This window comes from Mytilus edulis, chromosome 7 (assembly GCF_963676685.1).
Source record: "Mytilus edulis chromosome 7, xbMytEdul2.2, whole genome shotgun sequence".
In the NCBI taxonomy this organism is placed as follows: domain Eukaryota; kingdom Metazoa; phylum Mollusca; class Bivalvia; order Mytilida; family Mytilidae; genus Mytilus; species Mytilus edulis.
Window position 1 is genome coordinate 62,149,332 of NC_092350.1, and position 144,179 is coordinate 62,293,510.

At 33.0% G+C, this 144,179-nt stretch overlaps 4 protein-coding genes and 2 long non-coding RNA genes across 6 annotated transcripts; 4 read left to right on the top strand and 2 right to left on the bottom strand.

The window, feature by feature from the left end:
• The first annotated feature begins 15,737 nt into the window (after positions 1-15,737).
• Positions 15,738-18,650, top strand: LOC139481944 (uncharacterized). Its single transcript, XR_011654727.1, has 2 exons — positions 15,738-15,791; positions 18,213-18,650. It is a non-coding gene; the product is annotated as an uncharacterized lncRNA (long non-coding RNA).
• Positions 18,651-18,652: 2 nt separating this feature from the next.
• On the bottom strand, positions 18,653-24,418 carry LOC139481943 (uncharacterized). The gene is made up of 3 exons (XM_071265522.1): positions 20,050-24,418; positions 19,419-19,556; positions 18,653-19,061 (listed from the first exon to the last, which is right to left on the bottom strand). The coding sequence occupies exons 1-3, from the start codon at positions 24,222-24,224 to the stop codon at positions 18,890-18,892; spliced, it is 4,485 nt and encodes a 1,494-aa protein (XP_071121623.1). The 5' UTR covers positions 24,225-24,418; the 3' UTR covers positions 18,653-18,889.
• Positions 24,419-28,244: 3,826 nt separating this feature from the next.
• LOC139481954 (protein mono-ADP-ribosyltransferase PARP14-like) lies at positions 28,245-77,754 on the top strand. Its single transcript, XM_071265529.1, has 5 exons — positions 28,245-28,359; positions 36,137-36,342; positions 71,292-71,528; positions 74,788-75,024; positions 76,479-77,754. Exons 2-5 carry the CDS (start codon positions 36,144-36,146, stop codon positions 77,636-77,638), a joined length of 1,833 nt encoding a protein of 610 aa, XP_071121630.1. The 5' UTR covers positions 28,245-28,359; positions 36,137-36,143; the 3' UTR covers positions 77,639-77,754.
• Positions 42,689-67,893, bottom strand: LOC139481955 (uncharacterized). Its single transcript, XR_011654734.1, has 3 exons — positions 67,809-67,893; positions 43,209-43,332; positions 42,689-42,828 (listed from the first exon to the last, which is right to left on the bottom strand). It is a non-coding gene; the product is annotated as an uncharacterized lncRNA (long non-coding RNA).
• Positions 77,599-99,103, top strand: LOC139481953 (protein mono-ADP-ribosyltransferase PARP14-like). Its single transcript, XM_071265527.1, has 12 exons — positions 77,599-78,190; positions 78,549-78,974; positions 79,434-79,519; positions 80,235-80,465; positions 81,352-81,573; positions 92,517-92,547; positions 93,691-93,890; positions 94,730-94,902; positions 95,300-95,356; positions 95,823-95,944; positions 96,119-96,414; positions 98,570-99,103. The coding sequence occupies exons 1-12, from the start codon at positions 77,668-77,670 to the stop codon at positions 98,579-98,581; spliced, it is 2,379 nt and encodes a 792-aa protein (XP_071121628.1). The 5' UTR covers positions 77,599-77,667; the 3' UTR covers positions 98,582-99,103.
• A 25,282-nt stretch (positions 99,104-124,385) lies between these two features.
• Positions 124,386-140,057, top strand: LOC139483558 (sialate:O-sulfotransferase 2-like). Its single transcript, XM_071267572.1, has 5 exons — positions 124,386-124,539; positions 129,142-129,160; positions 129,530-129,678; positions 136,820-136,976; positions 138,424-140,057. Exons 1-5 carry the CDS (start codon positions 124,483-124,485, stop codon positions 138,675-138,677), a joined length of 636 nt encoding a protein of 211 aa, XP_071123673.1. The 5' UTR covers positions 124,386-124,482; the 3' UTR covers positions 138,678-140,057.
• The last annotated feature ends 4,122 nt before the right edge of the window (positions 140,058-144,179 follow it).

Here is a 144,179-nt window from a genome sequence, read left to right on the forward strand (position 1 = left end):
GGTGGGGACTTTGAACAGACAACATGTATAGAGACGGAATGCACACAATGTAATTTCTTTTGTCATTGTAGGAAATTGACATTTTGATGACAGATCACAAGCAGTGCATGATTTGGATTTATTTGATCCGGTGTAACTTTAAAACACATTTATTGATTATTTTCTGATAATGTACATTTTTCAGCACCTGTTTGTAACACAGATTAGTATTTCAATCTCGGAGCGGACATTTTATTGTAGGCTTTTACTGAAATTTACAGACCTAGCAAGCAATTTTTACGGCATTGCAATTTCTTTTCTCTAGGAAAAGCTTTGAGAGATATCTGCACCAAGTTTTTTTATAAACTTTTAGTACATGTATGCCCTGCTGACTGCAAATTTTGAGGTCGATTGTATTTGTAGTTTCAGAATACATGTGGATTTTTTTTTTCAGAAGTGACGCAAGAACAATATTAAATTTCAATTTTTCATGAAACATGATTGATTGATCATGATCATAATTGATCATGATTGATTGATTGATTGATTGATTGATTAGTTGGTTGGTTGGTTGGTTGGTTGGTAAAACACGTTGGATAGGGCCAATTGAAACAGCGAAAAAGAAACAAAAAAGATCTTGGACCCTATATTAAACACACGAGACGGAAACTTGATTGATTGATTGATTGATTGATTGATTGATTGATTGATTGGTTGGTTGGTTGGTTGGTTGGTTGGTTGGTTGGTTGGTTAAACACGTTGGATAGGGCCAATTGAAACAGCGAAAAAGAAACAAAGAAGATCTTGGACCCTATATTAAACACACGAGACGAGACGGAAACATGATTGATTGATCATGATTGATTGATTGATTGATTGATTGATTGATTGATTGATTGATTGATTGATTGATTGATTGATTGGTTGGTTGGTTGGTTGGTTGGTTGGTTGGTTGGTTGGTTGGTTAAACACGTTTGAAAGGGTCAATTGAAACAGCGAAAAAGAAACAAAGAAGATCTTGAACCCTATATTAAACACATGAGACGGAAACATGATTGATTGGTTGATTAATCATGATCATGATTGGTTGATTGATCATGATCATGATTTGTTGATTGATCATTATTGATTGATCATGATTGGTTGGTTGGCAAACACACATAAAATTCTTCAAGTCGTGCCCCAAATCACATATGTACATGACCTTGACCTTTGACCTTGTGACCTTTGTCAAGGTCATTGCTTCACAATGTCATTGCAAAAGACCCTATGGGTCAAGGACCTTTTGTTTAAGAGTTTTGCCTAATAATGGCTTTTTATAAACCATCAATGGGGGTTATGTCCCTTACATAATGGTAAAACTAATACAGTCATAATGTAACAAAGTTGCCCCTTGAAGTACTGAACATTTTTCACTGCTTAAATTTTCTGTATCTATAACCATTCAAGAATTATAGGGAAATCAAAGACATATGAAAATCTAAAATATGACCTTGACCTTTGACCTTGACCTAATTTTCTAAGTTAGGACCCAGGGGACTCAAATAAAAACATTCCAGGGTTATACGGTTAACGGTTAATGAGTTAAAAAAACATACCGACAAATTTATTCCGTAAAGGTACATAACTCCTATAAAATTTCTTCGAATCGCTTCGATCCAAATTAGCCAAAAATTCCTGAGGATGTAACGAACAATTTGTAAAAAGAATTTTGTCGCTTTCTTATTTTGTTACGAAGGAGATGCACACACATGACAAACAGTGAATAGGGAGATAACTCTTACAAAGAAAATGGTTCGGCTTAGCAGGGTGAAATTTAAAAGCGCATAAACTATGCGATACAATATGAAAAAAATCTAAGCGACATATTGCGAAACAAACATTTATCGCAAGAACAAAATTTGGCGGAAAAAAAAAAAAAATAATAATAATAATAATCAGAACAAATACAATAGGCTTTCCACAGAAAAGTGGAAAGACCTAATAATATGGAAAAAACTGGAGTTGTCGTTCGTTTTACGTTGATAGGATAGATAGTACACAACCTACATTCAGTTGTAAGTGGAGGGTTAAAAAAAGGGGGGGGGGGGGCAAAAGGGGGTCTCGGGGAGATTTTTTTTTTTTTTTTATTAACGGAACAGAATGGTTAAAAAGGTTTTTTACAATATAAATCAATTGCTTTAAAAAAGCAATTGTAGGGGGTCTTTCCCCTTTAAAATTAATTGAATGGGGGGGGGGGGTGGGGTTTGTTTGTTTGTTTGTTTGTTTGTTTGTTTGTTTGTTTGTTTCTGTATGGGGTCTATATTATTGTTACCGGAGAAGTTTCATGTTTAGTTTGGAAAGTTTTTCTTTTATTTTAGGTACAGCGCGCGCGCCACATCACGTGACACGGGTTTATAATAACGAAAAGATAGTGTTTTTATTCCTTTTTAGGTGGGGACTTTGAACAGACAACATGTATAGAGACGGAATGCACACAATGTAATTTCTTTTGTCATTGTAGGAAATTGACATTTTGATGACAGATCACAAGCAGTGCATGATTTGGATTTATTTGATCCGGTGTAACTTTAAAACACATTTATTGATTATTTTCTGATAATGTACATTTTTCAGCACCTGTTTGTAACACAGATTAGTATTTCAATCTCGGAGCGGACATTTTATTGTAGGCTTTTACTGAAATTTACAGACCTAGCAAGCAATTTTTACGGCATTGCAATTTCTTTTCTCTAGGAAAAGCTTTGAGAGATATCTGCACCAAGTTTTTTTATAAACTTTTAGTACATGTATGCCCTGCTGACTGCAAATTTTGAGGTCGATTGTATTTGTAGTTTCAGAATACATGTGGATTTTTTTTTTCAGAAGTGACGCAAGAACAATATTAAATTTCAATTTTTCATGAAACATGATTGATTGATCATGATCATAATTGATCATGATTGATTGATTGATTGATTGATTGATTAGTTGGTTGGTTGGTTGGTTGGTTGGTAAAACACGTTGGATAGGGCCAATTGAAACAGCGAAAAAGAAACAAAAAAGATCTTGGACCCTATATTAAACACACGAGACGGAAACTTGATTGATTGATTGATTGATTGATTGATTGATTGATTGATTGGTTGGTTGGTTGGTTGGTTGGTTGGTTGGTTGGTTGGTTAAACACGTTGGATAGGGCCAATTGAAACAGCGAAAAAGAAACAAAGAAGATCTTGGACCCTATATTAAACACACGAGACGAGACGGAAACATGATTGATTGATCATGATTGATTGATTGATTGATTGATTGATTGATTGATTGATTGATTGATTGATTGATTGATTGATTGGTTGGTTGGTTGGTTGGTTGGTTGGTTGGTTGGTTGGTTGGTTAAACACGTTTGAAAGGGTCAATTGAAACAGCGAAAAAGAAACAAAGAAGATCTTGAACCCTATATTAAACACATGAGACGGAAACATGATTGATTGGTTGATTAATCATGATCATGATTGGTTGATTGATCATGATCATGATTTGTTGATTGATCATTATTGATTGATCATGATTGGTTGGTTGGCAAACACACATAAAATTCTTCAAGTCGTGCCCCAAATCACATATGTACATGACCTTGACCTTTGACCTTGTGACCTTTGTCAAGGTCATTGCTTCACAATGTCATTGCAAAAGACCCTATGGGTCAAGGACCTTTTGTTTAAGAGTTTTGCCTAATAATGGCTTTTTATAAACCATCAATGGGGGTTATGTCCCTTACATAATGGTAAAACTAATACAGTCATAATGTAACAAAGTTGCCCCTTGAAGTACTGAACATTTTTCACTGCTTAAATTTTCTGTATCTATAACCATTCAAGAATTATAGGGAAATCAAAGACATATGAAAATCTAAAATATGACCTTGACCTTTGACCTTGACCTAATTTTCTAAGTTAGGACCCAGGGGACTCAAATAAAAACATTCCAGGGTTATACGGTTAACGGTTAATGAGTTAAAAAAACATACCGACAAATTTATTCCGTAAAGGTACATAACTCCTATAAAATTTCTTCGAATCGCTTCGATCCAAATTAGCCAAAAATTCCTGAGGATGTAACGAACAATTTGTAAAAAGAATTTTGTCGCTTTCTTATTTTGTTACGAAGGAGATGCACACACATGACAAACAGTGAATAGGGAGATAACTCTTACAAAGAAAATGGTTCGGCTTAGCAGGGTGAAATTTAAAAGCGCATAAACTATGCGATACAATATGAAAAAAATCTAAGCGACATATTGCGAAACAAACATTTATCGCAAGAACAAAATTTGGCGGAAAAAAAAAAAAAAATAATAATAATAATAATCAGAACAAATACAATAGGCTTTCCACAGAAAAGTGGAAAGACCTAATAATATGGAAAAAACTGGAGTTGTCGTTCGTTTTACGTTGATAGGATAGATAGTACACAACCTACATTCAGTTGTAAGTGGAGGGTTAAAAAAAGGGGGGGGGGGGGCAAAAGGGGGTCTCGGGGAGATTTTTTTTTTTTTTTTATTAACGGAACAGAATGGTTAAAAAGGTTTTTTACAATATAAATCAATTGCTTTAAAAAAGCAATTGTAGGGGGTCTTTCCCCCTTTAAAATTAATTGAATGGGGGGGGGGGGGGGGTGGGGGTTTGTTTGTTTGTTTGTTTGTTTGTTTGTTTGTTTGTTTGTTTCTGTATGGGGTCTATATTATTGTTACCGGAGAAGTTTCATGTTTAGTTTGGAAAGTTTTTCTTTTATTTTAGGTACAGCGCGCGCGCCACATCACGTGACACGGGTTTATAATAACGAAAAGATAGTGTTTTTATTCCTTTTTAGGTGGGGACTTTGAACAGACAACATGTATAGAGACGGAATGCACACAATGTAATTTCTTTTGTCATTGTAGGAAATTGACATTTTGATGACAGATCACAAGCAGTGCATGATTTGGATTTATTTGATCCGGTGTAACTTTAAAACACATTTATTGATTATTTTCTGATAATGTACATTTTTCAGCACCTGTTTGTAACACAGATTAGTATTTCAATCTCGGAGCGGACATTTTATTGTAGGCTTTTACTGAAATTTACAGACCTAGCAAGCAATTTTTACGGCATTGCAATTTCTTTTCTCTAGGAAAAGCTTTGAGAGATATCTGCACCAAGTTTTTTTATAAACTTTTAGTACATGTATGCCCTGCTGACTGCAAATTTTGAGGTCGATTGTATTTGTAGTTTCAGAATACATGTGGATTTTTTTTTTCAGAAGTGACGCAAGAACAATATTAAATTTCAATTTTTCATGAAACATGATTGATTGATCATGATCATAATTGATCATGATTGATTGATTGATTGATTGATTGATTAGTTGGTTGGTTGGTTGGTTGGTTGGTAAAACACGTTGGATAGGGCCAATTGAAACAGCGAAAAAGAAACAAAAAAGATCTTGGACCCTATATTAAACACACGAGACGGAAACTTGATTGATTGATTGATTGATTGATTGATTGATTGATTGATTGGTTGGTTGGTTGGTTGGTTGGTTGGTTGGTTGGTTGGTTAAACACGTTGGATAGGGCCAATTGAAACAGCGAAAAAGAAACAAAGAAGATCTTGGACCCTATATTAAACACACGAGACGAGACGGAAACATGATTGATTGATCATGATTGATTGATTGATTGATTGATTGATTGATTGATTGATTGATTGATTGATTGATTGATTGATTGGTTGGTTGGTTGGTTGGTTGGTTGGTTGGTTGGTTGGTTGGTTAAACACGTTTGAAAGGGTCAATTGAAACAGCGAAAAAGAAACAAAGAAGATCTTGAACCCTATATTAAACACATGAGACGGAAACATGATTGATTGGTTGATTAATCATGATCATGATTGGTTGATTGATCATGATCATGATTTGTTGATTGATCATTATTGATTGATCATGATTGGTTGGTTGGCAAACACACATAAAATTCTTCAAGTCGTGCCCCAAATCACATATGTACATGACCTTGACCTTTGACCTTGTGACCTTTGTCAAGGTCATTGCTTCACAATGTCATTGCAAAAGACCCTATGGGTCAAGGACCTTTTGTTTAAGAGTTTTGCCTAATAATGGCTTTTTATAAACCATCAATGGGGGTTATGTCCCTTACATAATGGTAAAACTAATACAGTCATAATGTAACAAAGTTGCCCCTTGAAGTACTGAACATTTTTCACTGCTTAAATTTTCTGTATCTATAACCATTCAAGAATTATAGGGAAATCAAAGACATATGAAAATCTAAAATATGACCTTGACCTTTGACCTTGACCTAATTTTCTAAGTTAGGACCCAGGGGACTCAAATAAAAACATTCCAGGGTTATACGGTTAACGGTTAATGAGTTAAAAAAACATACCGACAAATTTATTCCGTAAAGGTACATAACTCCTATAAAATTTCTTCGAATCGCTTCGATCCAAATTAGCCAAAAATTCCTGAGGATGTAACGAACAATTTGTAAAAAGAATTTTGTCGCTTTCTTATTTTGTTACGAAGGAGATGCACACACATGACAAACAGTGAATAGGGAGATAACTCTTACAAAGAAAATGGTTCGGCTTAGCAGGGTGAAATTTAAAAGCGCATAAACTATGCGATACAATATGAAAAAAATCTAAGCGACATATTGCGAAACAAACATTTATCGCAAGAACAAAATTTGGCGGAAAAAAAAAAAAAATAATAATAATAATAATCAGAACAAATACAATAGGCTTTCCACAGAAAAGTGGAAAGACCTAATAATATGGAAAAAACTGGAGTTGTCGTTCGTTTTACGTTGATAGGATAGATAGTACACAACCTACATTCAGTTGTAAGTGGAGGGTTAAAAAAAGGGGGGGGGGGGCAAAAGGGGGTCTCGGGGAGATTTTTTTTTTTTTTTTTATTAACGGAACAGAATGGTTAAAAAGGTTTTTTACAATATAAATCAATTGCTTTAAAAAAGCAATTGTAGGGGGTCTTTCCCCTTTAAAATTAATTGAATGGGGGGGGGGGGGGGGTGGGGGTTTGTTTGTTTGTTTGTTTGTTTGTTTGTTTGTTTGTTTGTTTCTGTATGGGGTCTATATTATTGTTACCGGAGAAGTTTCATGTTTAGTTTGGAAAGTTTTTCTTTTATTTTAGGTACAGCGCGCGCGCCACATCACGTGACACGGGTTTATAATAACGAAAAGATAGTGTTTTTATTCCTTTTTAGGTGGGGACTTTGAACAGACAACATGTATAGAGACGGAATGCACACAATGTAATTTCTTTTGTCATTGTAGGAAATTGACATTTTGATGACAGATCACAAGCAGTGCATGATTTGGATTTATTTGATCCGGTGTAACTTTAAAACACATTTATTGATTATTTTCTGATAATGTACATTTTTCAGCACCTGTTTGTAACACAGATTAGTATTTCAATCTCGGAGCGGACATTTTATTGTAGGCTTTTACTGAAATTTACAGACCTAGCAAGCAATTTTTACGGCATTGCAATTTCTTTTCTCTAGGAAAAGCTTTGAGAGATATCTGCACCAAGTTTTTTTATAAACTTTTAGTACATGTATGCCCTGCTGACTGCAAATTTTGAGGTCGATTGTATTTGTAGTTTCAGAATACATGTGGATTTTTTTTTTCAGAAGTGACGCAAGAACAATATTAAATTTCAATTTTTCATGAAACATGATTGATTGATCATGATCATAATTGATCATGATTGATTGATTGATTGATTGATTGATTAGTTGGTTGGTTGGTTGGTTGGTTGGTAAAACACGTTGGATAGGGCCAATTGAAACAGCGAAAAAGAAACAAAAAAGATCTTGGACCCTATATTAAACACACGAGACGGAAACTTGATTGATTGATTGATTGATTGATTGATTGATTGATTGATTGGTTGGTTGGTTGGTTGGTTGGTTGGTTGGTTGGTTGGTTAAACACGTTGGATAGGGCCAATTGAAACAGCGAAAAAGAAACAAAGAAGATCTTGGACCCTATATTAAACACACGAGACGAGACGGAAACATGATTGATTGATCATGATTGATTGATTGATTGATTGATTGATTGATTGATTGATTGATTGATTGATTGATTGATTGATTGGTTGGTTGGTTGGTTGGTTGGTTGGTTGGTTGGTTGGTTGGTTAAACACGTTTGAAAGGGTCAATTGAAACAGCGAAAAAGAAACAAAGAAGATCTTGAACCCTATATTAAACACATGAGACGGAAACATGATTGATTGGTTGATTAATCATGATCATGATTGGTTGATTGATCATGATCATGATTTGTTGATTGATCATTATTGATTGATCATGATTGGTTGGTTGGCAAACACACATAAAATTCTTCAAGTCGTGCCCCAAATCACATATGTACATGACCTTGACCTTTGACCTTGTGACCTTTGTCAAGGTCATTGCTTCACAATGTCATTGCAAAAGACCCTATGGGTCAAGGACCTTTTGTTTAAGAGTTTTGCCTAATAATGGCTTTTTATAAACCATCAATGGGGGTTATGTCCCTTACATAATGGTAAAACTAATACAGTCATAATGTAACAAAGTTGCCCCTTGAAGTACTGAACATTTTTCACTGCTTAAATTTTCTGTATCTATAACCATTCAAGAATTATAGGGAAATCAAAGACATATGAAAATCTAAAATATGACCTTGACCTTTGACCTTGACCTAATTTTCTAAGTTAGGACCCAGGGGACTCAAATAAAAACATTCCAGGGTTATACGGTTAACGGTTAATGAGTTAAAAAAACATACCGACAAATTTATTCCGTAAAGGTACATAACTCCTATAAAATTTCTTCGAATCGCTTCGATCCAAATTAGCCAAAAATTCCTGAGGATGTAACGAACAATTTGTAAAAAGAATTTTGTCGCTTTCTTATTTTGTTACGAAGGAGATGCACACACATGACAAACAGTGAATAGGGAGATAACTCTTACAAAGAAAATGGTTCGGCTTAGCAGGGTGAAATTTAAAAGCGCATAAACTATGCGATACAATATGAAAAAAATCTAAGCGACATATTGCGAAACAAACATTTATCGCAAGAACAAAATTTGGCGGAAAAAAAAAAAAAATAATAATAATAATAATCAGAACAAATACAATAGGCTTTCCACAGAAAAGTGGAAAGACCTAATAATATGGAAAAAACTGGAGTTGTCGTTCGTTTTACGTTGATAGGATAGATAGTACACAACCTACATTCAGTTGTAAGTGGAGGGTTAAAAAAAGGGGGGGGGGGGCAAAAGGGGGTCTCGGGGAGATTTTTTTTTTTTTTTTATTAACGGAACAGAATGGTTAAAAAGGTTTTTTACAATATAAATCAATTGCTTTAAAAAAGCAATTGTAGGGGGTCTTTCCCCCTTTAAAATTAATTGAATGGGGGGGGGGGGGGTGGGGGTTTGTTTGTTTGTTTGTTTGTTTGTTTGTTTGTTTGTTTGTTTCTGTATGGGGTCTATATTATTGTTACCGGAGAAGTTTCATGTTTAGTTTGGAAAGTTTTTCTTTTATTTTAGGTACAGCGCGCGCGCCACATCACGTGACACGGGTTTATAATAACGAAAAGATAGTGTTTTTATTCCTTTTTAGGTGGGGACTTTGAACAGACAACATGTATAGAGACGGAATGCACACAATGTAATTTCTTTTGTCATTGTAGGAAATTGACATTTTGATGACAGATCACAAGCAGTGCATGATTTGGATTTATTTGATCCGGTGTAACTTTAAAACACATTTATTGATTATTTTCTGATAATGTACATTTTTCAGCACCTGTTTGTAACACAGATTAGTATTTCAATCTCGGAGCGGACATTTTATTGTAGGCTTTTACTGAAATTTACAGACCTAGCAAGCAATTTTTACGGCATTGCAATTTCTTTTCTCTAGGAAAAGCTTTGAGAGATATCTGCACCAAGTTTTTTTATAAACTTTTAGTACATGTATGCCCTGCTGACTGCAAATTTTGAGGTCGATTGTATTTGTAGTTTCAGAATACATGTGGATTTTTTTTTTCAGAAGTGACGCAAGAACAATATTAAATTTCAATTTTTCATGAAACATGATTGATTGATCATGATCATAATTGATCATGATTGATTGATTGATTGATTGATTGATTAGTTGGTTGGTTGGTTGGTTGGTTGGTAAAACACGTTGGATAGGGCCAATTGAAACAGCGAAAAAGAAACAAAAAAGATCTTGGACCCTATATTAAACACACGAGACGGAAACTTGATTGATTGATTGATTGATTGATTGATTGATTGATTGATTGGTTGGTTGGTTGGTTGGTTGGTTGGTTGGTTGGTTGGTTAAACACGTTGGATAGGGCCAATTGAAACAGCGAAAAAGAAACAAAGAAGATCTTGGACCCTATATTAAACACACGAGACGAGACGGAAACATGATTGATTGATCATGATTGATTGATTGATTGATTGATTGATTGATTGATTGATTGATTGATTGATTGATTGATTGATTGGTTGGTTGGTTGGTTGGTTGGTTGGTTGGTTGGTTGGTTGGTTAAACACGTTTGAAAGGGTCAATTGAAACAGCGAAAAAGAAACAAAGAAGATCTTGAACCCTATATTAAACACATGAGACGGAAACATGATTGATTGGTTGATTAATCATGATCATGATTGGTTGATTGATCATGATCATGATTTGTTGATTGATCATTATTGATTGATCATGATTGGTTGGTTGGCAAACACACATAAAATTCTTCAAGTCGTGCCCCAAATCACATATGTACATGACCTTGACCTTTGACCTTGTGACCTTTGTCAAGGTCATTGCTTCACAATGTCATTGCAAAAGACCCTATGGGTCAAGGACCTTTTGTTTAAGAGTTTTGCCTAATAATGGCTTTTTATAAACCATCAATGGGGGTTATGTCCCTTACATAATGGTAAAACTAATACAGTCATAATGTAACAAAGTTGCCCCTTGAAGTACTGAACATTTTTCACTGCTTAAATTTTCTGTATCTATAACCATTCAAGAATTATAGGGAAATCAAAGACATATGAAAATCTAAAATATGACCTTGACCTTTGACCTTGACCTAATTTTCTAAGTTAGGACCCAGGGGACTCAAATAAAAACATTCCAGGGTTATACGGTTAACGGTTAATGAGTTAAAAAAACATACCGACAAATTTATTCCGTAAAGGTACATAACTCCTATAAAATTTCTTCGAATCGCTTCGATCCAAATTAGCCAAAAATTCCTGAGGATGTAACGAACAATTTGTAAAAAGAATTTTGTCGCTTTCTTATTTTGTTACGAAGGAGATGCACACACATGACAAACAGTGAATAGGGAGATAACTCTTACAAAGAAAATGGTTCGGCTTAGCAGGGTGAAATTTAAAAGCGCATAAACTATGCGATACAATATGAAAAAAATCTAAGCGACATATTGCGAAACAAACATTTATCGCAAGAACAAAATTTGGCGGAAAAAAAAAAAAAATAATAATAATTAAAAACCAATTGTTCAGAGAACAATTGAAAGTCTTTCCACACCAAAGAAATTTGGATAAGAAGATAGTTTCTTCATACTGATGAGATAAATAATGGTTTAATTATATTTTTGAGTGATAAAAGGGAGATAATATGCTACTTCCGGTGTCATATGATAGCTTATTTCACACTGATTCCAAAAATATATAGTTTCTATATACTATTGTATGTAGAAGGGGAAATAATTGGCCACTTCCGGTTTGTTGGAAGTCATGTTTCGTCTCCAGTAATCAGTGTATGTATCTATATGACAAAATATATTGATTCTGGGTACTTTGAGATGAAAAAATTGCAAAAAAGGCTACTTCCGGTTTTCTCAAGGTCACTTCCGGTTGTCATTTTTCAAGGTCATTTGTCACCTAACCTTTTGTACAAGGTCAAATGCCTTTATAATGAACTTAGTTGAAGTCATAATCAAATAACCTCATATCAAGACATTTCAGGGGCAACAACTCCTATAAGATGCCATTAAATTGTATAAGACTAAATGTAGCATATCTTCATTACAATAAAGCTGACATTTTGCACTTGTTCTTTAGTATGTATCTTTCAAAGTGTCGGAGAAAATACAAAAAGAAGCAAAAGTCACAATTGAGAACTTGACCTTGACCTTTGACCTTGACCTAATTTTCTAAGTTAGGACCCAGGGGACTCAAATAAAAACATTCCAGGGTTATACGGTTAACGGTTTAGGAGTTTAAAAAACATACCGACAAATTTATTCCGTAAAGGTAGATAACTCCTATAAAATTTCATCAAATCGCTTCGATTCAAATACGCCAAAAATTACTGAGGATGTAACGAACAGTTTGTAAAAAGAATTTTGTCGCTTTCTTATTTTGTTACGAAGGAGATGCACACAGAGGATAAACAGTGAAAAGGGAGATAACTCTTACATAGAAAATGGTTCGCCTTAGCAGGGTGAAATTTAAAAGCGCATAAACTATACGATACCATATGAGAAATATCTAAGCGACATATTGCGAAACAAACATTTTGCGCAAGAACAAAATTTGGCGGAAGAAAAAAAAAAAAAAAATAATAATAATAATAATAATAATCAGAACAAAAACAATAAGTCTTTCCACAGAAAAGTGGAAAGACTTAATAATAATCAGAACAAATACAATAGGCTTTCCACAGAAAAGTGGAAAGACCTAATAATAATAATAATAGTAATAATAGTAATAATAATAATAATAATAATAATAATAATAATAATAATAATAATAATAATAAATAATAATAATAATAATTATAATATAGGGTTTTTGCATTAATATTGGTGGATATTGCCCGAGCAGTATATCATATTGCACGAGTTTACGAGTGCAATATGATATACTGCGAGGGCAATATCCACTAATATTAATGCAATAACCCTTTTATTATATAGTAATAAATATTTAACACACAAAATTTCTGTTTTATCCAGTCAAAATACAAGTTTTTAAAGAAAAATATATCTTATTGCACTAATGCGAATAAATGTTATTTGCACTAGTGCAATAATATTTTCATTTTTTTTTTAAGTTATAATTTTTTCTAAAACTTTTACTAAGAGTAAATTTGATCATTGTGATGAGACTCGTAACAGTCATTTTTTCCTGTTGACGGATGACAGACAGACAATGGACACCAATACATTGAATAAGAAATTAACTTAGTAACAGAATACACTCAATACAGATGGACAAGTGGCGACAATATGGAAAACAGACAGCCTGACAATTGACGACAATAAACTGAACCAGATTTTTTCTGACCGGATAACAGTTAGTATATTTTGCCGATTTCCAATATTAAAGAAGGTGGTATTGTGCAAGTATATTTCCTGTGTTGTCAGCTCAGGATTTATATTTTTTTGTGTTAAATTTAGTGAGTTGGTGATGCCTTTGTGACATATTGTCCCATATCTGTTGTTTTTCATATTGGTAGCATTCCTATAAAAGAATGAAAGATTGTGCAAATATATTCTTTTTCTTATATTTATTTTTTTCAACGATTATTCAGCAGCCTCAATGAAAATGTTAGTTAGTTTAACTGAGGTTTCATTTATGTCTATTTTGGAAGTAAAATGCCCTTTAATCTGATATTTTTGCAATTACAGATGGAGAAGTTAGAGCCTCCTGAAACACTGTAGCTGAGTTCTCTGACCACATGTATCGAGAAGGCATAGTATGCAAATCATGATCAACACAATCATCTCTTAAATTAGCACTAAATTGGGCTGACATTTCCCATTCAATTTTACAATGACAATCAGATAATGTAGGTACAAATTCAGCAACTCTAAAATACAGAATATAATCAAGGGCACTCTCCGACACAATAGAATAGTCTACAACACTTGCTCCATTGGGAGTATAACAGGTATAATTACCATTTAAATCACCAAGTGTACGCCCATTTAAAATTCTGAGCTGATGAGAAATACAAAATTTACATAAATCTTTCCCTCTACAATCAAGCTTATTGTCTCTGTTTTTACGCAACATAATATTTTTATCCAAGGGATATGAATTGTATAAAGGAAGAAAATCTATTTCATCTTGTATAATTAAATCAGGGTGTGATCCAGCTCTGGCATTAAAATCACCACAAAGAAGTATATCGGCATCTTTACAAAATAATGTGATATCATTTTCTAGACATTCAAAAGTTCTATGTCTCCTTTCTTTGTGTAAGTGGATGTCACAGGTGGGTAATAAATAACACAAATATATAGGTCTCTGTGAAAGCCAAAGAATTTTTTTTCTAATTTAACCCATTGATAATCAGTGTTAGAATTTTTCAAAATTTTCACATGATCTTTTATGTGAGGTTTTCTCAAAATGGCTATTCCACCATAATATCTATTGTTAGCCTTAGTGATAGGTCTACATACAGGATAGTAGTTAAAAGGGCCCACATTCTTTATATTGCTATTATAACCAACATGGGTTTCTACAAGGAATGCTAGGTCATATTTTGAAATTGAGTCTATAAAGGTTTTATCCTGGGGTTTATCAATGTCACCAGAAAAGAGCCCCCCCCCCCCCCCCCCCAACATTCCAAGTACACATTTTCAATGTTGAAAATAACATAGTCATGTCTTAGTCTGTAAAAAAAATGTATAACAAATAAGACAAAATATTATACAGAAAACAAACTTTTAAGAAGTTGTCTGCTACTATAAAACTTATATACTAATATTACTTAAAATAATCACCAGTAGTCTTTAGAGTACAAAAGTATTGGTATTGATAAACCAAGAAGAGTCAATGTTCAGTTAAAGAGGAGTAACTCCAGTATATTAATGAGTCTAAAGTTAAAAGTGCTTCCTTTTTACTTTCTTATTTTTTTTTAAACTAAAAAAAATCTTCCTCTTGAAATAACTTTTCAAATCAGATAAATTGGTAGAATTTCTTCGTTTTAGAAAAAATAATATGTACTTCATGCAGTACTTGTAAACTGGCAAAATCTTAAAAAAGAAAAATTAGAGCAATTAACAAACTAACAATTTTTGTCCAATATTTTTTGTATACAATAATTTTCTTTTATAAATCGTAAAAATTAAGGTTATTTATGGGGTGCTGTTCCCATCAAGCCACGGCCACGTCCACGTCCTACTTGTCTACTGTTTGTATTGCGACTTCTGGATCTGCTTCTGTGACGCGGTATTGTTAAATTCAGGGTTGAATGTATTGCATGTTTCAGGTTGTTTGCCAGTATTGAGGTTCCTTTGTCGTTCAGGTGATATTTGTCCTCGGACAATAGTGTCATCATGGTATTTCCTCCTGAAAGCATGTTTGTGTGTTCTACAACAGTAACATGGTGACAATTTGATATTTTTTGTTTGATCAAGGCATTGATGATCACACCATTAGTATGGTGGTTTATATCGTCAGCTCTAGGTGTAGCTAGTGATATCAGACATTTACTTTCAGTCCATTTTTGTCCGATAAGGTGCACTAGTTGCATTAATTTGTCAACACATGTTGTAGGTTCATGTTTTCTTAGGTCATTTGTAAGAATATGCAAGATCACTAGATTTGGTTGTTCTTCGTATTGTGTGATATAAGTAGTTGCCTCGTCTATGGTGTATTGAATTGATGAACAGGATCTACAACGTACGTCACGAGTCACGTGATATTTGTAAGTTTCAAGCCGCCATTTTTGCAATTTCGAAGTGAACAAAGGTAAGAAATCTATGATTAATTTGCCATGAAAGCATGTATAGGTAAAAATATATTGACGAGCACATAGCAGGGGTCAATTCTGATATGGTTTAGCATTACATTTTCATGTTTAACGTCCTTACTTTACAAACACTCTCAAAAACTGTGAGCGGATCATGCATTGTCTCAGTCTGCACCATGGCACAGTGTAAACACAATGTAGAACATTCTTTTATTTCCTCAGTAACAGAATGATAAATGATAGTATAGACCATATAGATCAACAGGAACATTAAGCAAAAGCAAGTACACCTACTCTCCTGTAAAATGGTTTCACGGCTTTTATTGATACAGGTTCTGAGAAGTAATGAAAACAGGAAAAATCGGGGTTCTGGTTCGTTCCAATACAGCTGTGATTGTATAAATTTAATATCAATAGCAACATTATTAATTCCTGTAATATGCTCTAACCATTTGCGGAACCCGGCCCCCCTTTTGTATGAAAAAATTGGTGGATTATATATTAAAGGAAATCACTAAAGCATGACGAGACCCCGCGCCCCCCCCCCCCTCCCCCCTCAACTAGGTCAGTCAGTCTCCTTAATAATCCGCCACAGAACCTAGGGAGAGTTCCTGGTGTTGGAACCCCTTTTTTGGACGATCAATGCATTTGAATGGGGACATATACTAAAAAGTTGGAACCACCTTTTCTTTTAAATAGTTGGATCTGTCCCTGTACTGATAACTTTGTATCATTCACAGATCTTCACATCCAATGTTGTTCGACAAATAAATAAATATAATATAAAAGTAAACGTAAAATAATGATATATATAGTTCACCAATTTCGTGCATTTCATGTGGTATAGCGAATACTTTTCTCCTTCGTCCTACCATTTCTCCACCCCCTTTCCCTGTCACTCGTTTCTTCAGCAATGATTGTTTGGAGATTGGTTCAAACTCATTTTTCTGTGAAACCAAGTTGCAAAAAAACTGTCAAAAACCAGCGGGTAAATTTACCTGAGGCAGAGGGCATTCAATTCATTGATCGAAAATAACATGACAACGCCACGGCTGAAACGAAAAAGACAAACTGGCAAAATAATATTTCAGTACACAAAACAGCATAGAAAACTAAAGACCAAGTAACAAGCCTCCTCTCAATTCTTTTCCATGCCCCCAGCTCTATCTCTGTCCACCTTTTTCATGTTTATTTTAATTTTTTTTTATTTACCAAATTTATGCTAACGGTCACATTTAAAAAAATATATGCTAACGGTCACATTAAAATAAAAAACTGCTAACGGACACACATATTGCATGTTAGTAATCTATTTTCTATAAAATGCGATTACTTTAATTTAAAATCATATGCTTCTTTTTGTAAATTCATTGAGGTGTCAAAGCGTTGACCGCAGTACATTTTGTATGAAGCGCACGGTCAATTCTTTTACAATCCTATGAAATTACATAAAGACGCATTCAATACTTATTATTACAATTTTCGCTATGATCATAAAAAAAACCGATTATTACCAAGGTTTTCTTATATATACCTGTGCACTTTATTGTAGAAGCTCATGTTAATGAATGATTTCAGAATGACGAGAGATATCTGTTAGCCAATCATTCTATCGTATTGTAATGAATAAAGGCAACAGTAGTATACCGCTGTTTAAAACTCGTAAATCTATTGACAAAAAAAATCGAGGTAACAATCTAAAACTGATGGAAACGCATTAAATATAAGAGGGGAACAACGACACAACATTAAAATGTAACACACACAGAAACGGAATAAGCATAAGCCAAAATCCGATGGGCATAACGAATATAACATGAAAGCCAAATACGTGAATTTGGGAAAGAAAATTCCCATGACACGTCTTATAGTAATGCAAATTCACACTGAAATATAAGAGAAAACGATGCAACGGAAACACAACGTTAAAAAGTAAAACACACAGAAACGAACTATGATATAACAATGGCCATTTTCCTGACTTGGTACAGGACAATTTGAAAAAAAAATGGTGGGTTAAACCTGGTTTAGATGAAACATTCTTCTTATGTAATTATTAGACAATGCTACTCTGTAAAGTGTATTTTGACCGTCAAACCACCGATTTACGCCGTCGGCTCTTTAGATAATGAATTGCTATAAGACAGCAACCGTTGTACTTCAAGCAGGTCGGGGGAATGTTTTTATTCTGAATAAGAATTTTTTACAATGTTATGGATTATTATTTTTTTCTTACTTAAAACTACGAGGGTGTAAGGAAATATGGATTTGTTTTCTCTTTTGCTTGCAAATAATAATGTTTTCACATAACATTGGGGATCATAATATTTTGGAGTAGAATAAGTTTGATGCTCATGATTGAAGGGTTTCATTGCAATGGTTAATCTGTCACTTCTTTAACAATAATAATTTATATTTAGATGCCAGTGTTTGTTTGTTCGGTCTGTGGAGACAGATTGAAGACAAGATCAGGATTGTCACAACATGAAGCCCGACACAGACACACAGGGAGATACAAGTGTTTGGAATGTGGGTTTCATTCCTTTAGTCCCGCCAATCACCAGAGGCATTTAAAAACACACAATGGGAAAAGAGGATTTCAATGTGACAATTGTAGTAAACTGTTTTTCTCCGAGAAGGATTTGAAGCGCCACAATGAAAGGGAGGAAGGTAAATCACTGAAACACAAATGTGATAAGTGCGGAAGTTCGTTTGAAGATTCAACCAGCCTTAAAGATCACATGAATTCACACAGTGGAGATAAACCCTACAGATGTACCGTGTGTAACAAGAGTTTTGGTTACCGGTCGAGCCTGAGTAGACATCTTAAAAATCATTAAAATAAATAATTTTGACTGCATTGTGTTCACATGGTTTTTTTATGGCATGAAAACTGAGTAATTTAATATTTAAATACATATACATAAGTAGCTAACTTAAAGGTAAAATGTCAAAAGAGGTATTCATCGAGGAAGTAATCCTTACATAATTTAAAATACTATATGTATATACAAAGGAAAATCATGGTAAACACTAGAACACTTGAATGATTAATTTTCTAAGGTTCAATCATGTTGTTTGCTTCATTCAGCTTAATTTACTCTATTCCAATTTTTTTGGTCATAAGCATTTTCCCCTCGTTCCTTCTAGCCGTTTCCCACCGGACGCCCAGTGTTCCTTTTAGTATTGCATTTCTGTCCCTATCAATTTCTCCTTCCTTCTTTTTTCCCTTCACTCTTGTTCTTGCTTTTTCATCGAAAAAATGGTTCCTGAAATGTAAAAAATAATAAATTTACGTATTTCAGAATTCCTAATCGATTCTTGTTGTCACTTTCTGATATGAGTAAGCTAATATATGTTACAAATTAGTTTTTTCATTCATTATTTTGTATTCATTTATCTGGACAAATAACATCTCAGTTCTGACCGGAAGTGGATAGGACAGCATGTTATAAAAAAACTTGTATTGAAATCGGAAGCCTTGTACATATGGACGATTTATATCTATATGGTCTCCGATTATACTGAGAGATGTATGAATACCGCCATGTATCAATGTGTATTTAAAAAAACATCAAGAGCGGTTGTATTTCTCCGATTTTATCTATAAACTCAAGAAAACTTACTTTGGAATAATAGAGGTTATCATATTAAGGTCAGAAGAAATGCTGTTTCCACAGTAAACCATTTCTGGAATTGAGTTACTTGACCATTTCTCGACAGGGTTGTACACAGTGGAGACCGAAGTTCTATAAGCAAAACACCTGTAGGAAAAGGAAAATTGTAAAATAATGTTTGACATGGATTAGTAGTACAAAATACTGTATTGTATTATCAACAGTAAGAAGACACTATTCCAACAGTAAGACACAATTCAATACGATTTTGTTGTTCACTGTTTTTGTATTTGTATGTGAAGATCACATTTCCAGAATAAAGGACGAAAACTATGTTTATTGCAACTTGGCCCTCGATTAATCATATAATTGTGGTTTAATTAAGACGTATATGATATAAACTAGATAGCAACTTTTTAGTCATTGTCGTTTTTGAAAACGCTCATGAAAATTTTAGTTTAGAGAATATAAGAGCCTTTTTTCTATATTGGAATTACGTAAAATACATCATAAAGACAAAATCTGACAAGCTATCACGAAGGTGGACTGGGACAAATTTTCCATGTAAAAATCAACATTCAAAATTTGATATCTACACGGTTTCAGATTAACACAGAAGAAATTAATAGGCTGCACTTACCGCTCAGGATCTAATCTGGTTTGCATTTGATCTATGCTGCTCTCGATGAATTGTGAGAATTCTGTTGTAGTAACTGTTCCTTGGCCCCTTTTATCTTGGTTAGATAGTTCAGAAAAGAAGGTTTCTCCCATCATGCTGCTAAATGATCTGACGTTGTAGGTACCGCCTTTGCAAATTGCATACAATAGTGCCTTTGCGTCTATATTAGCAACAATAGCCTCCCACAGCTGAATAGGCCATCCTTTAATATACATTGTCGGTGTTGGAAATGTATTCCAGTTTATATGACGAAGAAGACGTGTCCTTAATGGTGTTCTCATTTTCATTCTGTCAAGAGCAGATATTCCAGGGTCGTCCTCTGCATTCCACCACCTTCGTATGTCATGGCAAAGTAATGCCGCGTCGACATCTCCATTTTCTAGCATTGTGTTTTCAACAGCTTCACTGAAGTTAGTAATCGCCATACTGACGGACATTGGGTCAATTATATCTTCAATCATTACTGTTGACAAAAGTGTTTTTCTACCTTTTGCTACTTTAAGCCAAGGACCGTTTGAAATATTGTCAAGACCCCCTTTGCAGCATTTACGTCTAGCTCTTGTCAATAGATGAGTTGAATCGATGCATTTTACTTCAATCTGTTGTCGAGAATTGCTATAATCTGGTTGGTAAAACCAGTAGTCGGGTTCAATTTCGTGACATTTTACATTATTAGAAATCGTGGATGTTTTTTCCCATTTTGCAAGTTCATCAATCCAGTGGTATTCGGAGTGAGCAATATTCAAAACTCTTTTAGGGACTTTTGTCTGCAATACCTTTATACATATTTCTGCAAGTTTCTGGACAATCTTTGTCTGGTTTCTTCTGCCAGTAGTTTTCCATTGTACACTTCTTGAATCATACCCAAATATTGTGCATAAATTCTCGAATTTTACTTGTTTCTTATCCGATTCTTTGAGTTTCAAATTTATTACAATAGCTTTAGATTTAATATGTCTATTTATAAATCGGATCAACACTTTAAGGTCTACATCTCGCAAGAGTTTCATTTTTCCACTTGAGGACAAATTATCTTTCAAAAAGTTAATGTCTCTGTCGTCCCAAAGTCCTTTCACATTGGTATGCGAATCTGCCTGTAACATTTTTAAAAGAGTATTTAACTCCAGATCCACAAGCGCAACTGTTTGCCCAAGTTCGACTGGATTGCCTAAACCTATTTCACTAGTAACAATTTCCTCTGGTTGTGCTAACGTTTCGTCTGATATATAGTGTAATTCGTTAGTCCATGCCTCATTGTCAATAGGACAGGTTGCAATTTCTGCAACTGCCTCGTCATCCAGAGTAACATGTTTTAAAACATCATTCATGCTTCCAGGTCTACTGTCCTCGTCAGATGATTCGTTAAACGGATCAGTAGAAAGTACACTTTCTGGTATGACTTCTTCCAGCGATACTGTCTCTGCTGATCCTTCCTCTGCATTAGGCTTACTAGTTTTCTTCACTACGAGTTTTTCACTGTCAAATCCTGAGGACGTAGATGGTAGCCTCTCTTTACTATTTGTTGCAACTATCCCATTTTCTTTCCTCCAAGTAGGAGATTTATTTAGTCCGCTAAATTCTTTTATAATATCTGCTTTAGAAGTTTTCTCTGAAGATTTCCATACATCTCTGTGAAGTTGTAGTCTTGTCAAGGGCTCATCTGCAACACTTCTGAAGGCAATGGTGTGCCACTGGCCATCAAAAGCAATTGATGGAACATGCAGTCCCTGTTCTTTACATTCATCCAAGACCCTCTCTGCTATGCTTCTCATAACCTTTGATGTAAGACTGTATCCTTTTGGAAACCAGCATATAGGCGCCCATTTCAATTGATTCTTAGACCAGTTCCTATTTAAATCAAATAATAAGAAAACAACAGCCTCAGATGCTTTTTCTCGCCTCAACTCGTATGATTCTTTCACTATATCAAGGATTCGTTTGTGCAGAATATTAAGAGATTTTGGATTTGTTTCCGTAACTGTTGAGTTGGTGTCACATGGAATACTTTGCGTAAGGTTATTTTGATCAATTACTACTGTTGACTGAAATTCGCCTAGAAATGAACATCCTGCTACTCCTTCCTTTATATCTGTCCTTAAATTTGGTAGTTCTTCTGGTAGTCTGGTTGGTCTCTTTGGTTTTATGGTACCATATAACTTCTCAGCTACAGCTAAAGCTTTGAAAAACACGACATCATTGCGGTTTACTTCAAAGACCGTTGTGACATTCTGAGTCCAGCTTACGAAGAGTAAGGTTTCAGCATCGATTGCATACATTGTCGCAAGGCATTGTAGGTAGTATCTGTCTGGTATGCAACGATGGACTTCTCTGACTGGACATTTAAACTCTATTCCTACCCTTCCTTTTAAATCAGGTGATTTTCCAATTGTTCCATCTGGAGAGACAACCATAAACCCATCAAAAAGTTTCAAGCAACCTTCTTCATAGAATTCCATATCCGGAAATAGGGACGGCAGGATTTTACCTACAAGTGTTGACATTGCATTTATTTCGTTATCTGTGCCATGCTGCATTGCCGCAATTGTAAATTGATTTCTCGGTGCCTCTTTCAAATTGCATATCACATTGTCAAAATGATCCCTCATGCTGCTCAAATTCTCTAGCCCTATGGCTTTATACAATGTACTTCCTGTTACTTTTGCCTGTTTTCTTATACTGAACCATTCTTCACTTCTCTGTTTTATCTTTCTGGTATCATTATTTGTGTCTTTGTTGTCAGTCAGCAAGTTGCAATTCATTTGTTGGTCTATGGCTATGTTTCTTCCGGAAATAAAAAGATTCTCAGTGGTATTCAGATGTGCTAGATGACAGCAGATTTCATTTATCAACTCAAAATGTACATACAAATAACGATCTATGTCATACAAATAAGCATTAATGGCGCTTATTACGTAAACGAATTTACCGCTGCGCCATTCCGATCCACCACGATCAATGAATTTTGACTTGGCATACTCTTTTTTAACTTTGATTTTCCTAATTATATCAGCAGTTGTAGATAAAACTTCTAAAAAAACTCGAAGTTCCTTAATGACATCACTCTTTATATCCACTGGTATGCACTTCATCGATGCTTCATCTTCAAATCTCTTTAGGATGTTGATGTTAGTTTCAAGAGCATTAACTAATTGACACAAGTCGTCTTTTCGCTGTTGCAATGTTGATCCATCTTCAAAACCGAGTAAGTCAACATCTCCTGCATCAGTGGTCAAGCCTTGTTTGATTTTTTTCCCGTCAAACGAAATGCACAAACTCTGGTCTTTCATTGATAGGGATACTTTCTGCATAACGTCGATAAAGATGCCAGGTAGTCTTTTCCCAGAGCAATCATTGTAATGTGTATATTCACGTAGAACATCAATGGATGGAACGGCAAAATTGATGTCAGAGTTGGATGGATCACAATATCCTGGTGGTGATTCACCGTATAACACGTCTGTAGTGTTCTTGTACCCACTCATAAAGCGAACAAATTTCCCTCCAAAAAGGCGCATGCCAAGCTTCCAAAACTGTTTTGTCTGTTTTAGGTATCTCATCCCAGATGTGTTTTCTAAATTAAACCATCTTACAACTTCAGTCAACAGCAAAAAGGCAATGTTGTCAAGTGGAAATTTTTTATTGCTGATTAATTGAAAGAATTGCAGCAAAGTATCTTCAAGTCCTCCTTTACGAAGTTCTTCAACAACTTTTGGAGTTAGATCAATTATTGATCTTACTAAATGGTCGTCATTGCTTTCACATAAACTGTCAGATTCCGGTTCAATTGTATCATTTTCAGTATCTTCGTTTACATCTAAGTCTTCTGTAAGATAGCTCCCTAATTCATTATTGGATGTATCACAATCATTTGCCCAGAATTCATCATCTAATGGAATATTTGGGGATGGTGTGGAAAATTTTAATTTTTTACAAAATGGTGACCTGGTTGGAGTTGATCGCGATGATGGATGTAAAGATTTGATTTTTGGTGTAGATCCGATTTCTCTCTCTTTTTCCACTGTGTCGGTGCTTTTCACAATTATATGGCTTTTTTCGATGCCTTTCTTTTTGTCTGTCAATTTTCGTCGTCGTCTTCTTGACCTTTGTTTCTCCAATCGGGATTTTTTTCTGCTCATCCTTTACACATCTGAAAGATTGATAATGTAAATTATGATTAGATATATTGGCCGGGTATTGTCTTAACTTGCTTTAGAGTCATCATACATTTAAATTTGGTCGATATAACTTTACAACAATGTGACCGTTAGCATATTCTTTTCAAAGATGTGACCGTTAGCATATTTCATTCAGAGATGTGACCGTTAGCATATTTTATTCAAAAGATGTGACCGTTAGCATATTTTATTTAAAAAAAAAATAGCTGTCTAATCGCTATTTCAGTTAAATGTGTATTTGGTTACTTGTCTAAATCATCTTGTTTTTATTCATGAGATGCTATGCTAGCCTTTTGCACATTTATATCTTTAAAAAAAATAAATATCAGATGCATGGTTGTACATATCCAAATATTTCGTTTACTTGCAGCATTAAGGATTGAAACCTCTCGTCTTGCAAACTATTATATTTGTTTAAATCGGTTGAATGTCAAAACTGATTCTACACATACAAATACAGAGACAGATAGAGAGGAACCGGAGGCCGGTGATTTTTTACGTTCGCTTTTCAACAAGTTAATAAATGCCATGAAATATTATCGAAGACGCTATATTCTCGCCTCGTGTTACTCTATGTTATCATTTATCTTTCTACAACGTACAAAAGAAAGAACATTCTGCAAATATCAATGTTGTGTTTACACTTTGCAGACGGTACATGATCCGCTCACGGTTTTTGAGAGTGTTTGTAAAGTAAGGACGTTTAACATGAAAAAGTAATGCTAAACCATATCAGAATTGACCCCTGCTATGTGCTCGTCAATATATTTTTACCTATACATGCTTTCATGGCAAATTAATCATAGATTTCTTACCTTTGTTCACTTCGAAATTGCAAAAATGGCGGCTTGAAACTTACAAATATCACGTGACTCGTGACGTACGTTGTAGATCCTGTGATTTGTGTATTTTGACTGCATTAGTTACTTTATCTTCTTTTATTCCTTTAGTGTTTGAGGTACCAATCAGAAGAACTTTTGGGACATATTCTCGTTCAAGGTATGAGGTATCTGCCTTCTGTAAGGTAAATATGTCCTGTGTTTTTACTTGAGTTGTCTGTTGTGGATCAAGTAATGTAAGTAGTTGTGATTTGAGGTTAAGATTATGTTCAAAAAGATTATCCAACTTGTCGCTTAAACTTCTGTTGCTTGTACTGAATTTTTCAATCTCCTCATCCTTTTTGTCCAGTTTGTCCATCAAAACATGGGTTTCATTTCTTGATGACTGTAATGCAGTATTAAGGTCCTCTGTTGACTCCTTAAGAGTGTCCTTAAGTTTTTGGTTACTAATAAAATGATTATTCCATTTTCTCTGTCGTTGACTTGAAGAAAATTTTCGAATTTTGAGGTCTGTACAGGACAACCTTCAAAAATCCATCAAGACATATACATTTTTTTTCTTTACTAGTCACTATAACTTTAAAATCCATGTTCACTGTGTAAATGTGAACTAACTAATGACAAATGTAAGTTAAATGTATTTACGTAATGATTACTTCTCATTAAGATTACAGGTAGTTGACTATAGGTAAAAAACGCAAATGTCCGGTCAATTTAATACAGGTGAATCAAAATTAACAGCGCAAATGTCCATAGTATTTGAAGCGTAAATGTCCTATCGTTTTACAGGTAAAAAAGCGCAAACGTCCTGTGCCCAATTAAATCTATGTTGTACTTGTCTCGAATGTCATTGAATAGTGATGTTCTTGATTGTTCAAAGCGTTTACAAAACAGCAAAAGATGGGATTTGTCCTCTATGGATTGAGACTTGCACATTTTACAAAAGTGTTGGTCAAGTGGCACATTACGAAATATACCCTGTTCGATTTGTAAAGGTAAGGCTCCGCTTTACAGAATAGAGAATAGTAGATGAATGAATTAGTGACAGATAAACATTAAAAAAGAGACTATAAGAATAAAGAATACTAGGGTGCAAAAGAATACAGAATAACTGTGAAAATGAAAGAATTAAGTATTTATGGTAATAAAATAGTGATCGTAGTAATGAACCACGCATGTAAAGAATAAAAAAATTGTTATAACAAATAAATATAGAAATAAATTGATTGTCATGAGAATTTAACAGAATAAGCATTATTTTTGAAGATGAAGAAAAATTCCTCAAAATATTACAGAATACAGAATTAACCCCGATCCAGACCAACCTAAGTGCTGATGTGTTGTAAAATAAATAAGAAGGTGTGATATGAGTGCCGATGAGACAACTCTCCATCCAGGTCACAATGTATACTCACAATGTTTAATGCTTATTCTGTTTAACATAAAAGTTAGAATTATATATATATAGGTCACAGTACAGCCTTTAACACGGAGCATTAGCTCACACCGAACAGCAAACTATAAAGGGCCCCAAAATGACTAAATTAAGACTTTATAATGTAAAACAATACAAAGAGGAGAACCAACGGTCTAATCTATATAATAAACGAGAAACGAGAAACACTTATGAATGACACCAAGGCCTTTATCAATCGAGCGATCTTTAGTTCGTATTCTAAATTCATGGTTATTGTGATGTTGCACCCCTGTCAATAAATATGAATGTCCATAGACTAATCTCATATCAATAAAGATAGAATTTTACGAATGAAACGTGTGGAGCAAGATCCACTTCTCCTTCAAGAACACTTGTGATTACCCCCGATCTTTGGTAGGGTTCGTACTGCTCAGTCTTTAGTTTTCTATGCTGTGTTTTGTATACTGTTAGTTGTCTTTTTGCAATGGTTTTGACAGTTTGAATATCTCAATTGGTATCTCTCGCCTCTCTTTTAAATCATTTTGGGATTTTTTCATTTTCTTTTTGAATAAAAAGCATATTATTTCAACTTCTTTGTCATAAATGATTGAAAAAACAAACAGAGTTTAGTTTGATTTATAATATTTTTAAAATTCATTGATATTTTCCACTTGTATCACAAGTTTTGGACATAATTCCCGAACGAGAACTCAACGAGACTGAAACATCAGAAGGCACCCTTAAGTGTATAGATTACAATTGCTTATTAATAAAGAGTTGTTTGTTTCTATTTTTTTTAATTTAAGGTATGAAAATGTTTATAACTTCAGCCAGAGACAAAATAAGGCATAGATAAACTACTATTGAGGACCGTATATATATATACCGAGTCTTCAACAATGAGCAAAACAATACCGCGTATTGTAAGATATAAAAAGCGAAATGACAAATTGTTAAACATCGCAATTCAAAAAAGAAAACCAAAATAAATGGGAAAGGTTGACTTGGTCAAGTGTCATTTTATTCAATAAATGAACACATGCACTTTGGAGTTTGGACCCCCCTTTTTTCAGTCGCAGGAAGGCGTTAAAGCAAAAATATAAAATAGCCTTTCAAGACTTTATAAAATTATTTGGACTGCAATAAAATATGAAATACGAATGACTGACTGGACTGTTTTTTCTGTATTCTCTAATATTCTAGCCATTTTTCTCTGTTCGTTACTTTTATCATTAAGTATTTTCTATTCTTTATACTTAACCACTTCATTGTGCTTTATTCTCTTAAATAATATGACGTTTTTTTATATCCTTTTAAATGTTTGTTTTTGTTTCTCTCCATTACCATGATTACTCAGTTATCCCTGGCTATATCCCGTGAGTATAGTAAACTTGGGAATTAATAGTAAATAGCAAATTTATACAAAGTATTTGTAGTATATTTATGTATGTTCGTATAATACAGAACATCGAATATAATTGAAAACATAAAAATAACGGATTTGGAAAAAAGGGGAGAACAAAAAAAAAAAAAAAAATCCCGTCCCCAAGTACCTATTATGGTCTAGACCCTTAATCGGGTTAATAGTAAACTGTGAAGATTAAAGCAAATAACCAAAAACATTATGATATATATATATATATAAATATATTCTCATTTAACATTTATGGTGTAGTCATAATATTAAAGTAAACACAAGAAAATCCATCACACGTAGAAAAGTCTAAAAATAGATACCAGGTAATCAATATCAAAAGTGAAAGTAAATTTGGGATTTATGGAAGAAATTGACAATTGTTTGGATTTCATTTCATCTAGGTGTCGACTCTGAAGTATCAAGGTAAAACAGTTTCACTACATTCGTAAAAAATATTTACGATAGAACTCTAGAAATGCTAAGTTCATTAATAGAACACATTTTTGTTATATGACGTGACAAGGGTGAGGTAGGCCCACTTTCAGCTCGATTTATCTTCATTTTATGTTATATAAAAATCATCACTCGATTGACCATGATCCCAGGTTTTGTATACATGCAAACAAATTGTCGAACTACTGTTATTTTCACAATTATTTACAAACTGTCCTTTAATGATTAAGGGAACAGTCATTATTTATCAGCTGAGGGGGTCGGTGCATTTTAGGGGGGGTCATTGCCAAAAATATCATATCATTGGGGGGGGGGGGGGGGGGTTACCATCAAAAAATATTTTTACTAGGGGGGGTCACACAATAAAGGTTTTTATGTCTGACTTGTACAGATAAATTGTTGACAAAATTGAAATGAGTGTGCAATCTGTGAAATAATGTCTGTTTATTAAATCTTTGATAGTGTAAACTGTAAAGCACCATGCAGCAGGATATGGCTAATTTCTCAAGGACAGTGAATCTGATCACTCCTTATCACAGTTGTGTAAATTTACAATCAATAAATTAACAACTCTATGAAATGTTTCTCCCTAGTTTTGACCACAGGAAACAGTGAGTTGGAAAGGTTTCTGGACATGCATAATTAACTTTCTATAGTCAGCAGGGGCGGATACAGGAATTTTCGAAAGGGGGGGTGCTAACCCAGGGCACCCAGGGCAAAGGGGGGGTGCAAAACATATGTCCCGATACAAATGCATTGATCGGCAAAAATAAAGGGGGGTGCGCACCCCCGGAACCCCCCCCCCCTGGATCCGCCACTGACAGTCATGATAGTGTTTGAATCATTTTGATGTGATTCTTGAGATGAAATGGGTGTGTATATATAATTATTTTGATGAAAGCAAGGATGCATGTTAGTTATATGTCCGTCACGTGGTAATAGGTATACTTATTTTATGAAATTATTACAAAGATATCGAATAAGAATAAAAGATGATCTCGATATTATAGGTATATCCCTTCTGTATTCTTTAATTTTTAAGGTATTTTTTTTTTTATTCCTTAGTATTTTTTGCCTTTTTCTCCTTTTATTCATATTTGAACACCAGTGTTCTCTGATCTTTTTTTTTTTTTTTTTTTTTTTTTTTGTCCATTTTTCTGTAAATTTTATCCATTCTCCGATATTCTTTCCTATCCAGATTTCAGACCTTAATAAAAAAAAAATACTTGATGGGCACCATGGTATTCACACACACTAAACTATACACTATATGATTTGGAAAAAGAACAAATATATTCAGCTGGGGCCCTAAACAAAAATGTGTACTTGTTCAGAGAAAATTGATAACACACTAAACTCTTAAAACATACATCTGTACAAAACAAAGAAAGGTCAGAGGTTCCTGGCTTGGTTGTATATTTCTTTATCTCAAATAAATCATTTACATATTTAATCAAGAAAGGACAAGAACCATTTAATCAATGTTTACTTATTTTATTTGCACTTCCTAAATCATTTGTACATGTGAATCCTGAACCCCCCCATTCATAACTAGATATTTTTAAGTTCAAAGGTTAAAAAAAACAAAATACAAGGGACTGTGATTGGGATTAAAATAACAGTCAGTATTGAAAGTTTATCTACCAGTATACTGACAAAATTTGTAGAATTATAGGTTGCAGTAAAATAAATTAATAAATTGGAACATACAATTTTCTGTACATTTTTTTCTATTTTTCTACATGCACTTGTCAGATATTCCTTTTTGAAAAAAACAAGAAGAAAAGCTGTTTGTTATACTCAGAGCTTCTCAAAGCCAGTTACTATGTAGCTGGTCATCATCTCCTCAACACCACTGGGAATTTTTTTTTTTTTTGGGGGGGTCAAACTTTTGAAATTATGTTCTTAGGGGGGGTCATTATGTGGTTTTATAAAATAATGGGGGGGTTCCCAACATAAAATTTTATATTAAAAATATGAACCGACCCCCTCAGCTGATAAATAATGACCATTCCCTAAAGTTCATGACCTAGTTAGACACAATAATGTGTATTTTCTGATAATTCATTTTGATTATTTTTTTTTGCATTTTTTATTTTAATAAGGGTACAACCATTTCTTCAAAATTTAACACTACAAGGTATTGGGAAAATTTGGATTCGGAATATTTTTTCGTCATCTACTTGCATGACCACAATATTTTTTTCTCCATCAAATTGGGGTTCCGAATAGTTTGTTTTTTTTGGAAAAATCCATACCCCCCCCCTCTTTTTTGAAGACAATTGGTCGTTCCCTGTTAACATTGCAAACAAAATTAAGCGACAATAATTTAGTCACAATGTCGTAAAATGATATTTGTTTGCAGTATCATTCTTGAACCCCCCCTACCCCCCCACCCCCCATGCTTGTTCGTTTAAGAGGGTCTGGATGTGGACTACTATACGAAGTTGTTAGGTAAAAACATGGGAAAAAATATATGTATACGTTAAAAATGGCACAAGAATACAGAATTGAAGACCTCCCGCATCAAAACATAAATATATATTTTGTTAATCATATTCATTGATGATAAATGCACGTGCGTACGTAAAAGTTAAAAGACAAACTTTTAATTTAATAATTTAATTCTTTATTTATTTAAAGAGGATTACCAACAGCCAGAGGCTACGTGTGGGTCTCCTCAACATAGATATATACAGATTCTGACAGAATCTGATTCACAATTAACAAAGTTTACAAACATGTTAAACACAAGATAAAGACAATATGTACAGGACAAGACATACGAATGTAATTTGACTACACATCCATCCAATCACTCGCTCATTCTAACTCACATTTACACGACTTTACAAACATGTATAATGATTCAGTAATATAGAATAATGATTATGGAAAGACGATTTTGAGTACAATCAGGTCAAATGGAAAATGTGTTTCATGATACCTTATATTATATTTTATTAAAAGATAAAGTACAAATAAGTTATTTAGCTATCGAGAAAATCTGTTTGAAGATTTAACATATATCGAAACACACACTCAAACAGCTCTAAATTAGTATCATCAGACAAATCGTCACTACCTTCTATTACAATTTTGCTCAGATAGTTGGGACAAATATCCCGCAACATTTCTATATTTATATCTGGACAGATCAGATTCTTAATACCAAGTAGAAGAGTAATCCGATAGTTCGTGGAACGGACGCAATGAACTAAATAATGCTCAGTACGCCCTCTACACAACTAGATCCGCCACTGGTAATCTTCTATAAAACTACCGGGTCGATTTGAACCAAAATTTGTTCCCAATCATTCCTAATACCATGTTCATATATCTGGATTAAAAAAAGTAATTAAGTGATTTTCCAATGTGCCAAGCAAAAATAGAATATAGATGAAAATGCAAGTAATGTCTATTACATATCTCGATATATATCCTTTCTATTTAGAGACATTCTAATAGAGCTAGCTAGAAAGGTTAAAAATGTCAAAATTTACTGATGTTCTGTCCATTTCTTAAAAAAATCAAAAAAAATCAAACGGATATTCGAGGTATTGCCCTGTAATAAGATTTTAACATTTTTTTGTGTTATCATGGTTATAGCTAGCATCTTGAAAACTATAATGAAATTATAGAGGAATAGAAAGTTTTACGGTGATGAGATCATCATGAGTTGGTTCACTAAAAAAGGCAGGATTACTTAATCACAAATGACCAATGATCCAATTTGTATCGTCTGCTTTCTTCTAGTGTAGGTTAATTGGCAAAGTTGATCATCCAATTAAGATCTACTTTAAAGGCCAAAATTATCACTCGACTGCTTAAAGTTGTTGCTCTAAATTGACAAATGAAACATTTTTTTTTCTCATTTTTATACGACCGCAAAAATTTTAATTTTTTGGTCGTATATTGCTATCACGTTGGCGTCGTCGTCGTCTGCGTCGTCGTCGTCGTCGTCGTCGTCGTCCGAATACTTTTAGTTTTCGCACTCTAACTTTAGTAAAAGTGAATAGAAATCAATGAAATTTTAACACAAGGTTTATGACCACAAAAGGAAGGTTGGGATTGATTTTGGGAGTTTTGGTCCCAACATTTTAGGAATTAGGGGCCAAAAAGGGCCCAAATAAGCATTTTTTTGGTTTTCGCACTATAACTTTAGTTTAAGTGAATAGAAATCTATGAAATTTTGACACAAGGTTTATGACAACAAAAGGAAGGTTGGGATTGATTTTGGGAGTTTTGGTTTAGGAATTAAGGGCCAAAAAAGGGCCCAAATAAGCATTATTTTTGGTTTTCGCACAATAACTTTAGTATAAGTAAATAGAAATCAATGAAATTTTAACACAAGGTTTATGACCACAAAAGGAAGGTTGGGATTGATTTTTGGAGTTGAGGTCACAACAGTTTATGAATTAGGGGCCAAAAAGGGGCCCAAATAAGCATTATTTTTGTTTTTTGCACCATAACTTTAGTATAAGTAAATAGAAATCAATGAAATTTAAACACAAGGTTTATGACCATAAAAGGAAGGTTGGGTTTGATTTTGGGAGTTTTGGTCCTAACGGTTTAGGAATAAGGGGCCCAAAGGGTCCAAAATTGAACTTTGTGTGATTTCATCAAAAATTGAATAATTGGGGTTCTTTGATATGCCGAATCTAACTATGTATGTAGATTCTTAATTTTTGGTCCCGTTTTCAAATTGGTCTACATTAAGGTCCAAAGGGTCCAAAATTAAACTTAGTTTGATTTTAACAAAAATTGAATCCTTGGGGTTCTTTGATATGCTGAATTTAAAAATGTACTTAGATTTTTAATTATTGGCCTAGTTTTCAAGTTGGTCCAAATGGGGGTCCAAAATTAAACTTTGTTTGATTTCATCAAAAATTGAATAAATGGGTTCTTTGATATGCCAAATCTAACTGTGTATGTAGATTCTTAATTTTTGGTCCAGTTTTCAAATTGGTCTACATTAAGGTCCAAAGGGTCCAAAATTAAACTAAGTTTGATTTTAACAAAAATCAAATTCTTGGGCTTATTTGATATGCTTTATCTAAATATGTACTTTGATTTTTGATTATGGGCCCAGTTTTTAAGTTGGTTCAAATCAGGATTCCATATCAAGTATTGTGCAATAGCAAGAATTTTTCAATTGCACAGTATTGCACAATAGCAAGAAATATCTAATTGCACAATATTGTGCAATAGCAATTAATTTTCAATTGGAGTTATCTTTCTTTGTATAGAATAGTAGTTGATAATATATGTTGGAAATTTGCCAGACATGACTATGATGTCATTTTCTTTTTTTATTTGCCAATAACTTTATGTAAATAACTTCATTGGAAATTTGCCAATATAAAATGTTGCTGATGAAGCTTTTTTTCCTTATCTTATCTAAAATGTTTTTAGATAATGTATGTTGGACATTTGCCAGACATGACTATGATGTCATTTTCTATTTTTATTTGCCAATAACTTTATGTAAATAACTTCATTGGAAATTTGCCAATATAAAATGTTGCTGATGAAGTTTTTTTTTTATTGTTTTATACAATAAACAATGTATATTCACTTTTACTACCAACCAATCTTTACCATTCAGTGATAACAAGCACTTTATTTTACATTTTAATATTTTATGATGTATTTAAAAGAGTAGTTATTGTTGCAAACTCCATTAGAAATTTGAATTGATATCAGTTTTTGAAAAAGGGAAACGGGGATGTGAAAAAAAGGGGGGGGGGGTTTAAATTTTTCTCATTTCAGATTTCATAAATAAAAAGAAAATTTCTTCGAGAGGATTAATATTCAACAGCATAGTGAATTGCTCAAAGGCAAAACAAAACTTTTAAGTTCATTAGACCACATTCATTCTGTGTCAGAAACCTATGCTGTGTCAACTATTTAATTTTAGATTTAAAAAGTTTGAAGAAGAAATCTTTAATTGATTTGTAAAATCTTGACATTTGTTTTGTGTAAAAAAAAACCCATGTAATGTCAAAAATTTGATCACAATCCAAATTCAGAGCTGTATCTCGCTTGAATGTTTTGTCCATACTTGCCCCAACTGTTCAGGGTTCGACCTCTGCGGTCGTATATAGCTGCGCCCTGCGGAGCACCTTATTTTAAAGTATAATCTGGAAAAATATAATGAAAATAGAGAAAATTGTATAAAAAAAGATCCCAGTTACATTAGATAATAAAATAAGTTTATTTAACTTGAATTCTTCAATCAACCAACTTCTTATAGAAATACATGTCATTGACTAACGTTGTTTTTTTACCTATGTCATTTTTTTTTTGTAGAAACTATAAAAAAAATACAGAGAGATTCTATATGGCAAAAATGATAAGCAGCACACTATCTACAATTGAGTCTCATGGCCGTATCATGCAGTCTTGTATTTTTTTTTTAAATTTGGGTGCATTTATATGTTTCGGAGTTTAGTGTGACGTCCATTTTCGCTGAAGCCCGCGCTGTGTTAAAGACCCATTGGTGGCTGTTTTCTGCTCTTTGATCGGGTTGTTGTCCCTTTGACACATTCCCCGTTTCCATTCTCAATTTTATTGCAATCAAATGACAGCTACTTTGTATATTTGTTTTTTGTTGTTTTGTATTTTCGTTTTGCCCCCGTTATCATATTCATGATATTGGTACACAGGTAACTTTTATCTATAAATAGCCGAATCTTCTGGAGTTTCGTAAACAACAACGTTAAACGATATATATATACTACTTCATAACGTGTGACCTCACGTGTGTGGTAAAATTTGTTGGATTGATGCACGTGGCTATTCTAGTAAATGAATTAATCTACAAAGCGAGAGCACTTTCCATTTTCATCAGCTAAGAGTCGACTAGCCTTTTTTGAAAGGATAATGCTTGTGTTATTGCTTTATATCAATTTCATGCAAAATGGAAGATAAGCAACACAGGGTCATGCATGCAGAGTTTTATTTATGAAGTAAATAAAGAATATTGCTTTGCGATTTTTACGTCGTCCGAAAAAAAGGATGATTTATATATATACCTAAAATATTTTTTACATATCAGTTTCTTTCTGTATAAAAAAACCACTTATTTACTGACTATAAGGACAAAGGTAAGTTTATTGTCTTACCCGACAGCAACTTTTTCCTTCCGCTTCACGTCGGGCAATAGTTCGTGTCTCGGTATCAAAAAAACTTGCTTTTGTCCTCATAGCCAGTAATTAAGTGTAAACTATTTAATAGAAGGAGTTACATGTAAGTCAATGTTTGAGTAGCTTGTTAGCTAACTTGTAAAACTATATCCCATATCACTTTCTATTTCTGAAATGAAAATGACACTTTGTTATATGATTAAATTCGTGCGCCCGAAGTGCATTTCTATAGATATAGGAAGATATGTGGTACGAGTGCCAATAAGACAACTCTCCATCCAAGTCACAATTTATAAAAGTAAACCATTATAGGTCAAGGTACGGTCTTCAACACGGATCCTTGGCTCACACCGAACAACAAGCTATAAAGCTCCCCAAAAAATTACTAGTGTAAAACCATTCAAACGGGTAAACCAACGGTCTAATCTATATAAAAAACTAGAAACGAACGAGAAACATATCTATTTTCACCAGGAACGGTTAAACCCAAACATTTGAAAGCCAATGCGATAAGAAGAGATTTACACGAAAGCATACCTAACATTTAACAATTTTGATGTTTGTCTGAAACAAATATAAATTTTTGTGAATGATTTCAGTGGAAGTATGGACAAGTCAAATAAACGGATTCCCTCTGCTTCAGAGACTAAACATACTGTTGAAGTAAGAGGAATGAAAGAAACAACATCATCAGATACTATCAGATACTATTTTGAATCGAGAAGAGGGGCAAATTGTGACGTCATAGATATTCGATTTGTGCCTAACAAAAACATGTACTTAGTGTCTTTTGGTGATTTAGAAGGTAAGAAAGGTTTTATTTCTTTCAATTTGTTTGGAACATACTTACAAGTGGAGGGGGAAAAAAAAGAAAAAATACATGCAAAAACAAAACCCTCCCCGAAAACGGAACATTTACGACTCCTCGACAGGTATGTACTCGTTTCGATTCAATCCGATGAACGAAGCCAATTACAACTGATTATTATAGTCATGATAGTTGGTTCATATGTTGTTCATGATTGGGATGGTTGAGCGCGAACAAATATAATATGTTTAACTCCGTCATATTTGTATGAGGAGCCTGCTTTTCAGCGGTTGTCCTTGATGGATGTCTGTCGTATTTGTTTTTCGTTTATTTGAAATTAGAAATAAGGAGATGTGGTATGAAGCATCAAATGAAGTGGATGTAAGCAATAATACACAACCGTACGGCCTTCAACAATGAGAAAAACCCAAACCGTATAGTCGGATTTGAAAGGCCCCGACATAAAAAGTATGAAATATTTAATTGAGAAAACTGACAACATAATTTATAACAAAACAATTTACAGAAAAACAAATATTACAGGCATGAACCAACGACAACCACTGAGCTACAGGCTCCCGACTTGAGTCAGGCACATAAAGAATGTGGCGCCAAATCATCCCCCTAACCTGGGGCAGTGGTGTAACTGTACAACTTAAGAACAAACTATGCAAATCAGTTGGAAAGGGCTAACTCATCAGATCGATACAAAGCAGAAAATTCTAACGAAGAAAAAAAAAAACAACAAAAAAGCAGACCGGTCGTCGCAGCGTACCTATGCATCCCACAACAAAAATAGATACTAAAGATCTGATAGTATTCGCAGTTACTGTCGGCTAGTTCAGAGCTACTAACATGACTAACAGCTAATAAAAAAACTAATGTAGCCAAGACTAAAATATAAATCGGTACACACCCAACACCCAAAGGAATTAGGGTAAACCCGTCATTAACAGTTGAGCTTGTGCAATGCCAAAACATACACTACCAACAATTTGACTAGCATTTACATGTACATTAAATGCCGCTATATAAACAGTACTTTTAGGAAACATCACTAATCAGTACATTAAATGCCACTATATAAACAGTACTTTTAGAAAACATCACTAATCAGTACATTAAATGCCGCCATATAAACAGTACTTTTAGGAAACATCACTAAACAGTACATTAAATGCCGCTATATAAACAGTACTTTTAGGAAACATCACTAATCAGTACATTAAATGCCACTATATAAACAGTACTTTTAGAAAACATCACTAATCAGTACATTAAATGCCGCCATATAAACAGTACTTTTAGGAAACATCACTAAACAGTACATTAAATGCCGCTATATAAACAGTACTTTTAGGAAACATCACTATTCAGTACATTAATTTTTATATCATTTTCAGTAATGTTGGGAAAAAGTTGTTTACAGTACTGAAAATTTCAGTCATTTTACAGTACTGAAAATTTCAGTCATTTTTCAGTACTGAAAATTTCAGTCGTTTTTCAGTACTGAAAATTTCAGTCGTTTTTCAGTACTGAAAATTTCAGTCATTTTTCAGTACTGAAAATTTCAGTCATTTTGCAGTACTGTATATTTCAGTCATTTTTCAGTACTGAAAGTTTTAGTCATTTTTCAGTACTGAAAATTTCAGTCATTTTACAGTACTGAAAATTCAATCATTTTACAGTACTGAAAATTCAATCATTTTTAAGTACAGAAAGTTGTAGTCAAATTCAAGACCTGATAAAAAAAAACTCGGTTATGCTATCACAAACATCATAAGCCCCATAAGTCCTGTTCCGACCAGCAGTAAAAAGCTTCCCAAAGTGGGGCGTCCGTCTGGCTGTGCAAGATGTATCAAGTTTGCAGCTACGTCCTGTCAAAATGCATATGGGGAGTTTAAATCCAATGCCTCGTGTAAAGAGAGTGACAAGATCTCTGCACGTTAAGAACCCTTGCAACAACTCTTACTGTTGCATGGCAAAATTTCTGTCCCTATCTAATATACCTATATTTTCCAGTGGAAGTCGAAATTCCTCCCGATCATCATCCCGGTGGGCCTCTATTATTACAAGACCTACTAGTACCTGTTGTATTTATTGTTAACTTGTTCTCGTCCTGAACCTTCGTGAAATATTTACCACTGGACATAAAGCAATCAACAATCAATCAATCAGCAACAAATATCATAAGTTGGTTTGGGATAAAAACAAGTATTTTATTTTAAAACTCCATGGCTATATGTATTCTTTCATATCAACACATTAATACATTGAAGAGGATTCTTTTGATGAACTTTATGTGCCTGTTTCAAGCCACGACTTCTCATTTTTGATTGTCGTTATTTGTTGTATGTCATAATTTGTGTTATTCAATGTTTTTGGCGTAGATCAGTGCGTTTTTTTCCTTACGATTAGTTTCACTAGTTATCAAGTAGACTTTACAGCTTTTTATGAGCAATGATGTTTTTATTGTTGATTCATGTGAAAGACGGAAAAGGAGCTGTCATATAGACAGTAAAATTCAATCACATAAGCAACAAATACAAAACCATTAGACAGAGGTCACCAATACAGTTCTTCCAATATTAAGCAGTCAACACCATACAAGAAGTTCTGAATAGCTCCGACAAAAAAAAAATAGATGTCATCTAGATGTACAGCACAATGTCAGAATATCGTTCATCAAACTAAATGTATAACTGCACAAAGACATATCTATAACATGACTTTGTCCGACTTGGGGCAGAGGTGCATATAAATGTGGCGGGTTGAACCGATTTTGTCGACGGCTGACGTTGAACATTATGGTTATATATATATAGTATCCTTGTTATGCTGTTGTTAGTTTGGAGGCATACCACATCTCCTTGTTTTATTAATAGAACTAAATATGTAGATTATATATGCAGTCGTCTATATTAAAACTGTTGCTCTTTCACACTTTCTTGTAGCACTTGAATTAATATTGCAATGAAGTCTTTAATATAGTTCACGTTTCTCCTATAGAAAGAAAAGATCCTTCTGATACCATGACAGTTTGTTATCAGGAATAATTTCAAAGTAATTTAAAAGAATAAGCACACGTTTCAAGATATTTTTATAACATGAACCTTGGACCAAGTTTCATATTCATATTTCACATGTTTAAACCTTTTATAGCGACTTTTACTCACTCTATCAAGGCCGTACAATTGACTACAATTGCGTATATCTAACTAAAACTTTGGTGAGTTATAGTTGTGTCATTGAAAATTATAATCACATTTCTTATTTTGACCAACATTGATATTTTCTATTCAACGGCAAGAAAATAGAACTTTGCTTCTTATTGTTCTTTGTGTGGTTTTAATATATATAGCATAATAATTTTGACAGCAGTAGATTTTGAATGAAAAGCTGGACTAATTTTTAGGGTAGTATGGCAGAATCCAATTAAAATACATATTCTAAATATAAAAAGAAATATTAGTTAAATTCTCACGAAACAGTAACCCTTCTACCAAAGATATTTCAGTCTGTTACTATATGGAGTCTAATTCGGTTTTCTTCATCTTTTACATTACAAGTCAAAGAGTGTTCAATTGCAAAAAACTGCATTTTGTTGTCCTTGACCTAAATCACTTTCAAAATCACGGTTAGTGTAAAAGAATTATCTAAACTACAGACAAATTTTCTACCTATGAAATTAAAGTGAATCGAGCTATCACATGATTTTTTTTTATAGGAAATGAACACAAATCGAGCCTTCACATGAATTTAACAGTAACTGAACATATTTTAGATAATATTATAGAAAGTAAATATGTTTTCTTTTTGGTAGTGAGCATGTTTAAGTTTATACAACCTTTCTTTATTTCTTTCTTGTTGTTCAAATTTCTTGGTCCTCAACAATCAGTCAGTCTTGTAAGCTCTAACCAATAATGTCTCAAATATAACTTATAACATAAGATGTAACAAGAATGCTCAAGCTGAATCGTCTCGCCTGCTTTTCTATTCACGAATTATTTTATTCTGATAGACCATTGATAGAGTTTTAGTACAAGTGTCACATACACCACACATTGTCAAAGATCCATGAAAATGAAGTCAATGTGAGATAAACCACAGTCGTTTGAATTTTAGTGATAAATAAACCCAAAAATAGAAAAAAAGTCGCCCATATCTTAAACAAGAAACAGACAAAACCATGAAAGTTACATATTGACCAATGAACCATAAATTTAACATTGACCAATGACCTGTGCAAATTAAACAAATAATAGTACACAAGACACATAAAAAACTAATGACTAAGCAACACGAACCCCACCATGGGTTTGATCTCGGGTGCTCCTGAAGGGTATGCAGATCCTGCTCCACATATAAATGTAGTACCCATCCCGTTACCCGTGTTATTACAAACCCGATAAATAGTCCAATTCGGTAGTTCACTAATAGGTAAATGAGAAATTAACATAACAAAAATAGAAATTTGTTTTCAAGCAGTTGCTTGACAATGAAAATGAGGTCAAGGCCAACAGACAATACAGACTTTCGTTATACATGTATAAGCCATCTGTACACAAGGTATGAAGCCTCCAGTTCAAGTCAATTACCATATAAAATATCAGGCTCAATACAAATAGCTAACACCGTAGGATTGTTATCTGTATCTTTCGCATGTCACAGGCGCGACAATACAGCAAGAAGACAAGCAATGTCATGTACATAGATGACTCGCATCCTGGATTTTAGTTGTATTTGTTGATCAACTTTGAAACAAATTACTCAGGGAAAAGAGTCTAACTTGCAAAAGACAGAACGAAAGATGTTCATTCTTTTATGATTTTTTTTCTAATCCATTTATCAACTTAATATTCTAAAAATAATTTATTCAAACGCCTGAACCAAGGTAGGAACCTTATCATGTTAAAAAAAAAACATAAAAAATCTGTGTTGATTTAGTTTTAATTCACAATGGAGAGCATGCTATATGTATCAAGTGTACGAATGGCATATTTCCCTTTAGATTTTTGTTTGTTGTTTTTTATCGATTGATTGCTGTCGGATTCGAAGGCGTTTTCTTTTAGGGGGCAGGGATCCAGTCCCCTATATAGCTATATGGAGCTACATAAATGGTTAAAGCATAAACTTTCTACATGTCCGACAACATGGAAAGGACTAAAAGTAAAAGCTTTTTTTATTTCAATGTTTTGTACTTTAACGATTGAATGCTTCTTTTTGTAAAGGAGTAGGTTCAGTAAGACCCCTTTTTGGCCTCAAAATATAGCAGTTTTAGAAAATTGTGAAAATGTAATCGTTTAGATATTTATTGCAAAGTAGAATGCTTCTGCTACATAAATATGGGCTGTTTTTGACAAAACAATGCACATATATCGGGTACTAGCATCATTAAGTCATGCTAAATTACTGAAATCTTCACAATTGTAGCATTTTAGTTAAATTTTAGACGGTTTCCGTCTGAAATGAAAGTGGCCGCATTCGTGTTCATTCATAATATTGAAATGTAAGTTGTATTTGATGATAATACATAATATATATAAAGGTTGAGGATGAACACGGATGCGGACACTTTCATTTTTGACAAAAATCATCTGAAAAGTGACGATTTTTGGCATATTTGATAGATTTTTCCTATTTAAGCTTAAATCGGGGCGTTTTAAATGACTTATTAAGTTAATATCTTCGCCATTAACTAATTGAATCAATTGAAATAGACACTTAAGTGTTTAGAAAGTGTCTAAAATCTTTCGTTAGATGAACTTGAAAATTGAGGCCGAAATCGGCCCATACCGGACTTACTTTTATTGGGGTGTAAAAGCGTTGACCGAAGTACATTTTGTATGAAGCGCGGAAGCGCTTCATTCTAAAAATGTACCGGTCAACGCTTTTACAACCCTATAAAGTTACAAAAAGAAGCATTCAATACTTATAATTACATTTTTAGCTATGATCATGAAAACACGAATTTTATATATTTTATTATTTAATTCACCTGTGCACTTTATTGTTGGAGCACGTGTTATCATGAGTGAAAAGTTGTATTGAGCAATGCAACTGCTTACGGAATAACACGTGATGTGCAGTTAGCCAATCAGAATAAAATATTATAATGAAACATACATCTAATGTAATTATTTAAAACTAAATTAAATTTTGCTCTTTTAAGACTTTATCTGTAATGTTTATACAATAATTTTAATTTAAATTGTATATTATTATGAACGAGCTTCTGATTGGGAAAATATACCCATGGCAAGTTATTACAGGTTCTTTCGGTCTCTTTAAAAATACACCACTGTATGTCTCTTACATTAAAGTATTGTTTAAATGTTCTCCCCTGCACAAAATTACTATTAGTACCCATGGATTATTTCATTTATTTGTATGTTATGTTCTTGTAGAATGTTGATTCAATGATAAAATCCTGTTAAATAAACCGTATTAGACTCTTGGAATTCTTCATTCTGTTGCTGCAATCTAAAAATAAAATTCCGGGTACAATTTTCGTAAAATAATCAAATACTACGGTAACCTTACCAATCAGGGTTATTACTAAGGAATTTTAAAGATGAGTCCACATATTTCGCATTTCTGACATGTGCAATGGTGAGATTAAGGAATTTTTGTAATTTGTAATTTATCATTGCATTCTCCATGATAAACTAAAACAAGAAAAATTTTCTAATAAGTTTATACCAATTTTACCCCTTAAATTAGATCTATATATATATATATTTTTGTTATTGGTATAACATTGATTTTATTATCAGTATATAAAAACCGTAGTTTATATACGAGTATTTTATACACATATATATATTCTTTTAATTCTGTATTTTACTGATAAATATACTCACTTTTTAAGTCAACATCACACTTTTACATTACACTAACAGCAGCAACTGTAGATGAGACACAGAGTTCTGTGGATCCCCTTAGAAAATGTCCAATCTAGATATTCCTATGAAGATTTCTTGTGCCCTAGTTTGGTAAAATAATTAAGCTCATAAGAATATTAGAGGAGAAACAGTTTTTACAATTTTAGATAAGTTAACGGACAATGATTACGTGGATAAGTGGGGCCCACTGACTGCCTAAGACGGGGCCCGTTCCAGTCAAGCTTCAGTGATTCCCTATTTAAGCAACCAAATTTTTCCCAATAAGGGGGGTCCCTCAACAACAACCAGGTGCTCCGCGGGTGCGCAACTTTATACGACCGCAGTGGTCACAATATTCAAGCTTGATACTGTCTGAATTTGGATTGTGATCGAATTTTTGACATAATAAAGGTTTTTGTCACAAAATAAATGTGGTCAAAGATCTAACAAATCTACTGCACAATACTGTGCAATTGAAGATTTCTTCTGAAACTTTTCAAAATTCGAAAGTTGAAAAATTTTGAAAAAAAAAAATCCCTTAAAAAAATTGTAAACAAAAACCCCCCCTTCCCCAACTTGTTGACCCCCCCCCCCCCCCCCCTTTAAGCAATAACCCTTAAATTCAATCCCATCTTTTCCTTTGTAGTATGGAACCTTGTAGTACAATTTCAGAGATATCCAGTCACTTAAACACAAGTTATTGTTTGGAAACTAGAAACATGCCTCTTTTTGGTCCTTTTTTGTTCCCTAATTCCTACATATTTTAGGCAATTAATCCAAAACTGAATACCAGCCTCCCCCATGTTATATGGAACATTGTGGTACAATTTAAGAGAGTTCCATACAATTACACACTTGTAAGTTATTGTCTTGATTGTTTTTGAACCCTTTTTGGCCCTTAATTCCTAAACTTTGGACCCATAATCCTACAAATGAATCTAAACCTTCTACTTGTGGTTTTAAACATTGTGATACAATTTCAGAGCAATTGAAATACTTATACACAAGTTATTATCCTTAAACAAGAAAAATGCTTGCTTTGGGCACCTTTTGGGCCTCTAAGTCCTAAACGGTTGGGACCACATTCCTTAAAGTCGAACCCAACCTTCCTTTTGTGGTATTGAACCTTCTGAAAAAATTTCATAAAGATCTATTTCCTTTCCTAAAGATACTGTCTGGAAACCAATGTATCTTCGGACGACGCAGACAACGACGACGTCATCCCATTATACGATCCCAAACAATTTGTTGCGGTCGTATAAAAAAATCACCTATAGTTTACATTGTGGCTTAACTTATAAAATTTGAGGTAGGGCCAATTTCCCGATAATTTTAGTCACAGAAGGGCCAATTTAAAAAAAGTGCTGAAAGAATAAAATTTACTTTAAAAACAAAAAAATAAAAATGCTTTTTGATCAATATGTCGATTATCATATATAATGATATGTGTGAAAGATAGTTATTTCAACCCTAAAAAAGGATGAAAGTCAAATATGCAGAATTTAGGGTATTTTCAGGTTGGAAAAACAAGAAATCCCCCAAGAAGGACATTTCAAACGAAGAAACAAGTTATGTTTTTTGTTATTGTTGTAATTAATACAACTTTTCCCTCAAAAATGAAATTGGTTTAGTGTGTCCTTATTACAGTATTACCTAAGAAACAACTTTTCAATGAAAAAGTTGAACATCGCTCAATTGTAAAATTGAGAATGGAAATGGGGAATGTGCCAAAGAGACAACAACCCGACCATAGAAAAAAACAACAACAGAAGGTCACCAACAGGTCTTCAATGTAGCGAGAAATTACGCACCCGGAGGCGTCCCTCAACTGGCCCCTAAACAAATATATACTAGTTCAGTGATAATGAACGCCATACTAATTTCCAAATTGTACACAAGAAACTAAAATTAAAATAATACAAGACTAACAAAGGCCAGAGGCTCCTGACTTGGGACAGGCGCAAAAATGCGGCGGGGTTAAACATGTTTGTGAGATCTAAACCCTCCCCCTATACCTCTAGCCAATGTAGAAAAGTAAACGCATAACAATACGCACATTAAAATTCATTTCAAGAGAAGTCCGAGTCTGATGTCAGAAGATGTTACAGTAACCAAAGAAAATAAACAAAATGACAATAATACATAAATAACAACAGACTACTAGCAGTTAACTGACATGCCAGCTCCAGACTTCAATTAAACTGACTGAAAGATTATGATACCTACATGTATATAGTTGATTTAACACCAGAAGCAATCATATGCACCGCCGTGGCTCAATCGGTAGAGCCTAGCACTTGAAGGGAAATATTATTATCAAGAAAGGGTTTCTAGTCTCATATGGATGTTTTGATTTTTTTTGTATTGAAATATTAGATAATGATGTTTTTATCATATTTTATGGGATGTTTGCTTAATTTATAGAGTCATTGTGAATCATTTTGACTATATATCATTTTATTAAAGAAAAAACGCTTTTGCATGCATTCCTATGACTGTACATACTCTTGACTAACTTTCTATTCATGTGTTTACATTTTTTACATATTTGCAAGGAACACCTGCCGTCAAACTGAAGTAGATGCCTGTACATGACCAATAACACGAGACAAATAACACGAGAATTGATTATATAGCAATGAAGCTCAAATGTTGCATGTGTAATATAGTGTAATATACAAATAACTTAAAATAAGGCCATTGTATACAAGTTTCAAAACAACACAAACAAGTTTGGGAAACCTTTTTTGAACATGGTATTATACTAACAAATGCAGTCAAAAGCAATTTTGTCGCCAATTCACCAACTGTGTAGATACTACTACTGAAATGTGTACCACTGTCCCTGTACTGGTACCTAAGTCATCAGAAAATAAAACAACACCACAGAACAAATCAATTACACTACAAATCGTAATTAAATGTAACACATCAAGAAGCTGTTTTATTTGTTAAAATGACAGGAAAGGCCATATTACATGTGATGATGTGTTGTGTGGTTGTAACACATTAGGTGTTTTATGACCAACTGATGTCAGATTTTGTCGTCCGGTTAAAATATATAATTATGATCTTATCTTATCTTATAGACGATTAAACCTTACAGACCAGGACAAATACAGATATACATATATTCAGAATGAGATAAAAAGCATCCTATTTGAACTTGTTCGATATTATTTGGCTTCCTAACAATTTACGTGTTATGTTACCTTATGCGCATAAAGGGTGTTAACAATCAGATAAAATCAATAGTCTTGGCCTTGTTTTTTGTATGAAAACCTTTCAAGATATGAAAATAGATGATATGACGTATTTTAATGTACTATAATTGGCATCTATCGGGCTATTTACAACATAATTTACCTATCTTATCGAATGAAAAGAATTCACGGGAAATTGGCCATACCTCTTTGACACTTTAAAAAAAATAATGACGTGTAACAGTCAAGGATTCTACTTCGTCAAAATTATCTCCCCATTACGCCAGTTCATTTTCACAATCGTAGAAATAGAAGCCATTGTAGGGATGACGCGTTGCCAATTTTGCTCTTGAAAACCGATAAATTTATCCACATAGCACCATTACGATCCTTATATGTCAGTTGTATTTTAAAAGACAAATGTATCTACTATATGTAGTTAATGAGCAGCAGTTAATGATCTTGTCTGCATTCAACTTATTAATAAAACTATTGTCTGATCGGTTGTCTGGTGGAATTTTCGAAAATTCTTAAACATTTATAAAAATTCTAATTAAATATTTCGTGGAAGGGCAGACTAAAAAAAATCAGTGGTTGAAGATTATAAACCCTAGTTATCACACACACAAAAAAATATATGCATTTTTATCATCCAACTAAAAAGACTGTCGGCAAGTACTTTTAATTAAAAAAAAAATAGCTATTCGAACACACCTACTCTGTGATTCATTAGATAGGTATTTCACTTGACCCTTTCGTACTGTGATTGTTTAATGTTATAAGTCAGCCTGTAGCTTTGATACATGTATATAACAAGAGGCTGTCACAACGACAGCAAACCGGATTTATTAATATTTATTTGTGTCCTGGCAATATCACAAGAACCATTACTGATGAATGGTGAAAGTGAAAATCGTCAATATCAAATTTGACCTCCATTTTGTCATCAGTATCAACATATTAAAATTTGAAAAGCTTAGATTGAATGATTAAATGCAACAACGTGAATGGAAACGCCATTTTTCAATCTTTCAAGAACCATAACTCCTGAACGGTAAAAGTCAAAATCGTCATTATTGAACTTGACCTCTATTTTGCCATCAGTAACAACATATTAAAATTTCAAAAGCTTTGGTTGAACGGTTCATGAGAAAATGCACGGACACGACTGGAAACACCATTTTTCAATCTTTCAAGAACCATAACTCCTGAACGGTAAAAGTCAAAATCATCTTTATTGAACTTGACCTCTATTTTGTCATCAGTAACAACATATTAAAATTTGGAAAGCTTTGGTAGAACAGTTCATGCGTAAATGCACGGACACGACTGGAAACTCCATTTTTCAATCTTTCAAGAACCATAACTCCTGAACGGTAAAAGTCAAAATCGTCATTATTAAACTTGACCTCCATTTTGTCATCAGTAACAACATATTAAAATTTGGGAAGCTTTAGTAGAACAGTTCATGAGTAAATGCACAGACTCGACTGGAAACTTCATTTTTCAATCTTTCAAGAACCATAACTCCTGAACGGTAAAAGTTAAAATCGCCATTATTGAACTTGACCTTCATTTAGTTGTCAGTAACAACATATTAAAATTTTAAAAGCTTTGGTTGAACGGTTCATGAGTTAATGCACGGACAACATTTGATTGCCGTCCGCCCGCCCGCCCGCCCGCCCGCCCGGCCGCCCGCCGTACATCCCCAAATCAATAACCGACATTTTTGTCACAAAAATCCGGTTAAAAATGATAGAATCTGAAGCGAGATGATATATCAAATACTCCTGCTTCGTGCGTTTCAAAGACAAAATATACTCCTAAAACACGCCTTAACATAAAAAGGTGCACTCGATTTTCTCTTTTCGATACATTTGTTACCCAATTTTTTGATTTTTTTCTTGAGTCACATAATGGAAGACATGAAAATTACTGAACTAATAGATTGATACATATGTTCTCCGTGCGTGGTAAAATTTAAAAAAAAATCTGAGGTTATGCATTTTCTACATCCAACTTGATGGATACCCATGACGTCGACTTGATATTAAAAATAGATAAATTGAAAACTTATGCAAATGGTGTTTTTAAAATAAAACAATCCGTATTCGGAGAAAAATGTCGTTTTATTCATTTCTATTTACATTTAAAAATGTTGTTACTATAGTAAACATTACAGTAAGCACTTCTCGCCTTCTCTAACAAAGAGCTTCGATTCTTTTGTTCTATTTCAACTGGCTTTCCGACTGGTAGGAGTATTTGAAAGCAGATATACTTTTTGATTTTTTAATTTCACTGGATAATGAATGACCAGTAAAAGAAAAACTTGATTTGTATAATTCTGTATTTGATTTAGTGACAATACAATTATCCGATGATGAAAGTCGAGTATTGTACGATTGTTTACTATTTGTAGGCACAATAAAGAGTTAAAAAAGTTGAGTTGCGAGTTAAGAAAGTCGATTTGCGAATTACAAAAGTCGAGTTGCGAGTTACAAAAGTCGAGTTGCGAGTTACAAAAGTCGAGTTGCGAGTTAAGAATGCCGAGTTGCGAGTTATGAAAGTCCAGTTCCGACTTGAGAAAGTCGAGTTGCGAGTTACAAAAGTCGAATTGCGTAAAACTGTGGAAGCGAAACTATTTTTTTGGTGTAACTGTTTAACATTTTGGAATGATGATTGCTTATAGAATTGTATACAGTATTGTTGATTATTTTTGTTGTTTATGTCTCTTCGTAAAAATAAAATGGATTGATAATCACTACTATCGGATTTTCTGAAGAAGCAGATAGCCTTTTGAGATACAGCGGATAGCTTGCAGTTTAATCATAATTACATTTCATAGCTAGCACCGTCATATTAAACGTAAAGGAAGATATAGCAACCAAGCTATGGTACATATGTAAAAGACCCCTTCTGCAAGCTTCGTTTAGAGTGGGCAATTTAGGGCAGCTGTAGAGCCGGGTAATAATCGTTAGGGACCTCAAAATCTATTCTTTGACAATGACACTCAAAATTGTGGACGTTAAAATTATATATGTCTACATAGGCTAGAGTTGAAAGGGAAATGATGGGCGTGTATAAAACAAGTTTAAACCAGGCGCCTTTTTGTGTCTGAACGAAGTCGGGACCTTTAGCCTGTGTTGGTCTTGTATATCTTTAACAATTGGAAAACTTGCTGAATTTTTCGTTTCCATTCTCTGACTTTAGTTTGCCCCAATCAAATTGTATGAAACTTATACACACTGCTTATTATTACAAAACACAGACCAAGTTTGAATTATGGTGGGGTCACCTTAACCGTTCAAGAGTTATGCTCCTTAAAAAAAAAAGCTGATTTTTTTCGTTTCTGTTCGCTATAAACTATAGTTTGTCTTAACCAAATGTTATGAAACTTATAAACAATGCTAAATACAACAAAAAACAGATCAAGTTTGAATGTTAGTGTCGTCATTCTACCCATTTTAGAGTTATGCCCCTATACAAATGAAAAAATGATAATTTTTGGTTTCTATTTTTAACTTTAGTCTAAATTGCCTAAACCAAATGTTATGTAACTTATAAACAATACTTATTACGACAAAACTCGGATCAAGTACAAATTGAATTTAGGTAGTTTCACTTTTACTGTTCCTCAGTGATGTCCTTTTATAACTTTATACGATATGCAAGCGGGGCTGTGTCCAATGGACTCATTACCTATTTATCTAAATTCTTTAAAGTAACAGATATAATTTATAGAACAGACAAGCGGTAGTTGCAAATATTTCATGTATATTTTGAACACATGCAGAGAAGATTACTTAGGAACCCTTTGCCAAAAAATAAAACCTTCTTTTCTTCTATGTGCCCGCCTTCAGATATTATGTTTTGAATTTTAGTTTCACTTTCCATATTCGGTATTTATCCTTAGGTAAGCTCCTTGTGGCAAAAATCACGTTCTGCAAGAATTTATTATCCTGGAGTTCGGCTATTTATTTCTTTTTGTGGCGGGTAACCAAGCAGACAACGTGCATGTGTTTAACGGCAATGCAGATTTTCTCTTATGAAATAAAATTAAAAAGTTGCCGATCCGGCACATAATAAAGATCGGGTAGAAAGCAAGGTATTCATTTTAATTTAGATCGAAAATCTTAATTCGAGGGTTGAAAATTTAGAGCACAAAAAAAGGAGGTGTTCCTCAGGGAATCTTTTTATCTTATGCACTCTCATTTGAAAGCTTTATTTTTTAAATTTAATCAAAACAGAGAAAACTAATGTTAGTCAACTTGAATTGTCTTTCTTCCTTTCTTCCATGCCAAGTTATTCTCGCTAAAAATTCCAGTGGACCTCCTATGGCACCCACTAATAGTAAAAAAATAAATCATTCAACAAATTAAATTATGACCTGCATGCACTTTGCATACTTTCAAAGGAGGCAATTTCATGACAAAATTGTTCTATACTGGGGGGGGGGGGGGGGGGGGGTCTAGAAATTTTGAAAGGGGGGCGAAGTTTTAAAAGCTTTTGGGACCTTTTTTGGCTAAAAAACATAAAATAAGTGTAAAATGCACTTTTTAAATGGTTCCTGGCGTGGGGCATGTATATTCTATAGTTGCTGTAAAGTGTAAGGGCCAGAATTTTTATTTAATGCAAAAATAAGAGTCAGATTTTTTTCTCTCTCAAATACCTTAGACTGACTCCTCAATTCTGGATAGCTTGAAAGTCTAAGGTACGAACCATTTGAATTGAAGAGGCAGTCTAAGGTATTTCAGTAATATTATTTACCAACGAAAAAATGTTTAACCCAAAACGCCCCAGCCCTATTTTAAAATAACATGATAGTTTAAATTGACATAATAGCTGAATAATGATCCACATGTTATTTTAAAATAGGGCTGGGGCGTTTGGGGTTAAACATTTTTTCGTTGGTAAACAATATTGCTGCGGATTATTTTTTTCATGAGAGTGTAAAAGTTTTACTTTCTGTTTGGTTGAATAGTGAAATAGAAGTCACTACGTTCTTGATCAATCCTGTGTCGCTTTGAAGGTTTCATGCATGGTTGTCACACTCAGCCTAATCAACGTGTTACTGTAATTTGAATTTCAAAATGACTGAGTGACGTTTTTTTTGACGCACTGGTCAACTCCACCATAGAGAATCACATGACTTTGACACAATCAGTAAATACCAGCGAAATTATCTTTATAAGTAAAGAATTGTCGCATAAAAATGAAATACACAGGAAATGGCAAAATTCACGAAGTCTGATTAATCATTTTACAAACAAAAAAAGTCCAAGCAAAGAGGGGTGTACGCCCTGTACGCCCTCCTCTGAATCCGCCACTGGCGTCAATAAGTGCAATTAGGCATTAAACCCGTCAGTTATGCACGCCTTTTTGACGTCATTTACTAGATAGAGGGGTCGCCTGTTTCCTGCACTATTACCGTTCATCATCGTCATAATACAGGATAAACTAAAAATAAAGTTTATTTTGTAAGTAGTACTACTTAATCACAGTCTCCTTATGACAGCAATGCTGATTGTCAATTATGAGGATTTTTATTTGCCGAATAATTTGTACAATAAAGCAATGTAGTTTTGCAACCACTCGCTCAACATTGGAACGGAAGTGACGATGCCCCTAAACGTTAAATGATGTTCACTAAAACCAGAGTTTTTGACGGAAATGCATCGAACTCGAAAGTTGTCTATTGCATGGCAATAAATATAGTCCCCTATCGGTTAAACTTGTTCTTTAAACTACATTGAATATAACAAATATCAAGTAAATATCGTCAAGCATAATGCAAAAGTGCGGAAATAATTTAAGTAAATTTTCTGTCCAAGGACCGTAAACAGACAGACAGACAAGTCCAAAAAAAACTTGAGACTAGCACTAGTACTCAACTGCTGATATAGATGTCTCTTCATGTACAGACCTAGGGCGTTTTTTACACATTTTTTTTTATTGGTCTCTTCTGTATATCTCCAGAATATATTCTTTTGAATAGTCCAAAAAAATGAATCAGGACTTCTTCAGGAGATATTATGATGAAGAAGTTACAAAACAACAATTCAATTTGCCGTCGAATATAGCACATTTTTTTATGTTGGATTACATAAACAAAGTTTACGATAATTTATTAGAAAATTTAGTTACGCCAGTTTATTTGAAACAACGCTAGTGACTATATCAAACCAAAACTGAATAAAACATGTATAATTAATGGTGGTCCATTCAATAATAAAAAAAAATCTAATTAAAAAATCATAAAAAAGTTCCTCAAAACAATATTTAAAAAAAATTTATGGATAAAAAAAACCGTCGCCACGTAAATCGTGCATTTTTTTTTTAAATTAGATAAATATACAGCAAAATAATCTGTGTTTTTTCTTAGATAATAATGTATGCCAGTGACTATAATAATAAACCAGGTGCTCCGCAGGGCGCAGCTTTATACGACCGCAGAGGTCGAACCCTGAACAGTTGGGGCAAGTATGGACAAAACATTCAAGCGTGATACAGCTCTGAATTTGGATTGTGATCAAATTTTTGACATTACATGGGTTTTTTTTTTTTTACACAAAACAAATGTCAAGATTTTACAAATCAATTAAAGATTTCTTCTTCAAACTTTTTAAATCTAAAATTAAATAGTTGACACAGCATAGGTTTCTGACACAGAATGAATGTGGTCTCATGAACTTAAAAGGGTTTTTTTGCCTTTGAGCAATTCACTATGCTGTTGAATATTAATCCTCTCAAAAAAATGTTTGAAGAAATTTTCTTTTTATTTATGAAATCTGAAATGAGAAAAATTTAACCCCCCCTTTTTTTCACATCCCCGTTTCCCTTTTTCCAAAACTGATATCAATTCAAATTTCTAATGGAGTTTGCAACAATAACTACTCTTTTAAATACATCATAAAATATTAAAATGTAAAATAAAGTGCTTGTTATCACTGAATGGTAAAGATTGGTTGGTAGTAAAAGTGAATATACATTGTTTATTGTATAAAACAATAAAAAAAAAAACTTCATCAGCAACATTTTATATTGGCAAATTTCCAATGAAGATATTTACATAAAGTTATTGGCAAATAAAAATAGAAAATGACATCATAGTCATGTCTGGCAAATGTCCAACATACATTATCTAAAAACATTTTAGATAAGATAAGGGAAAAAAGCTTCATCAGCAACATTTTATATTGGCAAATTTCCAATGAAGTTATTTACATAAAGTTATTGGCAAATAAAAATAGAAAATGACATCATAGTCATGTCTGGCAAATTTCCAACATATATTATCAACTACTATTCTATACAAAGAAAGATAACTCCAATTGAAAATTAATTGCTATTGCACAATATTGTGCAATTAGATATTTCTTGCTATTGTGCAATACTGTGCAATTGAAAATTTCTTGCTATTGCACAATACTTGATATGGAATCCTGATTTGAACCAACTTGAAAACTGGGCCCATAATCAAAAATCAAAGTACATGTTTAGATAAAGCATATCAAATAAGCCCAAGAATTTAATTTTTGTTAAAATCAAACTTAGTTTAATTTTGGACCCTTTGGACCTTAATGTAGACCAATTTGAAAACTGGACCAAAAATTAAGAATCTACATACAGTTAGATTTGGCATATCAAAGAACCCATTTATTCAATTTTTGATGAAATCAAACAAAGTTTAATTTTGGACCCCCATTTGGACCAACTTGAAAACTAGGCCAATAATTAAAAACCTAAGTACATTTTTAAATTCAGCATATCAAAGAACCCCAAGGATTCAATTTTTGTTAAAATCAAACTAAGTTTAATTTTGGACCCTTTGGACCTTAATGTAGACCAATTTGAAAACGGGACCAAAAATTAAGAATCTACATACATAGTTAGATTCGGAATATCAAAGAACCCCAATTATTCAATTTTTGATGAAATCACACAAAGTTCAATTTTGGACCCTTTGGGCCCCTTATTCCTAAACAGTTAGGACCAAAACTCCCAAAATCAAACCTAACCTTCCTTTTATGGTCATAAACCTTGTGTTTAAATTTCATAGATTTCTATTTACTTATACTAAAGTTATTGGGCGAAAACCAAAAATAATGCTTATTTGGGCCCTTTTTTAGGCCCTTAATTCCTAAACTGTTGGAACAAAACTCCCAAAATCAATCCCAACCTTCCTTTTGTGGTCATTAACCTTGTGTCAAAATTTCATAGATTTCTATTCACTTAAACTAAAGTTATAGTGCGAAAACCAAGAAAATGCTTATTTGGGCCCTTTTTGGCCCCTAATTCCTAAAATGTTGGGACCAAATCTCCCAAAATCAATCCCAACCGACGACGCCAACGTGATAGCAATTATATACGACCAAAAAATTAAAATTTTTGCGGTCGTATAAAAACTGAATAAAACATGTATAATTAATTGTGGTCCATTCATTAATAATAAATCACAATTAAAAAAATCATAAAAAGTTCCTCAAAACAAGATTTAAAAAATTTTATGGTTAAAAAAAAACCGTCGCCACGTAAATCGTGCATTTTTTTTTTAATTAGATAAATATACAGCAAAACTAGTATCTCAATTGTTTGTAAAACAATTGAAAGGTCTTTCCTGTAAAAGTGATGTTTTCGTAATGTTCTTTGTACGACCTTTCGTTTGATATACGACAAGCATACCTTTTGAAACTTTTCGCTTTTTACACTTAATGACCTCATCCGCCTACATTTTTGAGATCGGAAGTATGATATATGTAACACAGGGTAGATGAGCTTTCATTTGATATGCTACAACGCCATGTTCTAAAAAGTTTGATTTTTGCACTTAATAACCCCATCCAACCAATTTTTGGAGGTTGGGAATTTGATATTTCAAATGTACACATCATGACCTTTCATTTGATATACAACAACCCTATCGTAAAAGAAATTTGTTTTTTGCACTCAATGACCTCTTCCAACCATTTTTTGGGGGGCGTCAATTTGAAATTTGAAATGTACGTTTTATGTTCTTTCATTTGATATGCGACAACCTTACCATCTGAGAAATTTGAATTTTTGCACTAAATGACCCCAACCTTCCCCCTGGAATGAAAAGGGGGTTAAAAATTTTCATTTTTAAGTAGAGTTTATTGAGACCTTCAATTTGATATATCAGATGACCCCATTTGACAAAGTGCCAAAAATGATGCAATATCAACGAAATAAATAGAAGTTGTGAAACTTACAAAGTCAATGCAAAACATGAAAATTTCAAATTGATTTTTTTGGTGTTTTTTTCAATGGAATGTTTTTGGTATTTGTTCAAACATATAACTATGTTAACCTCTTTAATTTCTTAAACATATTAAGTGGTAAGCTGTTGTTGATTCAGAAATACATGCCGCCGCTCGCAAAATTTCAAACTGCATTATCTCTAAAACGACAATAGATATCTCAAATCTGTTAAATGGTAAATGATCTACATTTAAAGGACAACATTATAGAAAAAGAATTTGGACAATTTCAAAGTTCACCAAGGTCACAATTAATCATCAAATATATGATGCAATACTAAACTTGAGAACCGGAAGTCGTGGAGACATGGGACTACCACCATTCAACTCAGGATCACTTGACCTTTCAAATATCACAAGGTCAAGGTCATAGTATACTGTGAAGGTCAAGGTGAAATTTCATCATGACCTGACATTGACCTCAAATTGACGGTCTTGAATTACTGATCATCTTTGCAGTGTATAGTAGGTTGATATCTGTTACCTTTAAAAAGATATACACAAAATACTATACTTTTAAGAATCATCCCGTTGTAACTTTTGAACAGACAGTCGGACATTTTTGGACTTATCATATAAAATGTAGAGCTCGTCGAGAGGAACATATTATACGCTGTATGTATGCAGCAAAGTCTTATCGTTTTCCTAATATGTAAGCATGAAATTGCAGCGTAATTTCTATTTGCACTCAGTGACCTTTGACCTTGACTGCATATTTAAGGTCACATGAATTAAAGATTATTGGTGAAGGTCCCATGTCTCTACGACTTCTGGTTCTCGAAATACAATTTTTCTAAACTTATGTACAATTTTTCAAGGGGAATAACTCCTTATAAGGGTTAATAACCAAATGATTGTACATGTTCATAAACATTGCCATCTTTTCTTGTACATGCTGTCATTTTTAATTACATTCTATCTTGAATACTTTTTGAGAAAAATGTAAAAGAAAGAAATTGCTTCAAGGGGACATAACTCTCATAGGGAATGATGAAATCCTTAGCAGCCTCAGATGGTAACGCATCATGATGAAATCAAACTATTGTCCAAATAAGGTCATGATATCTTCAAAAACAACGAGGGGGGGCCATGTCGAAAAAAAACAATAAAAGGGAGATAACTTCTAAAGGGGATGATGAAATCCTACACAGCCTCATCTGGTAATACTTTATGATGAGGTCTACCGATGGTCCATATTTGGTCTTGATAACTCCAATAGAAACGAGGGGAGGCCATGTCAAACAAATGCTGGATGAAAAAAAAAAAAAAAAAAAACATCTGAGAAATTTGAATGTTTGCACTAAATGACCCCACCCGTCCCCCTGGGATGAAAAGGGGGTTTAAAATTTTCATTTTTAAGTAGAGTTTATTAAGACCTTCAATTTGATATATCAGATGACCTCTTTTGACAAAATGCAAATAATGATGCAATATCAACTATATAAATAGAAGTTATGAAACTTGCAAAGTCAATGCAAAACTTGAAATTTTCAAATTGAATTTTTGGCGTTTTTTTCCATGGAATGTTTTTGGTATTTGGTCAAACATATAACTATGTCAACCTCTTCAATTTCTGAAACATTTTAAGTGGTAAGCTCTTGTTGATTCAGAAATACATGCCTCCGCTCGCAAAACTTCAAACTGCATTATCTCAAAAACGACAATAGATATCTCAAATCTGTTAAATGATAAATGATCTACAGTTGAAGGACAACATTATAGAAAAAGAATTGGGACAATTTCAAAGTTCACCAAGGTCACAATTAATCATCAAATATATGATGCAATACAAAATTTGAGAACCGGAAGTCGTAGAGACATGGGACTATCATCATTCTACTCAGGACCACTTGACCTTTCAAATATCACAAGGTCAAGGTCATTGTATACTGTGAAGGTCAAGGTGAAATTTCATCATGACCTGACATTGACCTCAAATTGAAGGTCTTGAACTACTGATCATCTTTGCAGTTTATAGTAGGTTGATATCTGTTACCTTTTAAAAGATATACACATAATACTATACTTTTAAGAATCATCCCGTCGTAACTTTTGAACAGATAGTCGAAATCTTTTGAGCTCAGTGTATAAAATGTAGAGCTCGTCGAGAGGAACATTTTATACGCTGTAAGTAAGCAGCAAACTCTTATCGTTTTCTTAATATGAACACTTGAAATTGCAGCGTAAATTTTTTTTGCACTCGGTGACCTTTGACCTTGGGTGCAAATTAAAGGTCACATGAACTTAAGATTATTGGTGTAGGTCCCAAGTCTTTACGACTTCCGGTTCTCGAGATACAATTTTTCAAAAATTGTGTATATTTTTTCAAGGGAAATAACTCCTTATAAGGGTTAACAACAAAATGATTGTATATGTTAATTAACATTGCCATCTGGTCTTGTACATGTTGCCGTTTTCAAATGGATTCTATCTTGAATACTTTTTGAGAAAAATGTAAAAGAAAGAAATTGCTTCAAGGGGACATAACTCTCATAGGAAATGATGAAATCCTTAGCAGCCTCATATGGTAACACATCATGATGAGATCTAACTATTGTCTAAATAAGGTCATGATATCTTAAAAAACAACGAGGGGGGGCCCTGTCGAAAAAAACCAATAAAAGGGAGATAACTTCTAAAGGGGATGATGAAATCCTACACAGCCTCATCTGGTAATACTTCATGATGAGGTCTACCGATGATCCATATTTGGTCTTGATAACTCCAATGGAACTGAGGGGAGGCCATGTCAAACAAATGCTGGATGAAAAAAAAAAAAAAAAAAAAAAAAAAAAAAAAAACAGGAGAACTAGTATCTCAATTGTTTGTAAAACAATTGAAAGGTCTTTCCTGTAAAAGTGATGTTTTCGTAATGTACTTTGTACGACCTTTCGTTTGATATACGACAAGCATACCTTTTGAAACTTTTCGCTTTTTACACTTAATGACCTCATCCTCCTACATTTTTGAGATCGGAAGTATGATATATGTAACACAGGGTAGATGAGCTTTCATTTGATATGCGACAACACCATGTTCTAAAAAGTTTGATTTTTGCACTTAATAACCCCATCCAACCAATTTTTGGAGGTTGGGAATTTGATATTTCAAATGTACACATCATGACCTTTCATTTGATATACAACAACCCTATCGTAAAAGAAAATTTATTATTTGCACTCAATGACCCCATCCAACCAATTTTTGGGGGACGTCAATTTGGAATTTGAAATGTACGCTTTATGTTCTTTCATTTGATATGCGACAACCTTACCATCTGAGAAATTTGAATGTTTGCACTAAATGACCCCACCCTTCCCCCTGGGATGAAAAGGGGGTTTAAAATTTTCATTTTTTAAGTAGAGTTTATTAAGACCTTCAATTTGATATATCAGATGACCCCATTTGACAAAGTGCAAATAATGATGCAATATCACTTATATAAATAGAAGTTATGAAACTTACAAAGTCAATGCAAAACATGAAAATTTCAAATTGATTTTTTGGTGTTTTTTTCCATGGAATTTTTTTGGTATTTGGTCAAACATATAACTATGTCAACCTCTTCAAGCTCTTGATGATTCAGAAATACATGCCTCCGCTCGCAAAACTTCAAACTGCGTTATCTCTAAAACGACAATAGATATCTCAAATCTGTTAAATGATAAATAATCTACAGTTGAAGGACAACATTATAGAAAAGAATGTGGACAATTTCAAAGTTCACCAAGGTCACAATTAATCATCAAATATATGATGCAATACAAAACTTGAGAACCGGAAGTCGTAGAGACATGGGACTATCACCATTCAACTCAGGACCACTTGACCTTTCAAATGTCACAAGGTCAAGGTCATAGTATAATGTGAAGGTCAAGGTGAAATTTCATCATGACCTGACATTGACCTCAAATTGAAGGTCTTGAACTACTGATCATCTTTGCAGTTTATAGTAGGTTGATATCTGTTACCTTTAAAAAGATATACACACAATACTATACTTTTAAGAATCATCCCGTCGTAACTTTTGAACAGACAGTCGGAATCTGTTGAGCTCAGTGTATAAATTGTAGAGCTCGTCGAGAGGAACATTTTATACGCTGTAAGTATGCAGCAAACTCTTATCGTTTTCTTAATATGCAAGCTTGAAATTGCAGCGTATTTTTTTTTTGCACTTGGTGACCTTTGACCTTGGGTGCAAATTAAAGGTCACATGAACTTAAGATTATTGGTGTAGGTCCCAAGTCTTTACGACTTCCGGTTCTCGAGATACAATTTTTCAAAAATTGTGTATATTTTTTCAAGGGAAATAACTCCTTATAAGGGTTAACAACAAAATGATTGTATATGTTTATTATCATTGCCATCTGGTCTTGTACATGTTGCCGTTTTCAAATCGATTCTATCTTGAATACTTTTTGAGAAAAATGTAAAAGAAAGAAATTGCTTCAAGGTGACGTCATTCTCATAGGGAATGATGAAATCCTTAGCAGCCTCATATGGTAACACATAATGATGAGATCTAACTTTTGTCCAAATAAGGTCATGATATCTTCAAAAAAAACGAGGGGGGGCCATGTCGAAAAAAAACAATAAAAGGGAGATAACTACTAAAGGGGATGATGAAATCCAACACAGCCTCATCTGGTAATACTTCATGATGAGGTCTACCGATGGTCCATATTTGGACTTGATAACTCCAATAGAAACGAGAGGAGGCCATGTCAAACAAATGCTGGATGAAAAAAAAAAAAAAAAAAAAAAAAAAAAAAAAAAAACAGGAGAAAAACAATAAGGTCTTTCCTCGCGGAGAGGAAAGACCTTAAAAACAATAAGGTCTTTCCTCGCGGAGAGGAAAGACCTTAATAAGATGTTTTTTCTACATTTAAGAGCAGTTCTCTGTAATCACCAAAATATTTCAGCATGCACTAAAAAATAGACCACGATCGCACTACGTTCACCCCGATCTAAAATAAATTCAGATCATGGTGAGGTCGCGGTATGAGCGGCATGAAAAGGTAAATTTTCGTTGATTTCACAATGCTACTACGTCCTCATTACGCTTCTACAACGATCCCGCTACGATTATAATACTTTCTCACCGCGCTTATTATGCGTCCTCACTACGCTTATCAAGATCTTTCTACGCTCATCACGTTTACACTATGACCAAATCACGATTTATGCGATTGCAACACGATAGCACCACGCTTCTACTGCGATTATAGCACGTTCTTGCCACAATTATACTACGTTTTGAACAGATATATCATGTTAAGGAGGGGTATTTGCGAAAAATACCAGTCGAGAGAATGTTAAATTTCACGAGCCGTAAGGCGAGGGAAATTCATTCTCAAGACTGGTATTTTTCGCAAATACCCCTCAAGAACATGATATATCTTTTTAATTACACCGAATGTTAATGTACTAAAACGCATTGATGATCGTGACGTTACAAGAGTCCAGTCGGATAGAGTATTTTTTGGCTAATTACACCTTATAGAATGCCAGCTTTTGATTGGCTGATAGCCAGTGTATTTTTCGCATATTCTAACATTTCTTCCTCATTTCAAACGAATCTGACTGTTTTTCACCACTGGCGGTGAATATGCCTCAAATACCATGGTATTTGCCATTTTGGATATTCCTTTTTTTACCCTCTCGAGCATTTTCCCGCCAATTTTTCGGATATGACGTTACATAAAGACAGCGCGAACGCGTATAAGTATATGTATAGTTCCAGCGGTATATTTTATGATAGTACTTGTCCTCAAATAAATATTTCCTTTTCCTAGTTCAGAGAGTTTTAATTAAAATTCATTCGGTGTAATTAAACAGATATATCATGTTATGGAGGGGTATTTGCAAAAAATACAAGTCTTGGGACAAAATTTCCCTTGCCTAGCGGCTCGGGAAATTTGAGTCCCTCGACTTGTATTTTTCGCAAATACCCCTCCATAACATGATATATCTGTTCAAAATACCACGGCAGAGAGATTAAAAAAGGCATATCCTTTTAGCAAATACCCCGGCGGAGTTAAAAATGAACGATATTCATTTGATAACAGTAAATTGGTAAAAAATACACTGGCTATCAACCAATCAAAACCCCGGATTACTACATAAGGTGTAATTAATATCGCAATCTTACTACGTTCTCACCAATAACGTCAACATCGTGTTGAACAGTTCCATATCAATACTCTTCCATTCCTTCTACTTCTGATTTAAAATACGTCGATTTCTCCGAAACAATACAGGCATGCCATCAAAATCTACTAGAAAACGTGGGCGTGGTGGTAGGGGTAGACGTAGAGTCAGAGGGAGCTTTGATAGTAATGAATCCTGATCCAGCAGAGATGTAACCGACCATTCAACCTAAATTACAACCTATTGGCATCCGATACAGTTTTTCGATATAATGTCATTTATATAGTTTTATCATTTTTGATATGAGGAAGGCGCTGCCTTAAATGCCAGCTTAAGGAGGCTCGAGGGTATAAAAATTTCTGAAAAAAATGAAACATTTGTTTTTCATTACAAATTTTATTTATTACCTTTTGTAGCTGTTACTTTATCATATGGTACAAAAAACATTCAAAACAATTAATTCGTGTTGGCCCCAGATGACTTTTAAAATGTAAACATCATTGAAAAAGTTCCCGAAATTATCTCCCTTTGGTGGAAAATGCCATTTTTTGGCTTTGAAATTGAAATATCTCTTGTAACTCATCGGTGACCTATATTTTTTAATATAATTTCGATATATGCTGTACTTAAACTAAATTATTGTAAAATTTGAGCGATTTCTGTAATAAATTTCTTTTTTTTATTTCGATATTACTTTTATTTCTCCTATTAGTTCAACAGAGAAAAAAAACTTTTACAAAGATGTATGTTTCTTTCGAAGGCAGATTGTGAACGTAAATGAACGGAAACCCCATTTTTTTATTTTATATTTCTATTAACTATAAGATAAAGTTCATTTATAGAAAAATATAGAGAAATCCTATATAAATGATTTAGACCCGCGAACCCACTTAAATACCAAGACTATGTCCTATAAATTGATTAATTGTTGGTTGATTAATGTCCAGTGGCAAATATTGCATGCACAAATTTTGACGGGACGTATTATGGTATACAAATGTCCGACTTCCGTCTGTCCGTCGTAAACATGGTACAGTATAATGTCATGGTTGTTTTTTTTTTTGTGATGGTCAAGCGAGTTATAAAATATAACACAAAATAAAACATAAGTCACCGTGCTCGTTTTCGAGAAATTGAGGCTGTAAATTGGGGATTTGTGCAATTTTGTAAAAAATGTAGGCAATGTTATAAAATGTTTGGAGCATATATTCTGCGTCGTAAATTATTAAGATCGGGTTCAATTTAAAGCTGTGATAAGTGACAATAAGTTAAAAAAAAAATCCCTACACGAATGCAGTAGCGTAACTGGGTCATTTTTACGTGTAAGCCCGAGACTTGGCGAGGGGTCTGAGGGGGTGCCAACCGCTCAATGTCAAAGCACCTGCTGGTAGTGGTTTCGAGGGGACGAAGTCCCCGAGAGCTATCGAGTTATCGAGAACGAGATCTACCATTCCGGTCAGTAAAAATTCATTAATAGCAACATACTTTTGAATTTTATTGGTTTATTTTTTATGTTCAATTTTGAAATATGTTTAACTTATTCATCGTGTTAAACTGGAAGCTAGTGGTCATTGGTTTTAGAGAAAACGTCCAGACCAATATTATTTTCAAATATGTTTAAAGGGAGCCGTAAGTGAGCATACAATCGACAAAAGCACCTTTTAATGGACATGAAAATTTATTTCTAACAGGTGCGATATAAAAATTTTCCCTGGAACACATATAATTTCTTCCCACAAAAAGTGAATCAATTTATCAGTCCCTTAAATTGTTTAAAAAAAAAAACTAAAATTCTCTTTTTATATTTTTTCTTGATCTAGAATATTAAAGTGTAACAATATTTCATGACAATCTATGAAGTTTTATAAATTGATCATGAAAAAACAATTAATTGCGTAAAGAAAGTCCGGCTATGAGTAAAGATCAGAAAATGAACGAAAACAAATGCTTTCAAAATTTTGCTTCAGACATTAATCATAAAAAACCTCTTCCAAACTTTTATAAAATTCGATAAAGGTTTGACAAAGTAGTAAAATGTAATTAAGAATTAACAAACTTTAAGCCCAAACTGTGACCACTTATTAATTGCAGAAAGAATACCTTTTATCTGTTAAATGCAGGAAAATTAAAGCATTGTTATATAGCTTCAGATACTCTTTTGGTCATAAACATTTTTCTTCCAACTTTCGTAAAATTTCACGGAGAGCCATTCAAACACTTTATCCATTCGAAATCTTAATATTGACGCCGCCGACGACGCTTTGATTCGCTTTTTAGACATAAATCACAGGCTCGACAAAAAAATGCAAACCGCATATCGAATCTCAACAGATAATGAATTGCATTAAATATAAGAAAAGTATATTCAGACTTTTACAGAAAATTGGAAGAAATCTAAAATAGGATCTAGTTGATTAAAGTAAATTCAGTCCCTTTTTATACACAATTACAATCCACTGCAGAAAGAATCACACGGCTGATGTGCTTTTAACCAGATTTTCTTATTCTATTTTTTTTTTTCAAAATTCAAGTGTACGCCCGGGCGTTTTGACGTAAACGTAGAACTACGCGCATGGAATGACTATACAATTATTCAAGCCTTGCTTGACCATGCGGAACAGATGCTCAAAGTGGTATTTTTTTAATCCTATGTTAATTATAAAACCATATTTGATTGGATTCTCACGGCATTTATACTTGTGTGTTATACTTTGCGTTTACCCAAAAAGGAAAGCAGGAAGAATTAGATAAAGCCCGTTTCCAATTTAACGTCATTTTTCTGTTACACTAAATGGTAGCAATATCTGACGTTGCGTCAAATTATAATTTTGTCTGTTAGCCTGTTAGAGAAAATGGGCAAGTTGTCTTAATTACATTCAGACAGACAAAACCTGGAGAGATTTAATATTTTATGTGAAAATGACAATGAGAATAATGGTTGTAGTATGAACGAAGTCAGATCGTAAGAAATGCGTAATGAGGACGGCATACGCGTGCTAGTATCATACTATGGTCTTAAACAGCGTGGTGTAAACGTGATATAGTCGTAGTGGAAGCGTAGTTGGGTCGCAGTGAGAACGTGATGGTCGTAGTGAGGTCGTAATAACGTCGCTGTGAGATCGTAGTGGTCTCGACCTTTGAGATCTTACCACGACCTTAGTGTGCTCTTACTACGCTTATACTACGACCTGATTTCGACACGACCGCACCACGATTGGTTTGAACATGTTCAAAGTTGGCTACGTTCATCACGATCTTGAAGACCTCACCACGACCGTGATACGACCTTACTGCGATCGCACAACGATCGTCAAAATTTGCATTTTTTTCAGAGATCGTAGTACGATCGTTGCCTAGTGGGACTGCGGTATTAAACTTTATTAGTTCACTAGAGCCACATGAGCTTAACAAAAAATATTACAACTTAGTTGATATGAATAATTTGAAAAAACACATTGCACAAATTTAAACTACATTTTATATATATAAAACAGAATTTACAAATTATTTAACAAAAACAGATTATGTTTATCTTTTAAAACATAAAAGTTATGTATTTCTGTCGAAAGGAAAAATACGTCCACAAATCCGAATTTTGAGCAAATATACAAAATTTCGACTTTATTTTACTAAAAAAAAGTAGCACATGAAGGTATATTTTTATTACATATTTGATTTAATCACGCAAAAAATAGCCTATATGCAAATTGTCAGCAAACTGTCGATATGGATTCTATTATATACTAAAAAAAATTTTGACCGAAAAGGACATCTTTTCTTTAAAAATTGTATATAAAAGATATTGCAGAGTTCTTAAAATCTGTTTATTCCCTGTTGGTCCTGGAAAACAAATCTACTAGTAGTCGTCAAAACATTAGTACCACCACTTTCTAAGAACCTTAATCGTACAAATGTATATGTTTCAAGGTAAAAGTGTGCAAGGTAATGGCGTTTTTCAGACTGTTTATGACTAAATCCATTTGTTGTGTAATGCTTGACAGAGGAGGATTTAGGGGCGGGGTTGATAATATACTGAAGCATGATTAGAGCGAGTATCCTCTTGCACAAACCCCGGGCCCTTGTGAACATTTCTTGATCCGCCAGTGGTTGATACTTTAGTCTGGAAGAGCATGATTTATATGCTGGTTTTAATTGGCTTTTAAATAGTGTGCTAGTACTAGTAGTTTTCAGTTACTACAAATACTCTTATTTTGGTGCTTCGCGTTTATAATCTTTAGTAAATGTTAGTTGTTTTTGTGTCTCGTATCGATCTTTTGGGTCAATCCAATTGCAACGGACTTTTAAACGTTGTTTTTATGTTATACTATTACGTCAACACTGACTGTCTAAGTTTAGGGGTTAAACGCTCACACACATGTTGAATCCTGCCACATTATCATGAGCATGTAGTTGAGAAGTTATTGTTTGCTTATATCTGTCGACTCATATTTGAAGTTTTTAGAATGGGTTTGTTATATATCGCTAGGCCGTTACTTTATTTCGTCTTAATTGTTTCACATTTTTGTCGTTGCCTTTTATAAGTAATATACAGTATGGATATTTGTCATTTTTAAGGCCGCACGGTTGGTTATAATTGATAATACTACTTCATTGAACTTCAGTTGATAGTTGCCAAATTAGCAGTCATACCACATCTTCTTACTTGTTATGATATTGTATACATGACTTTTAATTTCGGGTCTTGTCTAAACATTTATGAAATATTAGTCGCTTGACGTTAAAAACAAACAACTAACAATCAATCAATTTAAACTCGTGTTCAATAAGGAGAAAATCATTTGATTTGTTGGGTTAAAGGGGGAGGTGGCAGGAGTATTTTGAATATGAATATGGTGGGCTGGTCAAGAGCTGGAAAAATAGGCATGCTTAGCGACAAGTGAAATCTTTAACATGAATAAAAAATTTCGCAAAAGATCCTGCTGCCGGCCCCATTCCCATCCTTAGAATAACAAAAGGTCATACCCTTACTGTAATTGTCCGTGTGTGTTTATTATTTATCCAGCTAGTTGTCCTTATAGTGTCCTACTAAGGGGACGACTATTTGATATTCTGGGGGAGGAGGATTTTGAAAATAAATAACTAAGCCTTGATAATCACAAAAATCAAAGGTTTGTTCTGTGGTAGTTTGAAAATAAATAACCTGACACACAATTAATTGAAAAAATAGGTCCATTCGAAAGTATTAGATGGCACCAGATATTCATAATTTTTTTTCCAAACAAAAATCGGGAAACACTTCCGTAAACTTTACATAATGAATTATAAATATTATTTAAATATACTTGAAATGTGTGAAAATGGGTTTCATTTTTAAAAGTTGAGATATATTGTGGTAGAAATACGCGTTGGTAAATATTGGGTACGAGTTTGCGAAGGTACGAGTTGACATGGCTCCACAGCTATTTTATTCTAGATTTGTAAAACTTTTGACTTGTCAAACTTCTTGATTTGTAACTTGTATTTTTCTTTAGAAACGCAACTTCTCTTTGGCTGGCAGCGGTAACTATTACACAGACGCGATCTCACAAAACGTGACTAAAACAAAGTGACTACATTTGAAAAATTAAGAAACGTAGAAATTCATGAAACTAATGGAGAAAATACGTTTACAATTTAAAAAATTGTGTTTACACATGTATCAAGAAATTACATTTCACAAATCAAGAAATGTAGAAATTCGTGTAACGGATGGAAAAAATACATGTTACAAATTAAGAAATGACATTTTACAAATTAAGAAATTGCATATGTTATACGAATAAGAAATTGCATGCCATTTCACAAATTAAGAATTGTATAATTTTGGCGGATATTCCCTTCCATAGTTTTGCACCCAACTAGAATACCACAAGTTTGAACACCTTATTTGATTTCAGGACCACCATACTCAAATGTGAAATACTTTGATATATTTCGTAACTTTTTACCTTAAAGAATCCTGGTCCTGAGTAGATTTAGAGGTTGTCGTCAGCAAAAGATTAAAACACCGTTCATTGCGGGCTTCCGTTGCCGTTGATTTCTATATTTTGTGCAATGTCAATTTCATCATGGAAAACTTTCTCTACCATCAGAGGTTCATCAAGGGATAATACTAAATTTGATATTTATGCTATTAATTTATGATAGTTACGATTTAAAAATCAATGTTTTGATTTAAGTTGCAGTATAAAAACAATATTAGGTCAATGTCATAAAGATATAAACTTTTTGGTATTCCGAATAAAACTGGGGAAGGGAAGGGCGCAGTAAAATCTCGTCCTTCCCCAGTTTCTCAGTCTCAGTAATATTTTTTGTATGAGGCTGAGAAACTGGGGAAGGACGAAGTTCTACTGAGCCCTTCCCCAATTTTGCGCCGAGTACAAAATATTTTTTTTTCTGACATTGACCTAATATTGTTTTCAAAACTGCAACTTAAATTAATAAATTGATAGCTATTCAAATCGTAACACAAATGTCATAAGGGATGTCATTATTTTCATCCCTTAATGGACCCCTGATTGTGGAGAAAGTGTTCCATGATGAAATTGATTCGTACACAATATAGCTGTGTTACTATATTTTATATGAAATAAACAGAACTATTTGCAGTATAAAAAAACATTATATAGTTTTCTGACATTGACCTGATATTGTATGTTTGATGTTTAGAAGTACTTAAAGATGACAAAAAATTTAGTATTGAAAATTACTAAAATTTTCAGTACTGAAAAATGACTGAAATTTTCAGTACTGAAAAAGGACTGAAATTTTCAGTACTGAAAAATGACTGAAATTTTCAGTACTGAAAAACGACTGAAATTTTCAGTACTGAAAAATGACTGTAATTTTCAGTACTGTAAAATGACTGAAATTTTCAGTACTGTAAACAACTTTTTCCCAACATTACTGAAAATGATATAAAAATTAATGTACTGAATAGTGATGTTTCCTAAAAGTACTGTTTATATAGCGGCATTTAATGTACTGTTTAATGATGTTTCCTAAAAGTACTGTTTATATAGCGGCATTTAATGTACTGATTAGTGATGTTTTCTAAAAGTACTGTTTATATAGTGGCATTTAATGTACTGATTAGTGATGTTTCCTAAAAGTACTGTTTATATAGCGGCATTTAATGTACATGTAAATGCTAGTCAAATTGTTGGTAGTGTAGGTATCGACATGTACTACCGTGAATGTGCATATCTATGTATACCAATAATATTTAGTACGGTTTCAATCAAATAATACCAGAATCAATATTTATACTAACAAAAACAATAACCAAATATCTAGTTACAATGTTGATTTGGTAACCTTTTCGGATAAGTTTATTTAAAGGATTGCTAAATTTACCCGTATCGTATCTGAATTTCTGGGCTCGGTAAACAACATTCCCGTAAAAATTAGTATGTGCTATTCCGTTTGTAATAAGTTTTCTACAGGTATACAGCAAAACTTGCAAACCAAATTTATTAAAATTGATACACATGTGCGTTGCTATTTGTATAGAAAGCAAGTAATATGCCATACTATTCGTATTTATAGATTGGAGAGAGAACTAAATGTTATATTCATACTACTGTGTTTTAATTTTAATTCATGAGTATAGTAAGTGACGGATCAAAAGAGGGGATATCTAAGGGTTGGAACCTCCTTTTTTGACGATCAATGATTTTGGAAGGGGACATATTGTTGAAACCCCGCTTTTTATCCTGGGTTGGGACCCACCTTTTAAAAATTGCTTGATCACCATCTGATAGCTACTTGATAGGACACCCAATCTGACACCCTCAATAACATATCATTCCGATCACATAAACAAATTTAGGACTCCTCCGATAAAATATGGTGGAATTAAACCAGTGTTGACTGCACTCATATCCCCCACTCGTTATCAATAAGCATTCAACATGTTCAATGGAAGCAGAACACTATTTTCAGGGTAAAATAGAAAAAGTTAGTAGGGCTAGTAAAACCACTTTGTATGCAAAAAATAACAGCGGATTCAGAGGAATATAAAATTGTATCTTACCTCCTATACATTTCTAAGAAAATGATTGGTTAAAAGCAACCGCGTGGAGACCGTGTATATTCCATATTAGGTTAGTAGGCGGGGTTGATTTCAATACACGGTTAGTAGCGGTGTTACGTCCCTTTATAAAATTTAAAAAACACGGTGTTGAGGAAAAATTTTAAAGGTTTCAACAGACGAAGAAATTGAGGATGAACGATTGAAATAAATTCATCAAACACATTTAAAGCTAACAAATTGTTATTGTTGGCATTTGCTTTGTATAGACCAATGGAAGTAGGTTCTTAATTCTAACGGTATTGAAGACTTGATCACTTTGATAGGCCACTAGTCTAAATACCACATGTTAAGATAGTCGGTAAGATAAATTCGTTACATAGTGTGCTAGTGACCTAATACGATATATATGGGGTCAGTAAATTCCATATGGGGATTCGAGGTTCGCTCTCACCCCATATGGAATTTACTGACCCCATATATATCGTATTAGTTTTTTGGCTCTCACCCCATATGGAATTTACTGACCCCATATATATCGTATTAGTTTTTTCCCTCTCACCCCATATGGAATTCACTGACCCCATATATATCGTATTAGTTTTTTCGCTCTCACCCCATATGGAATTTACTGACCCCATATATATCGTATTAGTTTTTTCGCTCTCACCCCATATGGAATTTACTGACCCCATATATATCGTATTAGGTCAATAGCATACTATGTAACTAATAGTATCCCTCCTCCTGTGATCGGAAAAAATATCATTTTTTGGAATTAAATAGTTACAACAAATGTCGCCTTATCACATATCCCCCGCGATTATTAACTTTACGTACAATAACCCCCGCCCCCTAACAATGGTTCCAACCCTTCTCAACCATGTTAACCTGTATATCGATAATGTCAAAAAGTTAAAAAATGAATTTTACACAATATCTCGAGTTGTAAGTATGGTTAAATCATGCATGAAAGAACTGTTGCACCTTATCATAAGCAACAAAAATATGCATTGTTTTTCAGTTTTCAGTTATATTTATGAAATATTTGTCACTGGACATTAAGGAAAAGACAATTCATCAATCTAACATTAATGTTGTTCTTGATTCAAATAAAAGATTAAATCATGTGTCAAATCTATCACAGTGTATGTCGTCATATTTACAAATTATATTTTTTGTAACCAATTTAAATCCTATATAAGGGTCTGGATGGTTTTCCTTCATTTCTGTATTCTGTAATTTTTTACAGCATTTTGTTTTATCTTTGTAAAAATGGTTATTCTATAAATTATATAAGAACTTTACCTATGCATTCTATCATAATCAGACTGAAAATACTCCTTTCACGTAGCAATGCCTTCACTTGGGTACTATATTTAAATCTTTGAATTCTTAGATGTTTCAGTTATATTTAAAAAAGAACATAAAGTAGACGGAGCTGTGTTACATGTGGAAGAACATGTCCCGCCAAAATATTGCAAAAATAAGGCGCTGATTACTGGATTGAACGTAAAATCTTCAAAAGATAATGTTACCAACTTCATAGAGGCAAGAACAAAACAAGACGTGACGTCAGTAGAATTTGGAGATGAAGAATCAGGAACAGCAATCATTACATTTTCAAAGCCGGTCGGTATGTGTTTATTGCTTTTTTCAATACCTAAGAAAAAAGAGAGAAAAATGATATAAAAGAAATATTTAAACTCTGAAATATTACAGTGAAGACAAATACTCCAATGATCATACAGTATAGCGGATTATTTTCGCGGGTGTAAAATTTCGCGATTTTCATTGAATAAGGTATACGAAATATTTTGGCGGTTACTATTTTTGCGTATCAAAAATTTTACCAATACACTTTGCATGTGCATTTTTGAGTTGGCGGAATTTATTTTGGCGAGTTTGTTCTATCCGCGAAAATAAGCGAAAATTTACACCCCGCGAAAATAACCCGCTATACCGCTATACGGTAATTTGTTTTAGAAACATTTAAAAGCATACAGCATTCTAGATAGACCTGGTTACATAGTAACGGTTATTTTCTTTCCATACAAATGTTATTGATCTTGTTACAATAAAACACTTGCTGATCAAAATATGCAGTCAAGGCAGCCAAAAAAAAAATAATATTAGGTTGAATGTATCTAAGAGAGAATTGAAACTTATGAATCAAAGAGTGACTTTTAAAACAAAATCTTGGCCACGAAATATAACGACAAAAAGACAAAAAACAGCTTTATATCACTACATAGACATCAAGAACATTGTGCAACACGAACCTCATTATTTATCATTCATATAAGCTTATACCCGCTTAATACTAAAATCAGTTAAATATTACATATTTTCACCATGCTTGTTGTTGCATTGAAAAAGACATTTTGAGACTAAATTCATTTCTATTTGTTCGGATTTTTTCGAGAGCAGTCCGAGCTTTTTCGAGGGCGTCCATGTTTTATGGAGTGATTATACAAATATCCTATAGTTTAGAACATTGTAGAATGTTATGTGGCAGTGTATTAACGTTTAAAAAAAATATCGTTCAATTGTATATATTGTTGTTTGATATATCTTATAAATTACATGTATATATTCAAGATGTCAGCAATCTAATGTATGCATAGACAATTTGGATTGAGAAATATTAATGATGTCAACAATCTAATGTAAGCATAGACAATTTGGATTGAGACGAACGTAGAAATGGTCAATTAAGCTGATGAATTATTCATTTCATTGTTAACTATATATGAAATTTAATTAAGATTTTATTGTCAATGGGCATAAAACTGGTAGGGTTAGGTGTGTGAATTTTTTTTTATTGATAATTGTTTTTAGTTGGGGCAGGGGGCATACCTTTTTTAGTAGAATATTTTTTACTACATATCATTTGTCTTACTCCGTTTTTTAATAAACAGCTGCGCTATTGGCGCATGATAGACCCGTTGCGTTTTCAAAAAATAAAGTTCATTCTCTTACGGTTGTGGCTAATTATATATTTCTTGCATGAATAGACATTTCTCATATCACACTGCACGGAGTGTCACTGCACGGAGTGTTATGCGAAAAAGTGATACGAAAATCTGCGTTAATTTGATTTGCTTATCAAGCATCATAAGACGACATTATAGCGTTTCTATTGGCTATTCGTTAGGTCATTGGTTCACTTGTAAAATATTAATAACTGTGGCAACAAAAATACAATAAAATGAAGTTGAAAAGATTATGAGTTCCCTGCACTATGTTCTAAGTACCTTTTAACATTGTTTAATAAAGAATCCAATAATTTCTAATTTAATACTGGAAAGTTGTGGTAGATTAATTAAATTGAAAATGATAAATTTCGATCAACGTAGTAATATGTTTTCTGATTTATAGCGAATACATGTTTATGACATTTTCATTCATAAAATTACATTTATAAACTAGAAAAGTCAAGAATCCCGTTTTTCTTATTCAATTTTTTTGCTAAATAAACCCAGACAATTTGTTTAAAAACCTTGACGGATTCACATTCTTCTCGAAAAAACCCGGACAATAACAATCACTGAATGTAATGGTTAGATACAAGGAAATTGTGCTTCTTTGCTACTTAAAACATTAATAGCATTCAAAATAAGATATGTAGTCATGTAAAAACTATTCTAATAACGAATGAGCAGTTAATTGACCTGATCGCATGTTTTATTACCCGAAAAGTCCGATCTTCACTCGAACAAAATGTACAGATTCACTCGAAAAAACACGATTCTTGCCGGACACTATACCTACTGTGATATTACCCCAGGATTTAGTTCGTGTTGCACAATGTTTTATATGTGGTGTTTTGTAAACGTGTTTATTATAAGGTCGTTTTGAAGCATTTTGTCATGACATTGTCAGATTGTTTTCCACATGTTTGATCTTTTATGTCTTTTGTTTCTAATCTGAATCTAGTACTGTATATAAATCAGGTATTTAACTATAAATCAGGTATTTAACTGATTTAAATGCAGTAAAAGGAATATTTTCCAGCGTCTAATCACAAATTGATGTTGACAACTGTAACTACTCTTCAAAGTGTTATTTCTTATCTAATTCTAATGCACCACGAGCTCACGATAACTAAGGATAATTGGTTAACACAAACATTTGATAATAGTTATCAAAGGTAATCGGCTTATAATTTGATAATAGTTATCAAAGGTAATCGGCTTATAATTTGATAATAGTTATCAAAGGTAATCGGCTTATAATTTGATGATAGTTATCAAAGGTAATCGGCTTATAATTTGATAATAGTTATCAAAGGTAATCGGCTTATAATTTGATAATAGTTATCAAAGGTAATCGGCTTATAATTTGATAAAAGTTATCAAAGGTAATCGGCTTATAATTTGACAATAGTTATCAAAGGTAATCGGCTTATAATTTGACAATAGTTATCAAAGGTAATCGGCTTATAATTTGATTATAGTTATCAAAGGTAATCGGCTTATAATTTGATAAGTTGATTGATATTAGACGGATCTGGATTGGGTTCCTTCATTTCTGTATTGTTTACTTTTGTAGGCAATTCTTCTCCATTCTTTGTATTGTTTTGCTCAACATGCCCATTGTTCTCCTTCCTTTATATCTCTGCACCTCATGTTTCTCTATTCCTCTATTGTTTGGTTCTTTTTTCTCTACTCGTTATATTTTTTGCCCAATATTCTATAATATGTAAAGCTAAACCAACACACTTAATTGAAAGGGGCGTTATATGTTATAATGTTTTAGAGTGCCTAGAAATATACACACTTTGTCAAACAAAATTTACACAAAACTATAATCCATACATTCATTCGTACATGTATAATTCAACAGTTATTCCATTAATTCTTTATTAGTTGTTTTAACTGTTATCTTTGCAGATATTGGACAACTTCAAGCTGTGTGTAAGAAAAGGACTCTTGACGGTAACCACATAGAAGTCCACAATGTAGCACAATCTGACTGTGTAATAGTGAAAGGTTTTAGTCCAAAAACTACCAGTGGTACAATTGAATATTACTTCGATAACAAGAGAAGGTCAGGCGTGGAGGGCGTCGTTAAAACAGAACTGAACACAGACCAAGGCTATTGTGTCGTGTATTTTCAGGATCCGAAAAGTAAGTTATTTTGGGATCCAAATATGATGTCTAATTGTATGGTGTTTTTACCAGCTAGTATAAATAATTTAAATAATGAATTCAAACACGTATATTTTAGTGCGAATGGAATTGATTGTTATACACACTGGTCTAATATGTGCTACAATAAATAATATTGTTTGCACATAAATACGAAAGTGAAAAGTAAAATCACAAAAATACTGAACTTAGAGGAAGATCAATTGGGAAAGTCCATAATCACATGGCAAAATCAAATAACAAAACGCATCAAAAACGAATGGACAAGAACTGTCATATTCCTGACTTGGTACAGGCATTTTCAAAGGTAGAAAATGGTGGATTAAACCTGGTTCTATAGCGCTAACCCTCTCACTTTAATGACAACTTCTAGTTGAATAGCAATCGTTTATAGATATATTTATATATTTTGTATGAGTGTCAATGAGACAAATCTCCTGGCATCAAAGTCATAATGTGTAAATTGAAACCATTATCAGTCAAAGTAAAGTCTTGAACACGGATCCTTGCCTCACATTAAGCAGCAAGCTATAAAGGGCCCCAAAATGACTAGTGAAAAAAACATTCAAACAGGAAAACCAGCAGTCTAATCTATATAAAAAACGAGAAACGAGAAATACGTATAATAAACATCGTAAACGACAACCAATGCCCATCAACAAATGCAGCGTGTTTTAACTGATTAAAAGGTACCACAACCATCACCCTTACCTGAAGCAATAGTGGTACATCGCAACATGTATATAAACAGACACATATATTTAAACACATATTACGCTGAATTCAGTGCAGTTGTAGATGGGGTTTACGGAATGTAGAGTAATTTTGTATTAAAACAATGAACTAAGAAAAACAAGCAAATAAATAAAAAAAAATGGAAAATGAGGGGTTTCAAAAGAACAACTATGGACTATAAACAAATGAAGTAATGCAATATTGAACACAGAAATGAAACATATACAGAATAAAGATATATTTGAGTACAAATTAATAGTAAAACCGTTTTCATCAGAAGTTTACATAATAGTCGTAATTTTTAAAGATAATAGATTATCCTGAGTAAAGATATTTAGTGCATAAGATCAAGAGTGCAATATATATTCTATGATACATGCTTTTCCTCATTATTCGTGCACTTACCACTTTTATTGTATAGAAGAGCATGATATTTTAGAGATTGACGGCGTCCCTTATTGGAAGTAAAATTTAAACTTGGTTCACACTGTATAAATTGTGTTTCCGTTTAGTTATATTTCATAATGAAAATAAACAATCATTTATTGAAAAACTTAAAGAAATAAATAAAAAATAATTTATTGAAAAACTTTAAGAAATAAATAAAAAATCATTTTCGATTTGAAACCTAAAGAAAAAAGATAATAATAAACATTTCTCAAAGAACGAAATTAGAATAACGTCTGTTTTATTGATAGATGCATTGGCGGCTTGCGAAAATTCTCACATAATCGACAAGTGTAAATTAACAGTGCAAATTTTCTACGACTGCCTTGGAATCCATCACGATGAAGACAAGCCAGAATTTGAAGTTCCGCACCCTGTTTATATCACAAATATCGATAACAGAAAATTGAAATTCTTACTTCATTCAACATTATCGCAGTCACAGCTTCGCGAACAGCTACAAGCAATCAATGCTGAAATCACGTGGCCATCGTCATCTCACGATAATAAGGTACAAGTGAAGTGTACACTTTCAAAAGAAAAAGCAGGTTATCAAAAACTGGCACAAACATGGAGCAGAGATGTCAACGAGGGTGTTGACAAATATTTACAGTCGTTGCAAATAGACAAATACTCCGTTGCTGAGAATTTGCACACGTTACTAATGTCAAGACTGAAAGAACTGAATATAGAGAATCAAGAAAACATTAGTGTTATAATTGAGAAGGCAACATCGTTTGAGATATATATTGTTGGTCACAAGACGTCCGTGCAAACACTGTCAGCAATTGTAAAGGAAATGATAGAAGATATTACGAAAGATATCACACGAAAATCCAAAGAAACAAGTGACATGATATCTTTAAAGCACCATCAATTGAGCCTATTAGAATATACTCATTTTGCTGATACTTTGAAAAGTAAATATGAAAGCATTAACTTGCAGGTAGATACGAAAAGCAACGTCGTTAGATTTTGCGGAACGACAGTTGACATCACTGCTGCACAAGTTGACATTTATGAAATATTAAATGGAATAGTATCTGAATGTTTTGGCAAGAGATCAAAACTTTTCATTCAATATTTAAAACGACCTGATGTTGAAAAGAAGATTTACGGTAAATTCCAAGCAAGTGGTACTGTTGGAGTGTTGGATCTTCACGATGATACTATATATGTGCACGCTATGACAAACAACGAAGCGGAGACTTGCGCTGAAATTCTCAAGGAATCTATAATTGAAATATCTTTAGATATAGAAAACTGGCAGACACCTGTTCTCAATTCACGCGAATTTGGAAGATATATTGAGGATTTAGAAGATGAATATAGAAACACCATATTAGAAATAACTACAAATCAGCTAGACGAAGTTGCTTTTTCTGTTTATCGCAATCCGATGGTCATTTAGTTCACAAGAAACTTTCCGATTTCATATGCATGAATGGTGTACAAGAAAAATCGTACCAACTCAGTCCTGATGACGTGAAACTTTTACAGGCGCTGATGAAAGAAGAAATAGAAAAACTAGAAAAAGAATTGAAACAAGAACACATAGTCTTTAACATTACACATAATAGTATTTTTATAAAGGGACAGGGCAAGGCTTTCGAAGACGCTGTTAAAGAAGTAGAGTCCTTGTTAAAGTGCATTAATTCTGTAGCTTCAAATTCAAAGTTTCAAAAAGTTGTGAAAAAGGTTATGGGAAAGACAAAATTGAAACAAATTGGCGAAGACGGTAACGAAAGTAGCGATGATGACCTTGATGACGGCACGAGAACTGATAGCAAGGGTATAGTTCAAGGAAATGCTTCAGAAATAGCCTGCTTCACTACAAATGGAAATAAAGAAGTATTGATAATAAAAGGCGACATTACTCAACTTGATGTTGACGTCATAGTTAATGCTGCAAATAAAGATCTGCAGCATAAAGGTGGATTGGCAAGAGTCCTTGTTAAGATAGGTTAGTTATCAATTTCGTTTCGTTTTCAGTAATATCTATTTTTTTCTTCATATTCTTAAAAGGTTTAAGTCTGACTGACAGTTATGTGTTGCAAATTAGTAATAAATACTGCTTTTAGCTTTAGTTAATCATTTTTCTGTTCAAATGAAATGAATAGTTAAACTTTATGTATATGATTTAACCGTCTACCCTTTTCTGTGCATCCAGACCGTTTTATTCCATTCTTGTTTTCAAGTGTTTAGAATGATGATTTATGAAATATTGTTTGAAGAATGATATTTCTCCTTTGCAATGATTCTGTCTCCTTTCTTAGCTTTTATGAAATTCACGTGGTTAAATATCATCATTTCTCTTGAAGGTGGGAAAAGTATTCAAGATGAATGTGAGCAGTACATAACAAAATCTGGTCCACTATCTGATGGAGAGGTGTTTTGTTCGAAGTCTGGTGATTTGCATTGTAAAATGATTGCGCATGCTGTCGGACCGACCTGGAAAGGTGGCAAACACAATGAAGAAAAGTATTTAGTCCAGTGTATTGAGACATGCTTAGCAGTAACTGAAAAGAACAAATTTGCCAGTATAGCAATCCCAGCTCTCTGTACTGGCATATTTCACTATCCTTCGGAAGCAGCAACCAATGTAATAGTTGAAATAGTAAAAGATTATTTCAGAGTGCATCCATCTAGCTGCATACAGACAGTATGTTTATGTGACGTTGTTTTTGACACTGTCAAACTCTTCCAGAAAGCAGCAAATATGCATTTCGCAAAGACAGCTTCTAAAGGTAAATTTCAGGTGCATGTATTTATGAAGTCACAATAGCTTCAGGGATATCATATACGCTAGTGACCACATATTTAAGTAAGATACGTAGACTTAGAGGACACAAACTATTGAATATCTTGGAGAAAAGCTAAGCCTTGAAGCAGTAAAGCGTAATATTTTAATGTACAGTTAATGTTATGCAATAGTTATACCATATATCTTATAAATGTTTCTGATTCTTGCAGAAACACGCGGCCATTAGAGAACTTTACAAAAAGACAAGAGTAAAAAAACACCTTGTATATTGCAATATACTAGACTTGATTTTAAAATCATAGATCTGAAGTTTTCATTTTGGAAGATACCGGTTCTTAAAAAAAAATCAAGATGCGAAAAGGGTGGTATACATTGACCTCTGAAACTAAGGAAAATCGTATGAACAGATGAAATAATATTTTAACTTTATCATTCCATACAGGTTTAACAGCTGCAAATGATCAACAAAATGTACAGGCTGGAAATATTGAGATAAAGATAGTTAAAGGACAGCTAGCAAGAATGAAGGTAAAGATACAACATATAGATTTATTTCGGATTCTTGTATGCATTTGGGTTGCACAGAATTATATTTCAGTTTAGGTATAAAAAATTAATACATATTTTTGTATCACAATGCTTCATTTTGCTTATTGTTTTAGCAGCTTTAGAAGTTACACATTGTTACAGACCTGTTTATAGGTATTCAATTACCCGTTTTTGAAATACAAACCACGATCAAATAAAACTTCAAACATTGGCACAAAATCATCTTCTGTTGTAAATGCGCCATTCGCCATGTGAATCCTTCGTAAAATGTTCAAATAAGGAAAAGGACACGATATATGTAAATTAAGAATTTAGACGAATAATTATAGAATAAATAATCGAAAATTCAAACAGAGAAAAATCTAAAACGAGTAACCGAACAACACAACAATTCACGAATGCGCGTAGTTAATGAATTAATTATATGACTGTGTATTTCGGTAATGATTTGAATATATTTCATTATTTGAATTTTTTGATTAATTATTCTTTTTTATACATTTATTAAATTAAAGTAAAATATGTAAGGAACTATATCATTTTCTACGCATGCACAATTTGTTTTGATCCGATGTCATCGACTTCTTGACAACGCATACTGTTGTTTCACGTCAAAGAAGTGAAATAACCACGTTCATTTCACATTTCAAATTAGACTGGCTACTTGTAGTGTATATCAAATAATTCTATTTAGGTTGGAGCGATTGTAAATACGACGTCAAAAGAACTAAAGCTGGATCATGGCGCAGTGTCCGCCTCACTGTTGAAAAATGGTGGTCCATCCTTACAACAAGAGTGTACACAGAACTATCCGAATGGTATCAATTATGGAGATATTGCTGTTACATCTGGTGGTAATTTAAAGTGTAAAATTGTTTGTCACGGATGCTTGAATCAATGGCGTAAAGAAGGATCGGAAATCAAAGTAAGTTACTAATTAAATAACATTGACAATAGAAATAAGGAAGGTTACAACGATCCTACCAATAACTCACAAATAGCTGGAGGCCACCAATGTGTCTTCATTACAGCGAGGAAATCGTGCCGCAGCTGGCCCCTGAACAGAAATGTGTACTAGTTCAGTGAAAAAAAGTCTGATTATGTCGAATTTAACTTAGATATTATTACCTAATGAAGTCTCTTACCATACGTCATTAGTTTACTGCCTTGTATCTAGTAATTTCAATGTATATGATTTAACCGTCTAACTTGAGAATATATAGAAATTTCACGTCTTATATAAGTAAGATTTATCAATAGATTGAATTCATTTTTAATGCTTTGTCCACTATAATTTGTGTCAGTTTTTAAAATCAGTTTATTTTGCTGTGGTGTTTAACATCAAGAAAACAACACATTTCAACAGTTCAATTAAATAAAGGTGTGCTACTTTTAAAAAAGAATGATACGTTAACGTCTTTATGGAACGCTTTTTTTCTTTTTTAATTTGTCAAACGTTAAAATGTATAATATTAAAATGCTTGTCCTGGAATACCTGGTTCTGTACGGATTGTACTTATCAGCTACCAGTATTATTAGGAATAATACTCTACAGCAGCTGATTTAAATATAAAATATAAATAAACTCATCATAGATACCAGGACTAAATTTTGTATATACGCCAGACGCGCGTTTCGTCTACAAAAGACTCATCAGTGACGCCCGAATCCAAAAAAGTTAAAAAGGCCAAATAAAGTACGAAGTTGAAGAACATGACTTTATCATTTATATAGTTATTTTTCTTAATATCGAATTAATTACGCACTTGAAGAACATATTTGTCTATATGTTGTTTATATATAATTTGCAGGAGCTAGAAAAGTTTGTGATGGAATGTTTGTCGACTGCTTCTAAAAATAAATGCAGTTCTATTGCCTTCCCAGCTATGGGAACAGGTAAACTTAGATATCCTGCAGGTCTTGTAGCCAAATCATTGTACAAGTGTGTAGAAGAGTTCTCATCGCAAAATCCAAAATCGGTGATCACAGAAGTTCTGTTTGTAGTGTATGATAAAGATCATGACACTGTTAAGGTTTGTTATTTGTTAATATCATATTGTTACGGATTTGTAATTCTAACTTATTCATGTTTGATCATGTCTTTTGTGGGTCACGTTCTTTATATTGTGTAATGAAATGTAAATACTATTATAGATGGAAAGGCAAATGATACGGGAAATGGGGACAAATCCAAAGACTATATATTTTTATAATTGTATGATGTATGTGACAAGTGTAGAATTTACCATTTTAATGTACGAGTTGTACATTTAACTTACAGTCAAGTAAAACTAACGTGATTCTCTGGTTCCTTGTTGTAGTTATACCGGTATCAACGATCATAAGTCTCCGAGACATGTAGCTTTTATCCCTTCTTATTAACGGGTCACTTCAACCCTGGGGGCCGCCATTGTTTATTTACAAAGTCTTGTAAAAGTCCCCGTATGTTTACAGTGCAGTTTGTGTCGTGACGTCATTTGACGTTAGAAACGTCAAAAGTGTGTCCAAATCGTGTCCAAAGTGTGTCGTGTACTATAAATTCATGCGCGACATTCTCTCTTATTCAGTCTTGTTCCTCCTGGGCAGCCATATTGTTAATTTATAAACAAACTAGCAGAAATATAGAATTTAGATATCCAGTTATTTTATTAAGGTTAGGTTCTAATATTTTAGGATTTTGAGGATTATTATTTATATTTATTCTAGATCTTTTTATTACAAAAGCTTATTAGAATCACGCTTGCTAAATAGGAAAGTTCATTGTGAATATTTATACGGTACCGCCGATTGCGGAACACCGCAGAAACCGTAGTTTTAACTATAAACTGTTAATTTCTTCTATACATATATTCTTTAAATATATTAACTTAAATCTTCCATTTATGCTGAATTCGTGTAAGGATCTGTAAGGAGTATATGCTTTGATTATTTATTAAGTACTGTTAGTTATTACCAGTCCAGTTCACTTGCCCGTATTGAACCAGAGCTACCCCAGCCCCTCCCCCTTTTTAACTATCACAGGTACCAGAGAAGTAACCAGTTGTTACTGACTATATATTTCGTTCTTGTATAAAGTTGTAGGTAAAACATAGTATTGTTATAGCAGTTATTTGTTAAACTATTGTTATATAAATCGTATAAATATGTAATGCTGAATAACTCGTCAGTCTAACTTATTAAATTACACATATTAAGTTCGAGATACGACTTTGTATTTATTGAAACGCCAAACCGCCATTTATACAACTAGTTAGGCTACCTACCCCACCCCCTTTTTGCTATCGTAACCTATACAAACAAGACTACGGCGGCAGTTGAGCTGAATATTGATTGATAAGTGATACAACTATCTACCAGAAGTCTAGCAGTATATATTGACCTCCGCATAGCAGTCACAGTATCCGATAAACCAGGCAACAGGCAGTAAAGAAACGCTACCAACCCTCGACCCGCTACAATTGGTGGCAGCGGTGGGATCCAATCTACATAAACATAAAGATTGCCGTTAAAAATGTCGGACTGTGAAGAATCATATGCACGGACTTTTTCAGAGAAACCTCAATATTTGCAGCTGGACTTAGAGCAGCCGTCAGCCCAAGGTCATGCCCAGGGACCAAGACTCCCCGCATCTGCCTCCGAACCATACATTAATGCTACACCAACAGGAGAGGTACAGATACGGGTAAAGAAAGCCGGAGAAGGTTGCTACGAAAGACAAGAACAACGATGTATATATGACCAACCGGGAACCAGTTATGAAAATACCAGAACTGACCATTATAATGAAGATTTAATACAGATCAATGAACCTACTGGCAGGGCGGTTTATGGAGATAAAACCGCAGCTGGTTTAGTTGCTCGCGAGCGAACTATCAATCAGCAGGTATCCCATGGAAGGGGAGACATACACATAAATACTGGAATAGGCGATGTTGAGAACCAGCGTTTAACCCGGCAACGGGCGTCTTTTCCTAGATTTTATAGCCCAAGTCGTTCAGAGGAGCGAGCTCCAAAGGACTTCACAGGGGTAGAAGTTTTACAGGAAGTCTCTCAGGGTTCAAAATGGACACACACGGTGCCTTCAGAAGGCATGCGGGGGAACCCATGGAAGATTCACACAGGTACAGAAGATCCCAGGGAGTGCACTGGCCATGCACGGGAGTCTTTCAGGACAGTACCTACGGGTGGGGATATACTTGGTTATCGCGATAATCAAGGGTTTAGCCAGGGTTCATATGGTATGACAAATGATTATGGAGATAATTATAGGGGCGATAACAGGGTTATGAGAGGAAATAATTCTCATAATAAATCATACAGTAGCAATAAGAAACCAGCAACTTTCGACGGAACCAGTAGTTGGCAAGATTATCTTGTACATTTTGAGGTGGTAGCAGAAATTAATGGCTGGGACAATATATCGAAAGCGCTAGAATTGGCAACATGTTTACGGGGTTCAGCACAGGCTATTCTTAGTGACCTAAGACCAGATCTCAGGAGAAGCTTCACTCATTTAGTCACTGCCCTTGCCTCAAGATTTCAACCGAGCAATCAGGCAGAACTATATAGAGCGCAGATGAAGAGTACAACTCGAGAAAAAAACCAATCACTTCCGGAACTCGCCCAGGACATCAAAAAGTTAACACGGTTAGCATATCCGACTGCCCCTATGGAAGTTCGTGAGCAGCTTGCACGTGACTGTTTCATAGATTCTCTAAATGACGCAGATTTAGAGTGGGCCATATTTCAGGGAAAGCCTATTTCAATAGATGACAGTGTTAGGATAGGACTTGAATTTGAGGCGTTTGCCAACGGACACAGACGTAAATTTAATAATCGCGCTGGTTTACGAATGCAAACGGGAATGATAGATATAGATGAACAAGATGATTATCAACAGATGAACAGCATAATGGATAGAATAGCCAAGATAGAAAGTAATCGAGGTCCTAATCAATCACAAAAGACAGACTTTTTGTGTTACTTTTGCGGAAAAGCGGGTCATTTTAAGAGAGATTGCAGAAAGTTTCTAGACATGCAGAAAAATGGCAAATACTTGCCAAACAACAGGTTTGAAACTTCAAAATGGTCCCAGGGTACACAGACGGAGAACTTTAAGTCGGGAAACTGTTAGTGGCTAAAGAGTCGGGCCCTCCTTTAGCCGATGTTTTTTATAATGAGGGGCCACACAAAAAGTGTGAATTAAATAATGACATAAATGATAGTTTATACTTTAAGATAAAAATTAATGGTATTTTTGTAAATTGTTTGATAGACACCGGTTCGACCTTGACAGTCATTCATGTCAGGAAATTTTTGTCTATTCCGGAGTCACAGAGACCAGACAGAATTTATAAGGGGGTACAGTTGAAACTGGCAAATGGAGAGATAATAACAACTTTCGGGCAGGCCGATTTTGATATTGAAATTAATGGTCAGAAATTTCAACAACGATTTGTGATTGCAGATATTGACGCGCCTGCTATTGTTGGTTACAATTTTTTGTATAACAAAGATTGTAAACTTGACATAAGGGAGAGTAAACTAACCATTGGCAGTAAAAATATGGAAATTATATGTCAAAAAGAGAGTAATATGGCAAACATTTTTAAGCTTGCAACAGAGGCAACTACAGTAATACCCCCAAGATCAGAGGTTTTGATATTTAGTAAAGTGGTAGGTGATTCTACTCATTTAGTGCAAGCTACAGTAGAGCCTGTTGACACAAAAGATAAATTATTAGTCACCAGATCTTTAGTCGATCCAAGTCAAGGACGAATAATTTTAAGGATTGCTAATACGAGTAACTTTGAAAAAACGGTTCAAAAGAATACATGTCTAGCTGAATGTCAAGCATATGCAGATGTTACGGAACCAGTATGCGAACCTGCGGCTGCTAGTCAAAATATATTCAAGCTTACTGATAAGATTACAAACAAAAGCAATAGCGACAGCTTACCAGATCATCTGGTAGACTTATTTAAATCAGGTAGTAAATTATTATCGGAGACGCAAACTTTGCAATTTCAAAGATTGCTCCAGAAACACAGTAATGCGTTTGCAAAGTCTAAAAACGACTTGGGGTGTACTGATATGATACAACACAAGATAAACACTGGAAACGCAGCTCCAGTCAAACAAAACCCGAGACGTTTACCTGTTGCAATGCAAGAGGAAGCAGATCGCGAGTTGAGTCGAATGCTTGATGCTGGGGTAATAGAACCATCAATGAGTCCTTGGGCAGCCCCTATTGTGTTGGTCCGGAAGAAAGACGGGTCCGTCCGCTACTGTATTGACTTCAGAAAAATTAACAGTCTTACAAAACGTGACTCGTACCCACTTCCGCGCACGCAGGACTGTCTAGAGGCCCTCCATGGATCTTGGTACTCAACTATCGACCTTCAAAGTGGTTATTGGCAGGTCCCGGTCGACCCAGTTGATAGAGAAAAAACGGCGTTTGTCACAAAGCAAGGGCTCTTCCAGTTTCGACAAATGCCATTTGGTCTTTGTAATGCAGGCGCTTGTTTTGAACGGTTGATGGAATGCATCTTAGCGGGTTTGAATTGGCATATATGTCTACTGTACTTAGACGACATCATTATCTTCTCGGAGTCTTTTGAGCAGCACATCGAACGATTAGAGTTGGTAATATCTAAGATTGAACAGGCAGGCTTAAAAATTTCTCCAAAGAAATGTGAATTATTACAAGAAAAAGTAACTTTCCTTGGTCATGTTGTATCAGGCGATGGTATATCCACAGATCCTCAGAAAATTAGCGCTGTCAAAGATTGGCCCATACCTTTATCTATTCATGACGTACGTAGTTTCTTGGGAACTTGTAGCTATTACAGGTGATTTATTAAGAATTTTTCGGATATAGCAAGACCCCTACATAAGTTGACTGAGAAGGGCAAAGAGTTTAAATGGTGTGAGATATGTCAATATTCTTTTGATAAATTAAAACAATTCATGATTCTAGCTCCGATTTTAAGTTACCCAGACATGGAAAAGAAGTTTATACTAGATACAGATGCTAGCGGGTTTGGTCTTGGAGCAGTACTTTCGCAGGAACAAAACGACGGAGAACACGTCATTGCTTACTTTAGTAAAAGTTTCAGCAAAGCAGAACGTCAATATTGCGTCACTAGACGAGAATTGCTCGCAATTGTAGAGTCGGTTAAACACTATCATCATTACTTGTATGGTAAGAATTTTTTAGTAAGAACTGACCATGGAGCACTGCACTGGCTCATGAACTTCAAAAATCCAGAAGGTCAAATGGCCAGATGGCTGGAGGTTCTCTCCTCTTACGATTTCAAAATACAACACAGACCAGGCAGACAGCATTTGAATGCCGATGGACTTTCACGAAGACCATGTATCCACTGCACTCATTGCAACCGCCAGGATTCAAAAGAAAGCACGATTAATGACTTAGATACTGTCGATTGTCACTTGCGGGTAACCAAGAAGGCAGACAAGTTACAAGGCGAAGAAATAGAATTTGAAAATTCCGAACAGAGCAACCAATGGATACAAAGTAAGAACATGGATGAAATAACAGAAGCACAACAAAATGATGAAGTGATTAAGCTCATATTAAAAATGAAATCTGAAAGTAATGAGAAGCCGAAGTGGGAAGAAATTTCAGTACAGAGCAAAGAGCTAAAAACTTACTGGTCGCAATGGGATCAACTAAAATTGATCAATAATGTTTTATATAGAGAATGGATTTCTAATATAAACTCAGAGATGAAGCAGATGATTCTTCCTTCATGTTGGAGGGAGGAAATTTTGAAAATGTTGCATGACGACCCAGTAGGAGGCCATTTTGGGGTTCACAGAACACTATCAAGGGTTTCAAGCAGATTTTATTGGGCGGGATATAAGGAAAATATAGAGCAATGGTGCAAAAGGTGTGAAATATGCAATTCACGTAAGGGTCCACAAAAACGAGCAAGAGGGGCGATGAAACAGTATTTGGTAGGAGCACCCTTAGAACGGGTTGCATTGGACATTCTTGGTCCTCTGCCTATTACAACTTCTGGAAATAAATTTATCCTTGTTCTCACAGATTATTTCAGCAGATGGGCGGAGGCATATCCAATACCAAACCAAGAAGCAGAAACGATCTCTAAAATTTTTGTAGACGAGTTCATTTGCCGTTTTGGTGTGCCGAGACAGGTTCACACAGACCAAGGTCGACAGTTTGAATCAAAACTGTTCACAGGCATTTGTAAAAGGTTTAACATTGATAAAACGAGAACCAGCCCCTTACATCCACAAAGTGACGGGATGGTGGAGCGACTCAATAGAACTATAGAGGATATTCTGAGCAAATTTATAGGCAAAGACCAGAAAGACTGGGATACACATTTATCTGTGGCGATGATGGCGTACCGTACCTCTGTACATGAAAGCACAGGATTTTCTCCAAGCATGTTAATGTTTGGACGAGAAATTGAACTTCCGATAGATTTGATATACGGTCCACATCCTCAAACTGAGAACATAACTGATGATAGTAATGAGTATTTAGAAAAACTCCAGTCCAATATTTTAAGGGTACATAACTTAGCAAGAGATAAAATGATTGCCTCCAGCGACCGACAAAAACGACAATATGACCATAAAATAAATGCGCGAAAATATAGCGTTGGTGATGCAGTGTGGGTTTTTAACCCAACAAAAACAAAAGGTAAGAGTCCAAAATTGCAGTGTCAGTGGACTGGACCTTTTCTCATTATTGAGGCATATACAGACTTGATATACAAGGTGAAGAGTTCACCGAATTCAAGAGACAGGGTCCTACATCATGATAGACTGAAGCCATTTATCGGCAACTTCAACAACTGGCTTCAAAAGAGCAAAGATGATCTTGATGAAGGAGACTCAAAAGATCCAGCTGTTGAACCTGAAATAGAAAAAGCAAACATTACTAGAAAGAGTACCAGAAATACTAAGCCCCCGGAACGTTACAGTCCCTCTAGCTAAATTGTAACTACAAGTCCTACTGAATATAAGGCACAAGGTGGTTTTATGTAAATATTAAAATCGAACAAATCATTTTTGCAGTTTTTAGGTGAAGAGCAGAGAGCTGTTTATCTAGAGTATGCCCAGATGTTACTGATTTACTAAGTTATGTTAAATGATGATTTTCCTGTAAAATACTTACCCTGTTGTACTGGTAATACCTATGGCTCTGGTTCAATATCCCGATAGTCCAAAATTAGTAATTAGTCATAAGTATTAACGATAGTTATCTTCTTTTCTGCAGATGGAGACTTGCCAGATATGCTACAAAACATATAAGGACCTACCCAGTTTGAGAAGACATACACGATATGCCCATGGCTCGGAATTTGTGCAGTGCCAGTTCTGTGAATATGAGGTCCCAGCCAATGTTAAGCACCGTTTAAAATTCCATGAAGAGAGACGGCATGGTATTAAGAAAACAAGTCAGAAGGTAAACAAGAGCAAGATTAAGTCTGTTGCCAAGAAAGTAACACCAGTAGAGCCAAATACTTCAACAGTCAGCCACTTTCAGATGACGCCTGTCAGAAGTCCAACACCAGTTTATGTGGACATGCCAACGTTTAATCTGACCCCAGATGAAGAGATGCTGTTCCTGGGAAGACCATTACAGACAGGAAGCCCTGTAGAATTAATGAGCTTGTTAGATAGACCTAGACCGAACCAGACAGTTCCGAGTCCACTGACGGCTCCCCAGACAACCACCGCTCCTGTTCCAGTTCCAGATGTTTTAGTGCAACCAGCTGCAGTACAGGCCACTTCACAGACAACCCAGCCATTGCCAGTGACCATCACCCCAAGTTCTCTGATGCAGGCATATTTCACAGCGACTCCGCAACCAGCTACAGTGCAGGCCACTTCACAGACAACTCAGCCATTGCCAGTGACCATCACCCCAAGTTCTCTGATGCAGGCATATTTCACAGCGACTCCGCAACCAGCTGCAGTACAGGCCACTTCACATTCAAATCAGCCATTGCCAGTGACCAGCACCTTGCGTTCTATGGTACAGCCCACTTCACAGTCATTGTCACGTCAGCCGTTGCCAGTGACCATCACCCCAAGTTATGTCACGCAGCCATATTTAACAGGGAATTCACAACCAGCTGTAGTACAGGCCACTTCACAGTCATTGTCACTTCAGCCATTGCCGGTGATCAGCACCCCAAACTCTTTGGTACTTCCCAGTTCACAGAAAACTCAGCCATTGCCGGTGACCATCAGTCCAAGTTCTCTTTGGCAGCCATACTTAACAGAGACTGTAGCTCCGCAATCAACGGCTTTACAGTCAACAACACAGTTAGCGCAGCAAGTACCAGTGCCAATCAATCCAAGTACCATGGAGAAGGACGACATACCAACTTCGGACCATTCAAGAGTTCTAGAAGCACCATCCAGCCCTCCTCCCAATGTCGAGGGGTATGATCCAGAGAGGCCGTGGATGGATGGGGACAAGAGACGGGTGGAATTTCGCGAAGAAATTGATTTCTACCCTCCTAGAAGAATTCAGATGACAGCCACAGGTAGAGGGAGGCTGTATGACTGGAGCCACCTGGGAGTCCCCACTCAAGAGACATTAAATGACCCAAGGTTCCAGTTATGCTGCCCCCCATCAAGCTACCTGTCGGGCGAAGATGCTGAATTGATAAGGAGAATTCGGTCAAGGGCTAGGACAGCAGAGATTGATGCCCGTGTCGTACCTGACGGATACCTTGGATTACTGAAGGAAGAGAAGGCCGTGCTTCCAGATGGCACCGTATATATACTTAAAAGTACATGGATACCCGACCCGTCAGTAACAAGAAGACGAAATACAGCAACTCAGACAGAAGAAGATACCAATCAACTTGAAGCAGTAATAGAGAACAGGGAAATCAGAGACAATGGAGTCCAGGCGACAGTCATCACAGAAGACACCAGTACACAGTGCAACATATTACAGGAACTTCTTTTTAGATTATAAAAATTGTATTAAGGAAATTATTTTCAGTTTGTAATGTAATTTTATTGTTAATATATAGGGTATTCTAAAAGACATGAAACATATAGATGAAATTTCTTAGGTAAAGACAAAGTATTCATGTTCGAGGACGAACAGTTTTTCAAAGGTGGGGGTAATGTTACGGATTTGTAATTCTAACTTATTCATGTTTGATCATGTCTTTTGTGGGTCACGTTCTTTATATTGTGTAATGAAATGTAAATACTATTATAGATGGAAAGGCAAATGATACGGGAAATGGGGACAAATCCAAAGACTATATATTTTTATAATTGTATGATGTATGTGACAAGTGTAGAATTTACCATTTTAATGTACGAGTTGTACATTTAACTTACAGTCAAGTAAAACTAACGTGATTCTCTGGTTCCTTGTTGTAGTTGTACCGGTATCAACGATCATAAGTCTCCGAGACATGTAGCTTTTATCCCTTCTTATTAACGGGTCACTTCAACCCTGGGGGCCGCCATTGTTTATTTACAAAGTCTTGTAAAAGTCCCCGTATGTTTACAGTGCAGTTTGTGTCGTGACGTCATTTGACGTTAGAAACGTCAAAAGTGTGTCCAAATCGTGTCCAAAGTGTGTCGTGTACTATAAATTCATGCGCGACATTCTCTCTTATTCAGTCTTGTTCCTCCTGGGCAGCCATATTGTTAATTTATAAACAAACTAGCAGAAATATAGAATTTAGATATCCAGTTATTTTATTAAGGTTAGGTTCTAATATTTTAGGATTTTGAGGATTATTATTTATATTTATTCTAGATCTTTTTATTACAAAAGCTTATTAGAATCACGCTTGCTAAATAGGAAAGTTCATTGTGAATATTTATACGGTACCGCCGATTGCGGAACACCGCAGAAACCGTAGTTTTAACTATAAACTGTTAATTTCTTCTATACATATATTCTTTAAATATATTAACTTAAATCTTCCATTTATGCTGAATTCGTGTAAGGATCTGTAAGGAGTATATGCTTTGATTATTTATTAAGTACTGTTAGTTATTACCAGTCCAGTTCACTTGCCCGTATTGAACCAGAGCTACCCCAGCCCCTCCCCCTTTTTAACTATCACAGGTACCAGAGAAGTAACCAGTTGTTACTGACTATATATTTCGTTCTTGTATAAAGTTGTAGGTAAAACATAGTATTGTTATAGCAGTTATTTGTTAAACTATTGTTATATAAATCGTATAAATATGTAATGCTGAATAACTCGTCAGTCTAACTTATTAAATTACACATATTAAGTTCGAGATACGACTTTGTATTTATTGAAACGCCAAACCGCCATTTATACAACTAGTTAGGCTACCTACCCCACCCCCTTTTTGCTATCGTAACCTATACAAACAAGACTACGGCGGCAGTTGAGCTGAATATTGATTGATAAGTGATACAACTATCTACCAGAAGTCTAGCAGTATATATTGACCTCCGCATAGCAGTCACAGTATCCGATAAACCAGGCAACAGGCAGTAAAGAAACGCTACCAACCCTCGACCCGCTACAATATGTTTACGATCGTCATCTAAACTCTTAGAATAAAAAACTAATGTAAGTGTTAAGTCTTTTATTTATTTAAGTGTTGAAGGTTGCACAAAGATTGTCATCCCTTGCTTTGAAATTTCATAATAATTTCATCATTCTAACAGTCATGTAGAAACTATAATCTCCTTATTTTATAAGTCAGGTAAATAAATATAACACTTGACAAATTTCTTGTGTCCGTAAAAGCTTAAAACTTTTCCAATCCAAGGATGTAAAATGCATAGAAATATAAGTTGCTACAATGTATATGACTTACATATTTGTCAAAGTCATCTTAAATCAACTTTACCCAATAGAAGTAGAATCTTTATATTATATAACACAAAGTGAACATAATTTTTATACTATATAAACTGTAGTATCTTTAATAAACAACTATTTTCCAGGCTTTCGAAACAGAGGAAAACCACAGAAAAAGTAAGTGATTGAAACAAAGATTTAAAATGATGAATACAAGGCTTACATTCTTTGTCATTTGGTTTCTAGTTGTCTATTGACAATCATACCACGTCCTCTTATTTTTAATAATATATAACGTTTTCTAACGTTAGTTTGCCGCATCAAAATGATATGAAATTGATACAAAATGCTCATTACCAAAACACGTAGATCAAGTACAAGGGAGAGTAGGTCCGGTAAGGGCCGATTTTGGCCTCAAATTTCCGGTTCATCTAACGAGAGATTTTGGACACTTTTTAAACACTTAAGTGTCTATTTCAATTGATTCAATTAGTATATGTGAAAGATTCTAACTGATTAAGTCTTTGAAAACGCTCTGATTTAAGCTTAAATATGAAAAAATCTATTAAATATGCTAAAAAACGTAACTTTTCAGATTTTTTTTTGGTCAAAAATGAAAGTGGCTGCATCCGTGTTCATCCTCAATCTTTATATATATTATGTATTATCATTAAACATAACTTACATTTCAATATTATGAATGCACACGAATGCAGCCACTTTCATTTAAGACAGAAACCGTCTAAAATTTAACAAAAATGCTAAAATTGTGAAGATTTCAGTAATTTAGCATGACTTAACGATGCTAGTACACGATCTATGTTGTTTGTATTGTCAAAAGCAGCCCATATTTATGAAGCAGAAACATTCCTCTTTCCAGTAGATATCTAAAAGATTACATTTTCACAATTTTGTAAAACTGCTATATTTTGGGGCCAAAAGGGGATCTTACTGAACCGACTCCTTTGAGTTTTGTCTCTTTATTTTTCTTTAGTTATGTCCCTTAATAACGTTATATGCAAGCGGGTCACCATATGTGTCCTATAGACACATTACTCATTTATTTTTTATTCACAATGGAGTTGGTTTATAGTGATATGCTTTTTTTGTCAAGTAAAAGCACTTAAGAATGTATCATTTCAAATACGTCATCTTCGAAATTCTTGGCTTTGAAGTTTGTTTAGAAAAGATATGTCTTAAGATATATATATTGATACACATTAAAATCAAATATGTTTAAAGATACAATTATAAGCAGCCAGTTCGTAAAAGTATCCAGTTTGTAACGGGTTTACACTGCATATATTTTTTTCATTGTAGAAATTTCTACTGTAAAGAATACAGATAGAATTTTAAAGGGAGGAGTTTCATCAGTTGTGTTTAGCAGAATGAACGACGAAGAGAAACGGGAAGTTCTAAAAACTGCGATTGCAGCTAAACAGCACTTTGAGGAAGAACTCAAAGAAACTAAAGATGAAATGAAGAAGAAAGACGAAGAACTAGATCAACTTCAAAAGAAGGCTAGACATTTTTTCTTTATGGTTTAAGTATTGAAAAAATAATTACACAGTTAAACGACCTGTTACAGTCTCACTTTATTAGAACACATTTTATCAGAATAATGATCTATCATTGTTTTGCATTCCTTTATACAATGCGCTTAAATGATACAAATCAGATGAAAGATGTAAACACATTATATAACCAAAGATACCAGCCTATTTGTATTGCCATATGCTTAGTTCGTCTATTTGAGACTCACCAGTGGCGCTCGTATAAAACAGTTGACAGAAAGCCAGTACTTGTAAATTTTATGCATTTACTCTCAAACTTAAATTGTTTTGCCCGGAATTCCCAAGACGTCATAATGACATGTTCAGACATTATGAAATACATATTGAACATAACTTAACCAATACACTTCATTTGTAGAACCGTTGCTTTTAGTACAGGATTGATGATCTAATACGACTTTACAGCGAAATGTTATTGTCATGAACAATGATATGGGTGCTTCAATTTAAATAAGAGTTATACATTCTTCTGGAACACATATGTTTACCCATTTATTTTCCCTAGGATTTGCACTACAGAATAGAATCTTTGATTATAACAATTGATAAAAATATTATATGATATTTATAGAATATTTTATTTTTAAATATGTGGTATTTTAAATATGGTAGTATGTGTTTCTGAAATAAATATTTAATATTTCAGATAAAAAAAAAGATAATACACAAATCAAGCATGATATACTATAGTATTCACTTATATTCTCATTCAGTGCCAAACTTGAAATATTTAAGTAAAACAATTAGACTTTTAATAATTAATAGTTTGTCAAACACCATCTTAGGTTTCAAACAGGCAGTTATTAATGCATGGCGAAAAAGTGGCTCTGGAAGGAAACAAAGTTGTTTACTTTGACCTATATCCAGAAAGAGCGTACAAGGAAGGGTCAGCTGCACAAACCCACTTCAGACTTGCAGAGTCTCAGTTTTATAGGCTAATCAGTGGAAGTGGAAACAGGTAATTGTATGATTATGACAAACGAAAAAAGAATGTATTGAAATTTTACACAATTATAACTATATAATGCAAAACATTTACCGAATCTCTACATGATTCAGAAATTTTATTAATATACAGAATAAAAGCAGTACTTGATTTTGTTTATGCCTTTGATTTGTTTATGAGTTTTCACTTGCCAACATGATACATCGAAGACATAAACTGCAACCAAAAATATTCATTGTCATTATTTTGATTCAAAAATGTTTACAGGTAATTCAAATAACTAAAATCCGACTTAGTTTTAAATATTTACTTGATGATAATTAATAATAGAAAACAACACAAGAATAGAAAATATTACGACATATTTTCTTACACAATTATATGCTGCATTTGTTATCTTGCATTGCAGCTTCACAGTAAACAAAGTACAGTATGTGGTTAACCCACCTTTAGTAAAACATTTTCAGTGAGTATATATGATTCTTGTCAATAAACAAATCTCTTGAGAAAAAACTATTTTTTGTTATTTATAGAAATGGTTCATGAGGTACATGATGTATGTGTTATCTGTAAAATCTACATATTATAAACAACAATGAACAAAAAACATGTACTGTCATCAGGTTTTACTTTACAAATGGACGATTTTGTAGTTTAACAAGTTGTTATTCACATGTGTTAATTAATTGCAGTTGTTTGCTTCACATTGATGGCTACTAACATACAAATTTGTATGCTTAAAATCTCTATAAGAGTTTCTGATATGTTAAATCTGATAAGTAATGTAATATAGACGACATAATTTATGACAACAGTTTGATCAATTTGAAACATGTATCTTTATTCAAATCCACATAATCTCACTAACAATGTTTTTAGAATGGATACGGTGTTACTATAAAGATTAAGATAATCACTGTTATGTATTTTAGCAAAGCAATAGATGACATGAAGAAGCACAGAGGAGCCAAGATGGCTTATCCAATATTAGCGTTTCATGGTACACAAGCGACAAACATAAAGTCTATTGTTGAAAACAATTTCAAAGTCCCAGGTAAATCTTCTTCTGTACGTATATGACCCAGAATCAATTAAATACCTGGAACAAATTAATGCATATCCCAGAATTTGCATCAATCTCAATTAACAGTTACTTCGATGTGAAATACTCGTGTAACAGTTTCATATGGAAAATAAAAATTATCACATCTTTTTTTTATTTTTCTAGGCCAGCAAGGATTCGCGCACAGGACTGATACCGGTTTCTATGGTAGAGGTGTCTACTTCAGTGAATATCCTGGTTATTCGATGGGTTACATTTCAGGGGCCACTCAGCTGCTTCTTTGTCAGGTCTTACCTGGGAATGTGTACGTATGTCCTGCTGTGATTCAAGGAGCTTCACTTCAACAAGGCCATGACTCCCATATGTCACCAGATAAGAAAGAGCTTGTTATATTCAACTCTCATCATATTCTTCCGTTTTACATTGTGCACTATACAACTGGAGGGTTTGCTTATCAACAGGTAAGCCCCTTTAAACATTTATTTGCCATGAAATAGAATAAACATAACTAAACGTAATAATTTTACTCAATAATATTCGAAATTGGACAATACATGTCTTCAGTGATCGATGTTGAAGCCAAAATATTTCAAGAACCGATGCAAACATTGACAAGCTGTTTAAACCTTATTACATGTATTATGTAGCCAACTTAAAAAGAAGACCGACGTGTAAACTGTCAGTGTTCTTTGAATTATCTGTAAAGACATGTATGACATCAAACGCAAAATTTGTCTATAAACATAAGAATTGTAAATAATATTTGAAACGTAGGTAAACTGTACGATATTGCAGAACGTTTCAAACGATGGAAATAGGATTAACCACCAATTAAAGTTAGAAGAAAGTTATGTATCAGTGTCAAGAGCATTGCCCGTTCTGAATGTAGCTATGTCGAACCTCTACGTGTTTTTGATTAATTTCATTTTATATTTAATAGAGGTATAATGTGGTTGGAGGTATAATGTGGTCAATTGTTTGTCGCTTTGTTTTTTTATACCTGACTTCGCTCAGTATTCTTGAATTCTGTTAAAAATGAGATCTTTGAACTAAAGTCTTTCAATTTTAGGATATATTGCTGTGAAACGCAAATTTTGCGTAATTAATTTAATTCATTTCATTGATTGATTGATTGTTGGTTGCTTAACGTCCGTAATTCATTTCATTTCATATCTATTGCATTTTTACATGTGTTTGATGGTTTTTGTAGATTCTTTTATATTACAAAATATACAAAAACTGAGATAAAAAGATTCGATAAATGTTGACATTGGTGGTAGACTTTCACGAATTTCAGTGATACCATAGTATGTGACCATGTGTTTAATATCGTTATTCGTGCTGACTTTTCTGTTTTTTATAAGAAAAATGAAAATTGTGTCGTTGCTCCATTAACTCTTAAACAGTTAAATAAAAAACAAAACAGACAAAACCACGACCAAAACAATATGAAGGAAAATACAAACAAGTCCACAAAAGAAAACCAATAATTATGATTTACGATCCCAATCACAAACCCGGTGTGAACTCACGAACTACGTCCCTTTTTGATGTGTAATGATCTTGAAAAAGGACGTTATATCTATAACGACTGGTTGAATATACCAGTGATGCTAATTGATGGTGTTAATTTGATATCTTTACCTTTGCTTTGAAGAAACATTGAACAGTTTTAATGATACAACGCTATAATTGAGTAACACATGTAACAAGCTAATGTATGCCTTCTGTGAGCAATGAACAGTTGAAAGCGATATTTGATCTAAGTTTTGATATTTTGACATTCGTTTATGTATGAGTGTATTTTAGACCTCGAACAGACAGAGCCTATCATCGATATTTACGACACAGTGTAATTTCTGGTTGATTTATTGTTTGTGTCAAAGTTTTTTAATTTATAATTTGACCTAGACAAGGGTATTTGAATATTTTGTATATAAGATTCAAATAGGCGAAGTTGAAACTTAACAAGTCATATTTAAAACACAATAACTATTAAATAACGAGGATGCTAAATAAGCAAACAGCACCGTCCTTAGTGTGCATTTAACGTGTTTAACAATTTTGTTGTAGGTCGAAAAAAAATCCATATAGTTCGAAAAGAAAGACAAAAACTTTCATCTATAATCGTGTGAAAAAAATTCACATGTTGAGTAAAAGACATCCGTTTTGACAATTGGAACCAACGGTCGATTTGTGTTACTGAATTTGATAAACTCTTAGAAACAAACTTATCTGCATTTCTGTTCCATGTCTATTTGCTGTCTTCAAATCAACACTAATGAACAACTCAAACATTAGTGTATATGATAGCATAATACAGCTGCCAGTTTTTTTTTGATAGTTACATATGCTCTTCTCTTATCGGCATGATCAGTTTATAGATATCAATGGATACGATACAACTGTATTCCCAACACTGAAATATAGCAATTGAGTGTATTCTCAATAAGATATACATGATATATTATTAAGATTAACTTAATTTTTAACATACCGCATATTAAATCCGTCCGTGAAAAAATGCATAGTTAAAGATACCGTGATTATTATGTATATTGTTCTGTATACATGAGTAAGAATTGACAATAACAACATCATGTTTTTCTTTTTCAGAAAAAGTTTTAAGTGTGATATATGTGCAAACACATGTGATTGGTTTGAACATTACTACATTTTATTTCAATGTTTAGAAGACCTGTAAATGGAAAACTTCTGCAATCTTCTAATAACTGTGTTTGTTACAATGAACATTTTTAGTTTCCATCCTGTTTGGTATCCAAATGGCAGATGAATGAACATATACAATAAAAAGAGACAATACCTTAAAGCATATGTAATCTATATTCTTTCTCTACAAATAAGTGAACAATGAACAATATGATATACATCTATATTTTCCTTTTCATTTCTTGCAATTTATGAAATTGTATTAATTTTCTAAACATGCAAACCGAAAGCAAATATTTTTCAGTTTAAGTATCTTACCAGCATAAACATCCAGGCCTATTTCATTAATGACACAGTTATTATTACATGAATTTTTGATGCTATTCGATATCTAAAATAAAACACCATTCTACCACGTTATGCTTAAAAATATTTTGAAAACCTGCATGTATCTATAAAAATGTTCTAACACAGATAAAACAGATTTGTTTATTGTATTGAGTTAATGCAGTATAATAATGAGACTTGTTTTTAATATTTAAGGTTTCGTGTTTAAGACATGCCTTGGCCTATAATGGTTTATTTTTTTAAATTGTGATTTGGCATTGGCACTTTTACAACATCTTCTGATATCTATGACTTAACAAAAAAGCTTTACAAATTGTACCAACAGGTAAAATTCAGACGAAAGTACGATTTGAGATTACACTCGCAGTTATTTAAAGCTAGTTAAAAGCGAAAACAATTAATAATAAAAGTTCATGCATCAGAGACTTAAATCAACTAAAACATATCGCAGGAATTTAGTCTTTTATGGACATAACATGTGCAATACAAAAAAAAAGTATCGACAGGCAGTAGTATAGTTAAGAGTTAACCTCTATATAGAAGAATGAACATGTATATGTATTTATACATCTCATTTGAAAAGAATACAAATTAAGTTATGTTTAACTTATAATTTACTGATGACAAACATGATAGTTGTGCCGATGTAAACTTTATTCAAAGATCTAAATACAACATTGGTAAGATAACCTTTACTAAATAATATGTTTAAAGGTTCGAGGAGAATACATGGATCACATAGTAATTTCCGCGTTTTAATACAATATTGGTGTCATACCACCAATAAAAAGTCCCTATCTGTTCAACCAAATTTTGCAATTTTCACAGCTTTATAAATATTTTACCTTAAGTTTAACTTCATAGAAACTAGGTATATCCTGAATCATACAGGTGTCACCTTTCTGCATGCCAATGGTCTTAATATATTTCTCTTTCAACAAAAGTTTCATTTCTGCAAATTTGTTGGTTAGTTTAGGTGAACAATGACATCAAATGCACTATTTTTTGTCCGAGTAGGCCTACTTTCACATACGTTCTAAATTTGAGGGAGTAATTGGTGGAATGACAACTAAATACAGTAAAATGTGAAATACCGTTTTTAATCTACTTTTACTTTTTCAGCTTTACTAATCAAATTTTTGTATCTATGAAAAAATTTAATACTCTTTTAAGTAATTTATGGTAACGAAATCCCTGACTTAATAATTTATCAGTGGTGCATTGGTTACGTTCGTTAAAACCTGTAGTAAGCCCGTCTGTGTAGAGATGTCAGATTTTAAGTAACGTCATTAATTTATTAAGTCATGGATTTCACTACAATGACGGTATGTATATAAACAATAGCTACCTATTTTTAACACCAGTAACAAATGATATAACTTTGCAAAATCACATGTCTGTCCTTCTTTATTTTGGTATAAACATCAAAGAATCTCGTGCCTGCTTTCATGATATGGTTTTTCATATACAGGAGTGTGCTCCTTACGCTAAAACTGCTTCAAAAGAGGAGGAATGATTAATATGACACCATGTAAATTTTAGAGACACCATCACGAATTGGTTGAAATCTGTGTCTGTGTCTAGAGTGCTAGATACAGAATGAGACCAATTCCCGAATGACTGTTTTGCCGACTGTGAATTTGATTTACGATGTTTCTCGGTATTCATATATACAGCTTTCATGTATATTTATGTATTTCTATAAAGGCTTCCAAACATTTCTAGTGTAAAACCATTCAAACGGGAAAACCAGCGGTCTAATCTAATAAAAAAAACGAGAAACAAGACACACTAATGAACCACATAAACAGACGACAACCACTGAACATCAGATTCCTGACTTAGGACAGGTGCAAACAATTGCAGCGGGATTGAACGTTTTAATCGTGACAAACCTTTTTCATTTTACCTTTTATATACGTCCTAATTGTCAATATAGTCCAGTTAGTTTTCATTGTCAATGGATAACGTATTTTGTAAGCGCAAATAATCATGAAGTCTTCACAGCATTAATTTGAAATAGCATTTCAAGACCGTCAAAATCATGATATTTTGGGTTTGTATTATGAAAATGATTGTTATTTTTGTGGCTCTAGTTGCATGAATTTTACGGTTATATGGACGTCACGAAAATACCTTAATGTTTGTGGTGTCCTGTGCTATCGTTAAAGGAAGATGCCCGTTGATAGGTCTGCAGCTTACATGTTGTAATGTATTATTAGATTATTAATTCGCTCATCTCTCTGTGTTAGGTTGTCTTGGGGTTTGATTTTGCACTTGAGTGTTGTTACGTTGTTTTCTTCTTATAGTTGATATGTGTCCCTCTAATTGACCAATTTGTTTTAAATCGTATTTACAAAATCTGCTGTTGTAAAAAGTGAAAGATCGTTCGTATTTTATATATGATGTGTTTGCATTAATTATAGTATATAGAAAGTCAATTGTCGCCGAACAACAACTAGTAATTATACTTTTTATCTAATTCTTTTCTTATATAAATGCATAACCTTAAAAACATTGCACGCAAATATAAATATAAACATACTCTTTGAATTATTGTAAAAATATGTTGACATACATGTGTACTTAACATTTCGTTCTTCAAAATGTATGGATTACTTAAAACTGAGAATATACCCTTAGTTTTTAATTGTGATTAGATATTTTTGAGTATTTTGTTGTACGTTCGTAGTTTTGACCAGAAAACTCTTCTGATTTTTTAAGTATATAGAAACGAAATACTAGTATATTAGATTGTGTGTATACGTTTGAGGAAACCTTTGTTTCCAAATACATTTGTCAAGTAGGGATAGTATAGACAAAAAATAAAAAAAATATATATAGTTTTGAAAATCTATCATGACGCGTTTGACATTGAGAAGGGGTGTTCGTTCCCTCCTCAATTCTTTTTTATCAGATTACATTTACATCGTTAAGGTTCAGATAAAGAGAACATTTGAACACGTCATTAAGATATAAAATAATATGAACAAAATTGATGCATTTAAAATAACTTGTGTTCACATTTTGTTTTAACAATTCTATCAGAATTCTTTTGTATAAAAAGAAAATTTTACATCGTATTTATCGAAATATTTGTTTAAATGATCGAGAAGTTTTATTCTTTTACATTAAATTTAACTTTTTAAAAGCTTTCCCTTTAATTGTGCGAAATCGGAAACATAAACTTCTATTACTTATTGTTCAAAATGTATTCTTTTGGATATTCATCCCTAAAATAGCTCATCAATATAGACATTGGTCTTTTGTATCTTATGGTTACTAAATCTTTTGTGTTTTTAAGCGTTGTATTCAAATCTGACGCAATTTAACCTGAGCAGAATCATTAATCGGCTATAAAATCAGCATTTTTATCACTTTGGGACAGAACTATTTCATATATGACATAACCTTTATTTTGTTTAAAGGAGCTCTTCAAATCTAAATGCCGTTTCAATTCGTCAAAAGTATCATGATTATGAAGATGTTTGCCTTGTTGATGTGTGTTTATTCTGCGGAATCCTTAAATGTAATATTATTTAGTCTAATTAATTTATACTAATTATTATATTTAATTACGAGTGCACATAACCGACGATATTTAGATTCAAAAAACACGAAAGGTATATTTTTTAAATATTAAGAAGTTATTTGTGCAAATGCTTTATAGCATTCAGCACAGAGATAAAGTTGGAAAGTCTATATATATCATTGTCCCTTGTTTTCAATATACATCTCAATTAACATTTGGCGTGAAAGAATTTTACCTACATTTCAAAAGCAACGACAAATAGAACAGGAATATTGGAACTGCAGTTGTTGCTTACAGGGTGTTCTTTTCTAATAAAGTGACCTGAATCAGACTTTTACCAAGGTTGATGTTTTAACCCAGTGAAGCAAAACAAATGAATGAAAACAATCCCGGTTTTGACATAATATACACAAATATTTTCATTAGTATTTATGCATACTATGCAACACGAGTCACAATTTAGATGTCGTGAATGCAACACAAGTCACAAATTAAATATCGTGAATGCAACACAAGTCACAAAGTTAGATGTCGTGAATGATATTTCGATTACAAGAGGGCAGTATGGTATTATTTCCCCTGGGCAAATGTCGGTGGACTGATAGTTCCCGAAGGTATCACCAGCCTGACACGAACATACAAATTATTTTAGATTAAGGAAATAGATATTCTTCATGCGAAGCTTTGGTCCAATGTCCATTGAGGTGTATAGCTCTTCGTGTGGTTTATTTAAAGTCATCTTTTAAATGTGCTTTTGATTTTCAATATTGTTCTCTCAATCATTACTGAAGAAATGGTGCCGTGTATGCTATGCTACTGAATTGACTACACGATAGTGCAAATGTGCGTTTCAACGTTTTGTTAGACAATTCTTCTATCAATTTCAAGTTTGTTCGACAACTACTTTAGTTTAAGAAACACTTGAATAATCATTTTATGACTTTTGAACAGTAAAAGTAGTATACTACTGTTGTCTTTATTGTCTTACTCTATATCTGTGGATTTATCGTATCACAATTTGATGGTTAGAGACAGACACATCATATAAAAAGTACTAAATATGTTACCAGCTAGGCCTTAATTCCCTATTAATTTACCCTTATAAACATAGAATTACGAAAAAGTAATTTTATTATGTTTAACAATATATAAGAACATTTTCTCCAATTGAACATGTTCAATTCTGTGGAAGTGTATTTTATTCGACATCCTAACAATTTAAAAAAAAGTAAAAGATATCTCACATTTTCTAATGAAGATGTTTTCATCGCACATAATCATATACATTTTGATTTTCATTTCATTTAATTAGGTCTTTCCACTTTTCTGTGGAAAAACCTATTGTTTTTCTTTTGATTATTAGGTCTTACCACTTTTCTGTGGAAAGACCTATTGTTTTTCTTCTGATTATTTTTTTTCCCGCCTAATTTTGTTCTTGCGATAAATATTTGTTTCGCAATATGTCGCTTGGATATTTGGTATATGATATCGAACAGTTTATGCGCCTTTGAAATTTACCCTACGTAACCGAATACATTTCTTTGTAGGAGTTATCTCCCAAAACACTGTTTTCCTTGTGTGCACTACTCCTTTGCAACCATAAAAGATTACGACAAATTTATTTTATAAAATTGCTCGTTATATCCTTCGCATGATTTGTCCAATTTTGACCGAAGCAATATGAACGCTCCATATAAGAGTTATTCCAGTTTATGCATTTGATATAAGTGATATGCATTTCTATCTTGTAAACCATAAGTGATAGAGACCTAGGATCTTTTGATTTGAGGTCCTTGGTCCAAAAAAAATGAAAATTAGGTCAAGGTCGAAGGTCAAGGTCATATTCTAATTTTTGAATTTGGCTTATTTTTATTTATTCCCAACAACCGTATAAGATATCAACAAATTATTTTTACTAAATTTTTAGTTGTGAAATGTCGTAACATAAAAAAATTTTGATTGCAAGGGTACGTTGAACGTAAAAGGGAGTTTTCTCCCCTCTTGTATTTAAAAATTTGCATACGGTGAAATAACTCATTAACCAAATATATTAAGTCCTATGGTCTTTTGATTTGAGGTCCTTGGTTGATGACCTTGAAATTGGTCTCAAGATCATAGCTTAATTTGACGTTCTGTATTTTGACCTTTGCTTTTACCTCATTTGTATATATGATAAAGCCACGAGACTTTTGGCAATAGGTATTAAACCATTTAACCTTTAAAAAAACCCGAAAGTGACCTTGTGTAAACCGGAAGTAGCTATTTTTTGTACTTTATTAATAGAAAAGTATATAGAACTAGATATTTTTGGAATCAATGTCAAGTAAATATTCAAATATTATCGGAAGTAACATCTTTTAAACCGGAAGTAACGAATTATCTCCCTTATTTAAAAAATATTGTATAGAAACCATATATTTTTGGAATCAGCGTACAATAAGCTATCATTTGACGATTGAAATGACATTTTAAACTTAATTTTACTACTTTCATTTTAAAATACATTGTTTTTGGTGGAAAGACCTTCAATTGTTCTCTGAACAATTGGTTTTTAATCATTATTGTTTTCTTCTTCCTCCACTTTTTTCTGACGGTGCTTTTTTGTTTCGCAAGATGTTGCTTAGATTTTTTGTATGATATCGAACAGTTATTACGATTTTGAAACTGACCCTGTTAAGCCGAACACTTTTTATTGTAAGAGTTATCTCCCCAAACATTGTTTTTCTTGTGTACAAATCTCCTTCGCAATAGTTAAAGATTACGACAAAATTATTTCACCAATATGCTCGTTATATCCTCAGGATCGTAAAAATAATTTTGACCGAAGCGGTCCGGAAACTCCATATGAGAGTTATTTCCCCTTTTGATTTAAAATAAGTAAAATGTAATTGCAATAGGTAAACCATAAGGAATAGCATCTTCGCTAGCCAAGGGTTACGATGCACTCCCGTTCTCTTCACCCTTGGCGGATTGAGCTAGCATTTGTGATATCAATGTTGCGCCATTTATCGGAAGATTAAAGTCACGTCCATTCTAAATACATTATTCTTGACCAATGGTAGCACTTGAACTCTTCAATTTGGAGGTAAAATCACGGTTGCGTCTAGATTCTACACACTTGGTAAAGCCGGAAACGAACATATACGTCAACATTCATGCATTTGTGCATGAAACATACATTGGAACTGCTATTAGTTGATTAAAAATATTCGAGTTGTCACTAAATATAGTAGTATGTTTATAGTGCGATAAAGACTTGTTGCACAATAAACACGTGGCAATTGTTTACAAACTTTCTACATTTACATGTGATCATATTATAGGCGCTTTTTGATTGGATGCAGCGAGCTTCTACTGCAACCAATAAAAATCCTTACCTTGTGTCTCCGAAATGTTAGCTCAATCCGCCAAGGGTGAAGAGAAAGGGAGTGGATCGTAACACTTGGCTAGCGAAGATGAAGGAATAGAGACCTAGGTTCTTTTTATTTGAGGTCCTTGGTCCAAAAATAAGAAAATATGGTCAAGGTCAAAGGTCAAAGTCTTTTCAAAATTTGGATTTTTGCTTATTTTCCCCTCTTTTCAAACACGATATAAGATATCGACAACATAGTTTTACTTAATTGTTAGTTGCGACATGTCGTAACACATACATATTGGTTTAAAGGGTACGCTTACTTCAAAAATTAGAGTTTTCTCCCCTCTTTTATTTTAAAATGTGCATATGGTGATATAACTCATGAACCAAATATAATCAACACCTAGGGTCTTTTGATTTGAGGTTCTTGGTTGATGACCTTGAAATTGACGTTCTAGATTTTGAACTTTGCTTTTACCTCATATGTATACATGATAAAGCCATGGGACTTTTTGCATTAGGTTTCAACCCATTTAACCTTGGAAAAGTAAATCGGAAGTGGCCTTGTGTAAACCGGAAGTAGCTGTTTTTTGTACTTTATAAATACAAAAGTATATAAAACGAGATATTTTTGGAATCAGTATCAAGTAAACTTTCAAATAATACCAGAAGAAACATTTTTCCAACCGGAAGTAACAAATTATCTCCCTTATTTAAAAAAAAATCATAGAAACCATATTTTTTTGGAGTCAGCGTTCAATAAGCTATCATTTGACGATGAAAATTACATTTTAAACCGAATTTTACTACTTTCATATCAAAATACATGGTTTTTGGTGGAAAGACCTTCAATTGTTCTCTGAACAATTGTTTTTAATTTGTTACATTGTCTTTTTGACACTGAGACAGTTTTCATTGATTGACTGTTATTCGACAAAGTAGATTGACTATATTTTGTAGGAATCTTAAGGATCGTGATCAATATACAAAACATATTAGGGGACTTGGTGTGTTCTATGAAACTAGTTATAATAAATTACAGCACTAATTTAGATAAGGCTACAAGTGTCAATTAAAACAAATACCAATATGGCACTCATCTGGTTCTTTGTAACCAGCATGATTTAAAGATTGCATTTTACTTGAAACCTAAGTAACTGAATCGGATTATTTAATTGATACTCAGGCTTTACCTGTTCTTTATCATATCTTCGTATGTATTTTTTGTTATTAATGCTATTAGATGCATTAGCATTAAATCTAACGAAAGTACAAAAAGTTATAACTTTTGTATTGTAACTGTTCCCTTTTTAATGTCAAGTACAGGTTATTGGTAAGTTCTTTTGTGTATAATGATGCATTCTAAATTTTCAGGAATAATGTCTTCATGTCATACTCTATGCTTTTAACATGGTTAGGCATTATATTTGTCGATATTTAACACTGAGCATTACATGCATTAGCAAGGTGCAAAATATTGTCAAATATAATGCCTACCCATGTTAGAATGAGCATAGAGCATGACTTGAAGGAATTTTCTCGATTCTGATAGAACAAATAGAACTGTTCGACTATTCCCATTTCCTCCCAACAAAGTGTGTACATTTTTATTACATATTTAATAAGTTTAAATCTAAATAGCTATTTGATGTTTAGGTATGTCAAAAACAAATTTGGTTAAAATAAATATATTTTATTAGGATAAAAATGAAAATAATTAGAAAATTAACAGTACGTTTTTGCGCATGTGTCAAACATATGTTGTTGTAATCAGAATACGGACTTGATTACAAAGCGTAATAAGGACGTTAAATTAAAATTGTGTTTTTGCAATTACACCTTTGAGCAGCCTTTCAACTCTACGGTAGGTAAGACATGCACATCTATTTATTTTGCAAAACATTCATCAACAAAATGTGTTTGTGTAAACTTCATTGAGGTATTCAAGTGCCTTTTGAACAGATAGCAAAGAGTACGTTTGATGTTTCATTGATACAGAAATAAGACTGTTGCCACATAGATATAAATAAATTTGGTGTATTTACTGTCTTCTGATTGGTTAAAAGTATTACTTTCATTTTCAATGTTGTAAATTTTTATGACGACACGCCCACTGTAACGTTGTGTATTCATACGCGATCATGTGTGTACGTTGTTATTGTTCATATAAATAATATAAAAAGTTCTTTGAGTCTTATTATTGATAGAAATTTATTTATAATGAATGGCAATGATTTATTTTGAATTTATTGAACCATAAAATTAATTTTTGACTCTTCACATTTTACATAATCCGCAGATTATTCAATGTGAAGAGTCAAAAAATAATTTTATGGTTCAATAAATTCAAAATAAATCATTGCCATTCATTAAATGTGTTGGATAATGGAACGTTTCCCTTAGAAATGGAAAACAACATGTGTTTTCGTCACTGTAAAGAGCATGGTTACTCTGGAACACAGGTAATATTGTAATATTACCAAAATAATTTAACGCTTGGCATGTGGTAAATAAAAACAACGGAAGCAACTAATAATAACAGTTAGTTTTCTTCTATTAACTTCACCCACAATGACAAATGATATATTCATATATATCTATAAGAAGGCAATTTAAATGAAATAAAATGACGTTGTTTGAGAAATGTACTTTAGTTCATGCAGACAAGTTAAGATACATGTTTTATTTGTCCTTCCGTCCGCGATTGCGTCATACAGCTTGTCGATTTTAATATAATTTGTCGAAAAGGGTAATTTTCGTGTTATGATAAAAAAACTTTAAAGATATGTTTCGAAACAAAATATTGACTATTACATGTAAATATTGCTTATTCGAAATATTACCTAACAGAACTACAAAAAAAAGTAACTGTAAATGATTAGACATATGTACGTCACAACTATAATAATGCGTTTCATATCATGAAAGTAATTTTATACAGTTTCTCTCAAAATTAGTTTTTTTGTATGCATGAAATGGCATGTGATGATGTACCTCTTTTCTGTGTTATGAGTTAAAAAAATAAGATCGAAAAAGCAATTAATCTATACACAGAAGCAAAAGTTTCGAAAGAATATAAAGTCTGAATTGTTACAATTAAAGTATACTGAAGATTCAACATGATGCATCTGAATTTAGAGGAATGATATTTAAAGTTTTTGGTAGGCCTTATATGGTAATGAATTAAGAAATTAGGCTTACATCATAGTATAGATAATTACGTCACCCGTTCGAGTTCGTAGGTTTTATTTGTATAATGGCACATCGATCAGTCGCATTTCGATGATAAATCACTTTTGGTTTTTTTTTTGGTGTCGTCATTTTAGAGTTAAAATATTGAATACATTTCATTTCATGTACATTTGAACGTTAATGAAATAAAAATACTATAAAACAAGACCTTGTTGAGAAATCATGCCATTGATGAAATATAATTATGTGCATATAACATTTGACCTACTTTAAATTGGACACACCAATCAAAGTCTCAGAATCGGGATCTATCTATATCATGTATATGTAATGCAGTGGTGTCTTCGAGTTCACACATATTCATGAAACGTTGGATATTTCAAGTAAAATTTCCTTTTCGAATATGTTGTTTGACGAAAACGTCAGTTAAACATTCATTTAATATTTAAACTATCTATTTGTTTACAAACAGCACGCTGAATGTTGATGTGGTGATGACCCTTACCTATATGACCCTATTGTTGACGTCGATAAATTTATCAGTTATTATGAAGGCATGTGAATACGCATAAACAGTTTACGAAAAGACTGTACGATTGACAAGGAAAATGACAGTGGAAAAAATATAACGGAATTTGATGAGACTGTCGTACAAGTGGGAGATTTAGCGCTATAAAACCATGTACAATCCACCATTTTCTACATTTGCAAATGCTTGTACCAGAACAGGAATATGACAGTTGTTGTCCATTCGTTTGATGTGTTTTGTCATTTGATTTTGCCATGTTTGAATTATCCTCGAGGTTCATTTTTTTGTGATTTTACTTTGTTTTTTATACGATATGACAGAGTGTATGCTTAACATTGCAATATAGCTATTGCATGTTTATCCCTAATAAGATATACTTTAGATATATTTAAGATGAACTTCAATTGTAAATAGAAATGTTGCAGACCAACTTCCATTCTTTTCAAAGAACATTTCTGAAACATGTGTATTTGATATTAAAGATATGAACTATCATTTAATGTATACGTACAGGAAATCAGAAGATGTATATAGGAAACAAACTTCAACGTTAATTTGAGTGTATAACTTTTATTTTTTAACTTGATTTTGTAAATAACAGACCGCAGACTAAACCCATACTTGTAAAAAAAGTTTTCACTGCTTCTTGTTATATAACGATGATGATGCAACATTCTTAAAATAGTCATTCTTTTTATCTGAGTTAACGTTCTGAAGAATCATTTCAGTCAGCTAAGAGGTATTTTTTGAAAAATTAATTCTGTTTTGTTATTATGTTTGTGTATGTGTTGCTTTGTTTGAATATAATATATTATATCTTGTTTTGTGGAGAGGGCTTACTTAGGCTATCCAATTCCAATCCAATTCAATTTATTTGAATAAAATATTGTTTAAACTATAATGATGATGATAACAATTGCACAGTAATTTCTTTCTATTTTTTTTTAGAAATAGTACTGGCTGGGATGTATGTGCAAAAAATGTGTTCTGTTTGAACATCACTTTGTTTAATGTACATAAGACATATAACTCGAAGACTTCTTCAATATTTATGTTTATAACAATGGATATTTAATATATTCCATCCTGTTTGGTGTCGAGTTGGCACATGTGGCATATAAATGCAGATAAATAGAAAAGAGACAATTACTATAAATATATATAGATGCCATATTTATTCTATTTCTAAAGGGAGTGATTAAAAGAAATTATTTACAACATTTTCGAAGACAAGCGACGATTTGGAGTTATTAACAAGCGTTGATTTGCCCCCCCCCCCAAATGAAATGAAGCAGATAAGCAAGTAGTTCTGTTAAAAAGTATTGGTTTGAGTATGAGACTAAAAAAGCTGATAACAATTGAAAAAAGCAAGATTCTTCAATATCAAAATTCAACATGTGAATGTTCAATCAACAAGTCTAGTATCTTGGTAATTCAAAACACATTTATTTTTCTTCTCGATTTATAATGGCATAAACAGCAACACAAACTTCTTAATAATACACAAATAAGGAGCAAACTGTGCAAATGAAGAGAAGTAGGTTTAGTTCAATTTTCAATTAAAAGCAAAGCGTTCACATGAATCTGATTTCAACAAGAAAGTGTGTGTCAAATTATGATGATAGGGTTCTCTATCTGCGCAAGGTCATAAAGAACTCGTACATAAACCTGTTTCAAATCTTAGAATTTAATTTAATCAAGTAATGTTCACACTGTTGATTGACCATTAACTTCGAGTCGTATGCATTTTCAGAAATTTGTCATTAATAAGATTGGAAATTATTTACACAAAGTCAAGGTCAAGATATCAAACTTATATCATCAACAGGCATGCTGGATATGTTGTATCTGTCATATTAGGTATCCGTCAGGTTTTTTTTGGATTTTTATACAAGTAAAGGAGACGTACGCAAGCCCAAATGACGACGATTTATATAACAGAAATTTCGAAATTATCGTCAGAATTTATCGAATGTTATTAAGCCCAGTGTTCATATATATATTTTTTTTCTTCAAAAATACAACAAAACCTTTCATCTCTTAAAAAACAAAAACTCATGATGCGACATTTAACATATTCAACATGTTAAATAAATGTTTAACTTTCAATGTAAGTAAAATGTATGTAACTAAATATATACAAAAATCCAAGGAAAGCTGAAATCTGTTGTAAAATACTGTTGATTACCGACCATGTTTGTAAATGGCTTAATGTAAGTAAAGATATAATGCTGACTGTTGTATCCATTATCTCAGGTCACCAAATCTTGATTGTTTCAGTGAGAGAACCTGGTCTATATAGCGGACAAAAAAGTTTAACAAAATGGCAGAAAGACTGTCTATAGACAAAGCACACAAGCAAAAATGAAAGACACGAGACAACACAAAATACTATAGCACAATAATACAATAGCGGGATGTTTAAATACAGGGCCACGCAAACCAAATATTATTAAAACCTTGATAAACAACAAATTGTTACTATGCATAAAGACAAATAAAGGGAACAATACAACACTTTGTTATGATATATATTTTATCGCATATGATGCATTGCTTTTCAATAAATTACGTGTATACATTTTGTTTTACAATTTTATAAGAATTCTTTGGTATAAAATAAAGCTTTTACGTTGTATTTAGTCAAATATTGGTTCAAATAATCGATATATGTTTTGATTTATGATACGAGTGAATTCCAAAGTTACGTCTCCAATTGTGCTAAATCGGAAACGTAAACGTGTATAACTTATTGTTCAACATGTATATTTTTAGATACTCATCCATAAAATAGACATTGGTCTTATTGATATATCTTGCGGTTAAGTACTTTTTTTCCGTTTTTAAGAGTTGTCAATTTGCATTGATAATTTAATAAGAAACGATTCATGAGAAGAATCAATATTCGGCTTTCAAATCGGTAATTTATAATGTTTTGAGAGTTTAGTATTTCGGATATGACATAACCGTTATTTTGATAAAAAGGAGCTCCTCAAATCTAACGTTTATTCTGCCGTTTAAATGCGTGAAAAGTATCATGACTATGAAGCTGTTTTGCTTGTTGATGTGTGTTTATTCTGCAGTTTCATTGAAGGTAATATTATGATAGTCTAATCAATGTATACTTATTATTGTTTCAGTTACGAGAGCATAGCACCGACTGTTACTCTAATTATTTTGCATATTTGAAGAATTTATCTATTTCTCATTGAAAATCTATTATATTATAGTTTCGTCCTATTAGATCTGGTGTGTTCAATGTTAGGTTTAAAAACATAAAAACAAGTTTTTCAATGATGTTTAAAGTGTATCTTTTCGGTTTCCCTGTTTTTGAAATAAAGGTCATTTGAAATTTAACATGATATAATTGTATCTAGATATCACAAACTATAAAACAAATAGTAAGGATTTTTTAATATTTTGAACAATGGCTTTTCCATTTATTTGGAATAATATATGAAAAGTAGAGTAAGGTATTTTTTTCCCCTAATGACACTACATATATAAAATCAGAGGATTCGGAATGACTGATAATGAGTCAAAAAGAAAACAAGTGAATATCCTAAAAAGTACACTTATATCTAAGAAATATCACAACTGCAGGTATTGCTTAAAAAACATTGTTTGTATTATGAACTGGTCTGAAACAATGCTAACCTGGTTGGGTATTTACCTCACTGAGATAAAAGCATGGACGAAAACGCTACAGTAGTGACACAATACGCGTATGCTATTTTGATAGTATGTATGTCTACTATGCAGCACAACGTTAAAATTCGTGAGAGATTTTTCCGATGACAAAAGTGTTGGGTGTTATCAGAACTACTGTTTCTATGCAAATACTGGTTGACTAACAGTCTTCGAAGGTATCACCAGCCAAAGTGTCAAGAATTCGGTACTGGCATTAACATACGGATTTTGTGTTTTAAAAATTGTTGTTACAAAATCGTAAATTATTTTAAATTGAGGAATGTATCTTCACTTTAAGCTCTAATTCCTTGTTCGCTGTACCTTTTTGTCTTTTGTGATTTGTAGCCTTTACCCTTTGAATAAGCTTTGAAATTTATATATTCTGGTCCCGAGCATCACTTAATAGACATTGATTGACGGAATGCGCATCTTGTGCAGAGAAATTGGTATCGTTTATGTAATGATACTTAATTGATTACACGACAGAATAATAGATGTGATTTATCTCATTATAATTTGAGGGTTAAATAAAGAAACATCATTTACAAAAGAAAACGTGTTTCCAACTAAGCATTAACTTCCCTATTAATTTAACTTTGTAAACAAAGAATTACAAAATAAAATTAATTAATGTTCAACAATGTATAAGATTATTTTCTGTCGTTGAAAATGTGGAAGCTTTATCTCCTTCCGATTTCTTACAACATTTAGGAAAGTAAATGTTTTTTTCATAATTTCTTCTCCTTAAAATATTGGGGTTTTGATCGTTTCTAACAGCCTACGTTGACTATTTTGCGGCACAGTAGTTTTAATGTATTTTTTGTATAAAATTGTACGGACTGTGATCCATATCAACATGATGATATAAAAACATAGTAAGAGACTTGGCGCTTTCGTGTAAGTCCATTCATATGAATTAAAACCACGATGACGACAAAGCGGCTGTTGAAGTGTCAGATAAGGACAAAATACCAACCTGAAATTAACCAGTATGATTGCATTTTACTTGAATTAAAAGTCACTGAATCATATTATTGAGCTGAAAATAAGGCTGGCCATCAATGTATTTAAGATAACGTCATAAGGCTTTGCATGTTTTTGACTTTGTATGTATTCCTTTCTTGTCTTACATGTCTTAAGCTTCCTAAACATTAATTCTCAAGTTTATTCGATGAAAAATGTGATCGTAAAAGTATTAAGTTTTGTATTGTAACTGTTTATTTTTCAGTGTCAGGTACAAGTTATTGGTAAGTTCTTTAAATATTTCATGTATATTGATCAAAAATGATACCTGTTTATTTCTATTTTTCACTCGATTTTATCAAATTTCATAAAACAACATCGTCTTATTTCATCGGCAAGATATTTTTCACGACAATACAGAAAGTATCGGGGTCGCCAATATTGTTAGCATTTTAGTTACTTTCAGCCGATTTCAAACGGACATAGCTCAAAATAAATGAGTCTTTCTCAATTACATGGACAGTAAATTACATAACGTGACATTCATCGTTTACCAATGCGTCCGTGTTAACTTCAATTGTCTGTTGAACAGGTAGCAATGATTACGTTGGATGTTTCATTGACACACCTACAAGACTGTTTCCTTATAAATATCTGTTGAATAACGGAAGTCATCCAGCAGATATGGAAAACAACATGTGTTTGCTTCACTGTAAAGAACTGGGTTATATGTACTCCGGAACGCAGGTATTGTTGTAATAATCCAAGGATATATTAAACACTTTATCCTCCAAAGACAATAATGTACTGTACGAAGCTAGATAAAAAAAAAAAACTGACGAGGAAAGGTTACACCCGACCACCTAAGACTTTATAATTGTATAGCCTATGTTGTCGTTTGATCTAGCACGTCGGGCATAGTGCAACGATTTGGTACCACGATGTATCAGTAGCATGAGTTCAAATCCTGGTCATGGAAGAACATTGTTATGCTAATATTTAGACGAATTATATATACAGAATGTGTTTTCAGCCTTGTATCACCATCAATGTTGATCTGATGGGAAAAATCTTTTGTAGAGTTGCCACTGATTGAGGCGTACTTAGAATATGATTTTTTTCTGTGACTGTATCATACATAAGTTTGTAAAATTCTCTACAATAGATAATTCAGCTGATCTGTAAGAATTCCATCTTCATGCCTTATACACTAGTACGACGCTGGATAAAACATGACGAGAAAAGGTAAAATACAGCTACCTAAAGCTTTATTATTGTAGAGTCTAGGTGGTCCGGTTGTCTAGCGCGTCAGGCATAGTGCAATGCGATTTGGTGCCACTATATTTCAGAAGCATGAGTTCGAATCCCGTCCAGGCAAGAACCCATGCAGTCATGCTACTGAGATATCGTGGGACCAAATCGCATTGCACTATGTCCGACACGCAAGACGACTCGACCACCTAAGCTCTTAAAAAAAGAGTCCAATACATTAGGTTTCAAGTTGTCATTAACATAAATCCACATTAAGATAACAGTCCCAATCGTCATTATCATATGCGCTATTATTAGATTTAGACATCCATACTATTGACCTGAACCTAAAATACATATTTAATTATTTTAGTATTCTAAGGAATGTTGGTGTGCTGATGACCCTTATTGGTACGGCGCTGAAAACGTAACCGATCATTACAAAAAACCGCGTTTTAACTGTGATCATGAGTGTCTTGCCGATTCTGAACAGATATGTGGGGGAGGATGGAGAATATCAGTATATAAAACAGGTAATGAGACTGAATCGTGAATATACATTTTTAAGAAAAGGTTGTAAGTATAACATGATAATGTTAGTGTAAAACCTCAGTAAATATTATTTTTTTTTCATAATATCACGGTGAAACTGAAAAAAGTGTTATTGTATTTATTAGCAATTTTTTTCTGAATGTATAAAATAAATTCCTTTCCAGATTGAAAGAAAATCTACCGTTTAAAAACACAAGTGGGAAATAAATACTTTAAAATTTACAGAATTGAATCTTTTATTGGTATTGAAAACTTTTTAGAAATGAAGGAAAGTGACGATCCAATTTTACATTACCTCGGAAGTAACCACTGTTGATTGCCTCCATTTCACCAATCAAAGCAAACAAAAATCAATCAATCGATCATATCATTATGAAATAATACTTAATTCATTTATTAACTTATCTTCATAAATCTTTTGTGATACGGTCACTCGACGTAAAAACAAATCATTATTCAAATCAAAGCTCTGTGTTTGTTTTCTGTTCTGTTCTGTCTTGACATATTGCGGTAAGACTTATTTTATAGTGTTACATTTTGATTTCTTTATTTTGCCCAATTTCGAATAATAATCATATAATTGGATAATGCTGAAGCATTGATTTTACTTCATATCGATTATTCTTTACCAAGTTCGGAGAATAAATACAGACATAATTGAAAAAATAAATGATAATCTGTATAAATTCTGTGAAATAGAAACACGAAACGTTTACTAATGCTGAAATCGCTTACATTCATTTAGAGCACACAAGTAAGGCACAAAGGCAACACTGATGGTTTCAAATTTACTAAAACAGAACGAGATTGGAAGCGTCAACTAGTTGATTGTGTCCTGTTAATCAGAAAAGACCCATATATATTTAAATGATTGCATATATTAAAAAAATTCTTCCTTTAACCACTGAAGCTGAGAGTGCTTCTTTGCATTCTTTTATATTGAAAATTGTAAAAGTTGTAGTTATTCCTGTTGCAATCGAAATGCATATAACTGTTGCCTTTCTTTTATTCTTTTTTTAAACGTATTTGCAAGCTATTTACCTTATAAGCAAGGTTGGGTAAAATTGGATAATGCCGATAATATTTTACCCAACTTCATTTGGTTTATTTTCGCCTAGTAAGGTATATAGATAACGGAAAAATATCAAACATCAATAACGCATAAATCAAAGAACAAAATACAACACTAGTGGATCAAATTTATTTAAAAAGAACGAGATCGGAGGCATCAACTAGGTGCATGTGTTCTGATATTCACAAAAAGAATTTACAATGAACTGGATGCATGTATTCAAAATTTAATATTTTCAAAACTTCAGCTAAAAGATGCATTTTTTTGTTGAAAATTGTAAAAGGTTTAATTGTTCCTATTGCATAGAAAATGAATATAACCTTTGTCTGTCTTTAATTTATTCTTTAACGTATTTTCAGGATATTTACCAAATAAAGAAGGTCGCATTCAGTACCAGATAGTCTCGAATAACACGATACTTACAGCACCAGCCAACCAAGTCCTATCATCAAGAAGTAAAATTGAATGTGCAAAGTATTGCAAAATTTCTGACAACTGTAAAGTATTCGTAATTTCCACAGAAACAAGAGAGTGCAGTTTGTATAACAGCTTTACCGTTATGTGCGAAGGAGTTCAAACCGTACAGGGATTCCAGGTTTATATGATAAAATAAGCGTAAAATATACTAGTGAAACAACTGCATATAAATACTGGCTTAAATGTACTTTCATTCAGAGTATAACTGTATTTGTTTTTTGCACAATTTTTGTTTTAAATATCCGGTGAGACGTCCTCCCGCATAACTTTATTTTTCATGATTTGTTTTTTCCTCAATCCATTTATGAATTTCGCACAGTGGTATACTTCTGTTGCCTTAATTTAACACATGTCGGTTTTCGGTAAATATATGTGACGATACAAAGGTGTTATTTTTAAATGTTATTACTTATTCTTTTAGCCTGAAACAAATGAAATTGATCTTATATATCCTCAGTGAAATGTGATCCGAAATTTGGTATAATTAGACAAGCACTATTGTGGTAACATATTCTTTTAAAACAAAATCAATATTAATTTGTTTAATCCAAACAAACAATTCTCACCGTATTACAGTAACTCTTTTTACTTTAATTTCAAATATTGCAGTTAATTGTATATTGTTAGGTTTGGTCCGTGTTGGTTATTCCTTAGTTTTCAATTTTGTGTTTTGTGTAATGTTGTTTGTCTATTGGTCTGTTTCTATTTTAGCCGTGGTGTTGTAATTTGATTTTTGACTAATGTGGTTGAATATTCCTTTGATATATTTCGTTTTTTTGTTAACATTACATTTTTTTCCTGCAAAGAAGAGACAATGGCGGTGATTTGTTTTTGATTAAACTGTTTTTGTATAGTAAAAAAAACATTGTTACTCACCTAGTCATGAGGGCCAACATTGCATCCCTTTTTATCTGTTGATATAATTCGTTTGATATTGTAAATTTGTTCAACATTATTTGAATTTTGTTATCAGCAAATTAAAAAAAAAAACATTTATATAAATTAAAAAAAAAAAAATAGAATCATAAGCTCCACTATATCAACCAACGGGACAGCACGAATAGAACACACACAATATTGATCTTGAACAATGATAGTCATTACCTTGTAGTTGATAATTGCCCAACGATCTAAGGTTGTACCTACTACCATCCGCCATATTTCCTGATGAAAGACTATAGTTCGACTACTTAGATCACCGAGGCCCATCACACTGCTCGAAGATTTGATGCATACAATCTAAAATGTATTGCTTTAAATGAAAGTGAAAATATTTTTTGATCAATTAATGCAGTGTCTTTTTTTAAATTATAGATTGAGTAAGATTTACTAATAATCATATAATGTATTTCTTCTAACAGGCACTCTATAACATTTAGGTGTTTGTTTACCTATATCAGTTACTGTATGTGTCAATTCTTGTTACTAATGACACATAATTACACTTTCATACTTGAGAAAAAATGTTTACCGTTCATTATATTGCTTATTCTTTATCCAATAAAAACATTTTTTTTCTATCTTCGTTTAATTGATAATTTATGTAGAAATAGATATCAATACATGTAAACTTAGTAACGTGGTATCTATGAGATATCGAAAAACATTAAAATCTATTGATCAATTACTGTGTCATTTATAAAATACCCCTGAATGATTATATTGGCGAGACATTGCAGCTGACGATATCTGCTTGGATATCTTCCTGAAGATATCTGGATTGTATTTCTAGAAAAACAATCTTAAAAAATGTATGAAATACACACAGCGGCGGGCTTCATGAGGGCTCTTAACAAAAATTACCAGTGCAGCAAAGATTGACTTCACATTAAACTCTAAAAACATGCAAAAAGTACAAAGGTCGAGATTCAAAATAGCTGCGGGCTTAAACAGTGTTGATGACCTCTGAAGCATATCCCTATACTTCTACTAAAGTGGTATACACAAACACACAACAAAGGATACAATACAATTTAGTTGGGGAAAAAATCCGAGTTAATGTTAGAAAAGAAGGGCGAAAGACACCAGAGGGACATCCAAACTCATAGATCGAAGAAAAGATATATGGCTGTGACCAGATAATTTTTTTTAAATTGAATGGCTTTTTTGATAGCAAATTAACATGTTGAATTTGGATGATGATTCTTCCAAAATACTATTGTTTTCCTCTCGTTCACTGATCTGATACTAATAAATCAAAAATGCATGCACTTATGCTTCAAATCCATGTTTTCGTCAAATCAAAATTTGCAGCTCAATATTATCATCGCGGTAATTTCATTGTGACTATTTTTATTTGAGCCTTCCTGACGAGTCTTCTATAGACTGGTGAACAAAATTTGTAATCCTGGTATATTTGAGGAGTATATTCAAACATTAGATGTCAGTTTTTTTCTTGAACAGGGGCAAACGATCCGCACATATTGCATGGATTTGTTGTACTTTAAAGTCTCAAAAGCTAACCAAACCTTGAAAAAGACTTAACAAATATTGTAACGATACCGTTATCGAGTCATTACAGATGACTTCTTTTGGGGGGAATTGATATTGATTCACTCCTTGGGTCTTTGCATCGAAAACGAAAAAAAAAACTTCTGAAAACAGTTGTTAGCATGGTATATATTATATTCTTTTAGAACGATATGATACAGAACATAACTTTTTAACCATGTTAATTAAAGTCTGGATGAGGCATGTCAGTAACTGCTAGTAGTCCTTTTTTCAATCTGTGTGAATGATTGTCATTTTGCTTAGTTTTATTTGTAACGTATGTTGAGATCATCCCCAGCTGTCTTTAGTTTTCTATGTTGTGTCTTATGTACTACTATTTGTCTGTTTGTATTTTTACTTTTAGCCATGGCGTTGTAAGTTTATTTTCAATCTATGAGGTTGACTGTCCTTCTGGTATCTTTCGTCCCTCTTTCATTAAAATCATGAAATAAATCCTGCTTTGCCTTTTTGACTGACGGCGAAGGAATGAATGTTAAGCCTCTGGATAATACAAATTGCTCGTCATCAGTTAATTTTGTATGCGAAATGTTAACAACCTGTTTTATAGCTTGTGATAGCATAAACTTATTTTGCTGCATTGCAGCTTTTTTTCACCCTTCGCTTATGTTTAATTCTTATGCAAATTTCTTAGCCATGTCTAGCCATTTCTATGATCACAGAGACTCGTATTTGAAGGCTTTTATCAATGCAATATTAACAAAACAAAATGGTCGGAGACGTGGTGGATTTTCATTAGCTCAGTTACTTCTGTAATTATGTTATGAGTAATAATCAAAGCAATTGTAAGTCTAATAATACTAGCATCATGTGATCATTGTTTTGTAATATAATTACAATAAAATACTAAAAGTATGTATACGGAGTCTTTCAAATACTATTTGTTGCTTTCTGAATTCGGATTGATGTTAGGTGTCACTTTTTTACCAATACTAATTTTTAAAAGCTTTACACGAAAGTAATAGAAATATGACATTAATCAAAAAGAGTAATTGAGACCTTCATACATTACAGTTTCAAGAATATCTCATCTGCTTGCCTATTTGTATATTACATATATCAAAGTCTAATAATATAAACAAATATTTATATGTACACGAAAATATTAGAAATGTGACTTAATATTTACAACCATTAATGAAAGAGTGATACTAAGGCCTTAATACATAACAGTGTTTAAGTTATTGAACACCTCATCTGCTTTTTAATGCGATTATGTTAAACTCAGACAAACCATTGATGTAATTGAATACACACTGACATGATGTAAACTGGTTTATTCTTTTCTCTCTTTGTCTTTGTTAATGCCCTCCAATATAATAAACATCTATAGAAATTAGAAATAATTATTCATGTGCGATCAAAGCAATTACAAGATTCTTGCCGAAAATCTTTCTAATAGGTGAAATGTTTACCACTCACATACAATTGGAATCATCACATACATCAGAGGTGTTTTAACGAAGATAGAGGTCAGAGGTTCGAGTGAAATATTCTTGACGTGCATACGTTATTTATTGGAAGGGTTCATTCATTTGAACTACCCTTGTGCTGTTGACAGCCAAACTTGTAACAAATGAGTCGCACTTAGGAATAAACTTTACATCTTTTTTTAATGCATTATCAATCTTCATTGAAATAAAAATTGACAGACCTGGAGAGTAAAATGCTATGATGATTTTATAAGAAACTTACATCAAAATGTAAATAACCATCACAACTTATTTAAAAACCGTTAGGTCGTATTCAGTGTTCAGCAAATATTCAGAAACCACTTTATTTAAGAATGGTCAACATAGTCAACTGAAATAAACAATGCAACTGTGTTACATATTGTTAAATGCTGTTTTTTTTTCAATTTGAAACTTGTATCAGTTATCAGTACTACCATTTAATTTATTAACTACCTTCTGATAATTTAGATGTAAATATAACCGTTTACCAATTGGAACGGAAAGTGGCGCACTATTCTAAGACATCGAGTAGTGTGTCACCTTTCTGACTTAGCTGACATCGATGATGAATATCATGATATCATGTCACGTACTTATATCAAAGATGAAGGAAGCATATACTTTACACAATATTACAGTAAAAACTTAAATTTTATGAAATACAAACAAGTGTGTTCAACCCAAAATTGTGTTGAGTTTAATAAACTGTGTAGATTTATTAAATCTATGTATTTGAAAGGCTTTCCTCCTGGTTAAAAACACTGCTGCCTTTATTTATCTTTTGTCCAAATACAATGAAACATATATTATAATATCCCTTAATAATAATTCGTATTTCACTTATGCTATTTTAATATTTGTTATTATTGTAATACTATCTTCTCTGTTACTATGTAGTTTGTTTATGATAATAAAGATCATTCATTCATTCAGTGACGCCAAAAAAACAATAAGAATGAGTTTTGAAATTTACTTTTTTGTTCTGTGGTCCTTCGGGAAAGCTACATAATTGGCAATCATACCAAATAAACAAATTAATATATTCATTGACTGCACATAATGATTTTTTCAGGGTTATTTATTATTCTTGCTTTGAAAGGAAAATTAACTTTATTACTTCATGTCACGTTCGATCAATTATAATGAAGGTGATATAATAACATCTGCATTCGCCAGTGTCTGAGAAAAAAGTTTATGAACTAGTGGTATGTCAAAACACGTCATCCTTATTCTAAAAAAGTTCATTTCAACATACAAAGACTTTGTTGATAAATTTTCCACATCAACTTCACAAACAATACAGGATGTTATTGCAGTATGCATTGTAGGTACTGATGTTGTTTATCATCTTAATAGTGTGTTATATTATTATGTATTTGTCTTTGCGAATATTACTTTTATTTTTTAGTATATTGTTAATATGCATTTGATGTGCCTTGATACTAACACATCCCATAATTGTGTTATTGTGATATGGTACATTTTTGTATTCTTGTCTTTCATGTTTGCTAGCGTGCTTTGTCTATATATCTTTTTGTGTTTTGGTGATGTTTACATATTTTTTAATTTTTTTATAGTTATTAAGATTATATCACAAGGTTGAATGCTGCACCCCTATTTTTGACATATTTACCTATTATATACATTTAAGAAGATGTTGTATACATGTAGGTGCCAATAAGACAACTCTCCATTCAAGTCACAATTCGTAAAAGTGAACCATTATAGGTCAAAGTACGGCCTTCAACACTGACCCTTTGGTCACACCAACAAGCAAGCTTTAAAGGGCCCCAACATGAATAGTGTAAAACCAATCAGACAGGAAAACCAACGGTGTAACCTAAATTAGAAACGTCAGAAAATGGATAAGCATATTTAATTTATCTCTATTTTCATCTGGTTTGTTTCTCTGACGATTTTGTTTCCTTTAAACTTGTCGTTCATAAAAACATGAAGTATGTTAATCAGTGTGTTTTCTCTATATACCTATTTGTGTTTTTGTTGATATTGATTTTTTTTTATAGTTACTAAGCTCATAACGCAAGGTTTTTTGACTGCTGCACCCCTATTTTGGACTTTTTGTTTTACCTAACTTATAATATATGAAGATGTTATATGGGTGCCAATGATACAACTCGCTATACAAGTCACAATTTGTAAAAGTAAACCATTATAGGTCAAAGTTCGGCCTTTAAGGAGGTTCGCTACTCAGTTTCAAAATAACAAGCTTTTCATAACATTCGTATATATTGATAGGGGATTAATAAAGGAACCAACAAAGCAAAATAAATATATAGGTCAATGTGCTTGTTTACGAGATATTAGCCATTAATATTTTGTTAGGAAAAGGTTCTCTCTTTATTTTTCCTAGCTTTATCATTGACAAGTTTAAGCTCTCAAAAACTATTACAAAATAACTAAGATTGTATAAGATTTAGTCAGATGGCTTGTAATTATACAAGTAAAAGATTTATAAAAAGAAAAATTGGGGTCAATGGGCAAAAATTGTTAATGCATTCAAATAGATTAAACCAGACGATTCCGAAAAAAAAAGACAAAAATCCTAAAACATGACACGGAACCTTAGCTCAAACTAACAAGCAAGCTATAATTGGCCCCAAAATGAATTTCCCGTCTGTGTTATTTGATCTCTTATACAGAGATATCTTATTGGCAAGTATATCACACTTATTTGCTTAAGATCTTTTGTTTTATGCAACCGTTCAAAACTTATGGAATTAATATAATACAATATCTAAAACGCACATTCAAAATTGATTATCGTACTTGCAAATGCATTCACTGTAGACAAAGCTTGAAGCAATAATTTTTCATTACATAATTCATCAGTAGTGACTGATAATCTTTTTGTCTAGAGGACATGTTATGTAATTTTATATAGCTGTCATTCTGTCATTGCAACTCGCCATAGAAGGATGATTATACATTATTTTGTGTTGTTGATTGTGTCGAAAATTGCGAATTCAATTAAGGTAACTCTTTACTTAACATCGAAACATCGATATACATTATTATAATACTAATCTTTGCTTTAAAACACAATAATTTGTTCATGTAAAAGATATTGTATGATAGTTTTGTTTTATAAGATATTGAGATTGGAATCGCATGGCGTGGTATGCGTGTCCACATGTCTGTTTAGAGGCCAGCTGAAGCTTGCCTTCGTGTGCAGGATTTTATCTCTGTGTTAAAGACCCATTAGTGGCTTTCTGTTGTTGTTGCTCTTTGGTCGTGTTGTTGTTTCTTGATTCATCGTGAAAACAGTGTCATTTTATTAATTGAACGAAGGCATGTACCTGATGATTTTTTTTTATACACGGTGTTCTAAATTGACAGGTTTTGTATAGATTATGCATGGAAAACCCAATTTTCTGCTATAAAGCGTAAACTACACCATATAATTTTGAGATAAAATTTGAGAAGGTAGCTTTAATAGTATGCTTTCAGTTAAGAAAATGAAAAAAATGGGGTCACCGGATCCGTTTTCTTGCTTCATTATAAAATAGGTAAATTCCAATCACATTCTATTGTAAAAGTACCTTAATCTGAATTATCTGCTCTTGTATTTGAGTTGTCTCCCCTTATGTGGCAAAGTTGGAATTTTTTTTTAATCAAACAAAAGTTTTCTGTTTTTTTTTTGTGAAATATAACCATAAACATGATGAAACCTGTAATTTTCTATATCGAAAGGAAAATTCTTACACATGAATTACATAGTACTCTCAAAATTTGCACATTCTATTAAAGGATTAGACCTTGTTTTCTGGTACTTTAAAATCCAAGATGGAGGAAGACACCCTATCTACCTTAAAAATAGAAAAAAAAAACTAAAAAAAACCATGTGTTTACTCTATAAAAAGTATGTTCAATTTCTCCTAATTTACTGAAAGTATGCATCCTGCAGATATGGAAAGGGTCTACTAGTAGGTCGACGTTTCCCTCCAATTTCATTGATTGTTCATTGTAAACGGTAAAATTTCACCGATTATATTGTTGAACAGACAAATTGTGTCCAATAATGATTTCCACAACAATACACACGAATACATACTGAATATGCTCGGCATATTTTTACAAAGGATATTATAAATTAGGTATATACCAAATATCATTGATTTGACATTTTTAGTAACCCTTACACTAACAATATGAATTTTAACCATGTCAATAACCCATAATTGACTACAGGATTAGCAAACAGGCAAATATTTTTAAAACATATAATAAACATTGAATATATAAGATATAAAAGAGGGACGAAAGATTCCAGAGGCACGGTCAAACTCATAAATCGACAAAAAACTGAAAACGCCATGGCTGAAAACGAAAATGACAAACAGACAAACTATAGTACACATAAAAAAAAACATAGAAAACTAAAGAATAAACAACACGAACCCCGTAACTTATCAAATGACACATGAAAAATATTTTATCAATAAAAATACTCCATTAGCAATATTTGAATTGTTGTGGGTTAGGTTAATGTGCTTATTCCATCTACGCCAATAAATTAAAACCTTTCGACTTTTCACAGTGGGCCAGAAGGTTACATCCTGTTCTTCAAATTATGTATTGTACCCATAATGAATCTATTTCATAAATTATTAAAAAGATATCAAAATAATTTGTGTAGTGACATAAATGCTGGTTTTAGAATTTTCATTTATCATCTGTCATTTTAAAAGATTTCATTTTATTTAAAAAATATTTTTTCATATCATAAAGAGTCGGTTAATTCCCTTAATATAGTAACTTGTTCTGTTTTGAGGAGTCAACCTCTACAACTGCACACTGACAAGCTTTGACTTTAGTTCCATTCATTTTTTATTCATCACAGAAACTTTTTCCTGACAGAGCTTCACTAAAGTCGTAATGTGTAACTCTAATTCCTGAAACATAAAACATAGACATTTCATCCAAACGTGTATAAAAAGAAGTAACTCTAATAACAAACAGATTATATATTGTCATTTTGAAGCCTTCCATAGCTGACTATGTGGTATTAGCTTTGCTCATTGTTGAAGGCTGTACGGTTACCTATAGTTGTTAATTTCTGTGTCATTTTGGTCTCTTGGGGAAAGTTGTCTAATTAGAATCATACCACAACTTTTTTTTAATTATACCCCTTTGCAATGGAGGCCCATATTTAAATGTTTTCCCCATTATGTTTTCAACATAATTCTGAAATGGTCTTTTCTCAAGACGAGCATTCTCCAGATTGACAAATAAAGTTATCTTTAATGAGATGAACAAAGGATAACATAACTGCAATTTATACATGAAAAGTGTCATATTTGTTCGTTTATTTATTGACCTCTTTTTTCTGTTTTAACAAAAGGATCGACTTCAAATTTTCCATGTGTTGCACAGGTATTAATTTTCCAAGGGGCATAACTATTTAAAAAGTCGACCATTCACCATTACAGAATTTAATATATTGTTTATATTTGGGCGCAACAAGCCATTTAAAAAAAGGGGGTGGGGTCCAAAACATCGGATAAAAAGAAGAAAGGGGGGTCCAACCATATGTCACTATTCAAATCCGTTCATCTCCAAAAAAGAAGGGGGTTTAAAAAAAGTTTCATTTTGAATCCTTTTGACCTCAATGTGGACCAATTTGATAACGGGGCCCAAAAATCAAAAATCTAAATACATATTTAGATTCAGCATATTACATATATTAATGGACACCAAAAATTAAAAAAGTATTTTTTACTACTTACATTATTAAAATTCTTATAAAAAATCTTTTCTTGAGCACCTTGAAATTATAAACTAGTTGCAAATCAAAAAAAAAGTAGCAAGCGAAGATAACTGCGAGTATCATTTAAGTATATTTTCTCTGATATTCTTAAGATCTTATGAAAAAAAAACCAGTCCTGTACCATAAAATGTACAAAACATCAGTGGCAGTTAATAATTGGTAGTGAAATAATGAAATGAATTGAATATTTTTTTTAACAAAAACAAAAGTTTATGCATATTTATCCTTACTTATTCACATTTTATACAAAAGAAATGTATTCATAATGACTGATTGCAATCTTTTCCATAAAAGCCTATTTTATGAAAAACAAAAAATCATAATATACAAAAAGTACTGAAATATAAATGGCTATTTATTATTTCTGTCCAAAAAAAATGTGTATCCTTATTTAACACGAGTAAGTGTGGAATAATTCTATTTAGGTAACAAACAAAGAATATTAAAGATATTTTACATCAACAATTACATGACAGTGACACTGTGCAGTTTTAACGAAATGTTTAAAAGTACTTTTATCATGTTGAATCAGTTTTGAAGATGTATTCATAAATTGCTTCGGATGCACGAAACTATATACAGTGTAATTTTCGTTCCCTTTACTGTATAATATTGTTTATTGACATTTAAACAGCCTACACTTACCTACTTGATCTGTCTGTATGAACATTGTATGAATAATGTGTTGAAAATTCAGTTTTATCCTGCAATATTTTAAATGCAATTTGTACAAGAATCGTGAGGACCGTGACCCATATCAATATGATAATATTAGAACATATGAACATAGTAAACGACTTGGATTATCTCTATAAGAAATAATAGTAAATTGGCCAATTTAGAAAACATGTCTCTGAAGAATCTGTAAAGAGAACACCAATATGGTTAACATTGTTAATTGAAATGATATCCACTTTATCATATAATTCAACTGATACTACGGGGGACATCCATGTATCTTAGATTACTAACTAAGGATTTTCCTGTTCTTAACTTTTTTATATTCTTAGACTAATGTTACAATGTTTTTAATGCATTTAGCTTCCTAAGATTGAAATATCAAGCACATGCAATGAAAATACATACTATCAATAGAGAATATCATATAGCTTGTTGAATATCACATTTGTTTCAACCCGAGACACCAATATAATCTAAGGAGCTTTACTCGATAGGTTTGCATTAGTTCAGGGATGATACAGAGTGTTATATTGTAACAGCCAAATTATACCTATAAAGTAGATCTTACTTAATCTTAATGTGAAATGACGTTATACAAACAAGAGTCCTTTGTAACAGTGACTGATGTCGATGTCATGACGGATGGCTGATGCAAAATGTTTGCCGTTGACGGTATTACACATACAAGTGATCTGCATTCATTACATATTAGTATATATTAGATAGCAATATAACATTGGCTGCAATGAGTAACATTGATTTCCCAGGTTATCTCACTCCTCTGACGTCATACAACAGTAGGCGTTGTCAAAACGTCGATTATGTCGGATCAAAACAAATTGTGAATGCTTAGAAAAAGATAAACATGAAATAGCTCCTTACATTTTCTACATTGATTTCATAAAAAAACCTCTTGCAAATCTAATAAAAATAACTAATCAAATAATTCAAATATCAAAAACAAATATCAACTGATCACCGAACAACATTGATAAGTTACTTATGCACTTTGAGCATTCGTGAATTAATGGGTTTATTGATCACTCGTTTAATATTTGTGCTTATTTCAAATTATCGATTAGATAATCTATAACTATCTTCTCAATTTAAACTGTTTCCTTTTCAGTGTCAAGTACAGGTGATTGGTGAGTTCCTTTAATTGATATTTCATATATAATGATAATATATGAATGATATGATACTGTGTATAATGATAAAACATGATACTCTTTTAATCTTTTTTCTGCATAAAATCATCAGTAATATATTGTTCACGACAGTACAAGATCTAGGAGAGGGGAATGAAATGTATTTGTTTACATATTTTTTGTTATTTACCAAATTTCAAATATATATAACTTAAATACTATGTTTTTCCCCTTTCCATTACCTACAAAAGTAGTTTACATTTCGATTAACATCTAACACCCTCGGTAGGCAATAATTGCACAGTTAGTTATTTACTAATTGTCCGTTTTAACCTTTTAACTTAATGCATACATTCTTTTGAACAGATGGCAATGATTACGTTGGATGTTTCATTGATTCATTTACAAGACTGTTAACACATCAATATGTGTTGGATAACGAAACTCCAGATATGGAAAACAACTTTTGTTTGCTTTACTGTAAAGAACAGGGCTACATATACTCTGGAACAGAGGTAATGTTGTAATAATGTAAAATAAAAACATGTTCAACACATTACAAGTGATATCTTCCAAAGATAAGTGATTTTTGAAATGATTATTGACATTGAGGAAAATAATACATAAATATTAATCCATTTGAAAACAAATTAAATTTTTTAGAAAAGTACTGTAATTGTCTTGAAAAAATATTTTGCAGGCTAGCATTTAATCAAAATGTACTTCTGGTTTTGTCCTTCCTTCTGCGGTTACGCATCTAACTTGCGATTTCTAAATAATTTGCCCCCAAAAAAAGCACAATTTATTTAAAACATAAACAAACTTGTTTATGTTTTTAAGAAATTGTGCTTATTTTGTGGGGGGGGGGCAAATTATTTAGAACATTTAAACATTAATGATTAGACTCTGGCCCGTGTTACAATGTGTTAGTTTTGTTAGATTTTTAAGTTTAATTCATTTATATATATCCTCAACTCAAATTTAGTATGACTTCAATTTTTTCTTTACTAATACAGTCGTATTTGTTTAGTGACCAGCTGAAGCACGCTGCCGGATGCGGGATTTTTTTTTGCTGAATTCAAGACCCAATGGTGGCTATCGGCTGTTGTCTGCTCTTTGGTCGGGTAGTTGTTTGTCACATTCTCCATTCCAATTCTTAATGTTAAGTGTCATTGTTTTTTACGACACAATTTATATATTTACTTTATAATATGAAAATAAATGTGTCCAAACGCACACGATTTTTTTAAAGCTCATTCTATATTACATTTGACCTCCTCTTAATTGAGAACTCTATTATAATGCCTTTATGTTACTGTTCTATACACATGGAAAAAAATATTGCAACACCTTGATTTTTTAAACCTTGAAAAATCAGCCTGGTATTTTGGATAGAATATGATAAAATATTTGTAAAATAATATTGAAACATAGTTAATGATAACATTGGCATTAAAACGTATGAAAAAAACGCAAGGAAAAAATCTTTTATCTAACCACAATTTTGATAACGAAATGAAGTATTTTTTGTACAAAAAAATGCATTTTACAACTTTTACTGCAGTCGAATTTTACAATGTCAGACATTTTCAAACTAATCTTATGATGATTGTTGACATCATCGTTGATCGTTATACGCCAAAAAATTAGTAGCCTCCATTCAAACGGATAACCGCCTCTAACATGTCTAAGCGTCTTTTGATTTCTGTCACCAGTCGACTTATTTGTTGCTGAGGTAACCGCAACCATTCCTGATGAAGGGCATTGAATATTTCATGACGTGTTTGAACTAGGGGTGTCCTTTCGCGAACTTAACGCTAAATAGTGTCCCATATATGCTCGATATGGTTCAAAATCCGGGCTATGATCAGGCCAAAAAAGATTGAAACAATGGGTCTTCCACCACGATGCTAATTTCCAACTTTGGCGATCTCTGCACTACATTGTATACGGGCCATTGTATGTCTGTTTGTAAGCAAAGGTCCCCAAATGGTCTTAACGCACTATATCCAGTAGCAATGAGTCGTTCTCGAACAATTCTTTTTTAAAGTCTCCTGTATGGCAACCTCTCTTTTTTTAGAATTGTATTGTTTGCAATGGGTTTCCTTCTGACCAACCTTCATTATGCATGATTTTGCCCAGCAGATGTCATAGGTGGTCTTTTTGATCTCGGAAGGTTTTTAACATCGTTTGTTGCCTATTTTGTATTCTCAAAAGGACTTATAGTAGAACGGTGATTACAAACAATAAGTTCAATTTTCACAGCGACACACTTGCTTCTCTCATGCTGATAATCTGCCATCTTGCTGCAGTTAAGAGTTATGGAGGACCATTTACAAACTGTAAATCACATAACTTTATGAACTTGGTTATTTAAAGTGTTTAAAAAATTAAGATAAAACATCTGTTTTATTGTTTACGGGTGCAGTGGCTGCATGTGCAGATGCGAACTGATCGAGTCGAAATTTATTGATTAAACTTAGGTGAGATTTAAATAATGTTTAACTAGTTCTATTTCAACAAATTATATTACAAAAAAATAAAGAATGTTTCTTTAATTTGAATTTGGTGTTGCAATACTTTTTTCCATGGGTATATTATAATGCCATTATATAAAGGATATAATGATTAGACTCTGGCCCGTGTTACAATGTGTTAGTTTTGTTAGATTTTTAAGTTTAATTCATTTATATATATCCTCAACTCAAATTTAGTATGACTTCAATTTTTTCTTTACTAATACAGTCGTATTTGTTTAGTGACCAGCTGAAGCACGCTGCCGGATGCGGGATTTTTTTTTGCTGAATTCAAGACCCAATGGTGGCTATCGGCTGTTGTCTGCTCTTTGGTCGGGTAGTTGTTTGTCACATTCTCCATTCCAATTCTTAATGTTAAGTGTCATTGTTTTTTACGACACAATTTATATATTTACTTTATAATATGAAAATAAATGTGTCCAAACGCACACGATTTTTTTAAAGCTCATTCTATATTACATTTGACCTCCTCTTAATTGAGAACTCTATTATAATGCCTTTATGTTACTGTTCTATACACATGGAAAAAAATATTGCAACACCTTGATTTTTTAAACCTTGAAAAATCAGCCTGGTATTTTGGATAGAATATGATAAAATATTTGTAAAATAATATTGAAACATAGTTAATGATAACATTGGCATTAAAACGTATAAAAAAAACGCAAGGAAAAAATCTTTTATCTAACCACAATTTTGATAACGAAATGAAGTATTTTTTGTACAAAAAAATGCATTTTACAACTTTTACTGCAGTCGAATTTTACAATGTCAGACATTTTCAAACTAATCTTATGATGATTGTTGACATCATCGTTGATCGTTATACGCCAAAAAATTAGTAGCCTCCATTCAAACGGATAACCGCCTCTAACATGTCTAAGCGCCTTTTGATTTCTGTCACCAGTCGACTTATTTGTTGCTGAGGTAACCGCAACCATTCCTGATGAAGGGCATTGAATATTTCATGACGTGTTTGAACTAGGGGTGTCCTTTCGCGAACTTAACGCTAAATAGTGTCCCATATATGCTCGATATGGTTCAAAATCCGGGCTATGATCAGGCCAAAAAAGATTGAAACAATGGGTCTTCCACCACGATGCTAATTTCCAACTTTGGCGATCTCTGCACTACATTGTATACGGGCCATTGTATGTCTGTTTGTAAGCAAAGGTCCCCAAATGGTCTTAACGCACTATATCCAGTAGCAATGAGTCGTTCTCGAACAATTCTTTTTTAAAGTCTCCCGTATGGCAACCTCTCTTTTTTTAGAATTGTATTGTTTGCAATGGGTTTCCTTCTGACCAACCTTCATTATGCATGATTTTGCCCAGCAGATGTCATAGGTGGTCTTTTTGATCTCGGAAGGTTTTTAACATCGTTTGTTGCCTATTTTGTATTCTCAAAAGGACTTATAGTAGAACGGTGATTACAAACAATAAGTTCAATTTTCACAGCGACACACTTGCTTCTCTCATGCTGATAATCTGCCATCTTGCTGCAGTTAAGAGTTATGGAGGACCATTTACAAACTGTAAATCACATAACTTTATGAACTTGGTTATTTAAAGTGTTTAAAAAATTAAGATAAAACATCTGTTTTATTGTTTACGGGTGCAGTGGCTGCATGTGCAGATGCGAACTGATCGAGTCGAAATTTATTGATTAAACTTAGGTGAGATTTAAATAATGTTTAACTAGTTCTATTTCAACAAATTATATTACAAAAAATTAAAGAATGTTTCTTTAATGTGAATTTGGTGTTGCAATACTTTTTTCCATGTGTATATTATAATGCCATTATGTAAAGGATATAAGGCTTTAACAGTCCATTCTGTCAAATAGTGACAAAAGAAAGTCTAGCAGAAAACAAAAGGAACACTCTTGTTTAATAAAAACCATGTTAGAATACAGAGCTAGGAGAATAATTGTATGAAGTGAATTACATTTACAGTCATGAATTATCAGGAATAGACTTTATAATTTTCATTCTAGACCTGATTTAGTAACGTGTAGACACATAAAATTAAACGTTTAACAATTTGCTGGTTGTCTAGCTAAAATAAATTATGTATATTCATACCTTTGTTATTAAAAGATTATGTCTTCATATGATGAAGACATAATCTTTCAATCAGTTTAATTGAGGTCTGGAGCTGGCATGTCAGTTAACTGCTAGTAGTCTGTTGTTATTTATGTATTATTGTCATTTTATTTATTTTCTTTTGTTACATCTTTTGACATCAGACTCGGACTTCTCTTGAACTGAATTTTAATGTGCGTATTGTTATTGTTTTACTTTTCTACATTGGCTAGAGGTATAGGGGGAGGGTTGAGATCTCATAAACATGTTTAACCCCGCCGCAATTTTGCGCCTGTCCCAAGTCAGGAGCCTCTGGCCTTTGTTAGTCTTGTATGATTTTAAATTTTAGTTTCTGGTGTATAATTCGGAGTTTAGTATGACGTCCATTATCACTGTACTATTATGCATATTTTAGGGGCCAGCTGAAGGACACCTACGGGTGCGGGAATTCTCGCTACATTGAAGACCTATTGGTTGCCTTCGGCTGTTGTTTGCTCTATGGTCGGGTGGTTGTCGCTTTGACATATTCAACATTTCCTTTCTCAATTTTACTTTGTGTTCACTATTTAAGAAAATATTGTTACATGGAGAAATATTGTTTGGTTGTTGGTTGCTTAAACGTCCAGGGGCAAAATTTACAAGCATGTCCTAGAAGATGGGGAAAAACAACGTTGGACCAATGCATGTAGATACGTTAGACCATTATTGTACCTGTTAGTCTAGGTTAAATTTGGGTTCCAAATTGTTTACACAAGGTTTTAAAAGGTTCCATATTGGTTACACAAGGTTTTAAAAAGGTACCAGATTGGTTACACAAGGTTTTATAAAGGTTACATATTGTTTACGCAAGGTTCTATCAAGGTTCCAGATTAGTTACACAAGGTTCTCTAAAGGTTCCAGATTGTTTTTTCATAACGTTATATCACAAAATTCTTACAACGTTACTGGTAGTCCACACTTTAACGTTCCCACAACGTTAAATCGCAAAGTTTTGACAACGAAACTGAAACGTTCCAGGAACATTTGGGGAACGTTTTAGCTGTCAAATATTTTCAAGAAGGAGGAGGGCTATTCTTTAAAATATTGGACAGTTAAAGGTAACATAGTGGTTTCTTACTGGTCAATTATAATCTAATCATTGAAATAAAGAACGGGTAAACAATAGAACGACGTCACAACAATGTTTTAAGTTATTATTCTATTATAATTTTGAAAATACTCTGAACGACAACATTATTTTATATCTTTTCCTGTGTGCCGTGTACATTCTGACGTCAAACACGCGAATCTACACTAGAGTTGATGTGAACCTTGCCATTCAGTCACATGACTTCAAATATTTCTGTCCTTTTTGGGTTGATTTAAATTACATATATAAGTTAGCAATGAATGTGGTTGTTAATTTGATGGATTCTTTTTTGTGCTTCTTTGTTAAAAATTTGTTTGTTTTTGATTCTAATTGAGATTATGACACGGTGATGACTTCTGTACTCCTATTTTGATAATTTTACCTATTATGTCTGTTTTGTTCACGCATCGTAGAACATATAATAGAATTTGATGCGACTGTCATACAAGTGAGAGGTTTAGCGCTATAACACCAGGTTCAATTCACCATTTTCTACATTTGAAAATGATTGTACCAAGCAAGTCAGGAATATGACGGTTGTTGTCCATTCGTTTGATCTGTTTTATCATTTGATTTTGCCATTCGATTAGGGACTTCCCGTTTTGAATTTTCGTCAGAGTTCAATATTTTTGTGTTTTATATTTTTTTTTCTCACATATACATAAACTTGCTGTTGTGTTTGTGTAATTCACACCTAAACTATACACATATGTGTTTCCATTGATAAAACTCAATGTTTACATGTAGTTTAAATCATGTGTTGACTACATGCAGTCGATAGTCAATATACATGATATAGGGCTTGTGTGAGTTAAGTGTACACGCAACAAGGTACTTAGAACATGAATTTTACCATGAAAAAGGAAACGTTGCTTGAATAAAATTGATATTTATAATAATTATTAATCAAGTTTTTACCGAATTAAATCTCTAAACATTTGCTAAACTAGATGTATTGCTTTGTTATAAAAAAAAAATCAACTTTAGATAGCTTTATTAATCCCTCATCAAGAGTCAACGCATCATCATTGCCAAACACATAGTTCATTTTAAAATGTCTTCTGAATCTTTTGGACGTACACAGAAATATTTATCACTGGCCTTCACTCAATTTACAATTTACTCATAAATGTATTACTAAAATGAGTGTGCGTAAATTGTATTGTTTGGCCAGTATCTAAGATCCGGTAACATTTTGTCTTGCTTTTTTGAAGTTGTTATCACTGTCCTGTTTTTTTTTTTATTATATTCGGTCCTGCATTGATTTATTAGTTTATCCTGACTTTTTTTACTTACATTGGCATCCTCCTTTTTTTGTGTGCAAAGATGTTCATCGTTCATTTGTTTAACTCAAAACTCCTGTCTGACTTTTTTTCAAATTTATTTCTCAGCCGGCTCCAAAAATCAAATGGTAGCTTCCCAGTTACTAGAAAAGTTGTCCGAGAAATTTGAATTCGATTCTATGTAATGAGCATTCAAATGACAAATAGTTAACAAGAGTGAACAAATCTCGTTTACATATAATTAAACCTAGTGAATAGATGTGAACTAATTCAATGTGAATCCAGTGTACATTACATTAAACAAATTGTAAACATGATTACTGTACATGACATTTGGTATGAACACTTACTTTGTCTTTGAAAAAAATAGATTGAGAAATAATATCAAAGAGCACACTGAACCAACCCCACGCTCAATAAGATCTTGCAATTGCTATGAATTTAAATTTGAATTTACAAAAGGCAATCAGCATGATCAGGGCTCCAGTCATATGTGCAGAAATCCTTTTCAAAATCCACATTTAGTCCTAACTATCGCTTTCATCAACTGTCTTGTTTGATTTTAACGTACAAACTATTCACCTGAATAAAAAAAAACCAAACAACATATTTGATTATTTGTAGAATAGAGGGGAATGTCATTGTGGTGATGACCCGTATCAGTACGGTCCTGAAGATGTAAGTGATTATCACATCAAGGATTATGATTGTAATCGGGAGTGTGTCGGTGATTCTGAACAGATATGTGGGGGTAGATGGAGGTTATCAGTGTATGAAACAGGTATGTTAACTGATTGTGGATTTTGCATGAACTTTTTTAGAAAGGTTGCTCGCTAAATATGGAAAATGCCGGTGTAAAAGAGGGACGAAAGATACCAGAGGGACAGTCAAACTCATCAATCGAAAATAAACTGACAACGCCATGGCTAAAAAAGAAAAGGATAAACAGACAAACAATAGTCCACATGACACAACATAGAAAACTAAGGAATAAACAATACGAACCCCACCAAAAACTAGGGGTGATCTCAGGTGCTCCGGGATGGTAAGCAGATCCTGCTCCACATGTGTCGCCCGTCTTGTTGCTTATGAGATAACAAATCCGGTAAATAGTCTGATTCGGTAGGTCACATTTATGAAAGGGAAGGGGATTTTAGTTACGACGTAAGGAACATATCCGATATCATTTGTGAAACTGTTATTCCATAACGGTCAACCAACTCGTGATTGCGTCCGTACAATTTACGAAGAAATGATTTCAACTTCACCATTTTGAACTCTTGATTTAATAGCTTCCTTGTAAATCATGTTGTAAATCATTATTCAATTATCTTCATTTCTAATATCACGGTTAAAATGAAAACGATAGTGTTATTCTGTTTATTATCAATTATTCAACTGAATGAGTACATACACTCCGTTCCAGAATAAAAAACAATTATAGTTTCCAAATAAGAGTGACCAATACATACTTTTACAGAATTGAATCTTTTATTAATGTGAGAATTTAAGAAAAGTGACGATTAAACATTTTACATGACCTCGGCTGTTGTCACTGTTGTTTTCTCTAATTCTAAATCAGTATTTAACAATACTCAATTCCGCCATCAACTTATCTTATTAATAAACTTAAATTTTCTGTAATCTGACCAAATGAGATTAAAACAAATCCCTATTTCAATCAAAGCATTATATCAGATTTCATTTTCTTTTCTGTTTTGTCCTTATATACTGCGGTCAAAATGATATTTTAGTGCACCATTTTAATTAATTTATTTCTCTCTATTTCGATTGTTTATCGTATAATCGGATAATGCCTATATTTAGTTTTTACTTCATTTTGATTATTCTTTCACTATTTCGGTGAATAGGAATAATTCTCAACATAGATAATAATCTGAATAAACTCGATAAAAAAGGTACCGATGTTTAAATCGCACACATTAATTAAGAAAACAAATATAAAAGCACACAAAACAAGACTCGTGGATATAAATTTACTTAAAATGAACGAGATTAGAGGCGTCAACAAAATGAATGTGTTTTGCTATTCAGAGAAAAATTACATTGAAATGGTTGCATACATTAAAAATTTCATCTGTTTATCACTGAAACTGAAAGATGCGTTGTATTCATTGAACATTGTTTAAGGTTTAGTTCTTCCTATTGCATTGGAAATGAATATAAACTTTGCCTTTCTTCTATTTTATGTTTAAACGCATTTTCAGGGTATGTACCGTACAAACAAGGTCGACTTCAGTATAAGCTGGTCACAAATAACACAATACTTGTGGCACCGGCCAACAAAGTCCTGACATGTAGAAGTAAAATTGAATGTGCAAAGTATTGCCAAATGGCTGAGAACTGTAAAGTATTCGTGATTTCTACAGAAATAAGAGAGTGCCGTTTGTATTACAGCTTCACCGTTATGTGTAAGGAAGTTCAGTTCGCACAGGATTTCCAAGTTTATATGATGAAATAAGTATAGAATATAGTTGGATGACAAAACTGTGATTAAACTACCTTTACATTTTTGTTTTGACTTAGATATGGAACAATTTGTTCATAATGGTATTAACACTGCAATTATTTTTGAATTGATGAGAAACCCTGTTTTTAAAGCGTGACAGATATGCAAATAAGCGGGTTTTTTTTGGCCAATTGATTTATTTAATATATTATAACCTTCAGTGCAGTAATAACTGAACATAAATCTTTGGAGTTTTCTTATAAAATATCGCCATATTTAACTGTGATTCATTTACATAAAGCAAACCACAAAATAACAGTGACAGCTCTACCGATACTAAGTTTGAGACAAGCACTTGAATCCAACTTTATATTTTGTCTGTTATATAAATCAAAATGATTGATTAAAATCATTGTAAATTATCTTTTACAATTATTCCAGTGGTAATATAATTTCTACGTTTTCCCGCCATTCCTACTCTTATGTGTTTTTTGATTTTGAGGTAGTTTAAAAAGGGAAATCATACTAGTTCAGCATTCAAAAAATAAACATTGTGTTAAGTATGTTAATATGACAAACATGTTTTATGTTTTATGGTTATAACGCAATTTATTTTACAGTATACTCATGATACTTATACATATCTGTCGTACATTATAATAATAATTTATTATATAACATTATTGAAAGCATTCGTTATATTTTCATTTCTGCATATTTGGGTTAAGGATTTTTTAATTAAAGCAATTTTATTTGTCTTTGCAAAAAAAAAAACCCATTTCAGCTCATCTAGTATTGAGGGTCAAAGTTGCGCACTTTATTATCTTTTGTTGTCTATTGTCTGTCATTGTATACCTTTTTCAACCTTCAATTGGTTATTTTATATTGTTGAGTATCAGAACAAAACAACAATTTTAAGACAATACCGATTTCAAATGATAATCATAAACGACATTACATTACAAAATTTACTTCTCGACTATATCAACGTAACCAATTGAAAACAAATAAAAGATCTGTCTGAATGACATTTATTTGATAATTCTTAAAAACACATATTGCCACTTAGATGACCTTTTTGCTTTAAATATTCAAGATATTAAAAAATGTAATTGAGGTTGTATGCCCGAGGAAATAACTTTCGATAAATCCACCACCACAGACTGCAATAACTGTCCTGTTCTTGTATTGGATATTATAGTTTCACACTTGAGACTAAATGCACACATGTTTGACGACAACTCACATAATCTCCCAATCTCGATAAATAAAATACTGTGTAAAAAACGATCAAGGAGACACGTTAATTCATAACAATTCATAAATCAATCAAATAACAAAGACACAACAAAAAGGACACACAATTAACCCAGACAGTATCGATTCAGTAAAACTGAAATGTAAAAGTGAAAAAATTTTGATCCCCTTGCGAAAACTCTAAAAGTATTCATCGTAAGAAGACGTGGTATTTTTTTCGATATGATAGCCTATTTTGAAGTTTATTTTTTCACATAACAGAAATGTTGGCAATGTCTCAACTTTGGTATATTGGGTTTTCGGAAAGCGGTCATATTGTTTGATAGTTTGATGATATTATTGATGTAAAATAATTGTTCGTAATTGTGTGTTTTAAATAAAAACATCTCAACATAATACATATTGTCTTATTAATCATGTATACAATGCCCATTTTGATGTTCAGTAAAGCTTAAATGTAAAAGTGTTGCTTTAGTTATGATCCCCTGGGGAAAAACTTAAGTATTAGGACAACGGAAGTAGACGGGGTCTTCTTTTACAACTTTTAACAACTGCTGGTCTTATCGAAATAATGTTCTTTATTCCATGATTAGGACATTCAAAATTGATTATTTTACCAGCAAATGACTTCACGGCAAACAAGCAATTATTTTAATTTATTAATTCAGAACCTAATACTGAATTTGTCCCACGTGTTTTGATGTCATTTTGCATAATTTTTATTCTATCATTGCAACCCGGGAAAGAAGGATGATTATAAACTGTATTGTTTTGTTGTCATTTCCTGAAATTGCGAATTCAATTAAGGTAACTCTTTTTTTATCGATCAAAACATATTTAGATATTAATATTATTGTTCAATTGTTAACTTTGAAACACCATCTTTTTTCAGGAAAAATTATTAAATAACAATTTTATGTCATTACATATCAAGGGTGAAATTGCATGGTGTGGTGTGCATGCAAAGTAGGAGACACCCTTTACTTTTCGAGTTCATGCGACCGAATCTCTTAGTTTTTGTTGGTGAATTGGATTTCCTAATGGAGTGATGAGACTTTCATATCTGGGGAAAAAAATCACCAAACGAAACGAGGCTGTACAAATAGAAAAATTTCTTGATTGGTTTTATTTGTATAGTTTGTTGATCATTTATTTTTGTGTTTTTATGAACAATAGCATCTTGCCGAGAACGTGTCACAACAGTTAACATACATGACTTATTTATAGGGTTTTTTAAAGGGGTAATTATTGCTACTACCACACAAAAACCTTATCTGTATCTTTTACATGTAAAATCAATCTAAGATAAACTAAACAGCTTTTTCTTCAATGTGAGGCTATTCCACGATAAACCAACACTAACAGTGGCAAGTGTAAAATCGGGTGCTTTTAAACTGAGGCAACACATTTCTTTGGCCGATGTAACAGACGTTATGTTTTAACTTCCGATTATGAACATATATAGATAAAAATACAACAAGTTGCCTGTTTAAATTATGATAATGATTATCATACTATAAGATATTTGGGCAAAATGATTTTCGACAGTTTTAATAAAGACACAGTCAGGAGACAGAAGGGGTTCAAGATTGGTGTGTAAAATTAGGGGACCTTTGATTGATTACGATTTTAATTTTGTCATATGGAATTTATTGTTAAAGTATATAATAATGTATATAAGGAAGATATAGTTTTTACATCATAATAAACAAAATTAAAGCTTGAGACAAAAGTGTTTCAATTAAAATACAAAACGTATCATATACAGTTGGATGCAGACCAAGCATTACATAAAGTAAACGCCCGTTAACGCCGCGTGCACATATTCCGCTAGTTCACTATAATTTTAAAAGTTTTTTTTAATTTAAAGCTTACTATTATTACGTTAACTTGGTCAAAATGGAAATTTCTAATGTCTACCCGAGTAAACGCGCGTTTACTCTGTGTCCGTTTAGTCAGTAGTTAACAGGCGTTAACTTCAGATTTCACAGGTTGATTTTTACATGCATTTAAAAGTAAACAGGGGTTTACTACAGATTTCACAACTATATTATTACGTGCACTTGAAAGTAAACACACGTTTACTTTTCGCGTTTACTGATTGTGTAAATTAAACAATACATTTCGTGTTTGTACATTTCTTTTATGAAAACGACTTTTATCTAAGATTTTACGTATATGTATTTCGAACCAGAACAATTTAAAATCACTTTTAATTCGAAATATTAATTTTTATTAATTACAAAAAAATCAGTTCCAATAACTTTACTGAGTTGCAGACTTGCTATTTTTCCACTTTTAAAAAGTTACATATTCAAAAATCAAGGCGGATAGATGCCTCCATAGATAGGTTATCCAACACTTCGGAAAAATATTTTCATATGATGGGATATACACATCACGGTTTTCGTTGCTTCGTTCCCCATTTTAAATAGTCTTTTCACCTTGTTTGCATTGGATTTACATGATGTACAGTTCTGTTTTGCCAAATGTTCAATCGAAAATTGTACATTGTATAAAAAAGGATACTGATATGGTTTTGTATAAGTACAAACATGTGTACCATATCTCGTCAATTAAAACAGACTTATCCGTAACGATTATCAATGATATCGGGGACGTCCGAAAAAAATACTAGTTGTGAACATGAATACAAAATTGAAAAAAGAACGCTAAGCTACAAACGAAATCAATAAACCGACATAATAAATCAACAGTACAATATTTCAAGAAGAGAACTTCTAAAACTTTTCATTATAAGACAATAACAATCAAAACCAAGGAGTAAACAAAGACTCACAAAACCAAAGGACATTTACATTAACAGTTATAAATAATCATTGAGAAACAACACGAACTTCACTAAAAACTATGAGTGAAATCAATTTAAATAATTTTGTTATACCATTCAGTCTGAGGTATGAAAACTTCTGATATTTTGTTTACGATTCCATATTTTGAATACAAAGCGGACATGCTGGCAATATAAATTGATGCAAACCAAAACTGTAAGTCATTTTTTTCCAATATTTCTGTTATTTGTATTATACAACCCATCCTGATATAAAAATATAACTGATTTGCTATGCGGCTTTGACGATTCACATAATGAAGTGCAAATATGGTCAGTTTTGGTTGATGTGGACATCAAATTTTGTTATACCAGTCAGTCTGAGATATGAAAACTTCTGATATTTGTTGACGATTCAATATTTTATAAAAAAAGGACATGCTGGCACTATAAATTGATGCGAACTAAAGTTTTAAGTCATTTTTTTCAATATTGCTATTATTTGTATGATACCGTTTCTCCTGATCTATAAATATAACTGATTTACTGTGCGGCTATATAAATTTACTTAATGAAGGGGCAAATATGGTCAGTTTTGGTTAATGAGGTCAAAGAATTTTGTTATACGAGTCATCCTGGTTCAGAGAGTCTGAGATGTGAAAACTGCTTGATTTTGGTTATGATTTAATTATGGTGGCTTTATTTTTTTAAATAAAAAAAAAGACATGCTAGAACTGATTATTTTTTTTTCAGAAAGAGAAATTTACTATGATTAATTTCAAGTAATAAAAGAGGTGTAATAGCATTCTAAATAACTTGTAATCGCCAATATGTCAATCGCGAATGAACAGTTGGTCCTTTAATTTTGCTGCACTTTATCATTTGATATTTAAGGTCAGTGCATCCAGGATACGATGACATTTTTCGTAACGAGCGTTTACTAAAAACAGTAAATATGCGTTTACTTTTGACGAAATAAGAAGACCCGTTTTTTTTACGTTAAAGCGGTAGTGAACTCGAAAGTAAACGCCCGTTTATTCTTCACAAAATTAGAAGACGCACCGATTTTGCGTTAACGCGGAGGAAAACGTGAAAGTAAACGCACGTTGAAATATCGGAGTTAATGCACAGTTAATAGGATATTTACTTGAAGCGCACGCGAGTAAACGCCGCGTTAACTTTTTTCGGCCCGTCTACATGTAATGCTTGGTCTGCACCCAACTGTAAATATGATAGTTTGATTGACATCTGAAATGGAGCAAACCACTGACGCACTAGAACGTTACACCATTATGATAAAAATTTGAACAAATCATTCTATATTTTTTGTAGTTAACTGCAATAGATAGACATACAATACTGAGAGTTTATTTTTTTAAGTGATATTATATTAATTAAAGTGTGTTAAGTTAAAAATGTCATACTGGTAATCGAAATCAATAATAAGACTACCAGCAAATTGATGC

Coding starts and splice junctions, on each gene's coding strand:
- LOC139481943 (XM_071265522.1), bottom strand. CDS start 24,224: ATGAGCAGAAAAAAATCCCGATTGGAGAAACAAAGGTCAAGAAGACGA. Junction 19,557..20,049: donor ACCAGATTAGATCCTGAGCG/GTAAGTGCAGCC, acceptor CTTTTCCTACAG/GTGTTTTGCTTATAGAACTT. Junction 19,062..19,418: donor ATAACCTCTATTATTCCAAA/GTAAGTTTTCTT, acceptor TTTACATTTCAG/GAACCATTTTTTCGATGAAA.
- LOC139481954 (XM_071265529.1), top strand. CDS start 36,144: ATGGACAAGTCAAATAAACGGATTCCCTCTGCTTCAGAGACTAAACAT. Junction 36,343..71,291: donor GTCTTTTGGTGATTTAGAAG/GTAAGAAAGGTT, acceptor TTGAATTCTTAG/ATGTTTCAGTTATATTTAAA. Junction 71,529..74,787: donor TACATTTTCAAAGCCGGTCG/GTATGTGTTTAT, acceptor TTATCTTTGCAG/ATATTGGACAACTTCAAGCT.
- LOC139481953 (XM_071265527.1), top strand. CDS start 77,668: ATGAATGGTGTACAAGAAAAATCGTACCAACTCAGTCCTGATGACGTG. Junction 92,548..93,690: donor AGAGGAAAACCACAGAAAAA/GTAAGTGATTGA, acceptor TTTTCATTGTAG/AAATTTCTACTGTAAAGAAT. Junction 95,945..96,118: donor AAACAATTTCAAAGTCCCAG/GTAAATCTTCTT, acceptor TTATTTTTCTAG/GCCAGCAAGGATTCGCGCAC.
- LOC139483558 (XM_071267572.1), top strand. CDS start 124,483: ATGATTATACATTATTTTGTGTTGTTGATTGTGTCGAAAATTGCGAAT. Junction 129,679..136,819: donor ACATATACTCTGGAACAGAG/GTAATGTTGTAA, acceptor GATTATTTGTAG/AATAGAGGGGAATGTCATTG. Junction 136,977..138,423: donor GTTATCAGTGTATGAAACAG/GTATGTTAACTG, acceptor ACGCATTTTCAG/GGTATGTACCGTACAAACAA.